The sequence below is a fragment of the Periplaneta americana genome, chromosome 13, assembly GCF_040183065.1.
Source record: "Periplaneta americana isolate PAMFEO1 chromosome 13, P.americana_PAMFEO1_priV1, whole genome shotgun sequence".
Classification (NCBI taxonomy): Eukaryota; Metazoa; Arthropoda; class Insecta; order Blattodea; family Blattidae; genus Periplaneta; species Periplaneta americana.
In genome coordinates this window covers 115,985,616-116,129,794 of record NC_091129.1, presented here as the reverse complement: position 1 = coordinate 116,129,794, position 144,179 = coordinate 115,985,616, and the positions used below count along the sequence as shown (strand labels likewise).

Genomic DNA, 144,179 nt, shown 5'->3' with positions numbered 1-144,179 from the left:
CTATAGTATTTTCTAGAAAATATGTTGGAAAAACAAAATCATCATCATCATCATCATCATCACCATCATCTCATCGCGGGTGTATCCAATTTTTTCTCTTAACTTTTTACTTTTATAAGAATTTTCCTGTATGTGCTTTCATCCTGGTTGAGTGGAAGAAAAGGCCTGATGGTTTTAACTCTGCAAGGTAAATTAAAACTATTATTATTATTATTATTATTATTATTATTTACTTACTGGCTTTTAAGGAACCCAGAGGTTCATTGCCGTCCTCACATAAGCCCGCCAATGGTCCCTATCCTGAGCAAAATTAATCCATTCTCTATCATCATATCCCACCTCCCTCAAATCCATTTTAATATTACCTTCCCATTTACGTCTCGGCCTCCCTAAAGGTCTTTTTCCCTCCGGCCTCCCAACTAACACTCTATATGCATTTATGGATTCGCCCATACGTGCTACATGCCCTGCCCATCTCAAACGTCTGGATTTTATGTTCCTAATTATGTCAGGTGAATAATACAATGCGTGCAGTTCTGTGATGTGTAACTTTCTCCATTCTCCTGTAACTTCATCCCTCTTAACCTCAAATATTTCCTAAGAATCTTATTCTCAAACACCCGTAGTCTCTGTTCCTCTCTCAAAGTGAGAGTCCAAGTTTCACAACCATAAAGAACAACCGGTAATATAACTGTTTTATAAATTCTAACTTTCAGATTTTTCGACAGCAGATTGGATGATAAAAGTTTCTCAACCGAATAATAACAGGCATTTCCCATATTTATTGTGTTTAATTTCCTCCCGAGTATCATTTATATTTGTTACTGTTGCTCCCAGATATTTGAATTTCTCCACCTCTTCAAAAGATAAATTTTCAATTTTTATATTTCCATTTCATACAATATTCTGGTCACGAGACATAATCATATACTTTGTCTTTTCGGGATTTACTTCCAAACCTATCTCTTTACTTGTTTCCAGTAAAATTCCCGTGTTTTCCCTAATCGTTTGTAGATTATTATTATTATTATTATTATTATTATTATTATTATTATTATTATTGATAGCCTACAGTAAAAATTAAAATCATATGCTACAAAAGTTATATTTGAAGAGAGATCATACTAAAGGGACGAAAAGCAGTCTTTTTGACAATAGGTTTTGAAAGTAGTCGAAGATTGAAAGGCCCTTTTACATTATATTATACACCAGAATACCCTATTTTTATTATTTACAATATCATAAAGAATGTAAGCTTACATTGATACTACATTAGTTGCACTAATATACTATTTATTAGTGGCTTGTGGAGCAAATGCTACAAAAGTAGTTAATTAGAAGTTCAAATAAAAGTTTTTCTGATTTATTTTTCAGGAAGATTACCACACATTTTGAAAGTTATATGCATCCATAGTATTGAGATGCAACATTAAAGCAACATAATAACTGAATGAAGTGTAGCCCTGTCAAAAATATATCTTTCAAAAAGCTTCCCTCTTAATGTTTTGTTCTTGAACAGATCTTTCTTCAGTTCTTTGAGTTCTCCCTACATCAAAATGATATGATTGACAGCGATTACAGATATAATCGATTAATCCAAAGGAATAATGAAATTAATGTAGACTTAGTTTAAAGATGCAGCTCAAATAAGAAGCATGGCTCATTTTACTAATGCCTCTTTCACATTACTGCACTGCATCCTATAAAAATTAGAAAATAACACATATATTATAAGTATCTACACCGCCCCGCCATTAAATATATGAAAAGACCCAAACCACTTGATTAATAACTGTATATATAATTTATTTCATGAAATAGTCTGCCCAGGCATCCTGGGTTGCCAAAAACACAGAATAACACACATATAAGAATAGTAATGATTACAGTAAGATAGATGAGCCAAATTGAAATGTGAACTAGGAGCTTAAGTTTAAGAAATAATAAATTTGTACATATATTTGTAACAATCACACACTAACGAATAGAAAAGGGGGGGGTTATGATATTCCGTATAAATGATTTTTCAGAATTGCCACAGACCCTTTAATGGTTGAAGTAATTATTTTTGGAATGATGTCATGGATTCCAAATGTTTTGATAGTGTTTACAGTTGATCGTGGGATGGTGCCCCTCGCTCCGATCATTAAACCATGTACTTCCCAGGTGCCTTCCATCTGATATTTTTCTCGAAAATACGGAATAGTAGGCTCATAAATTTGTTGTTTTTCTTTCTTGACCTCGGATGGTTGGGTCTGGCTCATCTCAAATCTAACAATTGGGTCCAGTATAAAGCCTTTACTATTAGTCTTGTCTAGAGCCACGATGTCCGCTCTTCTAATTCCGCCGCCTTCAGACGCAACGCAGTGCACCTCTTCATGGACCCCGAAGGATTTGTTTCTAAGGGCTTTTGCTATTAGTTTTCGGATGTTATGATGGCGTGAATTTCTCAGGAGTTCTCCATGCTGACAGGATCCTAGGACGTGTGCTAAGGTTTCAATCTCGTTGCAGTATCTGCAACGGAAACCGTCCAAGGATCTCCCATGAAGACTTCTCACTGGTGCTACGTTAGCATTCATCTTAATTGCGTCCCGCCATTCAGAGGAAGACAGACCCTCCTTAGAAAAAATCCATTTATTTCCGGGAGTATATTCTTGAAATAAAATAACACCTTTCCTTTATGTGGAAGCGCACACCATTTGTCGTACTCTTGTTTTCTAAGGTTTTGTCGTAGTTTATGGACATTGATGTTACTTATATCCAGATCTTCAGGTGGAATTTTTAACTTCCTGGAACATACTTTCTTTTCTGCTGCTATGTTCCTTGTAGAAACGACAAGAGGATTCGAGGTTCTCAATAATGTGTTGCAAATATTGAGATGCTGTAAATATGCTTCCCATTGAGCTTTGAAAAGGCTGAGACCCTTATATTTACGCTCGGTGTACAACATCGCGTCGGGCGTGTCTCCTGGCAAACATAAAATTTCCTTCACCGAACTTTTAATTAACTTATACACATCTTCGAGAAACCGGTCAGAAAGCTGGTGAAGGGGAGCATTTTGAAGAGGATAAACAAGTATAGGCCAAATATACATATTTAAAACATTGAGTTTTTGTTCTGGTTTCAGAAGATAAGTAGATGTTAAAGCTTGGATCTTATTATTTAAATTATTGATTACTTTGGCAATGTCAAACTTAATTTCATCAGAAAAATTAATCCCAAGGTATTTGATTCGTTCATCTCCATCAATACTATTAACAATTGATCCTCCAAGATTCAATGTCGTACTACTTAATTTTCCTTTCTCGATAACGATGGTTTGAGTTTTAGATTCATTTAGACTTAATCCGATCTGCTGTAATGACCGTTTTGTCATGGTAAATATTTCAGATGCAGCAATTGTACTTTTAGCAACAAGTGCAATATCATCCGCAAATCCTAATGTTACTACATTATTTAGATCCGATACAAGGTCATATCCAAATTCTTCAGCCACACTAGGCTCAGATAATTCATCAAAAATGTGGTCTATGCTGAGATTAAAAAGCATTGGGGAAAGAGGAGCGCCTTGCATAACCCCTTGTTTAAACGGTATGGGTTTTGTTTTATGGATTCCAACCTCTATCCGGGTTTCATTTCCACAGTGTAAATTTATAATTAAACCCTGTAATTTTTGGAGAAGGGCAGAATTGTGAATGACAGATTCCAAATGCCGATGTCCAACAGTATCATAAGCTTTATGCACATCAAGAAACAAGATGGTGACATCTTCTTTTTCGATTTTGGCCTTACGAAGAACTGAATTTAATATAGAGGCATTAATCTGTGCACCAGCAGTAGATACAAATCCCCGTTGGTTTTCATTAAATTCTACGTATTGTTGCATTCTTGAACAAAGATACGTAAGCTTTGTAGTTTTCAGTAACATATATATACTGTAGCCGTTACCCTGTAAATTATAGATATGAAGATTCGTTAGTCTGTAAATTATAGACATAAATGTATAATTTAAGATATTCTGTGCGTTTACTTATACAATCCCAAAAGGTTTCAATTTCATATCATCAATATATCAATAGCATAAATGTGTATCATTAGTGACAAATATATCATGGCATAAACTGTAATAATATTTAATTTTTTATGGTAATAATATCATCAAACTTTAAGTTTTGTAGTTTTTAAAATCCAATATACAGCTGCACTAAGAAAATTACACATCAGAGAATCAGACCTGTAAATTATTTTTAGTAAGTCTTCAGATGTTCTAAAAAAATTACACATATGAAGATCGATATATTGAGATTATGGTGTCAGAATCTGAGCTCTAAATATGAGAAATCTTGCATATAATATTGTTTATTGTAGTGTATGTGTTTTGTTTTATTCTGAAAGGCATTAGTTCTCAAAAGTGACGACAGATGGATTTTAGAAAATAGGAAAATGATGTAGAAAAATTGGCATTTCACTGAAAACTATTATTTTTCTCAAAAACGAGGGGTTCCAAGTTTCAAAATGAGGGGTCATTTATTAAAATCCGTTCAGCCGTTTTCCCGTAATTTCCATTACCAGTTCAAATTATATACATAGATAATATAAGTATTTTGGAACAGAATACCTTGCATTAATATACACAACACTGTACATGGTAATGTAAATATTATTTAATCAATGTAGGCCTAAATTCTTTATCATAGTGTAAATATTAAAAATTGCATATTCTAGTGTACATAGTTTATATAATACAAATTGTAAATATTAGTGTAATAAGATTTTTAAAATGGTCAATGTTTCGTACAGCGTAATTTTACTAACAAGAGTCACGTGAGCAGTCAGAAGTAATTCGATTTCTAGATGCATGAGCGTCATCCGCTACAGTAAAAACTCCAGTAATACTGTACTAATCTTGTAGCCTTCTCGGACTAAGTAAGGTTTCTACACATTACACATTGCAAAGTTCGTAGAGGCAACAGAGTAGATATAGATTAGGATCATCCACAGACGAGTCATTTCCGTGTTGCCATCTGAAATGTTTCACTACATGCCGTCACGTGAGATCGTGATCCCCGTCTTTATTTTACTGGTTTTGACGTCATTTCATTATATGTAACAAAAGCTGATCGTGATCCCCGTCTTTTTTATTTTACTGTTTTTGACGTCATTTCATTATATGTATGTCACAAATGCTGCTCAAAAAAAAACCACCAACATTGTTGAAATGTTTGCAGCTCAGAGTATGTTATGGGACACACTAAAATTAATTATTATCTAATAGATCTCTTCTGATCTAGATCTTCTGATTAGATGTCACCATATCTATATTTTGCATGTTTCGATATCAGTATTGCAAACAATACTCTTCACATGATTCCATATATTAATAACATTTTCAGTCTGCAGGACAAATAAAGGCACGCCTCATAGTCAGACTTCCATTATCTTTAAGAAAGAGTTTGTAACGAATATTCAGATACACCCTGTACCCATAACAAGACCTCTAGAAATATTTTTCTTTTATTCGTCTAATTAAAATTTATAATTTGTCTTAGAAATCTGGACGCAAATTTTTTTAACAAAACGGTTCCTTGCAGATCATGATCACATTGGCAGTGGGCATGATATCCTTCAGCTGTGGGATCAGCATTGGGCATACCGCAGTGTTGATACCGAGACTACGACAGAACGACAGTTCTCTACAAACCGATGAAGATATAGGATCGTGGATAGGTAATATATTTTTCCTACATCCAATGCTAGCAATTTAGAGCATATTTCTGCAACAGCTAAACTAAAATCTAATACTGTAAAAATGATATATAGTTACTCCTTGTACGACTAATACACACCAATACAATTTAATAATGTTCTTATCGTTCACGAGACGGCATTGCATTCTGCAAACTAGACAGCGGAAAGAAGAGGAGGAATACAAGTAGTTTAGGGGGAATTCAAGAACAGGAGGAATACAAGTAGATTAGGAGGAGTTCAAGAAGAACAGGAGGAATACAAGGAGAACAGGAGAAATACAAGTAGTTTAGGGGGAATTCAAGAACAGGAGGAATACAAGTAGTTTAGGAGGAATTCACGAAGAACAGGAGGAATACAAGGAGAATAGGAGGAATACAAGTAGTTTAGTGGGAATTCAAGAAGAACAGGAGGAATACAGGGATAACAGGAGGAATAGAATTAGTTTAGGGGGAATTTAAGAACAGGATAAACACGAGGAGAACAGGAGAAATACAAGTACATTACGTGGAATTCAAGAAGAAGATGAGGAGTACAAGTGTTTAGAAGAAATTCAAAAAGAAGAGGAGGAATACAAGTAGTTTAGGGAGAATTTAAGAACAGGATGAATACGAGGAGAACAGGAGAAATACAAGTAGACTAGGTGGAATTCAAGAAGAAGGGGAGGAGTACAAGTGTTTAGGGGAAATTCAAAAAGAACAGGAGGAATACAAGTAGTTTAGAGGGAATTCAAGAAGAACAAGAGGAATGCAAGTAATGTTCTATGCCTCCAATTAAATTAAATATTTACCAAATGATTCTTATGTCTTCATTTCTAAGTCTGTCACTTCGTTTATATCCCAAAACTGCCCTCAGAAACCTCAGTTCTGCTGTCTCATCTGGTTTATTTTTACTTGTCACTGTCTATGTCTAACTACTATATTGAGCTACTGGAGTTGCCATGGTTTTATAAAAATGCATAATTGCACCTTTCCATACTTTATTTTTCTAGAGTCATCTTAATATTTCCACACGTTTTTTTAATGTTTCAACTTCATTTAAAATTTCTAGTCTTTGAGGCATGCAACTGAAGATTCTAAAAGACACGTTGATTCTTCGATGAAATTAATCGTGGGTGAGAAACTGCAGACTAACGCTGAGGTACGTTGTGAAATGGGTGTTAAGTCAGAAATTGGTGGTTTTCAGTTATGACCGCCTTGCGAATACAAAAATCTACTTCTTGAGTTAATATAAATTGCACATGTCTACCCTTTCCCATAAAAATGTAGGTCGTCAGATTTCCAGGCTATGATAATGCTCATGGTTCTCATTTCAAACTTTGCTTTTGCTTTACTGAATTCTTGAAATCTATTAATTATGTCCTTATTTACTCCGCACAATTAAATTATTCCTGACATCCGCTATCAGAGACAGAGTCTTTCAACGTGCTACAAATCTATGACATGGGACATACAGTTTAATTTCTCTCCATGGATTGTAATTTATTCAACTGTCCGAAGACAGGTTAGAACCTCATAAGTGACTTCAATAAGACATCACTCATGTGGTAAATAAGGCATCAGATAATGGGGTAGAGTGGTCAGTTCCTTTCCCCCTTCATTGCATACATCGCTGAATAGTAACATATTACACTAATCAGACTTCAGATGAGTACAAACCAATGTTATTCTTCTGACACTTATCGCCAAGTGAGATGTACTGCCTAATAGATACACATTTCAGGTAGAACCTCGATCATAGGTAAATATCTCAATCATTAAAAATCCATCTCCCTCAACTGGATTTGAACCGATTAACTTCGAATTTAACGACCTATAGTGCTACCACTAGACTACCACACACTCTATTATAGAATATATTATTAAAATGAAACTGTGATTTATGGACATATTATTCTCATACTCTTTTGTTTTCATCTACAGCCAGCGCGCAGACTCTGGGCATCGTAATAGGAAATATTGTCGGCGGAGCGTTGGTGGACAGACTGGGGCGCAGAATGGTTATAAGAGGCGCACAGGTGCCGTACATCATTGGCTGGGTTCTCACCGCCAGTGCTACCAGCCACGGGGTCATGATATTTGCAAGACTGGCTCTGGGTGTAGCTCGTGGAATGACCGTAGATGCCATGATGGTAATATATATTCTATACCAGGTAGAAAGCTGCAGAATAGGGAATTACAACCGGTTTGCATTCGACCGGTCAGAGACCATCCGATCGAATGTTCGACCTTCAATCGGTTGCATTTGATGTTTCGCTGACTAGAGAGAACACTTACATTTCAGAGTACGAAAACGGAGTAACGATTGAAGGAAATTTACTATGTGTAATTTAAAAAACTTATTTGCTTTATATAGGCATAGAATTGATTGGACACTTTCTTGGACTAATATATAGATGAACAAATGGATACCGGTAACAAAAAAGGAAACAAGTGTAATGTATAATATGAAATCTGGTGTCTAAAGAAATGCAATAATATCTAAAACAGCAGTTGTTAACGGCTTTTAATTACTATAAGCAGGTACATGATTGTTTCATTAATAAACTATTTTAGGAGATATTTAATATATGTACAGGGTGATTAACAAGGAAAGGTAAAATATTTAGGATACGATGTCTTAGGCCATTTTGAGTGAAAAAGTTCATATGAACATGGCGGAGTTAGATGCATTTATTTTTGGTAAAACCTCGCCCCAATGTGAATCAGACACGTTATCATATGCTGCTGACTTGAGACAAGGTCACCGATCGCAATGAATGACGTAACATTGGAATCTGCATTGTGAGCGATGTAGATAAGAGAAGAGAAACAAACCGGGTGGTGGGGCATTACAAATGTCACAACAAATGCGCTATCACTTATCGGTTCACAGCAGTTCAGTCAGCTACCTACAGTACAGTAGTTATACAGGTCAGGTGCAGTTATCGGAAGTGTTAAGTTGTGTTTTTCAAGATGCCTTATAAATTTTCGACTACATTATACGCCGATATTGTGTATGTTTATGGTTTGTGCGATGGAAGTACCTTGCGTGCCGTCGTTGAATATGAACGACGCTTTCCGAACAGAAGGGTACTATATCGAAGAATATTTACTGTCTATGGGGTTGGATGAAAGACTTGGCAATGCAAAGGAAGGGGGAAAACGAGAGAGGCGCTAATCGACCGTATTTTGGATTCGGCATAAAGACAGCCACGTGCAACTCTCCCGAGCGATGAGCGCGATTCACGTCCAAGTGGAACAGTGCAATGAAGCAGAAGGAGGTAGCTTTGAAAATGTGCGATAATATCGACCCCGACTTCTAGAATATTAGGTATATATGCATACGTGAATATAAACTTTAAATTTGTCCGTTATCTGTCTCTAAATGCGAGTTAGTACAATGGAATCTTATAATTTTTTGTGAAATCAAAGAGCCATATCTCCGTAACCGTTCGAAAACGGACTTATACTCATATGAACTTTTTGACTCAGAATGACTTCAGAATTCACATCCTAAATTTTTTACCTTTCCTCGTGAATTACCCTGTATATGGATCACATGAGGAGACTATGAGAAAAGCAGAAAATAGGAAAGACTGGAAATTGCTGGGTTTGCGGTGAAAGACATGCTCTTGGGCAGGACACTATGAATGAATGAATGAATGAATGAATGAATGAATGAATGAATGAATGAATGTAATCTCAAGTTCTAATGCTTGTACCTTCACGATGCATGTTTTGCTCTTGACGATACAAATGTAACACCTGAAATGAATCTATGATTGAATCCGTTAATGAATGAATAAACCAATCAATGAATGAATGAATTAGCCAATGAATCAATCAATGAATCCATGGATGGAAGAATTAATGAATTTATGAATGAATGAATCAATGAGTCGATGGATGGTTGGATAAATGGATGATTGATTGATTGATTGAAGTGAGAGGGGAAGGATTATTAATCAAATGGTAGGTCTACACGATGATAATCGAGTCTTTGCATAGGCTCTTGTAACTCCTGCAGGCTCAATGTGGCCTGCCTTTGCCGTCCATCCACAAAGAGTGAGGAACAACACGAAAATTTGTTAAACCGAACCTGAAACACTCCGCGAGACAGGCGGCCTTTGCATACTGACTACAGCACCAGGAGTACAATAGCAATCTACAATTTCTATTTTTCGTAACCGATCGTGCACGACTCTAATACCAGATACCGGTACCTTAACTCTTACGATGAAAGATGTGTTCTCATAGAAGTTTTTGTGGTGGGAGTGTGCTAGTTGTGTATCCGATGGTAATGATGGGAAGAACTGGTTATAAATGTTACTCATCTGACAATTTTTAACAGATATCATTAATATCCCTTATTTAAAGAATTTGTTAGTTTCGTATCAATCTTACATTTTCCGTTGTGAATCAGGTAAGTTTCTAAAACTCACATCATGAGACGTTCTAAATACATTATTTTTTTTAGGTATATTTTCCTCCTTCGTCTCATTTCACGAATTCGACGAAGAAAAGCCGCGTTATAAACTCCATAGCCAGCCACGTTGCAGAGTTAGGCCACCTTTTAAACTAGGTACCCTACTGGAGGAGGATAAAATTTAGCGCGCCAAACCCTGCTTAGCACGCGTACTATCGCTAACACTGGTTTATGAATACGAAAAACGTTAGTTCGCTTATCATCCACCGGAAGTAGCTATTTAGCCCGCTCTAAGAATGTCTATGAATACGTCCCTACACATTTTTAAGTGGCTTTAATCCGCCTTTCAAGTACGTAGCTCAGCCAACGATGGTTTTCTCACTGGTTTGGTTACAGGTTCTCTTGGATGAAAACACTGATGCTCGATTTCGCGGTACCGCAAACTCCTCCATCGGTGTTTTCTACATGGTGGGTATGTTGGCAGTGACGGGAGTGGCCTCTCTTCTTCAGTGGCGACTCGTGGCTTGGTTGGCTGTAATCGGCCCAATCGCAGCGTTCATCTTAACTCACTTCATTCCCGAAAGTGCGATGTGGCTTGTCAGACATGGACGACAGGAAGAGGCGACTCTTGTTTTGGAAAGACTTTGGGGTAGAATCCACAGAGACAAGGTAAGCAAAGACGTCGATAGACATTTTCTTGAATATACCGGGTGCCCCAGTTATCTCGCTCACTGGAATAAATTTTCCTTCGGCGTCAAACGAAAAATTATTTTAAAAAAAGTTGTTTTAGTGGAATATGTATTTATAATACTGGGGAAATATTTTTCTTATTGTTTGTTTCATTAAGGCTATGTGAGAAATGACTTTATTTCCTTAATTTCCATCATGCACATTGTTCACGCTATGTATTGGCTATTCTGCTATGCTATGTCACATTTACGTACCGCCAAATTCAAACGCTGCATTATTGTAGTTATCACCATGACGTTAATAAACTTATCACTAGGCTCCGTATTCCAGTTACCTATAAACTGGAGTGAGGTTGCCTGATTCGTAGTATATGTGAGGTCACAGTGCAGGTACATGTACGTTTGTATACAAAATAGTTACGAATCCCCTGCCCTCTTCCTCGAGAAAGTCGAAGCCTGGACGCAGTCATAGTGAGTAGTCTTATCGATCACTGCTCTTACTAGTCGCATTATTTAAAAAATTACATCTTTGTGACTGATTGAAGGTTCACTGCAAAGGTAAAATGCCTTAGGTAATACACTTAAACGTGTAATATTGCAAGACATAGTAGAGAATATTTGAACTAATATTTTCACTGTCAATATAGACAATATTACATGTAAATTGTGTAAAATGAACGTAAAAGGGACAAAAACAGTGCAGTGAAAGACACTGCAATAACAAAAGCACAGAAGTGTGTTGAACGTAATCCAAAAGTAAAAATCTGAAAATTATGAAGATATGAACTCTACGTTTAACATGGATTTGTGTAGCCTACCATGTTCAGCGTCAACATCTCAATTAAGAAATTAAATAATCTACATTTTATGGAATTTCTAGAAAAGTACATAAAAAATTAGTGGGTTTTCAGTGATGAGTTATAATATATACAATATCCTATGAAACACGAACAAAAATAGATAATACGAATATCTTGTATACTTCATGCACAAATAACGTCATGTGCTATTAAAAAAAATTCTTGCAATATAAAATCATTTCAAGTGACATCCGCATATGTTGAAGTTCCGTGATTTACGAATGCACGTTATTATTCACTGCAAAGATCACGACGAAAATGAACATCACGGCTCAAGCATGTGTTTACTAGTACAGCTTGAGAATGTCGGGAGTTGACTGTACTTCACGAACACGCAGCGACGACCTGTTTGTTTATATCCTTATCCGTTGCATTACTTGTGTTCGGCGTATTATATACCCAATGTGTCTTTAACTTCAGTCTTTAGGTAGCTGGAATACGAAGCCTACTTATCACACATTTTTACATTCATTTCGCCAACATTTTTGGTTCTCCATACGCCGGATTATTAATCAGCTGTCACAGTCTCACCACGCGTATAAAACGATAGGCCTAAATGAGAATTATTAACTGACGAAAGACATTCAAGAGTAATGTGTGATAATGTGCTTCAAAGGAACTTTCGATAATAAAAGTGAAAGTGTGTTTCACAAAAGTGATGATGGCGGCTGCATTCTGATTCGTTACAAGACTAACGATTGCATCTACATATCAGATGAAAACGAACTTGTAAGTAATGGTGAAAAACGACAAGTGTACATTTACGTTAAGAGTGAGTGAAATGTTTACCTAAAGACTTTCGTATTTAACGTCCGATGCAACTTAAGCTACGAACGTGTGATAACCGTAAGGGAAGCTACCAACGCTTATATGCATATGAATCAAGCAATCGCAATAAAAAATTAAAAATCAGCTAAATAACTGACTGTAAGAGGTGAAAACAAGTTAAATAAGTGTTCACGAACAGTGTACTACAGCAGAATTCTTTGCATCCGTGTGAAGCTACATCACGTGCCTACTGTACGTGACTTAGTCCATTCTCAAGATGGCGGCGACTCGGATCCAGAGCGACGCTGCATCAGAGACAGTCTTCGGTTCCAGACTTCGTGTTGATAAAGAAAAAGAAGATGGCAACCCAAACCAATCTACACAGCAATTCATCTCCTGAGGTATTTTGCATAGCAAACGATTTCCTATACAGATTCCTCTACTGATCCTGTCCTATCGTTAATAGATAACAATGGCAGAAGATAAAGTGAAGAAATTATTTTAAGCGCATGAGGCAGTAAAGTTTGCTTTCACACGATTAGAACGGTTCATGTATAATTATGATAATGACTCACAACATATTCAGCTAGAAGTGAGGTTACAATTTCTGGAATTGATCTGAATTAAATTTAACGAGGTACAACTTACCAGCCTTAGAAAAGTGAAGAAAGTTCAGTCACAGTCACAGAGGAAAGTCAAAGAGAACGGATTGAAGTAACTTATATCATGTTATCTACTTTTTTCTAATCCAAGTTAAAGTGTATACAAAAAAATCATGTTAACCAAGAGAAGCCATGTACTAAAGTTAAGCTTCCGCAACTATACATTCTATAGGTATCCTACTAGCAAAACTCAGCTCGGACTCCTCGCGACGCGCATGCTATACCCCTCTCACTCCCCAGTAGTAGGCCTGAGAGCATGCCGGAAACGTCATCTGCGCGAGAGTCTCGCCCGCTGATTTCTGCGCACCGAGTTTTCCTTGTTGGATGCCTACAGTTTTCACTTTTCACCTACAACAATGGGTTACATTTAAAGACAAGTTTTGTAACTTGTTGGTAACAATGTCAACATACCAAAAGTTCAGAAGTTACATTACCAACATCTGCGATTAAAGATAATTCGACACATTCCAGTTACTCAAGAAGGACTTGACATTTCATAGGAATTATAGCTGAAAAGATACGATGATGAGAGATTAAATTTAAATACATTTATAATGTAGTAAAGTTGTTACTAAAAGCAACGAGAATCCTCGTGACTCAAAGAAACCAATACAGAAAGTTAGGACGCAATAATTATTTGTCTAAGTACAGGAATTTGAAAACAAGACTAACATGGAATGGGAATTACACATGTTAGACAAACAATTAGCCACACTTTACAGCCTTTACTAATTTCAAGAAAACAAGTGTAATGCGTTAGATATAATTCAAGGAAAGGTTAAGACAACAGAACATAAACATGAAAGGAAGGCAACTACTAACAAAGAATCGCAAGCTTATGTTAGTTTCAACAATCAGTGTTCAATTTGTAATGATTCACATTATGTAGACAAGTGTCCAAAGTTCCAAGCATTAACAAATAACAAAACATTAGAAACTGTACAACGTCATAAACTATGTATAAATTTTAAATGCAGTAAAGTCACATGGTTATCAAATATTGTATTAAATGGCACCATAATTTACTACAGAGTGGCACCTCAGTCAGGTCAAGTAACAATATTTCCTGGTTGTTATCATACTTTTAAAGAATCAAGCACGTCAAATGTATGTTTAGGTACCGTTGTGGTTAAAGTTAAATACAATAAGGGTATTCGTCATATACGTCGTGTCTTACTTGACAGCGGGTCGCAGTCTAATTTTATGACTAAAAAAATGGCTAAGAAGTTAGACCTAAAAATAACTAAAACGAGACCCCAATCAGACATATAAATAATGCCACGTCAAATCTTACTCACAGTGTAATGTTACAAATCACTTCACTGCTCAGTGCATATCGAACTAAGTTAAGATGTTTTGTTTCACCACAAGTTACAAACAAAGTACCCTCAGCAAATATTAATATTTCAACTTGGAAGTTTCTAAAGCATGTATAGTAGAGTTGAACAACGGTCGAGAAATCAAAACTAATAGCGCCCGCAAATCCGAAAACCCGCACGACAATTCTGCATATGGCTTCATTGACTGCTTCTGAATAAATCAAGCGATCAAGATTTCGTGAGTGGTTAACTCATAATATAATAACCATTCATAATATAATAACCTCCGATTTTATATATACCATGGATATGAAAAAGTTAAAAGCTTAAAATAAATATACACAAATTGATATAAAATTACAAGTCTTCATTATTTAAAACAAAATTAAAACTTTTTTGGGAATAATATTATGTTAAGAAACTAAATATGAAGACTTGTTTACAATTCAGATTTAACTGTTGTGTCATACAAAATTTAATGTGAGTGTTTCGAAGTAGCCATGTGAGCCTAATATTATATTGATAAGTTTAAGTCGACTTATAGGCAATTAAATTTGTGTTAAAATTAAATTATAATTCAAGCGTTGATGCATTTGTTGAAGAAGACAAATAATGTTGACAGTAAAAATAACGCGTCAAATGTTTATTATTGACGTGTCTTTCTATGTTGGAATTAGTATAGTAGAACTGGATATTATCAACGTATTCGAGACTTATTCAACTTCACACTTCAATCTAGAAGGAGTGTTATATAACATTATGACGCCAGAAGATTTTCAAACTGAAAACAAAATATTTACGAATGTTTGTTTGAAATTATCAAAATGTAATTAATATTTTTGAAAAAAAAATATATAATACTATAATTACCTTGAAATTATAAAGAAAGAAAATAATACAAGTATAAATTTTGATACCAAAAATAGAAATTAAAATAATTATTTTACAAATTCAATGTAAAGAGGTTACATCTTGAAAACAAAACAAAAGCGCCAAGACCAGCAACAAACAGTTCTGAAGAAGGCCCATAACAGGCCGAAACATGTTAACCAGGTACGATAGAATATAACACAAGAAAGACAATAATACATCTTCCGAAGTGAAGACGATGTTAAATGTTCAGATGTTATATTATAAATGCAAAATATGGTATTTGATGATGTCGAAGTAGCGACCAAAACGTTAATACCAACAATTAAATATGTAATATAATGGTTTTACAACTTATGTGTAACATAAGTAATTGCCGGAACAACATTAAATTTACTTATTCTATTTGAAAGACATCTGAAAAACTTCTTCAAAATGAACTGCAAATTTACTCATGGACTTCAAACCTGTCTTCTGACAGTTGACTAAACAGCAACAAAGTGAATATATAAGACTTTTATGTCAAAACCAAAGATTTTATGATTAATTCTTGAATGTATTGTAGGCCTATGTAATTAATTAAACTAATTAGGTGGACGGTATGTTCAGGCTTGGTAACTTATGTTCACACTACGTATATATTGGCTACACTGCTATGCTATTACTGCAAAATTCAAATTGTGCATTATTGTAGTTATGACCATGGCGACATTAAACTTCTCAGACGTAAGTATATTCACTCATTCATTTCGCCAACACATGCTTTATTCAATGGATCATTTAACCTCTTCAAGGACTGTTCGAAATTGTTCGAAACGCATCATTCTAATAAAACATTTAGGAGCGCCAAAGAATATGGACCTCATAAAGCACCTACCGGTACTTACTGCAAGTCCGAAATAAAATGGCAATCACTGACTTCGACATTTCGAAATTCGTGTCTCTTGAGAAATAACTAAACATGTTTTACACATTCTGTTGAGATTATGTTCATTTAGGTCTACTTTTTATATCTCAAATTTGTAAAAACCGTTTTTTCCTTACACGACAACAATTTAACCCTCCAGTACTCGCACGGCGTACATTTGTAATCCACTGCTGCTTATCACGTCATCACATCGCCGCTTTCAAGGCTGATAGCGTAAAATTTTCGGTACCTTCCTGTTACAGTTTAGCTCTGATGTCGTAAGTATTTGAATGTAATTGCAACCCTTTTCTTTATAGTAGTATATACGTTTTTATAGTGGGCTACAATTTTGTAACTCGCGCGATCGCTGACGCCAGTGCTTTTAATGAGTATCGGGTAAAAAAGCGCTTGTTTTCGATTTTGCTATTTGTATTGTAATTTATATCCATAAGTCGATCAAAAGAAATTTTACGAGAATTTTCTGTTGTTTCAACGGTTATTTCATCCTGCATTTTAAATGATTACGTGGACATATGGATAATACAAATCAATGACTTCTTCTCGTATCAAACAAGCATGAACTTGAACCCAATAGTGACTTAAATCTTAGGTGTACCAAAATATAACTTTAAAGTGTAACTAAAATGAAGCCTATATAATAACAAAACAGATTTTAATTACATAATTTGCATCATATACGTCAATCATTTTATTTCATTGACATAATTGATTTAAATGTTACATTTCAAATAGAGTTACACGGTTATAACCAGGCTTCGGCGTAGGGACACCTGATTGAAGGTTACAACTCAGGTTAATACTTTAACGGTAGACATTTATTGTCTACACTAGGAATATACTGTATATACTGCATCTGTAGAGAGTGAAATATATTTTGTGCCTACTGTGACGGACTGTTTACATGTTATGACACAAAGTAACGGCGCGCTCCATCTCCCACTCCACTCGACCAACACAAGACCATCGACCATGCGTTCTGAACTTCATGTGTTTCTGTGCCCAGGACCGAAGCCTGGTTATAACACTAACAGTTTAGTAGAATTAGAAAGGAATGATATACAGTATTTGTTGTAAAACTGCATATTCATATGTGTAAACAAATTATTTATTCAAAATAAAAGAGATGGGTTACAGATGTCATCCGCCCGAATACAGGTGTCACAAATTATGGCGCGAGCATTGAAGGGTTGAACATTTCTTCTTTCGTCTACTAATATATCTCTTCTTTCTTTATATTTCGTCTTTTTAGGTAAGACAAATTGACGACTTCTTCAAAAATCTAAATCAGGATTTCTCATTGCATCTCCCGATGTGTGCAATTCAGTTCCTCGATGATGTGACGTCCGTACATATTTCATGTCAGTGAATAAAACATGAAATCTTCATTTCAGGCACAGCAGGAGCTCATCTACTTCAAGAAGCGAGTCCAGAAAGAGCAGCTCTTGTGGAAGAAAAGTTTTGCGGATTACTGCAGAGCACTGAGGAGTCGTCAAGTTTACAAACCCTTCACGTTTTCGCTAATATTCTTCATACTGAACGTTATTTGTGGCACCCAACTTTTCGTGTACTACACTGTTGATATCATAGCCACAGCTCTACGAGGAAGAAAGCATCAAATGGACGAGTTTTCTGCCGCCACTGTTGCAGGATTCATACGTCTGGTTATGATAATAGTAACATGTGCATTGCTGTACGTTGTTCGACGACGTATGCTCCTCTTCATATCCGGTATTGGCACGGCTTCATGTATGCTCATTCTGGGGATAATCCTTCAATTGAATTCATCTGGAAATCTCATGTCCGAACTAAGTGAAGAAAGACTGAGTCTGACACTCATTTTCCTGTATGTGTGTTTTAGTACCGTAGGATTACTTATAGTTCCATTCTTGATGATGGGAGAGATGCTTCCAAACAGGATCAGAGGGTTCGCATCTGGAATAATATGCTCATTCAATGATATTTTGATGATAGGTGTAGTTAAGGGTTATCCGTGGTATAGCCGCATTGTTGGAATTGAAGGAGTGTGCTGGCTCTTTGGAGGATTCAGTGTGTTGACCTCATTATTCGTGTATTTATTTATTCCCGAGACTCATGGAAAATCTCTGGCTCAGATTGAAGAATACTTCCAGCAATCCAATATGCTATGGGTTACAAGACCGAGAACTAGCCATACGGGTTTCGAGCTGTTGAGTCGTAGAAATACGGAGAAAATAAGTAATAAAGGTGAGGATGGTTTACCATTAGAAGTAATAAGTTAACACAATAGATTTACAATTAATTCGTATTGTTTGTATGGTTTAGTTGCAAGGCTGCAATCGAAGAAATGTGCTTTGATATTTCCAAGATTCGATGTACTGTGTTCAATTTATATTTAACATGTATCTCTTCATTTCGTAGACTGAAGGAATATCTCTGGCTGAAATTGAAGAAAATCCAGTAATCCAAAATCTTATGACTAGAAGTGGATGCGGGATGTCTTATCGTTGAATGTAGGTGCACATTTACTATATATTACAATTTTTTCATTCTGACCATTGGCTGAACAGGTTTTAAACGTAAACAGACGACGTCAACATGCTACTGTATCTCCGTACAGTCGGAATGAAAAGAAAAATTACGTACTGTAGCACATACCTCGTCATCACTGATGGAATTACTAGCGTTGCAGTAAACGACGATATAGTCTCGTAAGTTGTCGAAGCTGAATCGCCTTCGCCTATCCTGCAGGATAATACAACTGCATACATTGCGTTGCAATGTTACTATGAACGGACCGGGGTCCCTTCGTTCTGTACGCTGCTGTACTCTCCACGTACACAAAATGACAGACGACACGGCACGTGCAATATACTCTGATACGAAGCAACTTCACTTTTCCTTAAGCCATCCCGCATACACTGTCTACTTATGACTTACAAGTCTGAGAACCAGTTTTACGAGACTTGAGTTGTTGAATTGTACAGATACCGACAAGTCTTGTAAACGAGATGAGGATGGTTAACTATTAAGTGTGTCCAATCCAACAAGTGATTGTTAAGTAATTAAATATATTACGAATTCATTTTTATTGTGGTGATGGATAATTTGGACGCTAAATGGGAGAAGTGTGCTTGGCTATTTAATGGTTTCATTACAATGTGTAAAATTTTTTGTACAAAGTTCTTTTTTTAATCTCCGAGTCTGAAGGAATATCTCTGGCCGAAATTAAATACTACGGCTAGCAGTAGACTGTCTTACAGCTTACAAGTCCGACAACCGGCCACAGAGTTTTGGAGCAGTTGAATTGTTCAGTTGCAGACTAGTTGTGTCAAGAAATTGAGTATAGTTCGCCAACAGAAAAGTGCTGTCCAATATGTAAATATAAAAAAAAACAGATTTTCAATTTATGCAACCCTGATGATCAAATTTTAGAAATGAGGTGAACCGTGTTATATCCAAATAATGTTATAGTTTATATCATCATCATCATCATCATCCTTCACGAATTAGGCCTCTGTAGACCTGTTTCGGCCCCATCTAGCAGTCTTCTTAAAGGTCTTCCTGGTCTACGATGTCCTCTAGGTTTATACTGCATCATAATTTTTGGGATTCTTGAATTTTCCATTCTTCTTACATGATCTAGCCAATTGAATTTGTATCTGCTGATCTTTTCTTCTACTGACTCTACTTCTAATTGTTCTAAAATTTCTTCATTCCTTTTTCGATCTAAAAGAGTATATCCTGCTGTCCTCCTCAAAAATTTCATTTCCGTTGATTTGATTCTGTTCACGTCTTTTTTCTTTAATGACCAAATCTCGCTTCCGTATAAAAGGGTGGGTAATGCTAGTGTATTATATATTTTTATTCTTGTAGATTTTTGTACTAATTTAGCTTTTAATGCATTGTTTATTATTCCTAGAATTTGTGTAAATTTGGTAATTTTCTTGTTCACATTTTTTCATTTTGATAAGATATTTCACAACCCAGATAATTGAAATTTTGCTCTTGTTCGAGGCATTGGTTATTGTGTATTATCTTACTTCTGACTGGGTCTTGTCCTAAAAATGCCATTACTTTTGATTTTTGTGCTGAAATTTCCATCCCAAAATCTTTTAATATTTTATTTAATGTATACAATCCTCTTTGTAAATTATCCTCTGAATTGGAAATTATGACTTGATCATCGGCATAGAGTAAGGTATTTAATGTTAGAGCACTGGTTATTTTGATTCCTGATGTGTAGATTTGGTTCCATTTTAAAATAATTTCATTTATATAATTATTAAATAAAGTTGGTGATAGTGGACAACCTTGTCGAACTCATTATTAACTAATTTTCTTTCGGATATACAGTTATATATTTTGACACTTATTTTGCTGTGTGTGTAGATTTCTATTATATTTTGCAATAGCAAATTTGGAATATTTTTTTCTTGTAATATGTCGAATAAAATGTCTCTTCGGACTTTATCAAAAGCTTTCACAAAATCAATAAAAGCTATATGAGTTTCTAAATTAAATTCTCTTCTTCTTTCTAACAATAGATTCATACTAAATAATGGATCTACACATGATCTTCCTTTTCTAAAGCCATTTTGACACTCCAGAAGGAAAGTTTCAGCATGTTTTTTTAATTTTTCATTTAAAATCCTACTAAATATCTTATAACATGTGTTGAGGATACTAATCCCTCTATAGTTTTATATAGTATAGTGTTTATCTCCCGTTTTATATATGGGAATAATTACACTATTTTTCCATTCTTCCGGTAAAGTGGCAGTCAGATATATTCTGTTTAGAAATCTTAGTAATCTTTCTTGAAATAGATCTCCTGCATATTTATACAATTCTGAATTTAGGTTATCTTCTCCAGGTGATTTACAATTTTTCGTCTTCTTTAATGCTTCTTGTAGTTCTTCTTTGGTAATGCATTGTTCATCTGGGTTTTTTGTGTCCCAGAATTTTGAATCAAAAGTAGGATTGTTCCACAAGTTTTTGTAAAAGTCTAGTTTATATTCATTTAATAAGTCCATCTGTTATACTTGATCTAATTTATTGATAAACAGTTTTAAATCTTGAGTGCTATTTTCCCAATAAACTTATGTTTAAAGCTTCGGAATCTTTCACTCACATTGATATCTCTAGCAAGCATACTCATGAGGGCAGATAAAAAATGTTACTTTTACTTCCACTATGTTAATAATGTCAAAGCAAGTGCTTGTACAAATTTTGGCCAATCGAATGCAATTACGAGGGCCCCCCAGAAAGTAAGTTTCTCTGCGGCCGTTTACAAAGCTATTTTTCAACATATTACGCACCCCAAAAGCAACATTACTCACACCGTGGGATTAACAGAGAGGTGCAGACGGCTGTCACGCACTGGTTCCGAGTCCAGGCGGCAAACTTTTACGACACAGAGATACAGAAATTTATCCCATGGTATGATAAATGTCTCGTTTTCGGTGAAGAATATGTTTAGAAATACTTCAACAATATCTGTATCAGTTCCAATAAATAGTTCCATGAAATTGTGTTTTCTTTCTGTAAACGGCTCCAGGGAAACCTACTTTCTGATATATCAAATCCTCAGTACCTGAGGCAGAATCGACTGACTTGTCTTCCTCATGCAGCTATAACCTTATGCTATCCATTGATCGTTGCCTACCACCGAAGGCTGAAAATTGGTTTTGAATAACTGCGGAAGAAAATTGGTACTGGTTGACAAGCTACACCAACCGGGATCGAGCCGGGTCTTACTTGATGGGTAACGGCGATGGCATCACCGTGAAATAGAGAGAGTAAATAAATTATCCAAGTTATATGTAAAAAGAATATGAAAAGTACCCGTAAAAACTAACATTGAAGCACACAGCTGACTGGACGTAACTGGTAGCGTGGGGTTTGAAATACTGGAAGCCCTTTTGAACTTGTCACAACACTGAAAGAAAACTTAAATGTCTTAAACGTGCTCAAGGCATCTGTTAGGGGACACCCGCAGCTAAACCAATAGCCCAATTGCTTACACAGTTTTCTACGAATTGGTTAAAATATTTCATAGGTGGTTATGTCATATCTCACAATACCACTGACGGGTTAACGATGACAATAGCAACAATATTATAAATAGCGATAACAATAATATTAACAACGATAATATGATTAATAACGATAATAACGATAATATTAATAATAACGGTAATTTTATTTATTTATTTATTTATTTATTTATTTACTTATTTATTTATTTATTTATTTATTTATTTATTTATTTATTTATTTATTTATTTATGAAACTAAGAAAAAGAAACCGTGGTTTGATGAAGATTGTTGCATGGTAGTAGAAAGAAGGAAACAGGCAAAATTGAAATTCTTACAGGATCCAGTTGAGGAGAAGAGAGATAATTATTTCAATGAAAGACGGGAAGCAAGTCGTACACTTAGGAATAAAAAGAGAGGTTACTTGAAGGAAAAACTGAATGAGGTAGAAACAAATAGTAAGAATAAAAACATTCGAGATTTATATAAGGGTATAAAGGAATTTAAGAACGGATATCAGCCAAGGGTAAACGTGATCAAGGATGAGAATGGTGACTTGCTTGCAGACTCTCCATCAATCCTAAACAGATGGAAAAACTATTTTGCGCAACTACTAAATGTACATAGGCCAAATAGAAATGATCGGGACGAAATTGAAATACAAACTGCTGAGCCATTTATACCCGAACCCACGCCTTCAGAAGTCGAAATTGCGATAGAAAATCTGAAAAAGTACAAGTCTCCAGGTATCGATCAAATTCCAGCAGAATTAATACAAGAGGGTGGGAGTGCATTATATAGCGAAATTTATAAACTTGTACTTGCTATATGGGAAAAGGAAATTGTACCAGAACAATGGAAGGAGTCCATAATTGTACCTATTTTTAAAAAGGGGGACAAAACCAACTGTGGTAACTTTCGAGGAATATCACTTTTGTTGACGTCGTACAAAATTTTGTCCAATATTCTTTTGAGAAGATTAACTCCGTACGTAGATGAAATTATTGGGGATCATCAGTGCGGTTTTCGGCGTAATAGATCAACTATTGATCAGATTTTTTGTATTCGACAGATAATGGAGAAAAAATGGGAGTATAAGGGTACAGTACATCAGTTATTCATAGATTTCAAAAAGGCTTATGACTCGGTTAAGAGGGAAGTATTATATGATATTCTTATTGAATTTGGTATTCCCAAGAAACTAGTTCGATTAATTAAAATGTGTCTCAGTGAAACATACAGCAGAGTCCGTATAGGTCAGTTTCTATCTGATGCTTTTCCAATTCACTGCGGGCTAAAGCAGGGAGATGCACTATCACCTTTACTTTTTAACTTCGCTCTAGAATATGCCATTAGGAAAGTTCAGGATAACAGTCAGGGTTTGGAATTGAACGGGTTACATCAGCTTCTTGTCTATGCGGATGACGTGAATATGTTAGGAGAAAATCCACAAACGATTAGGGAAAACACGGAAATTTTACTTGAAGCAAGTAGAGCGATCGGTTTGGAAGTAAATCCCGAAAAGACAAAGTATATGATTATGTCTCGTGACCAGAATATTGTACGAAATGGAAATATAAAAATTGGAGATTTATCCTTCGAAGAGGTGGAAAAATTCAAATATCTTGGAGCAACAGTAACAAATATAAATGATACTCGGGAGGAAATTAAACGCAGAATAAATATGGGAAATGCGTGTTATTATTCGGTTGAGAAGCTCTTATCATCCAGTCTGCTGTCGAAAAATCTGAAAGTTAGAATTTATAAAACAGTTATATTACTGGTTGTTCTGTATGGTTGTGAAACTTGGACTCTCACTCTGAGAGAGGAACATAGGTTAAGGGTGTTTGAGAATAAGGTGCTTAGGAAAATATTTGGGGCTAAGCGGGATGAAGTTACAGGAGAATGGAGGAAGTTACACAACACAGAACTGCACGCATTGTATTCTTCACCTGACATAATTAGGAACTTGAAATCCAGACGTTTGAGATGGGCAGGGCATGTAGCACGTATGGGCGAATCCAGAAATGCATATAGAGTGTTAGTTGGGAGACCGGAGGGAAAAAGACCTTTAGGGAGGCCGAGACGTAGATGGGAGGATAATATTAAAATGGATTTGAGGGAGGTGGGGTATGATGATAGAGACTGGCTTAATCTTGCACAGGATAGGGACCGATGGCGGGCTTATGTGAGGGCGGCAATGAACCTTCGGGTTCCTTAAAAGCCATTTGTTGTTGTTGTTGTTGATTTATTTATTTGTTTATTTATTTATTTATTTATTTATTTATTTATTTATTTATTTATTTATTTATTTATTCATTTAATCTGACAGGATTATGCCCATAAGGTCTTCTCTTCCATCCTAGCAGATAGCACATATAAATACAAAAAAGAAATACAAACACTGATGAAACTAATAAAATAAAATTAAAGCCCTATAGAGGGTCAACAGGGTCAAAAGAACACTATAGAGCTCTCATCGAGCTAATACAAGAAAAAAAAGGAAGAAAAAGAGAGATAGCAATGATGATAGTGATAACTAATGAAAATAATAATAATAATAATAATAATAATAATAATAATAATAATAATAATAATAATAATAATAATAATAAATACATTACATATTAATTGTCAATTTAAAAACAACATAGCTAAAATATTTATTATATGTCATGGGTTAATCCGAAATTCCACAACATGACAGGTGTTCAACAAGGAATTCCATGAACTTGTACAGTGTCCGTAAGAGAACCGAATAGATGCTTATTGGCTGAAGAATTAATTTTTTCAAAATTACATGTAAACCATACAGTTATTGGCTACTTGGATTTTGTTGTGTTATTATAAGATCGGATTTTGAAAATCACATTGACCACATATTCTGATGTTGAAGACCAAATACTCATAATTCGGACAATTGGGACAATTGAGGCGGGTTCCGGAATAAGGGTACATAGGCTTATGTGCCCTTTTTTCCAGAGATTGCATTTATTGACCGCTCGAGTTCATAGGAATATACCTACCACTATAATTCGGAAGATATTTCAGAACACATATTTATTACATTTTTTTTCCTTGATAACTAATAACACCTCCCAAAATAACGAAAGCTTTTAACACCCTGTAGATTGCAGGAATTTTCTTAAAGTACCTAATATACAGATACACACACACACACACACACACACACACACACACACACACACACACATATATATATATATATATATATATATATATATACTTATATAATTTAATAGAAAAATATTTATTTCAAACGATAAGATTGCTTTAATTTCGGTCTTATCAGATTCTAATAATGTCTGAGATTACAATGGACATGAGGAAGAATCAAAGAAACCGCCCTTTTAAATAGACAACATAGGAAAAATGATTCCATATTTAAATGGCTCTAATGAAAGTTTAAAGTTTTGTTGATACCCCTTACTGGTATGATGTCCTCGATATCTTCTATTACGAGGCGCATCCAGAAAGTAAGTTTCCCTATTGTTTTTAAAAAGAACACACACTTTCAGGAAAACATTTATTGGCAACAGGTACAGCAATGTTTCAGCTATTTTTCAACATAGCCACCATCAGAACTAAGACACTTGTCGTATGGTGGGATCAACTATTGTATCCCTCTGTCCTAGAACTCTGCCGCCTGTGAATGGAACCAGCGTGTGACAGACGTCTTCAGCTCTTCGTCGTTGCCAAAACAGGAATTTCTTGAGGTGCAAGAAAACGTGAAAATCGCTGGGAGCAAGATCAGGACGGTAGGGTGGATGATCAAACAACTCCCAGCCAAATTCCGTCAAAACAGCTGCTGTGCGCCGAGCCGTATGTGGACGAGCATTGTCATGGAGGAGCACAACACCTCCAGTAAGTATTCCACGCCTATTGTTTTGAATGGCACGTCGCAATTTTCGCAGTGTTTCACAGTAACGGTCAGCGTTCACTGTTTCACCTCTTGGAAGGAAGTCAATGAGCAGAATGCCCTTCCTGTCCCACAACACCGTGCACATCACTTTCCGTACCGACAGCGTCTGTTTGAATTTCGTCCTGACCGGAGATCCACTATGCCGCCAATGCATTGACTGCTGCTTGGTTTCCGGGGTGAAGTGCGAAATCCAAGTTTCATCGCCCGTGACGATCCTGTCGAGCAACTCGTCGCCGCCATCGTGATACCGTTGCAGAAATGTCAGTGCTGCTCCTAAACGTTGCATTTTGTGTTCGGGTGTCAGGTTTTTCGGCACCCACCCGGCACACGCTTTTTTGAACAGTAGGTGCATAGTGATAATCTCATGCAACAAAGATCGCGATATCTGCGGAAAATGGCTGCTCAGCTCCGCAATCGTGAAGCGACGGTTCTCCATGATACACTGCCGCACCAGCTCGACACGATCATCATTGATGAGATCACAGTCGAAATGCACAATGACTTTGCAAACATTCTCTACATCCGCAGAAAAGAAAATAAAAATTGTTCGTTTGAGGCAAAGTAAACTGTCGCTCTTGCGATATAGCAAAACTTGCATTTTAAACTAAACTACTGTTTGTTCACTGGTGTTTTAGCCAGGAAAACGAGCAGTATCTCTTGAGACTGGATGAAGTAAAGTGTATCGTCACACGACAGTAACTTTTACAAGAACACTACCACCGTCGCAAAACTTCGTTAGAAAAGAGGTAGTTATACTCAGAGAAATTCGAACAGTTGGATCAAGGTCAAGCAATGGACTGCATTTTCCTTGCTAGCTAACACGAGTATTTATCATGTAGCTGCTTTGGTGGCCTCGAACCATTGGCAGTAATAATGGATGTGTATTTTTTATGGATATGTTTGTGTATAAGTTAGTTATGTCGAAAGTTGCTAATGTTGTACTGTGTGGGATATGATACATTACAGATACTAGAACAAATGTTAAAAAACAACCAACACACCACAAGAACACATTAAAGAAATCATCCACATCACAGACATCATCACAAAACAAAATTACTTCACATACAATAACAAATATTAAACGCAAACCGAAGGCCTAACCATGGGATCACCCATTTCCAGCGTATTAGCAGAAATATTCATACATCACTTACAACAGACATACATACTAAACAAAGGCAACAGTAAACATGCAGACAACATCATATATTGGCACAGATACGTAGATGGTATACAAATACTATCCAAAGGAAACAGAAGACAGATCCAAAACCTACATCAACACATAAACAAAATACACCCAAAGCTACACTACACATTAGAAATGCAAAGCAACAAATCCATAAATATCCTAGACATCACAATAATAGAAGTCGACAACACACACACATTCAAAATCTACAGAAAACTCACAAGAACAACAACAACAACACACATATACAACACATCCAATCACCCAACACAACACAAACAAGCTGCATTCCGAACAATGGTACACAGACTATGCAACGTATCAAAGAAACAACATGATTACAAAGAAGAATTAAACCCAATCAAATACATAGCACAAGAAAACGGATACAATCCCAACATAATAGACAACATAATACGAAAGACAAAACATAATCACAAAAAACATAAGAATACAACACAAACACAAGAACACAAAATACATCACACTAACATACGAAAACAAAAACACACACAAGATTGCAACCTCATTAAAGAAATTAAATTACAATATCGCATACAGAAGATATAATACTCTACAAAAACATCTGAACACACAAACAACACAAACAAAGAAATACAACCACACAAGCGTTTACAAACTCATATGTAACAACTGCAACAACTTCTACATAGGATAGACAGGCAGATCATTTCAAACACGTTACTAAGAACACATCACAGCCATAACAAAATTACAAAACACTTCCACATATGCAGATCACATCACAAATGCTAACCACACTTACGGAGACATCAGCACAGACATGGAAATTCTACAAATCCAAGCAAAAGCAGAAACCAAACACACCAGAACAATACGAAATATACGGACACACAAAAACACATCCAAATTAAATCCTCAATACACAACTCAATTTCAGAACACACACTCTTTGACTCAACATTACACTACACAAACATACCCCCACAGGAAACAAAACAAAAGGCCCCAAGACCAGCAACAACCAGCCAATAGCAGGCCGAAACATGTTTAGAAGGTAATATAAAATTTAACATGTGAAAGACACATAATACGTTTTCCAAAGTCATATACTGTTAAACGTTGTGTAATCAAGGTGTATTATATATATTTTGTTACTATATACATTTATGGATTCGCTCATACATACTACATGCCCTGCCCATCTGAGACGTCTGGATTTAATGTTCCTAATTATGTCAGGTGAAGAATACAATGCGTACAAATCTGCGTTGTGTAACTTCCTCCATTCGCCTATAACTGAATCCCTCTTAGCCCAAAATATTTTTCTAAGCACCTCATTCTCAAACAACCTTAACCTCTGTTACTCTCTCAAAGAGAGGATCCAAATTTCACAACCATACAGAATAAGCGGCACACATTGGGTTTATAAAATAAAACAATCTGCCCTTCAATAAGGGTGACCACAAGGATGTAGAAAACATATATATATATATAATGTTTACAATGAAACAATGAAAATACATGCAATACATTTGAAAAGAAAATTAAAGTGAATATCAAATTACTCGAAATAGAGATGAATTTGCAAAATTTGAATTGAGTCCCTTAGAATCTCTCTAAGGATTTTCTCAAAGTTGTAAAATGTGAATCCCTTTGATTTTAAACGATTACAGATGTATTATAAATTATTATTATTATTATTATTATTATTATTATTATTATTATTATTATTATTATTATTATTATTTATCTTTCGAAGAGGTGGAAAAATTCAAATATCTTGGAGCAACAGTAACAAATATAAATGACACTCGGGAGGAAATTAAACGCAGAATAAATATGGGAAATGCGTGTTGTTATTCGGTTGAGAAGCTTTTGCTTTTGTAATCTAGTCTTCTGTCAAAAAATCTGAAAGTTAGAATTTATAAAACAGTGACATTACCGGTTGTTCTGTATGGTTGTGAAACTTGGACTCTCACTTTGAGAGAGGGACAGAGATTAACGGTGTTTGAGAATAAGGTTCTTGGGAAAATATTTGGGGCTAAGAGGGATGAAGTTACAGGAGAATGGAGAAAGTTACACAACGCAGAGGTGCACGCATTGTATTCTTCATCTGACATAATTAGGAACATAAAATCCAGACGTTTGAGATGGGCAGGGCATGTAGCACGTATGGGCGAATCCAGAAATGCATATAGAGTGTTAGTTGGGAGGCCGGAGGGAAAAAGACTTTTGGGGAGGCCGAGACGTAGGTGGGAAGATAATATTAAAATGGATTTAAGGGAGGTTGGATATGATGGTAGAGACTGGATTAATCTTGCTCAGGATAGGAGCGGCAATGAACCTCCGGGTTCCTTAAAAGCCAGTAAGTAAGTAAGTAAGTATGTAAATAAGTATTATTATTATTATTATTATTATTATTATTATTATTATTATTATTATTATTATTACAAATTGTGTGACTTTCAACTTTTTTGATAGCAAACTGAATGACAAAAGCTTCTGAACCGAATAATAACAGGCATTTCCCATATATACTCTGCGTTTAATTTCCTTCCGAGTGCCATTCATATTTGTTACTGTTGCTGCAAGATATTTGAATTTTTCCACTTCTTCAAAGGATGAATTTCCAATTTTTATATTTCCATTTCGTATAATATTCTGGTCACGAGACATAATCATACACTTTGTCTTTTGGAGATTTACTTCCAAACCTATCTCTTTACTTGCTTCAACTAAAATGCTCAGTTTATCAGGCAGTATCTATGAAAATACATGCCGCTCAATCTTCTCTTTGTCTTCTACTTGTTATCCATTTGTTTCCTCTCATTTCCCTGTATTTCTTTGTTCTCTTTTGTAATCTTCTTCCTTCTTTCTCTCTCTTTTGTTCTCCTTGTCTTCCCCTCTGATCTTCTTGTCTTCCACTTGTTCTATTTTTTTTTTATATTTCACTAATGTCCGTAAAGGAAGAAGCACACATGTCTGTAATTTCTTTTAAAATGGAATTTACAGCAAGCGATAATGTTGGTTATACAATCGATCTTGTCTAGTAATAACTCTAAGGTTATATACGTAAAAACGTTACTTTAATATTCACTGTCTAATTTAGGATCGAGGTAAATACTGTCCGTAATATTCCGACAGCATTACTTAACCTACTTCAAGTCCAGACGTATCGCACTATACTAATACAGTACAATGTGAACTGTACTTGTCTATTTCGCTAAGCGTCGTGAGGGACTAAACAGGTTCTAAGAATGAAGAACAGGTAAGCGACATTCAACTGTTATAAACAGAGCGTTAGGAAAATCAGTGTGCACTTGCGCAACCCAGTTAAATAAACTTTTCTTGCAGTTGCTAAAATTGTAACTTTACAGCTGCATTGATTCCTGAATACAATTATATCTGTTATGTTTAGTGTTTTATATTGTCAAAATTATGTTTGAGCAATAATTTTCGCAGTTGAATTTTGAGTTCTATGAGACGCCATGAAACTTTCTCGAGAAGAACTTCTTTTATTTTTTTGTCGAATACATGTTCCGGGAAGATAATAAGTGCAAAAGAACTGGTGTAAAATAAATCTTCTGACAGATTACTAGAAACACCAGTTCCACATCGCAATGCATTTAAGGTTATGAATCTGTGAAATATCTAATATCTATATTTTCACATCAATTAATCTGAAACTTTTACCACTATGTGCAGATGCAATAAACAAATTTTCACTTTAATATTAAAACTAGTTTACTTATAATCAATTTTTGTCCATTTTTATACTGAGGCCGGTTCTTCAAGAACGGCACATACCCATAAAGTGAATTTTGAGATAAGGAGCTGCAAAGATGTTGTGTTGGCAGTACGCATTTCAAACACAATTTAGATTCAATTCCTTATATGTTATAAATACATGGTTTTTTAATAAGCTAATATGTAGCCTATATATTACATTTGTAAACCTACACATATTTTGTTACAATAGTAACTACAGTGCCCTTTTTCCGGACCTCGCCTCAATTGTCCTAATTTTCAAAGTTTACATAATTTTTCTTTAAACTTGTGTTTAATTTATTCATGACAGATGTATGTAAAATATGGCATATGCTTTTTTTTTTACATTTTTCCAATTAAATTTGAGAGAAAAATATTTACCTTTAAGTTGTTAATTTTTCAATTTTTTAAGACTTATCACGTCCTTAAGACATGGTGATTTCAATGAACTACTTCCAATAGCAGAAAAAAACATGTGTCAGTTTACTTCATGTATTGTTTTAGATTATTTTACGACGCTTTATCAACATTTTAGGTTATTTAGCGTCTGAATGAGATGAAGGTGATAATGTCAGTGAAATGAGTCCTGAGTCCAGGTCCGAAAGTTACCCAGCATTTGCTCATATTGGGTTGAAGGAAAACCTCGGGAAAAACCTCAACCTCTCCGATCGGGAATCGAACCCGTGCCACCTGGTTTCGCGGCCAGACGCGCTAGCCGTTACTCCATAGGTGTGGATACGTACTTTTGTGTACTTATGTGCAAAAAGTTCACTGACAATGGAGAAAAACTGCAGTCATTAGAGCGTTTTGAATGTTACAAAATGTTGAAAATTGGAAATTTGAGAAAACGAGTATGAAAAAACATCATGTCGATGATATTATTTATTATCGATACCCTTTCTTCCTATACACGTCTATCACACACAATGACGCAGAACATATCAAAATTATTACATAAGTTAATACGCCAGACTAATAAGCTTATCAGTCTTGCAAAAGCAGATAAACCAGTTAGAATACAATAAAAACTGTTTCCATATGAAGAAATGCAGCTGACAAGGAAAGGAGATTACAGTACCATTCTCAACCTTTTCCCCCCATTAATATCCATACTTGTGAAGTGTAGTACTTTCTAGTTGTCAGGTAGAAAATTCTTTCGCCAACGCTTTCAAATTTCGGTACTGGTAAGACTACAACTGCCAGTTACCTTCTTAGTGTTATGTTTTCAGCATTGTTTGCCTTTGAAGACGCTGTCAACGTTCACGAAACTAGCGAGTGTAGACTACTTTCAAGTTTGAACGTAATTAATAAAGGTAAAGGTATCCCCATAACATGCCATGAAGGCATTTGGGGGAGCATGGAGGTAGAGCCCCATGCTTTCCATGACCTCGGCACTAGTTTGAGGTGGTGTGGTCGGCACCACGCTCTGGCCGCCTTTTACCCCCGGGAAAGACCCGGTTCTCAATTTTATAGGAGGCTGAGTGAACCTCGGGGCCGTTCTGAAAATTTGGCAACGAGAAAAAATCCTGTCACCACCTGGGATCGAACCCCGGACCTTCCAGTCCGTAGCCAGCTGCTCTACCAACTGAGCTACCCGGCCGCCGAACGTAATTAATATTAATAATAATAATAATAATAATAATAATAATAATAATAATAATAATTATTATTATTATTATTATTATTATTTTATTATTAATAATAATTATTATTATTATTTTATTATTATTATTATTATTATTATTATTATTATTATTATTATTATTATTAAATACTAAAGTAATACACTAATGTAGGAACATTGTATTTTTAAAGTGGTATTCGATTTTCGGACTTCATATACTAATCATTTCATGTGATGAAAGAAAATTAGTTTTAGATTAGGTCTCATGAATCATAAAGTGATTAGTAAAATCAATGAATATTTCACGTTGCCAGGCAAAAATATATTTTAATATTAGGTCAATTACTACTAAGATTTATTGAAAATCATCCGTCCTCAAGTGAGTTGACCACTGGGATCCGGAACTCTCAAACATAAAAAGATAAAGGGAAATGAAACGAGTAAATTAATTATTCGATTTGTACAATTAAAACAAAAAAATATGTATTAAGATATGGTGTGGAATTTAACTGAGGGGGGTACGGATGGCCCAGCACTGCGAACTATGGATATCTATTGCACTAAACCTCGATATGGAATGAGTTGCATGCCACAGATCCCCTACGCGCACCGCTCTAACTACATGACTCCCTTAACGACCGGTCCCTACAACCGATAGAATCCATATACCGTTCCTGCTTCGGCAAATTCTCCCAAGGCCCTCCTGTCGATCCGAGGCGAAACTCCTCCCCAGAGTAGGTCCGCCACGGTTGCCATTGCAGAAGCCATTCAACGTTGTTTAACTACAATCCACGGTGGCCGGTCGAGAGACTCAGCAGCTTCTACTATCTTCAATATTTTAATAAGGAAAATTATTTATTTTTATATTAACAAGAAAAGATGAAATTTAGATTCCTTATTTTACATAAATGATAATTGAACATAAACACACGTGTACTGCATTATTAACAGTGGTGAATTTTATGTGATGAAGTGTTTCATTTTTTGTAGTGTAATAATTGGCGATTTCTTAAATTTGATAATCGGGGGTTAAGCTAGATTTGTGACAATATTTCGCTATTATCTAGTAGAGCATTGAAAATATTATGGGTTAAAAGTTGCTCAGCAAGTAATCTGCGACTGGCAAGTTACATTAAATTAAATTCAATAAGTAAACTGTTGTAAAATTTGTTTATGGAAAGCCGAATAATGATATTTATATATTTTTAATTAATGTATCTTGAAAATTGTTTTCGAAATTTTTAAATTTGATTACTATGTAATTTACAAGTGGGTGACCAAATTACTGAGATGTATTCCAATTTAGTGCACATATGCCACATATGTCGAATTCGAAATGTAAATGTAAATTTTTTGAATTCCTAATAATAAATCACGGATTTTTTAAAATTATTTGTTATATGTGATTACGAAAAATCAAATTACGATTAGTAGTTGTACCTACATCTTTTATATAATATATTCTAATGGTTCAATTTACACGTTTTAATCGTCATAAGAAAGACTGCCCTTAAATCGCCTTATAATCAGGCCCCGAAAAGAGAAACCTAACCGAAGGTAATTGTATTGACATCTGTGTCTAAGTTTAGCTCTCCCCGATTAGCATTTTTGATTGAGAATAATAATCCGTACATCAATCACATCACAAAATTTGTCGGTTGTATTTTTATACACTATTTAGGCCTAGATATAATTTAAATTAACAGGTAGCATGTGGTAGCTCAAAACCTCCGCTGCCACCGATACACAATATAAAGCGTTCAATACGACAAGCACGGAATAGTTTTTACTGTGTTTCCTACACTTTTTACAGAGATGTGGATGATATCCTGGTTGAAGATACGGGCATTGTCAGCAACCAAAACTGTACCCCGGTATTACGCCCTCTACTTCCACAGGTAATACAGTAGAGTAAAATACGTATATTGAATAATTTTTCTTCCCCTCAGGAAATCACCATCTAAGCTATACGAGAAAGAGAAAAATATTATACAGCGTGTTCAAAAAGTGGCTGTACAGTGAACACTTAACTTAATATGTCGAACTATAGTATTTTCTACAAAATATGTTGGAAAAGCAAATAATAATAATAATAATAATAATAATAATAATAATAATAATAATAATAATAATAATAATAATAATCATCGTCATCTCATCCCATCGTGGGTGTATTCAATTTTTTCTTTTAACTTTATATTTGTATATGAATTTTTCTGTTTGTGCTTTCATCCTGGTTGAGTGGAAGAGAAGACCTGATGGCCTTAACTCTGCAAGGGAAAATGAAACTATTATTATTATTATTATTATTATTATTATTATTATTATTATTATTATTATTTATTTTATTATTATAATTATCGATAGCCTACATTAAAACTTAAAATCATATGCTACAAAAGTTACATTTGAAGAGAGATCATATTAAAGGGATGAAAAGCAGACTTTCTGACAATCGGCTTTGAAAGTAGTCAAAGTTTGACAGGCCAGTTACATTATGTAGGCCCACACCAGCATATCCTATTTTTACTATTTGCACTATCATAAAGATTGTAAGCTTACACTGATACAACACTATTTACACCAGTCTTGCGATGGAGACTAATAATTGCGAGCGAGAGATATTTTATGCCCGCTGCGCGCGCGCGGAGCTCTTTTACCTGTAAACATTGCTAAAGGATGTAGGTACAGATCTTAGGAGACAGCGCATCATGACGGAACGGAAGCGCTTAAAGCTTTCAAGGATGGGTGGAAGATACAAGATTTATGCTTCGAACATGGTGATGAAGTCCAGTGTTTGTTGTGTAAAAAAAAAATATCATTTGCAAAAAAAGCAACGTAAAACGGCATTATGAGACGCAACATGAAAAAAATATAGGCATTATTCAGGAGAAAAGAGAAATAAATTCATTTCGGAATTGAAATCGAAGGTAAATTAATTTACAATTGGGTCAGTAGATAGTATCTAGATTACTTTTATTTCTTTATTTTAAATGTATTGTTGATGTTTTATTTGTTGCTTGTTTGTGGATATTTACTTTTATTAGACTACGTGTTTCCTTAATTTAGGAATAGTATTTTATCTTTGATTGCACTTTAACTTATACTATTACTAAACTCAAAATGCTAATTCATTCTTATTCCAATAATTATTTTCAGGATTTGTAGCAAATATGAACTAAACATTTTGAAAACTTTGATGCAAGGAGCTATTTTAGTAACGTCAATATAAAATATACTTAAAAATATAATTTCAAAACTATTAGACCTAATTGCACCAAATTTTATGCAGATCATATTATTACAGATTTGTTTATGTAGTTTAAATTTCACCAATTATGGCCGAAATTGTGGAAGTTTTAAAAGTCGTACTTATCCCCTTAAATGATTTACTCAAAAAATTACGATGGCTCTCAATATCTTAATTTAATCAATTTGCTTTTTTTCTTGTTACGTGCATCTCACAAATCACTCTAAGAAAACTCATTACATAATCACGACTGGCGAGTAAGGACTACATTTTTACAATCACGCAATCAATATACTCTATTTCAATCAATATTGCCATTATTATTTTTTCAACAAATACTCGAAAGTACTTAGAGATCACACACGTCGAGCAGGTAGTTTCTCCTTACCAATGAAGTGAAGTATTTATATAATTATTGCTTTTAACAATAAAATGGTTTACATACAATTAACTTTTCGTATTTCTCTTTTTGTTCCTAAAAAACCCTTCCCTTTGCGATTTGTTTATGTATGTACGTGTATATTAAATAACTGAGTAATTAGCCGTATTACATAGCCAGAAATTTAGTAACGCAAGTTATTGTAATAATTGCTGCCTTTATTGGCTGCATGTGCATGTACATCCCTATTGTCTACGTTACAGTGGATGCGCTATGCGCTCGCGATCAAGGTCGAGCTCTGCTACCATGATTGGGAGCTAATATCGTCTCATCCCTGATTTACACTAATACACTATTTATAATATATGTATTACGGAATAAAATACCTTGCATTAACTTACACAATACTGTATATGGTAATGTAAATATTATTTAATTAATGTAGGCCTACATTCTTTATCATGGAGTAAATATTAAAAATAGCGTATTCTAGTGTACATAGTGCATATAATACAAATTGTAAATATTACTTACATACAAATGGCTTTTAAGGAACCCGCAGGTTTATTGCCGCTCTCATGTAAGTCCACCATCGGTCCCTATCCTGTGCAAGATTAATCCACTCTTTCATTCTATGGATTCGTAACAAGCTGTTTTTTACGGTGATGGGTTGTTAGCCCTTCGCCCAATCCCAAGCTGGAGGAACTACCCCTTACCAGCTGTCCACGACTACTTATTCAATATATTTGCAGCTATTCTCCATATCTGGAAGCCGTCTCCTCTATCCGCAACCTGAGGACGCGCCATGCCGTGGTGATAGGGACCCAAAATACATGGAATTGTAAAATATATTAGTGTAAAAAAATTTTTTAAATGATCCATGATTCGTACCGCTTAATTTTACTAACAAGAGTCGCTTGAGCATTCAGAAGTACTTTGATTTCTAGATGCATGAGCGTCATCCGCTACAGTAAAAACTATTCCGCTACAGTAAAATCTATAGTAATGCTTAATCTCTTGGCCTCCTGGGACAAAGTATGGTCTCTATTCATTACATATTCAAAGTTCGTATAGGGAACAGAGTAGATATAGATTGTGATTATCCACAGACAAATCATTTCCGTATTGCCATCTGAAAATGTTTCACTACATGCCGTCATGTGAAATCATCTGATCCCCGTCTTTTTTATCTTACATTTTTTGACGTAATTACAATATGTGCTACAAAAGCTGCTCAAAAAGGAAACCACCGACATTGCTGAATCTTTGCAGCTCGGAGTATGTTATGGGACACTCTAAAAATAATTGTTATCTAATAGGACTCTTCTGATCTAGATCTTCTAATTAGATGTCACCATATCTACAAGTTATCTTGCATGTTTCGATATCAGTATTGCAAACAATACTCTTCACATGATTCCATATATTATTAATATTTTTAATCTGCAGAACAAAAAAGGCGCTCTGATAGTCACATTCCAAATATCTTTAAGAAAGACTTTGTAACGAATATTCAGATAAACCCAGTATAACAACACCTTTAGAAGTATTTTTGTTTTATTTGTCTTATTCGAATTTATAATTTGTCTTAGAAATCTGGACGCAATTTTTAAACAAAATGGCGCTTTGCAGATCTTGATCGCATTGGCTGTGGGCATGATATCCTTCAGCTGTGGGATCAGCATTGGGCATACCGCAGTGCTGATACCGAGACTACGACAGAACGACAGTTCTCTACCAACCGATGAGGATATGGGATCGTGGATAGGTAAGATATTTTGCCTGCATCCAATGCTAGCAATTTAGAGGATATTTCTGCAACAGCTAAACTAAAATCTAATACTGTAAAACTAATATACAGTTACACCTTGTACGACTAATACACACCAATACAATTTAATAATTTTCTTATCGTTCATGAGACGGCATTGCATTCTGCAAAATTTTTCTTAAGCTTATCAATAGACAGCGGAAAGAAGAGGAGGAACACAAGAAGTTTAGGAGGAATACAAGGAGAACAAGAGGAATACAAGTAGACTAGGGGGAATTCAAGAAGAACAAGAGGAATACAAGTAGTTTATGGGAAAGTCAAGAAGAGCAGGAGGAATACAAGTAGTTTAGGGGGAATTCAAGAAGAACAGGAGGAATACAAGTAGTTTAGGAGGAATTCAAGAAGAACAGGAGGAATACAAGTGGTTTAGGAGGAATTCAAGAATACCAGGAGGAATACAAGCGGTTTAGGGGGAATTCAAGAAGAACAGGAGGAATACAAGTGGTTTAGGAGGAATTAAAAAAGAACAGGAGGTATACAAGCAGTTTAGGGGAAATTCAAGAAGAACAGGAGGAATACAAGGAGAACAAGAGGAATACAAGTAGACTATGGGGAGTTCAAGAAGAACAGGAGGTATACAAGTAGTTTAGGAGGAATTCAAAAAGAACAGGAGGTATAACAAGCATTTTATGGGAAATTCAATAAGAACAGGAGGAATACAAGGAGAACAAGAGGAATACAAGTAGACTACGGGGAATTCAAGAAGAACAGGAGGTATAAAAGTAGTTTAGGTGAAATTAAAAAAGAACAGGAGGTATGCAAGCAGTTTAGGGGAAATTCAAGAAGAACAGGAGGAATACAAGGAGAACAAGAGGAATACAATTAGACTAGGGGGAATTCAAGAAGAACAGGAGGTATACAAGTAGTTTAGGGGAAAGTTAAGAAGAGCAGGAGGAATACAAGGAGTTTAGGAGGAATTCAGGAAGAAGAGGAGGAATAGAAGTAGTTTAGGGGGAATTCAAGAAGAACAGGATATATACAAGGAGAACGGGAGGAATACTAGTAAGCTTGAGGGAATTCAAGAAGAACAGGAGGAATACAAGTAGACTAGGGGGAATTGAAAAAGAACAAGAGGAATACAAGTAGTTTAGAGAGAATTCAAGAAGAACAGGGGGAATACAAGGAGAACAGGAGGAATACAAGTAGACTAGAGGGAATTCAAGAAGAACAGGAGGAATACAAGTAGACTAGGGGGAATTGAAAAAGAACAGGAGGAATACAAGTAGTTTAGACGGAATTCAAGAAGAACAGGGGAATATAAGTAGTTTAGAGGGAATTCAAGAAGAACAGGGGGAATAAAGAAGAACAGGAGGAATACAAGTAGTTTAGAGGGAATTCAAGAAGAACAGGAGGAATGCAAGTAGACTATGGGGAATTCAAGAAGAACAGGAGGAATAGAGGTAGCTTAGAGGGAATTCAAGAAGAACAGGAGGAATACAAGGAGAACAGGAGGAATACAAGTAGATTAGGGGAATTCAAGAAGAACAGGAGAAAACAAATAGTTTAGGGGGACTTCAAGAAGAACAGGAGTAATACAAGTTGTTTAGGGGGAATTGAAGAAAGTAGGAGGAATACAAGGAGAACAGGAGGAATACAAGTAGACTGGGGGGAATTCAAGAATAAGGGGAGGAATACAAGTAGTTTAGGGGAAATTCAAGAAGAACAGAAGGAATACAAGTAGTTTAGGGGGACTTCAAGAAGAACAGGAGTAATAGAAGTTGTTTAGGGGGAATTCAAGAAGAAGAGAGAAATACAAATAGTCTAGGAGAAATACAAAAAGGACAAGAGGAATGCAATTAATGTTCTATGCCTCCAATTAAATAAAATATTAACCAAATAATTCTTACGTCTTCATTTATAAGTCTGTCACTTAGTTTATTTCCCAAAACCGCCCTCAGAGACCTCATTTCTGCTTCTCATCAGGTTTATTTTTACTTGTCACTGTCTATGTCTAACTACTACATTGGAGTTGCTATGGTTTTATAAAAATGCATAATTGCATCTTTCCATACTTTATTTTTCTGGAGTCATCTTAATATTTCCACACTTTTTTTTAATGTTTCAACTTCATTTCAAATTTCTAGTCTTTGATGCATGCAACTGAAGATTCTAAAACACACGTTTATTCTTCGATGGAATTAATCTTGGGTGAGAAACTGCAGACAAAGGCTGAGGTGCGTTGTGAAATGGGTGTTAAGTCAGAAATTTGTGGTTTTCAGTTATGGGCGCCTTGCGAATACAAAAATCTACTTCTTCTGATGGTATAAAGTGCATAAGTCTACCCTTTCCTATAAACAGTCACAGTAGCGTAAGTCGCTACGGCATTGGTCTATTGAACAAGTTGGTAGTAGTAACTCAATGTTCGAATCTCCCCCAATCTTCTTTTTACCTATAATTTGCCTATTTTATTTGCGAGGTCACTCATTTAGTCACAATGCGAAAGGACAGGGAACCTTTGAATTTGCATATTCAGAATTCACGAAGTCTCTTCTGACGGTCTTCACCTGCCTTGTCATCGAAAAACAGACGACAGAGTCTTCTCGACTCCTGCTGCACTGCGAAATGACACAGTTCATTTCAATGTGCAGATTTACATCAGCCATTTCTTCCTCATCCCGTCCCGTGAACAATTTGATCACATTTCAGTCCCCTCGCATATTTGGTACCTAAGAGGTTACGTCCATTTTCGATTTTTTCCACTTCAAAATTTTCTAGAACTCCATCAGTGGAGCAGCGTAACCCGGAGTGAGATTAGTGGCCAACAGGCTTGGAGCTCACATATTTAGTTTCTTACAGCCCCGAACCCCTTGCAAGGACGCGTTTTGCGTACCTTTTAAATTTGTCCTCCAAATTCTCTTTCAATTCAATTCAAAAACTTTCCCATAAAAATGTAGGTCGTCAGATTTCCAGGCTATGATAATGCTCATGGTTCTCATTTCAAACTTTGCTTTTGCTCTACTGAAATCTTGAAATGTATGACTTATGTCCTTTTTACCCCGCACAATTAAATTATTCCTCACATTCGCTCTTAGAGACAGATCTTTCAACGTACTACAAATCTATGACATGGGACATACAGTTTAATTTCTCTCCATGGATTGTAATTTATTCAACTGTCCGAAGACAGGTTAGAACCTCATAAGTGACATCAATAAGACATCACTCATGTGACAACTAAGCCTTGAGATAATGAAGTAGAGTGGCCAGTTCCTTTCCCCTCCATTGCATACATCGCTGAATAGTAACATATTACACTAATCGGATGTCAGATGCATACAAACCATTATTCTTCCTCTGACACATATCGTGAAGTGAGATGAACTGCCTGATAGATACACATTTCAGGTAGAACCTCTATCATTAGTAAGAACCTCAAGTCTTCAAAATCCATGTCCCTCAGCTGGATTTGAACCGATTAACCTCGAATTTAACGACCAATACTGTTACCACTAGACCACCACACACACTCCATTATAAAATATATTATTTAAGTGAAACTGTGATTTATAGACATATTATTCTCATACTCTTTTGTTTTCATCTACAGCTAGCGCGCAGACTCTGGGCATCGTAATAGGAAATATTGTCGGCGGAGCGTTGGTGGACCGACTGGGGCGCAGAATGGTTATAAGAGGTGCACAGGTGATATACATCATTGGCTGGGTCCTCACCGCCAGTGCTGCCAACCACGGGGTCATGATATTTGCAAGACTGGCTCTGGGAGTGGCTCGTGGAATGACCGTAGATGCCATGATGGTAATATAGAATCTATACTAGGTAGAAAGCTGCAGAATAGGGAATTATAACCATCTGATCTAATGTTTGACCTTCAACCAGTTACACTTGATGTTTCGCAGGCTAGACAGAACACTGACATTTCTGAGTACGCAAATTCAGTAACAATTGAAGGAAATTTACTATGTGTAACTTAATAAATGAATTTGCTTTATATAGGCATAGAATTGATTGGACACTTTATTGCACTAATATACAGATGAACAAATGGATGCAGTTAACAACAAAGGAAACAAGTATTGTGTATAATATGAAATCTGGTGTCTAAAGAAATGCAAGAATAGAATATAATATTAAAATTACTTACTAAATAGAAGAGCAAATAAGTACACATATTCTATTGTAACGTTTACACTTTAATTTCATAGTGCATATCTCTAAACCAGTAGTTGTTAACGCCTTTTAATTACTAGGGTATAAGGAGGTGCATTATTATTTTATTAATAAATCCTTTTAAGAGATATTTAATATAGGCCTAAATGGATCACATACGGAGACTATAAGAAAAGCAGAAAATAGCAAAGACTGGAAAATGCTGGGTTTGCAATGAAAGACCTGTTCTTAGGTAGGACACTATGAATGAATGAATGAATGAATGAATGAATGAATGTACTCTCAAGCTCTAATGCTTGTACCTTCACGATGCATGTTTTGCTCTTGATGATACAAAATGTAATACCTGAAATTAATCTATGATTGAATCCGTTAATGAATGAATCAATTAATGAATGAATAAACCAAACAGTGAATCAATGAATCAGTTAATGAATCAATCAATGAATCCATGGATGAAAGAATTAGTGAATTTATGGATGAATGAATCAATGAGTCGATGGATGGGTGGATAAACGGATGATTGATTGATTGAAGTGAGAGAGGAAGGATTATCAACTAAATGGTAGGTCTACACGAAGATAATCGAGGCCTTGCAAAGGCTCTTGTAACTCCTGCAGGCTCAATGTGGCCTGCCTTTGCAGTCCACCCACAAAGAGTGAGGAACAACACGAAAATTTGTTAAACCGAACCTGAAACACTCCGCGAGACAGGTGGGCTTTGCATACTGACTACAGCGCCAGCCATGGATGAATATATAATAGAATGCGAAACTTACCGAGTTTCCCGTAACACATACTAGAGGCGCTGTTGTAGAATATGATCTTGCTGCCACCTGTTAGCGGGAGGGCGTTATTACATCTAGCAGCGCACCAAGTAGTGAAAAGAGTAATTACTCCATGCATTTAGCAGCGCACCTGGTGACGAAAATGTTAAAATGTACAGAAAGTATTCCCTCCCACCCTCATCGATATACAAGACTAACCCAATTTAAAATAAAACATTTACATTTTTATTCCTCACAGCAGCTTCTACTGAAAATTCTTACCGGAGCCAACAGGAATATAAAAGATACGATCTATTTTACACTACCCAATTAAAATATAACCAGACACAGACAAAAAAATAAAGCAAAAGTTTAGATAATTGGGATGGTATTCATTGTACAGCGCAATTGAAAAGTCTGCAAGAACTACTTCGGCAGTTCAATTTATTATATTACTATTACTTTACAATACATTCAACAACACTATTTTTACAACGTCCATAAACATCAGTGTTTAACATACACTGCTTATACACACACGTAATATCACTTTATGTTCACTTATTAGTAAGTTTCTTTCTGCCATCTTGGGTCCTCGTCGAGTCCTCGAGCAATGTCTCGAACGGATAAATAGAGAACTCTGGGTAACGTACCCAACACGTAGTTCTAATGTTCACAACATACGACGTTGGACGCTGATCATCTTATTTCAGCCCCCCAGTGCCAGTTGGTGCTGACCGCAGTTTCGCATCCTATTATATATTTATCCATGACCAGGCGTTCAATAGCAATATACAATTTCTATTTTTCATAACCGGTTGTGCACAACTCTAATACCAGGTACCTTAACTTTTACGATGCAAGGTGTGTCCTCATAAAAGTTTTTGTGGTGGGAGTGTGATAGTCCTGTATCCGATGGTAATGATGGGATGAATTGGTTGTAAGTGTTACTCATTTGACAATTTTAAAGAGATATCATTAATATCCCTTATTTAAAGAATTTGTCAGTTTAGTAGTGTAGATATTAATGAATAAACCGCGGGAGTGCGGGCCCTTTACCGTCAAGTTAAGTATGACTGGAGCGTTCCGTGGCGAGTGTAATGAACTCTCAGGTAAGCAAATCACTGTGCGTGCTTCTGAAGCACGCACAGTGATATATGAATTGCATACATACAATAATCATACATTTCGTACTTATCTAATTGATGCGATGTCGAAGGAATTTTGCAGTCCGTGCGCCAGACAAGTTAAATGCACCATGTTGGAATACCGCTCTTTAAGTTGTTTTGCTGCCTTAATCATATATGGAGCTGCATCAGTGACAAAAAGAAGTACATTATTAAATTTAATCCTTTCCGGCCATAAAAGGCGCACAGCCTTATAAAAAAAAATTGGACAATAGTTGCATAGTTTACCTTTTCCAGTTTCTCTGAAGTTAGCACAATTTTTTCCCTACACAGTTCTCGGAAAGTATACCGACCACCACATTTGCCACATATCTACCACTGGCGTCTGTAGACTCATCACCAGAAAACCCATATGTTATCTGATCGTTCACGCTTTCTCGAATTTTGGCAATCGTATTCTGGTACGAAATTTGTAAATATTCTTTAAGTATTGTTGCTTCTCCTGGAATATTTTGATTTGTATATTTTTCCAGAAATGATCTAAAGTGGGGATTGTCTAAAGTTCTGAATGGATTGTTTGTGTGTAGCAACATGTCACATAAGTCTATACTGTATATTGAATTGTGACCGACTACTGGGTGGTAAGTTCAAAGTGTGTCAAGGTTCGCTGTATGCCGTCATATGGCTAGTCGATGAGCCTAGAGAATTCAATCTTCCTACACTTCCGCAGAGGTGTATTATCTATGAGTCAGAGAAGTTGCATAGCGAGTACGGCGTTCATTCTGAAGAGTACTTACTGATATGTACGGCAACGCCGGTAGTGGCAGGAATGTGAACTGTTTGAAAACATGTACTGAGGTGTTTTTTTTTCTTACTGTCAGGATATGGGGAGAGGGTTAAGACGATTTCTTACATATTTGTTGACATTAACATGGACGATCCACATGGACACGGAGCATTTGATTTGTGTTGTGGAATGTTGCCGTACGCAACCGATAACAAGTACCCTGCGTACGACTTGGCCGCGCAAAACACAGTTCGAAAGAGGTTATGGTAGCACACAGACCGTACAGACCGCCATCTGTTGCTACGACGTTCAAGTTATACCGTACACATTCTCAAGTTCAGATTGAACGCCTTGATTAATAGGCAACTTCTCTGACATAAAAGCTGAAACTCTCTTCAAATCGCTGACTCACAACAGTGACGTCATGACACACTTTGAAATGAACACCCAGTATTTGAACTCGATTGGTTCTTGTTTGAATTGCGTTCAACATTTTCCTTATGTGTTTTACTATTACAGTGTATTTCAAAATAGTACTTCTTAGTTCGAAATAATCTGAAATTACACACAATACATACAGCACTTTCTCCTTCTATAATAGCCTAAATATATCGTGTCCGAATTATTGTTCGACTAAATTATGTAGAAGATGTATAAATTATTTAGTATTGCACTTCGTGAATGAGTTGTTTAGGCATTGTAATGTGTGTCATTTCACACACGCAACTCTTCAGCATGACAGCTAAACACACTCTGAATGTTTCGGGTTCGATGCACGGAACAGTACGGCGAAAGGCGAGAGAGACTTACGTCATACTCTATACCCGTCTGCATAGTTAACTGCAATCGCAGTGATAGGGCCCGCACTCCCGCAGTCTATTAATGAAGTATAAAATCGTTTTTTTTTTTTTGTATAGCCGATTTACAATTTCATTCGGAGACAAAGTAGTCATACTAAGTACATTTGTTCAATTGGTCGGTAATTAGACATTGGTAACCATCTTGCGTTTGAATCTAATAAACACAGACCAGCGTTGATGTCAACACATCGGGTAGCAGAGAGGTGATTGCGATGGTGGCACCAGTACGTTTTCTCTTTGCAGTAGTGTTGTCAAGGTCACTGACCACGATGAGAGGGTTTTCGCTCGCCTAGCAATCGTAGTAGCTGGTTTCTTTGAAAAATGATCTACTACGAAATATAACCTTGGTATAATTATACAGGGACATCATTTTATTTTTACTAACATTTTTAATATTAACCTGTCTATACCTTTAGAGAACCGGGAACACCGCTTGCTCCCCCCTCCAAGACTGGAGTTCGATGATACTGGCGTAAAACACAAATCACTCTACTAGGTATAGGAAGGAAGAAAAGTAGTTCATCCATTTATGTAAACTAGGAAATATCGCGATTTTGAGTTTGATAATTTTCATTAGGTTTTTCTTTAATCAAAGTACAGTACTGTATTAGGAATAAGTGTTTTTACTCACGAAGTGAGTTATCCATGCGAACGTATTCATTATGCAGTGTATATTATACTGTCTACAGCACATTAGCGTACAATATAGAGAAAGAAGTTAAATTGAAAAATAATCATAATATGAATATTTAAACAAAATTTTTAAAATGGTGGCCGTTCATTTCGATACAGGCTTCAGTTCTTTTGTGCATATTATCCCACTATTGACTATTGCATCTAATTCCAATTGCCAGTTTCGTCCTTCGTACTAGTAACTCACGTTGAAACAATTCTGTACCTACTCTACGTACTGTGAATTCAATCTTCACTTCTGCCCGACCCGAAAATATAAAATTACTCAGACATGCTATCTACTGTCCGTCCAAGTGGTTATGCCGCAGGATTGTAGAAAGGGAGGAAATCACGTGACAGTTAATTACTTAACGAGGCCCTTTTATTTAAGTTAAATTAAACAGTTGTATAATATTACGTAAACTTCCAATTCCTAAGAGAAATTAATCTTTCCAGAACAGAGCTAAGACAGCCCAGCTATTACAGAGGGGCGAGCAGAAGCAGGTGGGGGAAATCGGGATGCGACGTAGGCAAACGGACAGTACCTGTGCGAAAATATGATGCGATATTGAAAGCTCTTTCTTCACTGGAAAACGCGAACATATTTCTGGAACGTACTATACTCAGTAACTCAGTACTGCTTACTATCTGCGGTCTTGGTTCTGTGTGGAGTTGGAACTTCCTTAGTAGAAGGGGTGGGAGTGAAGTACATTCAAAAACTCAGGTACAATAAAAATTGAAGTAAAAATAAAATGATGTCCCTGTATATGTTACATAGAGCTTACTTTAAAATGTTAAATTTATGATTTAACACTTCAGTCACTTTTGCTCTGGAAATAAGTTATGTACAAACACGAAAATTATGAAATAGAAACTGTAATCTTATCTTTACAAAATTGCATAATGAAAATGGATATATTGTATACCGAACAAGAATTAGAACTCAAATAGGAAAACTTTGTAAACTGGCGTTATTAGAAACAGGTTGTCCAATTAAAGCTACCTATTTTTTACTAGCCTACACACTTATAATTAGTAATAAATTATTTTTCCTAAGCAACACAAATTGAACTAAGTAATTAAATTTGAGTGTCTGTTAATAAAAGATACAAAATCGCTAATGAAAGATTCTTGATCTGAAACTGAAACACGAGATGGATTAGGAAAATATGTTTTCCAGTGACTCCGTACTTAAAAAAAAAATGAGACAATGTGACACAGTAGAAAGTTATTAAACACAATAGTAATATACGTTACAAGAGCGGTATGTTGACGTTTTCATGGTCGAGGAAAAGATTGAAGAAGCGAAACGTAGTTGAGCTTTTTTAATTTCCGAGAACATGAAAACAAACATACCGCTCGTGTACCGTACATTATTTTGTGCGAAGATCGTTTATTACATACCTGAAAGACGAATTTCTAATTAGTTGCAATGAAATCTCCATGTTGGTTTCTGTTCAATGACGGCAATTTCGGAAAACCAAAATATCTTTCTTCAACATTGTTGCTATATAATGTTTTCTGTGTTTACTATACTCCAGCAGGCCGTTATATACGTCTGTCTTTTTTTCCCACAGTCTATAAATGCGAACAAAACAAACGGTAAGGTTATGTAATGATTTATTTTTCATTTTAATATTTTAACAATATCATTTATATAACATATTTCAGTAATAACATCCGCATCTGGAATCTTGTTGATTTTTTCACGGCTTCCTTAATGTTACTTGTATCAGGAATGCAATAAGTTTCGTGGAGTAGTAGACTTTACTTAATTTTTGCAAATATTTGAAAACAATAATTAACATTGTAATTTAGGTGAAATTGCAGTCGTAAGTTTCCAATTTATAATTATTACTATGTTAAACGTCTCTAAAACTAATATGTTAAAAGCCAGAAGCAGTAAAATGAATGTCGCGCTTAAGCGGTAAGAAGAGGGAAATTGTTATGTGTGTTACGTTGGGAATACTGAATGTGGTATTTCACACTTACCGCGTATTGGTTCTGTGCGGAAAATAAGCAAATACGCACGATCTCGCACAAAAGCATTTACCTTAGTTTCATATGAATATTTACCAATAACTAAAACAAAAAAATTAAGTTGTGTAAAAAAAAAAATTAAGAGTTCGATAAGCAATTGAACAAATATCATCACTGCACATTCTGAACATTTGTAAGTTGAAAGCTTAGTGATATTCCTGATGTTTTCACACTTTTCATGTAAATACCTCGCACAATATGAACATAATGACATGTTTCAACGCGATCTTCTTCACATATAAAACACATCCAACTAGTGCTTGCACTTTATCCATGGGTTGCAGCTCATGCGTTGTATTACTGGAAAGGCAATACAGTGTGATTCCATAATTATCAGTGGCACTTGTAATGTTTGCTTCAAGATGAGATGATGCTCCTTCATATATCAACACCACCTCTCCTGCCCCTTATATCGAGAGAATTGATCAAGCCAATGGACGAATACAGCAGTTGTCATAGAGTCCTTGGCACTCATGACAGTTTCTGTTCCAAGAGGCATATCTGTCTCCCACTCCGGCTATACACGCTGGCTTTTGAAGATAACCATACGTGTACAAAGAGCATTAGCGCATGTAACAATAAATTTATTGTGACATTTTCTGCGTGCTTAGATGCAACCAGATGCTCTTTCTTGCACCTCTCCTAGACAGAACAGTCTGTTGATGCTGTACTGTCACCCTTAGTACTAACATAACCTAAAATTTTGTCTGTAGACCTTTAACGCTACATGGCATTAAAGCGCTACTGAGCACTTGATAACATGACATGCCTGTTTCTCTAACATTTTCAAATTTTATAGATAGCAAACACTTTCTATACATTCTTTCTGGACCTCACATTGACCTGAAATTTACCTGACCTTGACGTGACATTCACCTGATATTGACCTTGCCCTAACCATGACCTGTCCTTCACCTCACCTGGACCTGAACTTCACATGACATTGTCCTGACATTCACCTGACCTAGACCTGACCTTTACATGAAATCGTCCTGACTTTCAACTGACTTGACCTTGACCTGACATTGCCTTGACCTGACATCGACTTTACCTTGACCTAACCTTGTCCTAACGTTGACCTGACAATGACCCCATTTCACCTGACCATCACCTGACCTTGACGTTGACCAGATTATGGCCTGACCTTCACCTGACTTTCACACGACATTACCCTGAGCTTGACCTGACCTCGACCTGAAGTTCACCTGATCTTGACCTTGATATGACCTCAACCTATCCTCGACCTGACATTGACCAGAATTTCAACTGACCTCGACCTGACATTGACCTGACTTTCACCTGACCTCGACCTGACCTTGACATGAAGTAGACCTGACCTTGTCCTGACGTTACTTCACTTTGGCCTGACATTCACATGACCTTGACTTTGACCTGACCTTGATCTGACTTTGACTTGACCTTGACCTGACCTTGACCTGACCTTCACCAGGCATTGACCTGACCTTCACCTGAATTTGACCTTGGCTTGATTTTGACCTTAGCTTGACCTGACCTACACCTGACCTTAACATGACATTGACTTGACATTCAACTGACTTGACTTGACATTGACATGAACGTGAAATGAATTTGACCTCACATCCCCCTGAAATAGACCTGACTTTATCCTGATGTTGACAAGACTTTGAGATCTCCTTCACCTGAAATTGACCTAACCTTCAAATAACCTTCACCTGACCTTGACTTGAACTTTACCTGACATTAATCTGACATTCACCTGACTCTGACCTTGACCTAATCTCGACCTGACCTTGTCCTTACGTTGATCTGACCTTCACCTAACATTGACCAGATATTCACATGACCTTGACCTCACCTTGGCCTGACCTTCACCTCACCTTGGCCTGATCTTCAACTGACCTTAACTTGTCCTTGACCTGATCTACACCTGACCTTCACATCACATTGTCGTGACTTTCACCTTGACCAGACCTTCACATGACCTGGACCTGAATTTGACCTGAACTCGAACTCACCTCCACCTGACCTTGTCCTGACGTTGAACTGACCTTACAATAGCCTTCCCCTCATATTGACCTGACCTTGACATGACCTTGACCATTTCTTCACATGACCTTCACCTGAAATTCACCTTACCTTGACTTTGACATGACATTCACCTGACCTTGACCTGACCGTCATCTGACATTCACCTGACCTTGACCCGACCTTCACATGACCATGACATGACCGCCTCAATTTCACCTGACCTTGACTATGACCTGACCTTAACGTTACCTTCATTTGACAGTGACGTTTCCCTGACCATGACCTGACCACCTGACCTAGACCTGACCTTCACATGATATTGTCCTCACTTTCACCTGACATTGACCTGACTTTGACGAAGACGAGACGACGAGACGAAATGACGAGACGTCGAAAAAACGAGACGAGACGACGAGAAGACGAAATGACGACAAGACGACGATACGACGAGACGGTGACGACGGTGGAACGATGAGACGACGAGATGAAGACGAGGCGACGACTATAACACGAGACGACTAGATGACGAGGCGATGAGACGACGACGAGGCGACGACGAAACGACGAGACTACGAGACGGAGACAACGACGAGACGAGACGACGAGACGACGAGACAGCACGACGACGAGAAGACGAGACGACGGGACGAATGCTACGACGCGAAGAGACGACGAATTTGAAACAACGACATATCGACATGAGAAGACGACGAGACGACACCGAGTCGACGACTGCGGCAACGAAACGACGATGACGAGACGACTTGATGACGACACGATGACGACGTCGAAACGACGACTCTACGGCGACGAGACAACGAAACGACGAGACGACGAGTCGACGAGATGAGTCGATGACGAGACAAGTCGACGACGAGACCTTGTTCTGACGTTAACCTTCACCTGACACTGACTTGACCTTAAACTGACCTTGACCTCACCTTGCCCTGACCTACACCTTACCTTGACATGACATTGACCAGAGCTTGACCTTGACCTGACCTTGACTTGAATTTGACCAAACCTCAACCTCACCTGGACCTGACCTGACGTTGACATGACCTTGGCATAACTTTCACCTGGACTTTACCTGACCTTGACATAACCTTAGCCATTCCTTCACCTGACTTTGTCCTTGAATTTACCTTCACCTGACATTAACCTGACCATCTGATTTTGACCTGACCTTCAAATGACATTGACCTGACATTTACCTGACTTTCACCTGACGTTCACCTGACCATGAAGTGACCTTCACCTGACAGAAATTGCCCTGACCAATACTTGGCCCTCACTTGTCCTTGATCTGACTTCCACATGACTTTGTCCTAACTTTCACCTTACATTGATCTTGACCTGAGCTTTGACCTGACCTCGAGCATACCTTGAAGTGACCTTGACCTGACCATCACCTGACCTTAACCTTGACATAGTCTTGGCCTTACATTCACCTGACTCACGTGACATTGTCCTGAACTTGACCTGAGCTTGACATTGACCTGAACTAGACATTACATTTACCCGACATTCACCTATCATCTGACCTCGACCTTGACATGGCCGTGACCTGACGTTCACTTGATTCACATGACATTGTCCTTATCTTGACCTGGCTTTGGCCTGACATTCACCTGACTCACATGATATTGTCCTGAACTTTACATGACCTTGACCTGACATTGAACTGACCTTTACCTGACCGCGACGTAACTTCAAACTGACATTGACCTTAATTTCACTTGACCACCACGTGACCTTGACCTGATGTTGACCTGACCTTGTCCTGACGATACCTGACCTTGTCCTGACGTTATCTGACCTTGTCCTGACTTTCACCTGACCTTGAACTTGACCTGACATTGACCTGCGCTTGACTTGATTTTGACCATACCTTGACCTGACCTTCACATGACATTGACCTGACATTCGCCTGACCTTGAACTTGACTTGACATTGACCGGAACTTGTCCTGACTGACCTCACCTCGAACTGACCTTCTCCTGTCGTTGACCTAACCTTGACATGACCACATTTCATTCACCTGACCTTGTCCTGGCTTTGACCTGATGTTGACCTGACATTCACCTGACATTGAATTGACCTTCAAATGACATACCTTACATTGCCCTGACCTTCACCTGACCATGACCTGATCTTCAGCTGACCTTGAACTTGACCTGATCTTGACCTAGACCTGACCTTGAACTCGCCTCGACGTGACTCTCCTGACGTTCACCTGACCTTCACCTGAATTTGACCTGACCTTGACTTCGTCTCGACCTGACCTTGTCCTAACGTTGACCTGAATTTGACATAACCTTCATCTGAAATTGACCTGACCTTCACCTGACCTTGACATTACCTTCACCTGTCCTTGACATTACCTTCACTTTACCTTGACCTGACCTTGACCTTGACAATATCTTCATCTGACATTGAACTGATCATATGACCTCCACCTAACCTTGACCTGACTTTGACCTGACCTTCACGTGACCTTAACCTGGCGTTGATCTGACCTTGTCCTGACGTTACCTGCACTAATACTGACGTTACCTGACTTTGGCCTGACATTCACCTGACGTTGACTTTGACCTCATCTTAACCTGACTTTGACTTGACATTCACCTGACCTTTACCTCACCTTCACCTGACCTTCACCTGACTTGCACCTGAATTTGACATTGACTTGACCTAACCTTGACCTGACCTACATCTATCGTTCACATGAATTGACTTGACATTCACCTGAACTTGACCTTGACTTGACCTTGACCTGAATTTGACCTCACCTCGACCTATGTCCTGACTTTCACCTGACCATGAGATCACCTTCGCCTGACATTGACGTGACCTTCTATGACCTTCATCTGACCTTGAACTTCACATGACATTGACTTGACATTAACCTGACTTTGACCTTGACCCCATTTCGACCTGATCTTGTTCTTACGTTGACCTGACCTTCACCTGACATTGTCCTGATCTTCACCTTACCTTGACCTCACCTTGGCTTGACATTCAACTGACCTTAACTTTATCTGGACTTGACCTGACCTTCACCTGACCTGTACTCGATCTCACCTCGACCTGACCTTGTCCTGAAGTTGACATTGACATGACTTTCACCTGACCTTGACGTGACCTTGGCCATACATTCACATGACCTTGGTCTGACCTGACCTTCGCATTACATTGACTTGACATTCACCTTGACCTGACCTTCACCTTGACTTGTACTCGATCTCACCTCGACCTGACCTTGTCCTGAAGTTGACATTGACATGACTTTCACCTGACCTTGACATGACCTTGGCCATACATTCACATGACCTTGGTCTGACCTTTACCTGACCTTGGCATGACCTTCATCTGTCATTGACCTGACCTTTACCTGACCTGGACTTTCACCTGACCTTGACATGAACTTCATCTGACATTGACCATGGCCTGACCTTCACCTGAATTAGACCTGACCTTCACATGACATTGTCCTGACCTTGACGAAGACGAGACGACGACGATGACGAGACGACGAGTTGAAACGACGACGAGACGACGAGAAGACGAGACGAAGAGACGACGACGAGAAGACGAGACGACGACGAGAAGACGAGGCGACGACGAGAAGACGAGACGACGACGAGACGATGACGACGACGAAACGACGAGACGACGAGACGACGAGAAGACGACGAAGAGGAGACGATACGACGAAGAGGCGACGAGACGACTACGATATCGAAACGACGACATGACGACGAAAAGACGAGGCGACGACGAAACGACGAGACGATGAGACGACGACGAGAAGACGAGACGACGAGACGACAAGACGACGTGACATAGACCTGACCTTCACATGACATTGTCCTGATTTTCACCTGACCTTGACGAAGGCAAGACGACGACGAACACACTCCTTGCCCATGGCAGACCAGAACAGTGTATTCAATCACACATTTTTTATGTGATTATTAGGTCTACCGCACATCTTATATGCTGAGTATATTAATTTTGCACATCACTACAACATGGTTTACCGTAATAGACTGCCAGTACACAGTCTGCATTTAATAAGTGGGACGAAAGTACAGAAACTACTTGCGTCAGGAGGCAAAAGGAAGTAAGCGCCAAAACCTGGTTTTTCATGTTAGAGTTGATTCAACTAGTCTATAGCATTATTTTATCCTTGTTTTGATCATGGTACTTCCGAAAAGTTGAGAATATATTCATATATTCAAAGGAAGTAATCATAAAAATGTGTGCAAGATGGAACATTCGTTTCAATATATCTCAAAATGAAGATTTTGGACATACTTCCTTCTGGCTTCTGACTTGAGAGTAGTGTTATCTAGCTTTACTGCCAACGTATGAAAATAAAACATTTCTATGTCTATTTTCTACATGTTTTAATGTGGCTTAAATCCGGAACAAAATTGGGGTGATACCAGTAGCGGCTCGTAGTTAAAGGCTCTTAGGCGGAGCCGCCCCTATAAAAATCTCCTTAAAAAATCTTGACATTTGTTTGTGTTTAATAGTAGAATAAAGATGATCAATAGAGGAGAAACATCGAAATTTTACTCGGCTCATTCGTTAATAACGGCCAATATATTTGGGACTGTTGGTACTGACAGATGTTTTTGAGATAGGTTATAAGTAGACTTCGTGGAATTGCCATGAGAATCGCAAGATTTACTGCGCACGCGGTATAGACTGTATGAGAAGGGGGCGTGCAACGGATGCCTCTAATGTAAACACTGAGCAGTATACTGCGGTTACAATAAAACATGTATCCTGCATTCAAGAAATATAATGAATGATCGTTGAAGTGGGAAATGTCTAAACATGTGAATACACAATTATTTTGTAGTGAGATATATTATCTCTTAAAATTTAATGTAAGATACTCACATCATCCTTGAATATGGGCATTGCAGTGAAGAGTTACGTACATTTTGAGCGACTGCAAAGTAATCTCCTCCGATGGTCACTTAAACTGTTCTTATTTTGGGAAAATGTACGTTCAACATCACACGATGTAATACATACATATTTGAAGAAGGAAAAGTCACTACTTTTTAGTACACCAACTTCAGATGTCTTGTCGTGACCTGATGGTACATTATTTATAATACGAAGTTGTGAATAGGCAGAATTTTTAGCAATAATGTTTCTCAACTTATATTTCAATTTTTCTGAAATTAGTGAATTGTTATTCTGGATAACTGTTTGTGATACTTTATCCACTATATTAAGGGCTTCTGAGAGTTGTAGTTTAGACGATTCTAACAGGATAATGCTTTTGGACACGATTTTAAAATTAGAATCAATGAACAGAATATCTTCCAATAGCTGTTCAGAAGGCAATGATTTTACAGCTGCAACAGCGCAACTGTCTGTGCTATCCAATGCATTAATTACCTCCATTATTTTGCCGTAATATTCTGGATAATAATTAACAGCATCCTACCACGTTCCCCAACGGGTCAAGACTGGCTGCGGGGGTAAGGGTATTCCAGGGGCAATTATTTGGAACAGCAACACTCTCATTGTAGTATGTTTGATTGAATTCTTGTCTGCACTGAACAAATGTTAAGCTTTGACTATTCCAACCACAGTAATGCAATAACAAGTGCTTACATAGGTATACATTAGCTGTAGCTGATTATCTATTTGGACCCGTCACAACTCTTAAATTGAACTGCTTATACTACGAGACCGGGCGGCCGCTCACCTCTTCTATATTACCGTACATCGGCAACCTGATTGCATGCTGCGTGTGGCAATTCAACGAAATCTAGTTATAAGTAATAAAGGCTCAACCTTTCACGGTCCCTTCAGCATAATAGAAACAGGACGGGGTGATTTCCTATTGGAGTCTGGCTAATAAGAGTACAGCTAAGGCGAAGTGATGTTACGCCTTGCCAATATTTTCTAGCTCTGATTTTTAAAAATCTCTCCTCGAGAAGAGAAAAGAAACAATGTCTGACACTCCATTCTTGAGGTCACGTGTCTGCTCTCTTATTCATTTTACCGTAGGTCATAGGCCTAATTGGCACTTTAGGATAGCATTGCGATGATATGATGAAGGAGCCGTTTAGTTATAGGTTGACACGATTGGTATCCCATAAAGTGAAAGTTTTTCAAACCTCCATCAGGGGAGGGAAAACAACACAACGGAGTTTCTAACGTGCGAATTAGATTTGGCTTGCGTATCAGTATTTTATGTGGTTGCGTACTTGTGATTTCGAGAACCTTTTGCGAGTGTTTATTTGAGAACAATGAATATCGAAGGTGAGAAGGGCCGATTTCGTCTACAAGCAAATGAATGAAGGTAAGTCAGGTGTCCGTTATATATATATATATATATATATATATATATATATATATATATATATATATATAAAATAATGATAATAATGTATTGTTAAAAATTCCCAGTTACGGAAATACAGGAATAAACAAGATGTATAATCAAGAAATAAATAAACATATACTCATGCTCGAGACCTTGAAAATTTGCCATTTCAGCCTAGAGTCTTCCTCAATTTTAAAATCACGAGCCGCGACTGGGTGATACTAAAGCACTCTGTCTTTCAAGTATGCAGCTCAGCAAACGATAGCTTTCTCACTGGTTTGGTTCGCAGGTCCTCTTGGATGAAAACACTGACGCCCGTTTTCGCGGTACCGCAAACTCCTCCATCGGTGTTTTCTACATGGTGGGTATATTGGCAGTGACGGGAGTGGCCTCTATTCTTCAGTGGCGACTCGTGGCTTGGTTGGCTGTAATCGGTCCAATCGTAGCGTTCATTTTAACTCACCTCATTCCCGAAAGTGCGATGTGGCTTGTCAGACATGGACGACAGGAAGAAGCGTCTCTTGTTTTAGAAAGGCTTTGGGGTAGAAGCCACAGAGACAAGGTAAGCAAATACATAGATAGACATTTTCTCGAATATACCGGGTGTCCCATTATCTCGCTCATTGGAATATATTTTTCCTTCGGCGTCAAACGAAAAATTATTTTAAAAAAGTTTTTTTAGTGCAATATGTATTTATAATACTGGGGAAATATTTTTCTTATTGTTTCTTTCATTAAGGATATAAGAGTACCAAATTTATTTCCTTAATTTCCATCATGCACATTGTTCACGCTATGTATTGGCTATTCTGCTATGCTATGTAACATTCACGTACCGCCAAACTCAACATTGCGTTATTGTAGTTCTGACCATCGCGTCAATTAACTTATCACATGACATTCAATTTCGCCAACATTTTTGGTTCTTCATACGCCGGATTATTAATCAGTTGTCACAGTCTCACCACGCGTATAAAACGATAGGCCTAAATGAAAATTATTAACTGTCGAAAGACATTCAAGAGTAATGTGTGATAATGTGCTTCAAAGGAACTTTCGACAATAAAAGTGAAAGTGGGTTTCACAAAGGTGATGATGGCGGCTACATTCTGATTCGTTACAAGACTAACGATTGCATCTACATGTCAGATCGAACGAACATGTAATTTATGGTGAAAAACGACAAGTGTACATTTATGTTAAGAGTGAGTGAAACATTTATCTAAAGACTTTCGTATTTAACGTTCGATGCAACTTAAACTACGAACGTGTGATAACCGCAAGGGAAGCTACCAACGCTTATATGCATATGGATCAAATAATCGCAGTGATAAATTAAGAATCGGCTAAATAAACTGACTGTAAGACGTGAGAACAAGTTAAATAAGTGTTCACAAACAGTAAAATTACTACAAAAGACTTCTATGCATCCGTTCGAAGCTACCTCATGTGTCCATATGACTTAGTCCATTCTCAAGATGGCTACTCGGATCCAGAGCGACGCTACAATTCGATGCATCAGCGATAGTCTTCGGTTCCAGACATCGTCCTGGTGAAAACGACGTAGCCCAACTGCAGTCCTACTCCACAATTCAAGGCATCAGCGAGTATTCGGTTCGAGACTTCGTGTTGATAAAGAAGAGGAAGATGGCAACCCAAACCAATCTACACAGCAATTCATCTCCTGAGGTATTCTGCATAGCAGACGATTTCCTATCCACATTCCTCTAGTGATCCTGTGCTGTTGTTAATAGATAACAACGGCACAAGATAAAGTGAAGAAATTATTTAAAGCACATGAGGTAGTTAAGTCTGCTTTCACACAATTAGAACGGTTCATGTATAATTATGATAATGACTCACAACATACTCAGCTAGAAGTGAGGTTACAAATTCTGGAATTGATCTGGATTAGATTTAACGAGGTCCATTTAGTCCTACTAGCCTTAGAAAAGAGAAGAAAGTTCAGGCACAGTCACAGAGGAAGGTTAAAGAAAACAGATTGAAGTAACGTATATCAGGTTAGCTACTTTTTTCCAATCCAAGTTAAAGTGTATACAAAAAATCATGTTAACTAAGAGAAGCCATGTAATGAAGTTAAGTTTCCGCAACTATCCATTCTATAGGTATCCTACTAGCAAAACTCAGCTCGGACTCCTCGCGGCGCGCATGCTATACCCCTCTTGCTACCCTGCAGTAGGCCTGAGAGCAGAGTTTTCCTCGTTGGATGCCTGCAGATTTCACTTCTCACCTACAACAATGGGTTACTTGTAAAGACAAGTTTTGTCACTTGTTGGTAACAATGTCAACATGCCAACAGTTCAGAAGTTACATTACCAACAATCTGCTATTAAAGACGAAGTTAATAAAATAATTCAACACATTCCAGTTACTGAAGAAGGATTTGATATTTCATGGGAATTATAACTCGAAAAATCCGATAATGAGAGACTAAATTTAAATACTCACATTGATAATATAATAAATGTTGTTACTAAAAGCAATCAGAATTCTCTTGAATCAGAGAAACCAATACAGAGAGTTACTTACACACTTACTTACTTACTTACTTACTTACTGGCCTTTTAAGGAACCCGAAGGTTCATTGCCGCTCTCACATAAGCCCGCCATTGGTCCCTATCCTGAGCAAGATTAATCCATTCTCTATCATCATATCCCACCTCCCTCAAATCCATTTTAATATTATCTTCTCATCTACGTCTCGGCCTCCCTACAGGTCTTTTTCCCTCCTGCCTCCCAACTAACACTCTATATGCATTTCTGGATTCGCCCATACTTGCTACATGCCCTGTCCATCTCAAACATGCAATAATTATTTATGTATTAGTACAGGAATTTGAAAACAAGACTAAAATGGAATGGGAATTACACATGTTAGACAAAGAATTACCCACACTTTACAGCCTTTACTCATTTCTAGAATACAAGTGTAATGCATTAGATGTAATTCAAGGAAAGGTTCAAACAACAGAACATAAACATGAAAGAAAGGCATCTAGTAACAAAGAATCGCAAGCTTATGTTAGTTTCAACAATCAGTGTTCAATTTGTAATGATTCACATTATGTAGACAAGTGCCAGAAGTTCCAAGCATTAACAAATAACAAAACACTAGAAACTGTACAACGTCGTAAACTATGTATAAATTTTAAATGTAGTAAAGTCAGATGGTTAGCAAATATTGTATTAAATGGCACCATACTTTACTACAGAGTGGCATTTCGGTCAAGTCAAGTAAAATATTTCCTGGTAGTTATCATACTTTAAAAGAATCAAGCACGTCAAAAGTATGTTTAGGTGCTGCTGTGGTTAATGTTAAAGACAATAAGGGTATTCGTCATACATGTCGTGTCTTACTTGACAGCGGGTCGTAATCTGATTTTATAACTAAATAAATGGCTAAGAAGTTATGCCTAAAAATAACTAAAACGAGACCCCAATCAGAGGTAGAAATAATGCTACGTCAAATGTTACAGTGCAATTTTACAAATCACTTCACTGCTTAGTGCATATCGAACTAAGTTAAGATGTTTTGTTTCACCACAAGTTACAAACAAAGTACCCTCAGCAAATATTAATATTTCAACTTGGAAGTTACTTAAGCATGTACAGTAGAATTGAAGAACGATCGAGAAATCAAAACTAATAGCGCCCGCAAAGCAGAAAACCCGCACGACAATTCTGCATATGACGTCGTTGACTGCTTGTGAATAAATCAAGCGATCAAGACTTCGTGAGTGGTCAACTCTCGAACGTCAAGCAGCCTTGAATCGTCACAGTTGTTTATACCAGACAGAACTTTTAGCTGTTTTGGCAACTGTTATAATATGTATAAACAATCAAGTAGCCTATTTGAAATATCATCTCTACCTTTCAGTGTATAATAATCCGTTCCCCAATCTTTATTTAATTACTAGTCCCTTATTAAAACGCTAGGACAGAGGTTAGTATATTATGAATGCAAAATATGGTATCTGATGATGTCGAAGTAGCGACGAAAACGTTAATACCAACAATGAAATCTATACTAATAATAAATCAGTAGCCGAAATTTTTCTGATAATTTTCGATTTTCCAAAAATAGTTGGTCTTAACATATATAATTAACCACCCTGAAACCGAAAATCGTTTTTTTTTTTAATTTTTGTTTGTATGTCTGTCTGTCTCTCTGTCTGTCTGGATATTTGTTAACTTTTCACGCGATAATCCGATTTATATGTAAATTGGAATATAAATTAAGTTCGTTGTAGCTTAGATTTTAGGCTATATGGTATTCAAAATACTTTATTTGAAAGGGGGGTTATAAGGGAGCCTGAATTAAATAAATCGAAATATCTCGCTTAATATTGGTTTTTGTAAAAAATGTTACATAACACGAGTTTCTTTAAAAATGATTTCCGATAAGTTTTACTCTTTGCAAAATTTTGATAGGACTGACATTTAATGAGATAAATGAGTTTTAAAATTAAAATAACGCCATCTAAGGCGGTGCAATGAAATAAGAAAAAATGACTTCGTCTATAAGGGGCCTTGGACAACAACAATCGAAAGATATTAAACACAGCCTATACAGAATGTTTCTGTGTTTGTATGAAGTAATATCGGATTCTAAATTAATCGATTTGTATAATTAATTATTATTTCACCATTGGAACTTGTAGTTCTCTAGATGGACATAATGCTATAATGTTATTATAGTAACTTCTGAGTGAATCTAGGACTGGTTAGATTAAAATAGCTTCTTATGCACAGAAACCTTAATAGGCTATTTTGTACATTCATTAAACTATGGTTGCATGTAATAAAAATTAAGAAACATGTTAAAGGAATTGTCATTGCACCAAATGAGCGCTCTCTGGACCAAAATGATCGCATTTTTATTATTTAAATACAATTTAAATTAGGTAACATATTAAACGAGTTATCCTATCAAACACGAATGTTCCCTTGATCAAATGTCCTATTTTAATTATGTAATTACTTTATTTTTATTTCTAACAGGTGCAGCGGAGCGCACGGGTACGGCTAGTATGTAATATAAATGTTTTACACCTTATGTATAACATGTTAAGTAATTGACGGAGTAGCATTAACTTTATTTATTGTATTTCAAAGACTTATCTGAAAAACTTCTTCAAAATGAACTGCAAAGTTAATCATGAAGTTCAAACCTGTCTTCGAATAGATGACTAAACAACAACAAATTGAATATTTAAGACTTTTATGTCAAATCCAAAGATTTTATGCTTAATTGTTGAATGTACTGTATATAATTAATTAAACTAATTAGGTGGGCGGTATGTTCACGCGTGGTAACTTACGTTCACACTACGTGTGTACTGTTCTCCAACCAGGAGATAAACAGTGAAAGGAATGTGCTACTATTGCGTCATCTATTGGAGCGAAGTAGATAGATAATATTAGAATTATAACGTAGTTTAAAAATCATGCGCTCTCCTGCATATGTTATTTCCTGTATGGAGAGATTAATCTTGTAACTAGGGTAGTATAAAAATGTGTATATCAGTGTTATTGTTTGTGCTGTGAGAGCTAGCCAATAGAGATACGAGTACCCACGTGTGTGACCTTATGACATCAACATTCATTCACAGCATCACCCCGCTCCCTCTCATTCCCTGGAGACTTTCTCGTGGTCGGACTACAATATTGGCTACACTGCTATGCTGTGTCACATTCATGTACTGCAAAATTCAAATTATCCATTATTGTAGTTATGACCATGGTGACAATAAACTTATCACACGTATGTACATTCACTCATTCATTTCGCCAACACATGCTTTATTCAATGGATCATTTAACCTCTTCAAGGACTGTTCAAAATTGTATCGAAACGCATCATTCTAATAAAACATTTAGGAGCGCCAAAGAATATGGACCACATAAAGCACCTACCGGTACTTACTACATGTCCGAAATAAAATGGCAATCACTGACTTCGACATTTAGAAATTCGTATCTCTTGAGAAATAACTGAACATTATTTACATTCTGATGAGAACGTGTTCATTTAGGTCTACTTTTCATATCCCAAATTTATAAAAACCGTTTTTTCCTTACATGACAACAATTTAACCCTCCAGTACTCGCACGGCGTACATTTGTAATCCACTGCTGTTTATCATGTCATCACATCGCCGCTTTCAATTCCCATAGCGTAAAATTTTCAATACCTTCCTGTTACAGTTTAGCTCAGATGTCATGAGAATTTGGATGTAATTTAAACCATTTTCTTTATAGTAGTATACTTATATGTTTTTATAGTTGGCTACAATTTGTAACCCGCGCGACTGCTGACGCCAGTGCTTTTAACGAGTACCGAGTAAACAAGCGCTTGTTTTCAATTTCCTTATTTGTATTGTAATTTATTTCCATAAGCCGATCATAAGAAAATTTTACCCGAATTTTATGTTGTTTCAACTGTTATTTCATCCAGCATTTTAAATGATTACGTGGACATATTGATAATACAGATCAATGACCTCTTCTCCTACGAAACAAGCATGAACTTGAATCCAATAGTGAATTAAATCTTAGGTGTACAAAATATAACTCTTGAGTGTAACTAAAAATGAGACCTATATAATAACAAAACAATTCTTAATTACATAATTTGCATCATGAACATCAATCATTACATTTTATTGACATCACTGATTTAAATGTTACATTTCAAATACAGTTACATTGTTATAACACAAACAGTTTAGTAGAATTAGTAAAGCGATGTTATACAGAATTTGATATTTGGTGTCGTCATCCACAGAAAGGGAAAGGCGTAGTTTTATTTAAACAATATCCTGGTGCCAACAAATGGATTTGTAAACACGAAGTACTCTCCAACAGCGAATGGAGCGATGGCATTAAAATTGGAAATGTTGTTGCAGTACGTGCTGTGCCGGGAAGATCTCATGACAACCGTTGTAGGCATTGCCACAACAAGGTTGAAACTCTTGCACACGTCCTGGGATCCTGTCCGCACGGCGAAGCTCTGCGAAACACTAGACACCACCAAGTACGATCAATTATAGCCACTGCCCTTAAAGATGCCGATTACAACACCTTTGAAGAAGTACATGATCTCTCCGTCACTAGCAGTACACGGCGCATAGATATAATAACTTTCAAGGAATCTACAAATTCTGGATACATAATTGATTCCACTGTGCATTTCGAAACTGATGAGGAACAGTCAGCAGAAGTGGATAATGAAAAAAAAAATAATATCTACAATCCTACCATTCCATATTACCTCCAAAAATACCAGTTAAAAGAGCTTGAAATAATCGGACTTCTGGTTGGAGTAAGAGGTACCGCTACACTCTTCATGAAAGATGTATTTAAGAGGCTTGGAATACCTGCAGCTATTATTTCGATTGTAACTTTAGCTGCATTGAAAGGATCAATTGCTCTCCCGAAGCATCACCTATATTCGAAATCAAACTAAGTTCAGTAGCATTCTTTACTTTTTTGTAACACTTACCTCTCTAAAAATAGGTATATTTCCACTAATCTAAAAAAAAATATTTACAGCTATATACTTGTAGGAGTTTCACTGTTAAAACAAAATCATTGGTTCAATGAACTTGTAAAAATTTCTATGGTTAAGTACTCTTTGTCCCTTGTGGCAGCTCACGAATGGTGAGAAGATAATATTTATAAATTTAAAAAAAAATTGTAAAACTGCATATTCATATATGTAAGTAAATTGGTTTATTAAAAATAAAAGAGATAGATTACAAATGTCATCCGCCCGAATACTGGTGTCAAATTATGGCGCGAGCACTGAAGGATTAAACATTTCTTCTTTCGTCTACTGATTTAGATTATATATATATATATATATATATATATATATATATATAATCTAAATCAGGATTTTTCATTGTGTCTCACAATGTGTGCAATTCAGTTCCTCGATGATGTGACGTCCGTACAAATTTCATGTCAGTGAATAAAACAAATGCATGTAATCTTCATTTCAGGCACAGCAGGAGCTCATCTACTTCATGAAGCGAGTCCAAAAAGAGCAGCTCTTGTGGAAGAAAAGTTTTGCGGATTACTGCAGAGCACTGAGGAGTCGTCATGTTTACAAACCCTTCGTGTTGTCACTGATATTCTTCACGCTGAACGTTCTCTGTGGAACCCAACTTTTCGTGTACTACACTGTTGATATCATAGCCACAGCTCTACGAGGAAGAAAAAATCAAATGGACGAGTTTTCTGCCGCCACTGTTGCAGGATTCATTCGCCTGATTATGATGATAGCATCATGTGCATTGCTGTACGTTGTTCGACGACGTATGCTCCTCTTCATATCCGGCATTGGCACGGCTTCGTGTATGCTCATTCTGGGGATAATCCTTCAATTGAATTCATCTGGAAATCTCATATCCGACCTAAGTGAAGAAAGACTGAGTCTAACACTCATTTTCCTGTATGTGTGTTTTAGTACCGTAGGATTACTTATAGTTCCATTCTTGATGATGGGAGAGATGCTTCCAAACAGGATCAGAGGGTTCGCATCTGGAATATTATGCTCATTAATTGATATTTTGATGATAGGTGTATTCAAGATTTATCCGTGGTATAGCCGCGTTGCTGGGATTGAAGGAGTGTGCTGGCTCTTTGGAGGATTCAGTGTGTTCACCTCAGTTTTCGTATATTTATTTATTCCCGAGACTCATGGAAAATCTCTGGCTCAGATTGAAGAATACTTCCAGCAATCCAATATATTATGGGTTACAAGACCGAGAAATAGCCATACGGGTTTCGAGCTGTTGAGTCCTACAAATACGGAGAAAAAATTAAGTAACGAAGGTGAGGATGATTTACCATTAGAAGTAATAAGTTAAAAAAAAGATTTACAATTAATTCGTATTGTTTGTATGGTTTAGATGCAAGGATGCACTGGAAGAAATGTGCTTTGATATTTCCAAGGTTCGATGTACTGTGTTCAATTTATATTTAACATGTACCTCTTCATTTCGTAGACTGAAGGAATATCTCTGGCTGAAATTGAAGAAAAATCCAGTAATCCAAAATATTATGACTAGACAGTGGATGCGGGATGACTTATCGTTGAATGTAGGTGCACATTTACTATATATTACAATTTTTTCATTCAGACCATTGGCTGTACATGTTTTAAACGTAAACAGACGACGTCCATATGCTACTGTATCTCCGTACAGTCAAAATGAATAGAAAAATGACGTACTGTAGCTCATAACTCGTCATCATTGATGGAATTACTAGCGTTGGAGTAAACGACGATATAGTCTCGTAAGTTGTCGAAGCTGAATCGTCTTCGCCTATCCTGCAGAATAACACAACTGCACACATTGCGTTGCAATGTTACTATGAACGGACCGGGGTCCCTTCGTTATATATGCTGCTGTACTCCCCACGTACACAAAAGACAGACGACACGGCACGTGCCATATACTCTGATACGAAACAACTTCACTTTTCGTTAAGCCATCCCGCATACACTGTCTACTTATGACTTACAAGTCTGAGAACCAGTCTTACGCGACTTGAGTTGTTGAATTGTACAGATACCGACAAGTCTTGTAAACGAGATGTGGATGGTTAACTATTAAGTGTGTGCAGTCCAAGTGATTGTTAAGTAATTAAATATATCACTAATTCATTTTCATTGTGGTGATGGATAATTTGGAGGCTAAATGGGAAAAGTGTGCTTGGCTATTTAGTGGATTCATTACACTGTGTAAAATTTTCTTCTACAAATTTTGTTTCATAATCTCCGAATCTGAAGGAATGTCTCTGGCTGAAATTAAATTCTACGACTAGCAGTACACTGTCTTACAGTTTACAAGTCCGACAACCGGCCACAGAGTTTTTGAGCAGTTGAATTGTTCAGTTGCAGACTAGTTGTGTCAAGAAATTGAGTATAGTTCGCCAATAGAAAAGTGCTGTCCAATATATAAATATTTAACAAACAGATTTTCAATTTATACATCCCTGATGATCAAATTTTAAAAAGGCGATAAACCGTGGTATATCCAAATAATGTTATAGGTTATATTCATTTAATAAGTCCATATGTTACATTTGATCTAATTTTCTGATAAACAGGTTTACATCTTGTGTCCTATTTTCCCAATAAACTTATGTTTAACGCTTCGGAATCTTTCATTCACATTGATATATCTAACAAGCAAACAAACTCATGGGGACAGATAAAGTTATTTTTACTTCCACTATGTTAATAATGTCAAAGCAAGTGCTTGTACAAATTTTGGCCAATCGAATGCAATTACGAGGGGTCCCCCCCAGAAAGTAAGTTTCCCTGTAGTCGTTTACAGAGGATCACTAGAAAGAGCATTATAGGATAGTAGTGTAACATTTGGGTTATATTAAAAAAGTTTTGATTATTCAATCTATCTTAAATAAGAAGCAAATAATTGCAATCAGTTTCGACGTGATATTTAGATATATACTTTATTTTTTAACTGAAACCAAAAAGAGATATATTACTGTTAATAATAAAATTGAATTATATATTCCAGTTAAGGAAATGTGTAGAACAAGTAAAAGCTGCTAACTTATTATTTTAGCGGTTAAACTCCGTTTACATTTCTAATTTATATAGTTTAAAAATTTCAAAACATTACATTTTCACTGTAGAGATAAAGAAAACTTTTATAAATAATACTTAAAACTTTATAAATCTCATTAATATCTTCAATGTTACCCTCTAATAACACAAGCTATTCAAGTTCAAATAATTAATATAAATATTATTACAACAATCCACATTACAAATAAATACAAGAAAGAATATTAAATTATTATATTCTCATCACTGATTAATTTTACCCATATTATATCATTTTATATATATACCTTGACCACCAAATTATTCTCTCCGGCCAGAATCAAATACCTTATATGACTTATAACCTAAAAATAAAGGAACATTAGCTATTCCATAAGTAGAAATATAAGGTATGAACAATATGGAACCTATAATTCTTGAAGATATATAAAATTTAATAGACATTAATTTCTTACAAATATTAACCCTAGCAATTTCATATCCAAATCAACCACCTTAAAATCTAACTAACAATACTAAAGACCTTAAATAATAAAATAAACACATTAATAAAGGAGTAGGAAAAATAATTCAACTAAGAAAACTACCACCTACAATAGCCATAACTAATAAATCTAATATAATTAAGGGGATATTTTTCAATATATTCCCCACCCCAAATGAGACATTACTCATACCGTGGGATTAACAGAAAAGTGCAAACGGCTGTCACACACTGGTTCCGATCCCAGTTCTACGACACAAGGATACAGAAGTTTATCCCATGGTATGACAAATGTCTCATTTCCGGTAGAGAATATGTTGAAAAATACTGCAACAATATCTGTATCAGTTCTAATAAATAGTTCATGAACTTGTCCTTCTTTCTGTAAACGGCCCCAGGGAAACTTACTTTCCGATATATCAAATCCTCAGTATCTGAGATAGAATCGATTGGCCTCTCTTCCTCATTCAGCTATAACCTTATACTATCCATTGATCGTTGCCGACCATCGAAGGCTGAAAAAAGGTTTTGAATAACTACGAAGTAAAACTGGTACTGGTTGACAAGCTACATCAACCGGGAATCGAACCGGGTCTTACTTGATGAGTAACGGCGACGGCATCACCGTGAAATACAGAGAGTAAATAAATTATCCATGTTATATGTAAAAAAAAATATGAACGGTACCTTTAAAAACTTACATTGAAGTACACAGCTGATTGGACGTAACTGGTAGCGTGGGGTTAGAGATACCCGAAGCACTTTTGAACTTGTCACAATTAATACTGAAAGAAAACTTAAATGTCTTAAACGTGCTCAAGGCATCTGTTAGGGGACACCCGCAGCTAAACCAATGGCTCAATTGCAAACAAGTTTTCTACGAATTGATTAAAATATTTCAAGGTGGGTATGTCATACCTCACAATACCACTGACGCGTTAACGATTACAATAGCCACAATATTATTAATAGCGATAACAATAATATTATCAACAACGATAATATAATTAATACCGATAATAACGATAATATTAATAATAACGATATTATTATTTATTTAATTATTTATTTATTCATATATTCAATCTGACATGATTAAGGCCATAAGGCCTTCTCTTCCATCCTAGCAGATAGCACATATAAATACAAAAAGTAAATACAAAATCTGATGAAAATAATGAAATAAAATTAAAGCCCTATAGAGGGTCAACAGGGTCAAAAGAACACTATAGAGCTCTCATCGAGCTAATACAAGAAAAAAAGGAAGAAAAACAGAGATAGCAATGATGATAGTGATAACTAATAATAACAATAATAATAATAATAATAATAATAATAATAATAATAATAATAAATACATTACATATTAATTGTCAATTTAAAAACCAACATAGCTACAATATTTATTATAATTATGTCATGGGTTAAACCGAAATTCCACAACATGCTATGTGTTCAACAAGGAATTCCATGAACTTATACAGTGTCCGAAAGAGAACCGAATAGATGCTTATTGGCTGAAGAATTTATTTTTTTTAAATTACATATAAACCACACAGTAATTGGCTACTTAGATTTTGATGTGTTATAAGATCGGATGTTGAAAATCACATTGAACATATATTATGATGCAGAAGACCAAGTACTCATAATTCGGACAATTGGGACAATTAAGGCGGGTTCCGGAATAAGGGTACATAGGCTTATGTGCCCTTTTTCCAGAGATTGCATTAATTGACCCCTCGAGTTCATAGGAATTTACCTACCACTATAATTCGGAAGATATTTTAGAACACATATTTATTACATTTTTTTTCTTTGATTAATAATACCACCTCCCAAAATAATGACAGCCTTTAACATCCTGTAGATTGCAGAAATTTTCTTAAAGTAGCTAATACACAGATACACACACACACACACACACACACAGATATATATATATATATATATATATATATATATATATATATATATAGACCTATATAATTTATTAGAAAAACATTTATTTCAAACGATAAGATTGCTTTAATTTCGGTCTTATCAGATTCTAATAATGCCTGAGATTACAATGGATATGAGGAAGAATCAAAGAAACAGCCCTTTAAAATAGACAACATAGGAAAAATGATTCCATATTTAAACGGCTCTAATCTAAGCTTAACGCTTTGTTGATACCCCTTACTGATATTATGTCCTCGATATCTTGTATGACGAGGTGCATCCAGAAAGTAAGTTTCCCTATTTTTTAAAATAAAAGAATACACACTTTCAGGAAAACATTTATTGGCAACAGGTACAGCAATGTTTCAGCTACTTATCAACATAGTCACCATCAGAATTGGGACACTTGTATCGTGGGATCAACTTTTGTATCCCTCTGTCGTAGAACTCTGCCACCTGTGAATGGAACCAACATATGACAGACGTTTTCAGCTCTTCGTCGTTGCCAAAACAGGAATTTCTTGAGGTGCCAGAAAACGTGAAAATCTCTGGGAGCAACATCAGGACGGTAGGGTGGATGATCACACAACTCCCAACCAAATTCTATCAAAACAGCTGCTGTGCGCCGAGCCGTATGTGGACGAGTATTGTCATGGAGGAGCACAACACCTGCAGTAAGCATTCCACGCCTCTTGTTTTGAATGGCACGTCGCAATTTTCGCAGTGTTTCACAGTAGCGGTCAGCGTTCACTGTTTCACCTCTTGGAAGGAAGTCAATGAGCAGAATGCCCTTCCTGTCCCAGAACACCGTGCACATCACTTTCCGTACCAACAGCGTCTGTTTCAATTTCGTTCTGACCGGAGATCCACTATGCCGCCAATGCATTGACTGCTGCTTGGTTTCCGGGATGAAGTGCGAAATCCAAGTCTCATCGCCCGTGACGATCCTGTCGAGGAACTCGTCGCCGCGCCGTCATCGTGATGCCGTTGCAGAAATGTCAGTGCTGCTCCTAAACGTTGCATTTTGTGTTCTGGTGTCAGGTTTTTCGGCACGCACTTTTTTGAACAGCAGGTGCTTAGTGATAATCTCATGCAACAAGGATCGCCATATCTGCGGAAAATGGCTGCTCAGCTCCGTAATCGTGAAGAGACGGTTCTCCATGATGCACTGCCGCACCAGCTCAACACGATCATCATTGATGAGGGACGGTCGCCCACTGCGCTCTTCATCATGGACACTTTGACGACCTTCGGAAAACTGCCTACACCAGCGACGCACCATCTGCTTACTCATGATGTTCGGCCCATAGACCTGACAGAGCTGCCGATGAATTTCAATTGGCGCAATGCTTTGTGCATTAAAGAACTTTATCATCGACCGAACCTCGCAGGCGGCGGGAGAAGGAATAAGAGCTTCTATTTCGGACCACTGCTGCCACGCTACTGGCACCAGGCGGGACCTGTCCGGCTCACTTATGATTGATACGTCATAGATGTGTTACGCATGCGCAATTGACACGGCTAATTACGTTTACTTTCAAGGGGAAAAAATCAGGAAACTTACTTTCTGAATGCGCCTCGTATGAGCTGACATTCGAAATGCACAATGACTTTGTAAACATCCTCAACAACCGCAGAAAAGAAAGGAAAAATTGCTCGTTGGAGGCACAGTGAACTGTCGCTCTTGCGATATAGCAAAACTTGCATTTTAAACTAAACTACTGTTTGTTCACTGGTGTTTTAGCCAGTGAAAACGAGCAGTATCTCTTGAGTCCGGATGAAGTAAAGTGTATCGTCACACGACAGTAACTTTTACAAGAACACTACCACCGTCGCAAAACTTCGTTAGAAGAAAAGAGGTAGTTATACTCAGCGCATTTCGAACAGTTGGATCAAGGTCAAGCAATGGACTGCATTTGCCTTGCGTGCTTACACGAGTATTTATCATGTAGCTGTCTTGGTGGCCTCGAAACATTGGCAGTAATAATGGATGTGTATTTTTTATGGACATGTTTGTGTATAAGTTAGTTATCTCGAAAGTTGCTAATGTTGTACTGTGTGGGATATGATATACTACAGATACTAGAACAAATGCTAAAAAACAACAACACACCACAAGAACACATTAAACAAATCATCCACATCACAGACATCATCACAAAAAAAAATTACTTCACATACAATAACAAATATTAAACTCAAACCGAAGGCCTAACCATGGGATCACCCATTTCCAGCGTATTAGCAGAAATATTCATACACCACATAGAACAGACATACATACTAAACAAAGACAACAATAAACACGCAGACAACATCATATATTGGCACAGATACGTAGATGACATACTAATACTAAACAAAGGAAACAAAAGACACATCCAAAACCTACATCAACACATAAACAAAATACACCCAAAGCTACACTACACATTAGAAATTCAAAGCTAAAAATCCATAAATTTTCTAGACATCACAATAATAAAAGTCGACAACAAATACACATTCAAAATCTACAGAAAACTCACAAGAACAACAACAACACACATATATACAACACATCCAATCACCAACACAAACAAGCTGCATTCCGAACAATGGTACACAGACTACGTAACGTACCAATGAACCAACATGATTACAAAGAAGAACTAAACCCAAGAAAACTGATACAATCCCAACTTAATAGACAACATAATACTAAAGACAAAACAATCACAAAAAACATAAGAATACAACACAAACACAAGAACACAAAATACATCACACTAGCATACGAAAACAAAAACACACAGAAGATTGCAACCTTATTCAAGAAATTAAATAACAATATCGCATATAGAACAAATAATACTCTACAAAAACGTCTCAACACACAAACAACACAAACAAAAAAATACAACAACACAAGCGTTTACAAACTCATATGTAACACCTGCAACAACTTCTGCATAGGACAGACAGGCAGATCATTTCAAACACGTTACTAAGAACACATTACAGCCATAACAAAATTTCAAAACACTTCCACATATACAGAACACATCACAAATGCTAACTACACTTACGGAGTCATCAACACAGACATGGAAATTCTACACATCCAACGAAAAAGTAGAAACCAAACATACTAGAACAATACGAAATATACAGACACATAAAGACACATCCAAATTAAATTTTCAATACACAACTCAATTTCAAAACACACACTCTTTGACTCCGCACTACACTACACAAACACACCCCCACAGGAAACAAAACAAAAGGCGCCAAGACCAGCAACAATCAACCAATAGCAGGCCGAAACATGTTAACAAGGTAGCATAAAATTTAACATGTGAAACACATATAATACGTTTTCCAAAGTGATATAGTTTTAAAAGTTGTGTAGTCAACATGATTATATATTTTGTTACTATATACATTTAAGGATTCGCTCATACATGCTACATGCCCTGCCCATCTCAGACGTCTGGATTTAATGTTCGTAATTATGTCAAGTGAAGAATACAATGCGTACATATCTACGTTGTGTAACTTTCTCCATTCTCCTGTAACTTAATCCCTCTTAGCCCAAAATATTTTCCTAAGCACTTCATTCTCAAACAGCCTTAACCTCTGTTACTCTCTCAAAGAGAGGATCCAAATTTCACAACCATACAGAATAACCGATACACATTGGATTTATAAAATAAAACAATCTGCCCTTCAATAAGGGTGGACACAAGGATGTAGAAAACATATATATATATATATATATATATATATATATATAAAGTTTACAATGAAACAATGAAAATACATGTAATAAATTTCAAAAGAAAATTAAAGTGAATATCAAATTACTCGAAATAGAGATGAAATTGCAAAATTTGAATTGAGTCCCTTAGAATCTCTCTAAGGATTTTCTCAAAGTTGTAAAATGTGAATCCCTTTGATTTTAAATGGTTATAGATGTATTATAAATTATTATTATTATTATTATTATTATTATTATTATTATTATTATTATTACAAATTCTGGCTTTCAAATTTTTTGAGAGCAAACTGGATGACGAAAGCTTCTCAACCGAATAATAACAAGCATTTCCCATATTTACTCTGCGTTTAATTTCCTTCCGAGTGTCATTTATACTGGGTGTTCATTTCAAATTGTGTCATGACGTCACTGTTGTGGGTCAGCGATTTGAAGCGAGTTTCAGCTTTTATGTCAGAGAAGTTGCCTATTAATCAAGGCGTTGAATCTGAACTTTAGAACGTGTACGGTATAACTTGAATGTCGTAGCAACAGATGGCGGTCTGTAAAGTATGTGTCCTACCATAACCTCTTTCGAACTGTGTTTTGCGCGGGCAAGTCGTACGCAGGGTATTTGTTATCATCGATTGAGTACGGCAACATTCCAAACCACAAATCAAAATACTCCGTGTCCATGTTGACTGTCCAAGTTAATGTCAACAAATACGTAAGTAATGGTCTTAACCCTCTCCCCATATCCCGACAGTAAGAAAAAAACTCACTTCAGTACGTGTTTCCAAAGAGTTCACATTCTTGCCAATACTGGCGTTACCGCACGTATCGGTAAGTAATCTTCAGAATGAACGCTGTACTTGCTAGGCAACTTCTATCGCATTTAGGTAATACTCCTCTGCGGAGGTGTAGGAAGATTGAATTCTCTAGGCTCATTTGCTAGCCACATGACGACATACAGCGAGCCATGACACATTTTGAACTGAACGCCCAGTATTTGTTACTGTTGTTGCAAGATATTTGAATTTTTCCACTTCTTCAAAGGATAAATTTTCAATTTTTATATTTCCATTTCGTACAATATTCTGGTCACGAGACATAATCATATACTTTGTCTTTTGGAGATTTACTTCCATATCTATCTCTTTACTAGCTTCGACTAAAATTCTCAACTTATCACGCATTATCTGTAAAAATACATGCCCCTCAATCTTCTCCTTGTCTTCTACTTATTCATTTGTTTCTCTTCATGTCCCTTTATTTCTTTGTTCTCTTTTGTAATATCCTTCCTGTCCTTCTCTTCCCCTTGTTCTCCTTGTCTTCCCTCCTGATCTTCTTGTCTTCCACTTGTTCTAATTATTTTTATAGATTTCACTAAAGGCACACACGTCTGTAATTGAGGAACGTTTTTGCAAAACTTACTAACTGCAAAATTTGCAAAATTGAGATTTTGGTGGATTCGTGAACATAAAGCAGGCCTCTACACGTTGTTAAAGTTATCTTAGTTATAGGTTGCACCTATAACCTACTTATCTCCATTCAGTTTTTTGTCTCTCCTGTAAAATTTAGTTTTTTCAGTTAGCAAGTATTGCAAAAACGGTCCTCAATTTCTTTTAAAATGAAATTTACTGCAAGCGATAATGTTGGTTAGACAATCTATCTTATCTAGTAATAGCTTTTAAGTTATATACTTAAAAACATGACTTTTTATTCACTATCTATTGTAGAAACGAGATAAGTATACTCCGTAATATTCCGACAGCATTATTTAACCTACTTCAAGTCCAGACGTATCGCACTCTATTAACACAGTACAATATGAACTGTACGTGTCTATTTCTCTAAACTTCGTGAGGGACTAAACAATTTCTAAGAATGAAGAACAGGTAAGCGGCATTCAACTGTTATAAACAGAGCGTTAGGAAAATCAGTGTGCACTTGCGCAACCCAGTTAAATAAACTTTTCTTGCAGTTGCTAAAATTATAACGTTACGGCTGCATTGATTCCTGAATATAATTGTACCTATTATTTTTAGTGTTTTATGTTGACAAAGCTATGTTTTGTCGAATAAATATTTCGGGAAGGTGATAAGTGTAAAAGAACTAGTGTAGAATAAATCTTGTGACAGATTACTAAAAACACCTGTTCTACATCGCAATGCAGTTAAGGGTATGTGTCTGTGAAATATCTAATATCTACATTTTTACATCAATTAATCTGGAACTTTTAGCACTATGTGCAGATGCAATAAATAAATTTTCACTTTAATATTAAAAATAGTTTACTTATAATCAATTTTTGTTCTTTTTTATACTGAATTATAATTGAAACCGGTTCCGGAACAACAGCACAATCCCATAAAGTGCATTTTGAGATAAGAAGCTGCGTAGGTGTTGTGTTGGCAGTACGCATTTCAAATACAATTTTGATTCACTTCCTTATATTTTATAAATTCATCGTTTGTTAAGGTATATGTACACCTTCACATACAAAAAAAAAAATTGTTTTGCATAATTTTGCTCTGTAAAATTTTTGTACAATTGAGAATGGTACCAGAAAGAGGATGAAGTGAACAGATCCCTTGAAATTATGTCTAAATTGTTTATAAAAATTATTTTGTTCAAAATTTTGACATACAACTTGAAACATGATAGCTCATGTAGTTTTTGAGATAGAGCCGCAGTTTCTTCACTGTTTTATAGCTAAAACTATTCTTTAATGCCTGACATATACCTATGTTTTATTTTCATTTACATTAATTAAATATTACTATATATGTAACTTATACTAATATTTTATGTTGCATAAATCATGTAAAAAATCCATAGATAATTATTAACAATATTAATGTTATTTTACTCATTGTCAGGCACTAGGGTACATTTCAAGCTTCAAAATGATACTAATATCTTCTTGGTATCACCATATTTGGCTGAGATATCATGTTTAAAAGAATTAAATATTCTAAAATTACTATTTGCAGGAAATGAGTCACAAACTTTCAGAACCTAGAAGACTCCATCATCATATGTCACCCCTTAAGCAGCTTCATGTCGGTCCAGTTTCAGCTTCTTTCTGCCACTCAAATACCTCCTCCTTGTTTTAACTTCAAGTGCTGAATTTTTTTTTGGCATTTTTGTCGCTATTTCCATTGATGCAACAAATCCTGCGATGGTGTTTGTCCCAGAGCTTATGCCCATCCTCCTCAGAATTTTAATTTATTCTTTTGGACTCTTATTAAAATGACGTACATCATCACTGACACACAAATTGACAGTTTTATGACTAACAGTAAAAGATTATAAATTACTTCATTATGTAAAAACGTGTTTTCAATCTAATGATCATGCCCTGATATCTATGCATCTATTTCGGGAATAGAAAGAAGTTTATTTTAAAACAATGCTGGACGAGGGGATCGACAGCTACGAGGATCACTCCAAAAGTAATCCACAATATTTATTTAAAAATTACATTTTTATCCTACAGCTTTGCTATTTTCATAGGATGTAGATACATCCTTCAGAAACAATACGTCACTTTTCCATATAATCCCCGCACCTTTCAAATGACCTCCATAAATTGTAAAGGTTTAGAATAAAAAATAAATTAAAAAAAATGCTGTGCATTGCTTTTGGAGTGATCTTCGTAGACGTGACCGTGCCTAATGACGCAGAATTTTGGAAAATGGGACTTATCTGGAAAACCATAAGGCATAAATCGAAAATTCTTATATCAAATTAAAGGAGAGAAAATTCTCTATTAAAATAGTTATATTTTGAAAATTGTAATTTTTCATCATTTTTTGCGTTTTGTGGGTGTACATATACAATCGTGTACATATACCTTAATATGCTAGTATGTATATATTACATTTGTAAACCTACCGGTATTTTGTCACAATAGTAAGTAGAGTAGGTACGACCTATGTGCCCTTTTTCCAAAGCCACATTTAATTGCTTTAAATAAACTTAAAGAGTGATGAAAACGAAAGAATAAACAAAGGTAAAACTATTTACAAAATAATTTCAAATAGGAAAAAATATTAGCATAAAAATATTCAAAATATCATTGTATTTCAATGAATAGTATAGCAATAATAATAGTAACTCATTAATAAACTTATTTTACAAAACCTTTATTGTCAATGCATAGACATAGTACTACAGTACTTTTTTTTCTATACGTTATGAGATTCTTCGAGGACAAATTCTAGTCATTTCACATAGTCCTCATTTAAGTAGCTACTTAAATAGAGATCTTATGTCGTCAAACTTGGCTTGGCTGATTGTTGGAAATGGAACAATCGTAGGTTTGATATCATTATAGCTATTTCTATTCAGTCTGATGAAATAATTCGGGGGAATCCATAACGGGTTGTCATTTTCGGAGCACAGAAAAATACCATCCACTTTGTATTTCACTACAAAATACTTTATAATCGTAATTTGCTTCTAGGAGATGGAGTCTTCATGAAATAGGGCGTTAAAGCTCTATCCCACTCTTTTATAATAGTACGATCCATTAAAACCTCAAAGTTACTAGGATGTTTTCTGCATGTTTCTATAGCCTTCAACCATAGTTTTGCAGTTCCAATGGTTTCTTTCCTTTCATAGCAGATCTCACGAGTCCAAAGTTTCTGTCACATTTTGTAAATGAATGATCACGAACAGGAAACCTGGATTATTTCAACCTGATATACCTTGGCAAACTAAGCAGAAAACTTGAGGAACGTCGAATTTCTATTTTGACCTCCTGCGGCATCAGACATCATTAGGACAGTTTCCACGTTAGGATATTTTTTAAAATTTATTTGAAGGCTGTCATACAAAAACGATGCCACTGAATTAGAATTAATTTTTGCTTGAGTTTCCATGAAGCAATAATAGAACAAAATTACTCCTAGTGTCTTCCATTACTTATATGGATAAAAGTTTAAATTGGAACATTCAAGTTGCAGAAACCTGCAAAAAAGTATTCTCATTAATCCACTCGTTTAGGCGAGTGAAGAATTTTCTACCCTTTTCCATGAAAAAAATGTTAGTGCAAACACTCGTGATACCCAACTTCGATTACTGTGATATTCTGCTTACTGACCTAAGCGTTACTTCGGCGCAAAGACTACAACGTGTTCATAATATGTGCGTCCCTTTAGTCTGCAATATTCGCCGGGCTGATCACGTAACACCATCCCTCGATATGTTGCCCTGGCTCCGTCTAGAAGATCGTAGGAAAATCCACTGTCTTTCCCTTCTCTTTCACATATTGCATTTCTCCACTCCTGTCTATCTTGCGTCTCATTTTCAAAATTTATCACCCATCATAACCTGGACACACGATCAAAACACTCCTCAATATTATCTATTCCCTCCCACCGCACATACTCATATTCATCTTCTTTCACTGTGGCTGTTCCTCGACTTTGGAATTCCCTACCGAGTAATGTCAGAGACTGTCAGACATCAAACCAATTTAAGAATAGGCTAACGAAATATTTTTATAATAATTCTTGTTAACAATAATAGCTGTTTCAGGTTTCTCAATGTTCAATGGTTATATATATCAGACAAATATCTAAATTATCTCATTATTATTATTATTATTATTATTATTATTATTATTATTATTATTATAACTATTTCTTACCAATGTTTATTATTGTCACACTAACATTACTTATCCAACTTTCATTATTTACTTCCATGTTATTTTATGGTCTAGATATTAATGTAATAACTATGTATGCAATTGTATTCAATTAGATTTAGAGTCTGGCTGGGCGGAAGAGAAGGCCTACTGGCCTTAGCTCTGCCAGATTAAATAAATAAATAAATAAATAAATAAATAAATAAATAAATAAATAAATAAATAAATAAATAATAATAATAATAATAATAATAATAATAATAATAATCATCATCATAATAATAATTAGACTTCGTGGAATTGCCACGAGAATCGTAAGGTTTACTGTGCACGCGGTATAGACTGTATGAGAACGGGACGTAAAACGGATGGAGTATGCCTCTGATGTAAACACTGAGCAGTATAGTGCGGTTACAATAAAACCTGTATCCTGCATTCAAGAAATATAATGAATGATCATTGAAGTAGGAAATGTCTATACATGTAAATACACAATTATTTTGTAGTGAGATATATTAACTCTTAAAATTTAATATAAGATACTCACATCATCCTTGAATATGTGCATTGCAGTGAAGAGTTACGTACATTTTGAGCGACTGTAAAGTGAACCTCCTCCGATGGTCACTCAAACAGTTTTTATATTGGGAAAATGTACGTTCAACATCACACGATGTAATAGGTGCATATTTGAAGGACGGAAAGTCACTACTTTCTAGTACACCAACTTCAGAAGTCTTGTCATGACCTGATAGTACATAATTTATTATACGAAGTTGTGAATAGGCAGAATTTTTAGCAATAATGTTTCTCAACTTACATTTCACTTTATCTGAAATTAGTGAATTGTTATTTTGGATAACGGTTTGTGATACTTTATCCACTATATTAAGGGCTTCTGAGAGTTGTAGTTTAGGCGATTCTAACAGGGTGATACTTTGGACACGATTTTAAAATTAGAATCAATGAACAGAATATATTCCAATAGCTGTTCAGAAGGCAATGATTTTACACCTGCAACAGCGGAACTCTTTGTGCTATCCAATGCATAAATTACCTCCATTATTTCGCCGTAATGGTCTGCATAATAATTAACAGCATCCAACCACGTTTTCCAACGGGTCAAGTCTGGCTGCGGGGGTAAGGGTATTCCAACAGCAACACTGTCATTGTAGTATGTTTGATTGAATTCTTGTCTGCACTGAAAAATGTTAAGCTTTGACTATTCCAACCACAGTAATGCAAAAACATGTGCTTACATAGGTATACATTAGCTGTAGCTGCTCCATCTATTTCGACTGGTCACAACTCTCAACAGGAACTGCTTATACTACGAGACCGGGACGTCGCTCGCCTCCTCTATACTACCGTACATCGGCAACCGGATTGCATGCTGCGTGTGGCAATTCAACGAAGTCTAATAATAATACTAATAATAATAATAATAATAATATTTATTATTATTATTATTTAATAGTAATTACAAGATAAGTTTTTAAATTGTTACACATAAAACACTATCATCAATACGAAGATACTCTATAGGCCTCAATCTCAAAACCGTCGAACCAATTGCACAACAGTGTACGGACAGAATGATGTATCTGTGGGCAGTGAACTGCCGATGCATATGAGATGATCGATCCTGAACTCTAGCGTCATTGCATAAACAGGTCTCCTGCCTCGTTAAAGCATAGTCAAAAAACTAGAAGTAGTAGGTATATTCCTATGAACACGAGAGGTCCTTTAATGCAATCTCCGGAAAAAGGGCACATAAGCCTATGTGCCCTTAATGCGGAACCCGCCTCAATTGTCCCGATTTTCAAAGTTTACATATTTTTTCTTTAAATTTGTATTTAATGCATTCATGACAGATGTAGTATGTTAAATTTTGGGCATATGCTTTTTACATTTTTCCATTTAAATTTGAGAATAGTATTAGTATTAGTATTTATTTATTTAACCTGGTAGAGATAAGGCCGTCAGGCCTTCTCTGCCCCTCTACCAGGAGATTCCAACTATAATATGAACAATAAAATTACAATTATTATTAAATTTACAATTACAATTACAAATACAAATAAAATTACAATTAGTATTAAATTTACAATTACAATTACAATAAAAATCAAAGTACGAAAAGATTACCTCACTAATTAGAGCTACAGCAGATAATTTATCATAGAAAAACAAAGAATATTTTATATTTACTGAATTACAAATTAAACCTAGGATAACAAAATTGTATAGTGATGAAGTTACTGGATATTGAAATATTTTGTGACAGATTAAGGAAACTATTTACAAGAAATCAATTAATGACCAAGTGCCTAGTAAGTTTGCGTTTGAATTTAATTTTATTTCGACAGTCCCCGATGCTAGCAGGTAGCGAATTCCAGAGTCTTGGCAGGGCTATTGTGAAAGAGGATGAGTATGAGGAGGTGCGATGGAATGGTATTGTTAGTATTGTTTCATGACGAGAGCGTGAGTTCAGATTATGGTGGGAAGAAAGGTAAGTGAAGCGAGACGACAGGTACGAAGGAATAGAAGAGTTCAAGATTTCGAAGAGAATAGTACATTATGCAACGAGCCTATAATGGTAGTAATTAACACGCGAGGATGTTTATGAAACTCGCTTGCGCTCGTTTCATAATTTTCATACGAGCGTCTTAATTACCATTATAGGCAAGTTTCATACGACTTTTTATGCTCGACCATATTTCTAACTTGAAATTATTCATAAGTATTCATATTATTCTTATCTGACTGGGGAGCGGAACTGACCTAGTACAATATCTCGTAAATTGTGAGATGTGCGCAGACGCGAAAGTATTGATTTTTTCCGAGAAACCAATGTCATGGACCTTGATATAATCTAGAAGGTAAAATAAACATTAATCTTGATATAACCTTGAAATTGATTTATACATTGAAAAACGAGATGACGAATTGACTTTATTTGAATATTATTTACAATTAACGCTAATTATTATAGTAACAGAACATAACCTTCTGCGACAGTATTGGATTTCCAGCCTCCGTGACGTTTCGCTTACATATTGATTGCATATCCGAGAATAATCGATATTTGCGCTTTCATATTGCTACAATGGTGTTTTCTGATTGGTGGAACACCTGAACTTTAATGAATAGGTGTACTTTAACAAGGTCCATTAAAGGGCTGCTACCAGGTGCATAATTGCTACATTTCGGCATGGTCGAGCATAAAAAATATTTACCTTTAAGTTATTAATTTTTCAGTTTTTTTTTTAACTTATGTTGTCCTTTAGACATTGTGATTTCAATAAAGCACTTCCAATAGCAGAAGAAAATATGTGTCAGTTTACTTCACGTACTATTATTTAGGTTATTTTGCGACGCTTTATCAACATCTCAGGTTATTTAGCGTTTGAATGAGATGAAGGTGATAATGCCTGTGAAATGAGTCCGGAGTCCTGCACCGAAAGTTACCCTGCATTTTCTCATGTTCGGTTGAGGGAAAACCTCAGAGATTTTTCATTTTAGTAGGTTATTTTACGACGCTTTATCAACAGCTCAGGTTATTTAGCGTCTGAATGAGATAGAGGTGATAATGTCGGTGAAATGAGTCCGGAGTCCTCACAGAAAGTTACCCTGCATTTTCTCATGTTCGGTTGAGGGAAAACCTCGGAGATTTTTTCATTTTAGTAGGTTATTTTACGACGCTTTATCAACATCTCAGGTTATTTAGTTTCTGAATGAGATGAAGGTGATAATGTCGGTGAAATGAGTCCGGTGTCCTGCACTGAAAGTTACTCTGCATTTTCTCATGTAGGGTTGAGGGAAAACTTCGGAGATTTTTTCATTTTAGTAGGTTATTTTACGACGCTTTATCAACATCTTTGGTTATCTAGCGTCTGAATGAGATGGTGATAATGCCGGTGAAATGAGTCCGGGATCCAGCACCGAAAGTTACCCAACATTTGCTCATATTGGGTTGAGGGAAAATCCCGGAAAAAAACCTCAACCAGGTAACTTGCCCCGACCGGGAATCGAACCCGGGCCAACTGGTTTCGCGGCCAGACGCGCTGACCGTTACTCCACAAAATCTCGGAGAAAACTTAAACCAGGTGACTTGCCCCGACCGGGAATCGAACCCGTGCTACGTGGTTTCGCGGCCAGATGCGCTAGCCGTTACTCCACATGTGTGGACACGTACTTTTGTGGATTTCTGTGCAAAAATTTCACAGAGGTTGGAGAAAAACTGGATTCATTGGAGCATTTTGAATGTTACTAAATGTTGAAAATTGGAAATTTGAGAATACGAGTATCAAAGTACTGCATGTAGTATGATATTATATATTATGTATAGCCTTCTACACGTCTACCACACACAATTTTATCCTACATAACAGCGCGAAATATGGATTGAATGAAAAGTAAAATAAGTTACAATGGAGAACAAAGTCTGTCAAAATGACAGCAGACTATCAGTTTAAAGGACTGCAGCTCCACACACGCACTGGTCCTTTTAAATTCGTCCAGAGGGGCTTTAAATTGTCATAGGGCACATAACTTATTTAGAAAACTGAAACATTATTATAATTTTTAGAGTAAAAATGCAATTTCCCCTTTTAATGATATTTCGTTATTTTCACCGATCCATAGCCTTAATGCACCTATCGATTAATTCCATAGAACAGGATCACTGGAGGACGCTGAAAGAAGTAGTAGCACAGTCTACTATATACAGTCAAGAAGCTCAATACTTAATAAATATGCAAACATAGACAATTCAAATAGGCATAGTTGCTAACCTCCAGGATCGCTACTATCGCCTCATCACAGACCCTTTCCCCAGCAGACGATAAAATGTATTGTACTTTCGATATCGTATTCTTTTGAAAAAATTAACACCTTCCTTCCACTATTGAAATATGAAATACTTAAAGTTTATATATTATTTTCATAAAGTATATATTATATTTTATAAACTCACCTTCCTGGATTTTTCGGAAGAAGGATAACTCTGACCTCTTTTTCTTGCAATATTTATAGAACCACAATCGTCTCCTTGTCCCATATTATTATTCAAAGTATTGTATTTTAGCCATTTACAGTTATTACAACCGATAAAGAATATTTCACAGTTTACACAACTTTTCAAACAAAGCGACAATGCCTTTTCGATCTAGACCAGGCCATAATGTATGTTCGGGTTTTCTATTTCAGTGCATGGAACTCAGTGAAATATTATATGATAACTTTATCATTGCTAAGCCTTATTTAGTGTAATGTGTCCATAAATTCCCTTTACTTCTTGTTGCATAATATGTTGCAGAAATAATTAGAAAACTGTGTTATTTTAATGTGAAGAGAATTTTACGTGTTAACATAATCTGTTCGGATCAACATTTTAAGTTTAGAGTGGAAGCTATTTTGAGGTTCAATAAAAACGAATTTATATTGTAATTTTAATTTAGCACATCTTTCTTCCTTAATTGTAGACAGAAAATTTACCATACCACTCCTATGAAATTAGTGTACATACGATTGTGTTATTTCGTCTCTTAGGTAGTAGATAAATACAATAATTCAGTACTCTATTGTAGTATTAAAATACAGAGAAATAGATTGTGACGAGTGTCATACATGACATTATGTTTAATTATAATGTAAGTCTGTAATTGCGAATATAGGAATATAAGTTAAACATAACCTCTAACTTCCATATGACATAACATACATATGTAGTGGCAGGGTATTGGAGACCACTGAAATTAGACAGAAAGGGGCAACTGGTACAGTAAACATAACCTATAATTTCAACATATCTAAATATTCGTGCGGTGCAACTGAAAATATTATTGTATCGTGCATAAATGAATATACAATAATTTCGCAATATTTAATCGAAATAAAGGCCGGTATTACACATATGAACAACGTAATTTTCACACAAAAAAATAGCATTAACTTACACATTAATTCGCAAGGAATTGTGTCTGAAGTGTTTCCTAATCACTGTTTTAAATTTTATTAATGCAATTGCACTACATTTTAGAGAAATATATGTTACTCTTTATGCATTCGAAATAATTTATATGGTTGAAACGCCGCCCTTCGTGATCGGGTTAAGCGAGTCACGACGGCAGTGACACAGTCTATTGTTCCTAGTACTCACAGCGCTTCCAGCGGCTGGCAACTATCGCGAGAAATGCAACTCGTTGGCAAAAAAAAAAAAAAAAAAAAAAAAATCCCAAGCTTCGTGACTGTATATAGTAGACTGTGGTAGTAGTCCCTCTGGGGCAGAGAAGGCCTGACGGCCTTACCTCTATAAGGTTAAATAAATAAATCCTATAAATAAATACTACTAAATCTGTCCGAGGCCAAGACTTGGCCTTTCGTGACTCAATGACGCCTAACAAAATTATTACACAGGTTAATACGTCAGGCTAATATCAGTCTTGCAAAAGCAGATAAACTAGTTAGAAAACAATGAAAACTGTTTCCATATGAAGAAATGCATCTGACAAGGAAAGGAGATTACAGCACTAGTCTCAACCAGCATTTTCTAGTTGTCAGGTTAAAAATTCTTTCTCTAACATTATTTCTAATTTCGTTAATGATAAGACTACAACTGCCAGTTACCTTCTTGGTATTATGCTTTCAGCATTGTTTGCCTTTGAAGAACCTGTCAACGTTCACGAAACTAAGTTATTAGCGAGTGTAGCCTACTTTCAAACTTGAACGTAATTAAAGTATTTTTAAAGCAGTATACGGTTTTTGGACTTCATATGTTAATCATTTCATGTGATGAAAGGAAATTAATTTTATATTAGGTCTCATGAATCATGAATTGATTAGTAAAACCAATGAATATTTCACGTTGCCAGGCAAAAATATATTTTCATATTAGGTCAATGACTATATAACCTGAATATAATAGCTAAAGAATTTAACTTAAATATTTCTTTAAAAAAGACAAAAGTTATGAGATTCACAGGGAAAACACCAATAAGATTAAAAATAATCCTCAATGATGAACCAGTAGAATAAGTGAACCATTTTGAATATTTAGGCTGCACATTATCATATGAAAATATAAATGATTTTGACAAAAAATATTAAAATTAAAAAAAAAACCATTAGGAACAGTTAAAAAAATCTTCATTAAGAAGGTAAGGACAGACACAGTTCTGAAGTTTTACACAAAAATGGTCATACCAACATTGGTGTATGGCTGAGAGATATGGAACCTGACTAAACAGCAAGAAAGAAGAATGGAGGCAGCAGAAATGAAATTGTTGAGACCGTTGGCAGGATATACACTGTTAGATTATAAACAAAACAGATATAACACACAGGAATTAGGCGTTTCAAATATAATAGATGTAACACATAACAACATAAATAGATGGCACGAACATGTAGAGAGAATGTCATCAGACAGAGTTCCAAGAAAACTGCACAACAACAGACCCATGGGACGACGGGATGTAGGAAAACCGAGGCGACGATGGAGTGACCAGTTTTAGACTTCAATTAACTATTGGGACGGAACAGGCCGGACAGCCTAACCCGTGATGTTTATGATGATGATGATGATGATGATGATGATGATGATGACTACTAAGATTTATTGAAAATCATCCGTCCTCAAATGACGTTGACCACTGGGATCCGAAATTAACAAACATAAATATATAGAGAAATGAAACAAGTAAAATAATTATTCCATTTGTAAATTAAAACAAAAATGTATGTATTAACATATGTAATGGAAAGAAATTTAACTCAGGAGGGCACGGATGGCCCAGCACTGCGACCTATGAGGATCTATTGGGCTAACCCTCGATATGGAATGAGCTGCACGCCACAGACGGCTTACACGCATCACCCTAACCACATGACTCCCTTAACGACCTGTCCCTACAGCGACAGAATCCATATACCATTCCTGCTTCGGCAAATTCCCCCAAGGCCCCCTGTCGGTCCGAGGCAAAACTCCTCCCCCGAGTAGGTCCGCCTCGGGTGCCATTGCAGAAGCCATCCAACGTCGCTTAACTACATTCCACGGAGGCCGGTAGAGAGAGCCAGCAGTTTCGGGAGGCCGCCGGTAGAGTGATCTGAAAAACCAGAAACGGGAGGATGAGGAATGGATGATGGGGGAGAAATGGAAGTGGCGAAGATGAGTGGGGTTCCAATTGCCTGATAAAGTTACCTGATATTCATCCATAGGAGTGAGGGAAAACGCCGAAAAAAACTCACCCAGACAACTCGTCCTGGCCGGGAATCGAACCCGGAACCGCTCTAGTTAGACTCGCTAACCCCTCAGCCACAACGGTGGACTGTTATAGACATCCAACAAACAAATCTCAGTGCGCAGAAACCAGCGGGCGTGACTGTCTTGCGCAGATGACGTATGCTCCCTTTCCGAGCATGCTCCCCGTCTCCAATCACACCACCGACACTATGCGCATGCGCACGTATTATCTTCTTATGCTGAACTGAGCACGTGTTATTGCTACAGGGAGTCAGGGAGTCATATAGTGTTTTATATTAAATATTAATTTAATTTAATTTAAATATTTAAAATTTGAATATATGACGACAATTCCAGTGAAGATAGATACCGATTGTGACTTAGAAAGAGACGATGTTGACATCCTGTAATGTTATATTCACTTAATTGGTTATTGTTACAGCTGCTCTTTGAGTGCACATGTCCGCAACCGTAGCCGTTATATCTGTACCAGTAGCTGCTTATTAAAGAACCCGCCTGCTGCAGGGGAGTAAGAGGGGTATAGCATGCGCGGCGCAAGGAGTCTGAGCTGAGTTTTGCTTGTATGGCAGTATTATAATGTGTCACTTTATTAAACGAAGGTATAAATTCGAATTGGAATATTACTGTAGAAATTCAAATTCAGGTTCAACTGTATTGCCTACATTGAATTCTTCTCATATTGCTTCATGAACTTGTTTATGTCAGTCTTTTCTTCCTGTGTTCGTAATTTAAATGTCATCTTGATCATCACTTTTATTTCATTAATCACTTTCTTTCTCTTTAACTCTTTCTAAGGCGTCTAGCAAATATGTTTAGACCCTCAAGATCAAAAGTAACTAAGTAACTTTAGAAGTGAGCAAAAATAACTAATCCAAATTATCTACGCCATTATGAACTGAATATATACAAAATCTATTATAAATAAATCTAAACTCAAGAATGTTTTGGAACTCACGATCCTCGAAGTGGATGCAATATTCACCTGTAATGAAGGAGACATCATATGTTAGTTACGAGGAATCATATATGATAATCAAAGATGTTCAGCAAGTAATATACGACTAGCAAGTTGCATTAAATTAAATTCAATAAGTGAACTGGTGTACAACTTTTCTATTGAAAGCAGAATAATGATATTTATATTATTTCAAATTAATGTATCTAAAAATTGATTTCGAAATTTATAAATTTGATTATTATATAACTTACAAGTGGATTTGCTTGCTTTTTCCACTCTGGAATTAATCCCATCCGAGCTTTGCCAGTCTTATTAGGTACACACAAGATGCCTTTTTGTAAATAACGAAACCACGTCTTTGCAGTCTCCTATGATTTTCACGTACCTGTACTTGGCATCGGAAAGGGTTGTTATGTACCCCTCCCGCAAAGGCTCGATTTTCTTGGGTACTGCTACTGTGATACACTGTAACATTTGTTTATATTACTTAGGTTATCTTATAGCTTCTGCTATATGATATTATGGATAGTCACGTATCAGAGATTGTTTAATACTAAGATTTATTGAAAATCATCTGTTAAGTGAGGTTGATTACTAGGATCCGGATAATTGAAGTGGAATGCCACTGTTTTAACAAAAATGAAACTGAATCAACAAAGCCTTCTTGACTAGTAACCGTCCACAGAGTTCAATAATGATTCCATAGTTGGCACAATTGATAACAAGAAAACAGTTAATCATAACACACTACTGCCATTTAGCGTAATATTTGTAATGTTGAAATGGTAGGCTACAATAATACATTTTAAGACAGTTGTATTTTCGTAAGTAAATTAATGTTTTCCTTTATTGGAGTACTTCGCTACTTCTAATCTTTATATACTTTCTTCTAATCGTGTAATAGTCGTGTAATTGATTTTCTCTAGATAAATCAAAACCTCTAGTGAGATCACTGCTGAAAATCATATTGACCATCTATTATGATGTTGATGACCAAGTACTCATAATTCGGAAGATATTAATTTCACAACACATATTTATTACATATTTTTTTTTCTTTGATTAATAATACCCTCTCAAAGTAATGAATGCTTTTAACAGCCTGTAGATTGATGGAATTTTCTTAAAGTAGCTAATAATTTATTACAAAAACATTTATTGCACACGATAAGATTGCTTTAAATTTCGGTCTTATGAGATTCTAGTAATATGTTTCAAGTGACATGTGTACAAACACGACTGTCATGTTGATTAATGGAGCAGTGAAGTATGAAATTATTTCTTAATATGTACACAGCATTATTTCACCTCAAGTCCACACTTCTCACAATTCAGCAATATATAAGCTGAAGTGTATGTACATAATATTCACAAAGGACGAATCAAATTCTAACAAAGAGACACAGGTAAGTGGCATTCAATTGTTACATGTTGAGCTTCCCAAAAATCACTGTGCACTTGTGTTACTCAGCCAAATTCACTTTTCTTTTTTTGCTTTAATTCGAAAATCACTGCTCAGTTGAATAAAATTATATTGATTATTTTAAACCTTATAAGTCGCGAATCCTACGTTTCAATAATATTCGAAGCAATTTATGCGTCTTATATTCTATTGAGTGGCCATGGTAACTTTCCAAGAAGAACGTGTTTTTTCTTTTGTCGAATATGTTTCGGAAAAGCGACAGGTGTAAAGGATTATGCAGCAGAAATTTTCTGGCACATTCATAGAAACAGCAGTTCACATCGCAATGCAATTAATTTAATTATCGATTAATGTGGAACATATTCATGGCCGAGTACACCATCTCGGTTAGGAACGTTTAAGTAATACATATTTGTTATTTTCTGTGGCACTACGCTCGGTTAGGAACATTTAAGTAATAGATATTAGTTAACCACGCATTAAAGTTGTTTTTCAGTGGTACCAATTTTCTTTTAGCAACGTTTAACTAATATATATTAGTTCACCACGTATTATGTTGATTTTCTGACGCACCAAGCTCGGTTATGAGTTAAACCACGCTAACAATGACAATTTACTAACCGATCGTGTGCGAGCGGTTAAGCAGCTAAGCGTGGCTGTGAATCCAATATGTATTTTATACGAGAGAGTTTTTGCCCAGTCGGTATGAGTGATTCGGAAAGGTAAACAAAAAAATAATGACAATAACTGTGTCAGATCATAGCATTTAGACGCATGAAATATGATTTATCAGAGGATGTGACATTTTAATAATGCTGATAGAAAAAGATTATTCAGGAACGAGGTTTGGCGATGCCTAGCTTTGATTTAAATCAATTAAGCGATGAAGAATGTGGACAAATATTATTAGAGGTTATGTTTACACAAACGCTAACTTATGACTATGCTTATAGTCATTGTTGTCAATTTAGCAACATGTAATTGAAGAGTCCACTGCAAGAATGATGGATGTCACTTTCTTGTCGAAAATGAACCAAGACTGTCCATGCATAGCTTAAGACATATAGAATGTGCATAGAGAGTTACATGGCATTAACACTGACAGTTATTGTCCAGTAATGATCGGAAAATCACAGTTAAGCTTTGAGCGCTAAGCATTTCAAACTTTCAATTGCTTCTCCTGCAAAATGTATTCCAAATGACATCCATCATTCTTGCAGTGGACTCTTCAATTGTTTTCGGAGACAATTTCCTTCAATGTATTTCTTCCGTCAATAGGTATCAGCAACAATAATAAATATTTATCCAATGGAAATAAGAAATGTAACGAACTTTTGAACCACGTACGGTTTGGCGACTTTCCCTACACTTTCTCTTTAAACATTAATAGCTTGTTTTCAAATTATTGTAGGTTTTTCTGTACTTAACACCTGATGAGTAAGCAGACACAAATAACAGGATAAACAAAATATTGCTACATCACGCATAATGGATAGAAGAAAATTGTACGTAGGCTATTTTAAATTAACATACCAGACACATCGAAAAATTCACGCGACGTTTTCTTCTAGCAATTTTCTTCTTGTTTCAGTGTCACGCTATCAGTTTGTTTATTTTCTATTATTCCTTTATAGAAACTCTTAACAAGATAGAGTAAGAATCGATTTCTGTATGTGCTGAAATGTAGTGTTGTCTCTCTTTCCTTTCCATTACTACTTATTAAGGAATTATAAATAGGGTATAGGCCTACGTTTATATATGCACGAAAAAAAAAAACTGCAACACTATTTACACAAGAATAATTTATAATATCGCTTCGAAAAATCAACTGGTCACTGCCTTCTGAATAATTCGATGAATTGCTAGGTGAGGAATAATAGTGAAATAAACACACGGCAACTAATCGCGGTTTCGTAACCAAGCGAAGTTGATGGTGCATCGGTTTATATTCTTAATAATTAATCACGAGTAACTAACCACGCATTCTAACCGATTGGTGTATTCGGCCATAAGTGGAGAACGACGAACGGAATAGGAGATCACCTTAATTGGCAGAGAAGTTACTGGGTATTCTGATTGATGGTGCGGAGCCCATCAATATCTTCTTACCTACATAATTTAGCATGTCGGTCAGAGCAAGTAGTGAGAGTATAAGAAGTGAAAACAGCTGACCACTAAAGACGACAAAGCTACTGTGAATTGTTTCACAATTTCTTTCGAGAGAAAAGTGTTAATACGCTTTGTTACTTTTACATGGATGAGACTTAGTTTCACCTTTCCGGCTACATCAAATCACATAACACGCGAATGCGATAGTCAGACAATCCTCACAATTAGCCTACACGCCACTCAACGACTTGAACAGGAACTTGGAGTCTGGATTCGAATTTCCAGACATCGCATTGCTCCTCATATTTCTGTAATGTGACAATAAATAGTGAACGCCGTTGCTGTGACACCCTGTACAATTTCATTGGCCACATTTGGGATGAAATCAAGTACTCATTATTCCAAAAAGGCAACGAAACTGCACATACGGCTGAGAGATCTGCACAAATTTTCACTGGCCTCCACGGTCTCCAGACATGATATCTCCAGAATTTAACCTATCTATGGGGAGAAGAAAACTGTGTAGTGTAATCGATATCATTCACGCAAACTTGATGAACTATACGCTCCAACAACAGCGTTTATAGGGAGCATTTCGCAAGAAATGTTGAAAGTGTTTGAAAAAAATGGATCTAGGTGTATATTGATGAGAGGGCCATCACTTTCAACATATCAAGGGCATCATACCAGAAGAGCATATCAGCAAATGAAGGGATATTTAAATATTTTAATGGAACCTATTTATGTTAGAAAACAATCTTTGAAATTTACAGTGGACATGAGGAAGGATCGAATAAACTACCCTGTTAAGTAGGCAAGGACAGGAAAAATAATTCTATATTCAAATGATTGTAATCTAAGTTACAGTTTTGTTGATACCCTCTACTGGCATGTTGGCCTCGATATATTATATTATAAGCTCACAGTCGAAACACACAGTGACTTTGCAAACATCCTCTACATCCGAAGAAAAGAAAAGATAAATTGCTCGTTTCAGGCAAAGTAAACTGTCGCTCTTGCGATTTAAACTAAACTAATGTTTGTTCACTGATGTTTCAGCCAGTGAAAAGGAGCAGTATTAATTAATCAATCAATCAATCAATCAATCAATCAATCAATCAATCAATCAATCAATCAATCCATCCATTAATTTATTCATTCATTGATTTATTTATTGATTTATTTATTTATCTTGAGACTGGATCAAGTAAAGTGTATCGGCACACGACAGTAATGGTTACAAAAAACGCTACTACTGTCGCAAAACTTCATTTGAAGAAAAGGGTAGTTATACTCAGAGCATTTCGAACTGTTTGATCAAGGTCAAGCAATGGACTGTATTTTCCATGCGTGCTTACCCCACTCCTGGATTATTTTCCTCAACTAAATTATATTGGGACATTCGGGATTACTGCACCTGTGCTTCAGTTCGCAGTTTTCAGTTCTGTGATTCGTGCGTGACCTTGATCTGTCAGTTTGAAATGCGCAGAGTATAGTATATTTTTGCTTCACGGTTGAAACTAAGTTTTTGTGTTGTTATTATTATGTACAGTATACAATAGTATTTATCACGTAGCTGTCTTGGTGGCCTCGAAACATTGGTAGTAATAATGGATGTGTATTTTTTATGGATATGTTTGTGCGCAGGTTACTTATGTCGAAAGTTGCTAATGTTGTACTGTGTGGGATATGATACATTACAGATAGTAGAACAAATGCTAAAAAACAACACACCACAAGAACACATTAAACAAATCATCTACATCACAGACATATTCACAAAACAAAATTACTTCACATACAATAATAAATGTTACACTCAAAACGAAGGCCTACGCATGGGATAACCCATTTCCAGCATAGTAGCAGAAATAAATATTCATACATCACACAGAACAGACATACATACTAAACAAAGACACAACAAATACGCAGACAACATCATATATTGGCACAGATACTTAGATGACATACTAATACTATACAAAGGAAACAAAAGACATATCAAAAACCAGCATCAACACATAAACAAAATACACCCAAAGCTACACAACACATTAGAAATGGAAAACAAAAAAATCCATAAATTTTCTAGACATCACAATAACAAAAATCGACAACAAACACACATTAGTAAAGCTAGATAACACTACTCTCAAGTCAGAAGCCAGAAGGAAGAATGTCCAAAATCTTCATTTTGAGACATGTTGAGACAAATGTTCCACTTTTCACACAGTTTTATGATTATTTCCTTTGAATATCTGAATATATTCTCAACTTTTCCGAAGTACCATGATCAAAACAAGGATAAAATGATGCTATAGATTAGCTGAATCAACTGTAACCTGAAAATCCGGTTTTGGCGCTTACTTCCTTTTGCCTTCTGACGCAAGTACTTTCTGCCCCACTTATTACATGCAGACTATGAACTGGCAGTCTATTAAGGTAAATCATGTTGCAATAGTATGCCAAATTAATATACTCAGCTTATAAGATATCCTGTATCTCCCTTCTCTTTGATGTAGGCGTAATCATCACATAATAAAAAAATAATAAACAATAACAAAAGTAGACAACAAACACACATTCGAAGTACATAGAAAACCCACAACAACAAAAACACACATACACAACACATCCAACCATCCAACACAACACAAACAAGCTGCATTCCGAACAATGGTACACAGACTACTCAACATACCAATGAACCAACATGATTACAAAAAAGAGCTATGCACAATAAAATACATAGCACAAAAAAACGGATGCAACCCCAACATAATAGACAACATAATACGAAAGACAAAAGATAGTCACAAAAAAAACATAAGAATACAACACAAGCACAAGAACACAAAAATACATTACACTAACACACGAAAACAAAAATACACACAAGATTGCAACCTCATTAAAGAATTAAATTACCACATCGCAAACAGAACAAATAATACTCTACAAAAACATCTCAACACACAAAGAAATACAACCACACAGACGTATACAAACTTGAATGTAACACCTGCAACAACTTCTACATAGGACAGACAAGCAGATCATTTCAAACACGTTACAAAGAACACATCACAGCCATAACAATATTATAAAACACTTCCACATATGCGGAACACATCTCAAATGCTAATCACACATACAGAGACATCAACAGAGACGTGGAAATTCTACACATCCAACCAAAAAGCCAGAAACTAAACACACTAGAACAATACGAAATATACAAACACATGAAAACACATCCAAATGAAATTCTCAACAAACAACTCAATTTCAGAACACACACATTCTTTGACTCCACATTACACTACACAAACACACCCCCACAGGAAACAAAACAAAAGGCGCCAAGACCAGCAACAACCAGTTCTGATGATGGCCAATAGCAGGCCGAAACATGTTAACAAGGTAACAAAATTTAACACGTGAAAGACGTATAATACGTTTTCCAAAGTGATATAGTGTTAAAAGTTGTGTAATCAAGATGTATTATATATTTTGTTACAAAAACTCTGACTGTAATTTGAATCATAAAATACCAGCTGCTCTATGTTGTCAAAACAATTTTATATTTGTATCCTCACGTCATTACCTGTTTGAAATATTATTTGCTGGGTTGCGTACAGATATTAATTATTTTCATTGGCGTGACGGGCTATACCTCGCCGGTAACTTTTTGTAGTTTGGTACCGGAGTAGTGCTGAATCACGAAATGACGAACTTTTAAATAATATTATAGCACAATTAGGACTAAAAATTATCCAAGGTGATAAAAATATAATTAAGATATAAATCGGAGACTTTTCGTCGAAAATCCTATCCGTCTGCTTAATGTGACATAGAAGTTAGAAAAGATTCTTAGAATATAATGTTGACAGCCTAATTGATTCCTACCATTTTCCGGAAGAAATAAGCAATTCCTTTGCTTCTGTGACTGTGGATACGATACCTCGGGAGAGTAGAAAAATGTTCAGTGAAGTCAGCAATAGGAGCAAACAAAAAAAAAGTTCAAAGTTCACTAGGAGACCTTAGTCCGGTGAATATTTACTCCGCTGAAGAATCAGCTTTACAAGAACCAACGGGATCATATTTTTCAGTGTAATGTCACTGTGCAGTGAGATGTTTTGAGCCAAGTTGTGGCAGAGCGTAATTTTGAATTGAAGAGGTCTCTAGAATAATGCTGTAAGCGCCACTTTTTCCGAAAGTGATGTTTTGATGGAATAATGTTGCACATCCATATGACTTTAAAGTACTGTAGTCTCGTGGCAATATCTGAACTGGAAGTCCATTTATTGTTCGTCAAAAATTTTGTATTAGTGGAATAATGTTGGCTGTGCTGGCCAGATGGCTGATGTCCCTGCTATATCATTGTCTCCAGGCATAATTCATAAGTTAAACAAAAGCAAAAGAAGACAGACAAATGTTAACGAATGTTGGGATGACAAAAGAAAGATACTGAAGGGTTGTGGAAACCATATACAAGCAGGAATAGAGTTGTTAGCAAGGGGAATAACATTGGTTATCCCTACTCCTTTTGTTTCAATATTAATTCACCTAGGCATATTATTTTAAAAAAATATATACTGTGTCACGCGATGCACGTTGGCAAATATGTGTAACATTAGTCCTGATAGCATTATTTATGCGTTATTCATGCTTCATTTTCGAAATACGTTTTACCAGTCGAAGCAATCCATGGTGTGCTACGTAACATAGGAACAGTTTAGAGACCTAAGTCCAGTAAAAAAAATTATTAAGCGCTATTTGGAGTTGAAAATCACAAAAGTAATTTGGCTCCAAATTTCTCATGTTGATCCTACTTCCGTACGCACACGGGTATCACAGTGTTCTGTAACTCTGGATGACTTACTCCATCAAGGAACCGAACAGAGGGAGACCCAGGAAACATTCAAGTAATATGGCATCTTGCCTTCCCACATCTGATCAATTAAATCCTCTACCAATCTCATTGGCAAAAAAAAAAAAAAAAATCATCTTGTCTCGATGGTGGATTATATTCAAAATGAAGGTGCTAAAACTTTGTTACTTTGGTGTAGGGACTGCAACGTGTTCATAATAAGTACTTCTTGTTGTTTTATGGCGGATAACAAAGTGGGATGATGTTTTCCTACCAGTAGCTGAAATCTCCTATGCCGATCTTCAATTAAATTATTTGTCCTAGGTTCATTATGTACTGCAGCAAGATGTTCGTTCCACAAATCCGGCGAATAGCGTGGAGGTATCGCTCGCCTTCTTCCATGAGCAAATCTTCCTCTGATGTATTATACAGTATGTGCTGTCAAAGTATTCCATTACTTCTACCAATTCCTCCGGAACTTAATTATATAACTCATCTTAAGCTTCTGAAACATACTCTATGGATATGAACGCTAAGCTCAACGTCTGATGAACATTAGTCCTGAATGTTGTATCATCATCATCATCATCATCATCATCATCATATATTTATTGAAGGCCTCTTCAATGAATGGTTCTATAAACGCTACTCAAGATGGAAGAAACAGAGTCGAATGTTTGCCATAGGAAATATAGCTGTGTGAGCATTAATTATTGCCATCACAAAATCATTTTTGATGGTATTAGTTTGAACAGAAAAGTTATTCTGTTGGCAAAAGTGCATAATTTCTATGAATAATTTTCTGCAAAGTACTTCTTCTTTAACAGTTAAAAGAGCATAAACTAACGGGGAAGCATTTCCCTGATAAAATTATGTATTGTGAATACTTGTGTCATAATTGGGGGACATACTTTAAAGGTTCCATTAATAAACCACACTTCTGACTGCCCTAGACGTCTTAGGTTCTCGTTACTGACGAAAATAATGCATTTTGTTGCATTTTATCTTGTAAATTATCGTATAAAAGAAACCTTTCATCCCTCGTGGTAGTTCTATAGACAAATGGAATTAAATATAATTCTTCAAGACTTCTTGGATTTCGGGGTAGTAAGTTCAAGACAATGATGATGAAATGAACCCAGGGTTCCACACCAAAAGTTACACAGCATTTGCTCTTAATGGGTTAGAGGAAATCCTAGGAAGAAAACCTCAACCAGAATCCGATCCAGAGCCCACTAATTTCGCAGTCAGACATGATGACCATTACTCCAAAGTGGTGGACGCAGTTTACACATGTGTTGTTTAGTTAACCGTCCGAAGACATGTTTGAACCTCACAAGCAATACAAGAAGGCACCACTTATGAGGCAACTAGGCCAGGAGATAAATGGGGTAGGGTGGCCAGTTATTTTTCCTCTAATATCACGTAATGTATCTTTAATTTAGGATATTCCCTATTATTATTATTATTATTGTTATTATTAATTATTGGTATTATTATTAACTGTATTTTTAATTAATAAGTTAATTATTGTCATTATTGAGTGTAATTAGTTACCACTACCACCGGGTATATACCCACTGCAGTGCGAATAAATACAGACATACATACTTGGCGATGGCGGTTCATTAACGTACTCAGCGTCTTTTTTCTAGTAGGTGTGGTAGAAATCTTTCGTTCACGTGCGCAAAATTCTTGCCGGAGGTTCTTCAGGATATTCAGTTGCTCTTCTTTTCATTGCCAAAACTAAACGTTTTGCTTCAATCAGTTCTACGTCGGACGCACGTGTATGCTGACTGTTTACCACCCTGGGTGGGTTTCCTTCTTTGACATCTCTACCGTACACTCAGTTCTATTTATGCATAACCATATCTTCCATTCATTTGATTTGTGCGTTGTTTATGGTAAAGGAAACCTGAATATGATAAATACACTTTATCTCTAGACGTTTGTATAAGTTCACCTGCCACGGTTTTCTATAAGTATTGCCATAAAATTTACTGGAATGTAGTAAGAGGCTATTAGTATCAATGGAAAATGCAACAATAGGCGTTCGTATGCAATGGTATTCCATTCTCAGTATTTATGCAGTAGAGAAAATAAAGGTACTCAATATTAGATACTGATCTATCTCAAGTAAATAGACAACATGTCAAAATGAATTATTATGGTTAATAGTAGCATGTCAACATGAAGTGTGTCAAATGGAATTAAGTTTAATAGTAGTATGTCAAAATGTAGTATGAAATTATGCCTTACGTCTTGCTATGGTGATATACGACCTGAGACTTGTTCTATTCTAGTGAAAGCCTTCCAAATTACTAAGTACTAATAAATTTTTCGCAGGAATGTGTTAGTTTGCAGTTAGAAGCTGAACTGGTGAAACGTTACCATTATTACGGTTTCGAGGAAAGTGAAAATTTTGGCGGTAAGTTCTGTTCCTTAATAAACATTGTTATTCCTCAATGTTAGAAATATTAATGATATACTGTAAATTGTTAAAAAGAGATAAAATCTATGTTTATAGCAATGTATGTTTAATTGATTTAGTTTTTAATTATGATTTATTTTGAGGTTATAACTTACATCAGTGTGTCACAAATATGAAATACTAGTATTATCAGTATTCCATCTTCATACCCTGGTTTTCTGTTTCGTTAATAGTGTTGGTACCTGTAGTAAGAGGGAAAAACATTCCAACAAACTTAAAAACAGTTGAATGAAAAGACAATGCAAGAAACCATAAAACAAGTTCGAGAAAATATGTGAGAGACGATTCATGTGGATTCAGTACTACGGTTTGCAAAAAAGCTTCTAATGAAGATACTGAATAGTTGTTCTATGCTTTTCTTAGTAGAAGCCGTTTTCACTTTGCAATTTTGTTAATCTTGTAACTTGTTAATAGTATTCCATATTTGTACCTGCATTTTTATGAAGAAAATATGTTAGATTTTGAGGAAATTATTATTTTCAAACATTTTATACAATCTAATGAAATTTTAACTCCGGTGTACCATTCACACGACTTTCAGCAATACGCAGGATGATACTTCACGTTCAGTATTTAAAAAATGTAGGTTACAGAACGAAAACACAAAATGGTATTCGATATTTGTAACATAACTTTCTTACTGTGTTAATATTACAAATGACATGGCTGACTAGTTTATAATATTAACACAATAACGAATTTATTATAAAGTTATCGGTGATTATACTAGTGTTAAAAGCGTGTACCAAACAATGAAGGCTTCCTCTATTGGACTATGTGATTATCAAACGTGAAATTTTAGTCGAAGTTATACCTAGATATTTTATACAATACATTTGTTCTATTGGTTTCGTTCCCACAATTTGTTCGTCATTAGATACATCTGCCTAAAAATCGTGATATACTGAGGCCCGATATACAGAATTATCTGAAGACAATTGAATTGACAACAACGAATATTTTGGCTCTTTCGGATATGAATTTATGGTTAAGAATTACTTTCCTGGGTACACTTAGCTCACGAAATTTATCGGCTCAATTTTTATGCACCCTGTACATATAATTTAAATTAACAACTATGTGAATTCAAGGGAAAGTAGTAGGTCTGCAACTCAGTATTTATTTCAAAGGCTACACTGCCGCCAATACAAGGCGTTGAATACGACAAATGCGAAATACTTCACGGTGTTTTATATTATATTTTTACAGGGATATGGATGACGGACTGGTTGAAAATATGGACATTGTAAGCAACCAAAACCACACCCCGGTATTACGCCCTCTACTTCCACAGGTAATAATGCATAATTAAAAGTAGATAGATAAATAAATTGATTTATTGAGTAATATTATACATACAGATTTTATATTATCATAATTTTCTCTAAAACCCAATGCACGGGTCTTCTGACTATACGTGCTTTGTAACTAAAACAAGTCCTACTTTGTAAGTTCCCTCCCCCCACCTATGATTATATCCAACTACTCTCTAAAAGAACACACATATTAAAATGAAAATGGCACAATAAAACACATTATATAATATATCCTAACCTAAAAGACTTAAAAGTTTACAGTTGGATAGATACTATTATCCCTTCCTCAGTTCGCGTCACAAACTTCAACAGCTGAAGTTCTAATCTTTCTCGTCTTCAAGAGAAACAATCCAGTGTTTCTTCCCATTCTCTATTACCCATGAGGTCAAGACATGCAAGCGAACTCCTATTTTGAGTTAGCATCGAGGGTGGTAGATATTTTCTCCGTACATGTTCCAATTCGAAACATTGTAATAAAATATGTTTATAGGAGTCCTTTTCTCTGCAAAGCGGACAAAGACGCTCCCCTTCTTCGTTGACGATTTTATTAACCTTCCATGCCCCCAATCTTAGCCACGCTAAACACCTGCTTTCCTGTGTTTGTTACAAGAATTTATGTAGTCACACCTCCCCCAGTTAAGCATGAGATCTGATTGTAAATGTAGTGAGGACGAGAGTTCGTCGCGAGAGGGAGTACCTTAAACACATATGTTTGAGGCAAGACGACAGGAATGTCATGCTGTTATTCAGTATGACAAATTAATTAAAAGTATTGTAACTGCAGTGAGACTGGTTAGTAAAATACGAATTGCATTATTATTCTTCATCCACTCTCCTCTCAGAAAATCAGTCCCTATGTTGTGCGAGAAAGAGAAAAATATTATACAGAGTATTAAAAATATTCACACTTACCATGTGCAACTACGAGGTCGGTCAAATATTAATGCCTCCTATTTTTTTTCCTTAAATAAGTTAGTAATGTGAAAAATTTACAGTCCACTGGAGTAACATCTTGTTGGATATGCAGACGACTTAAATATCATGGGACGAAGAGTTCAGGCAGTAGAAGAGGTTTTTAAGGACTTGGAGTCAGAAGCATCAAGAGTTGGATTGCATATAAACGAAGATAAAACAAAAGTGATGGTACAAACTAGACACCGAGATAGAATAGTCATACAGCCCAATAAAAATATTAGTAAATTTGCAGAAGTAAATGAATTTAAATACCTGGGAGTATTGATTACAAATAAACATGATGAGTTAATGGACATTAAAATTAGAATTACAGCCGCAAATAGAACATATTTCTCACTTTTGGGGATTTTAAAGTCCAATTACGTTCATAAGAAAAATAAACTAAGAATATACAGAACTATAATTAGGAGTATATTATGTTATGGCTGTGAGACATGGACATTAACAAAGAAAACAGAAGGTATGTTCGGGAGGTTCGAACGGAAGATACTCAGAACAATATTCGGTCCTACAAGAGAATCAACAATGGAGAATACGATACAACCAGGAACTGTATGAACTATATGAATCGATAAATACTAGTGGCTTGTGCAAATGCTGCAAACTAAGTTCATTAGACGTTCAAATAAAAATTTTCCGATTTTATTTTCAATGAAGAATACCAGACAGTTTGAAAGTTATTTGCTTCCATAATAATGAAACATATTCCCTCTGAATGTTTTTTTATGCCAAATACTTTTTCTTGAACTTGTCCACCATCAGTTTTTGAGTTTCAACGCGAAAACGCAAGTAACAATGTCAGGACGATCAGTGGGTTTTTCATGCGGGAGTAAAGCAATACTGGTAGCTATTTCAGGTCATTATGGATTGTAGGTGAAACTTTCGAGCCATTACTGAAGAGAATGACTCATATAAATATCTACACCACACCGCCATTAAGGATATGAAAAAGACCCAACCCCACTTGATTAATAACTAAAAAAAATATTTGATTTTTAATAACAATATTATCTTACGTAAGGTTTGTGGTTTATATAAAATAGCCGCCACTCAGTAAATTATAGAAATGAAGATCTAATTTAAGATATTCTCTACATCTACTTATATAACCCCAAAACTTTTCACTTTCATATCATTAATATAGCATTAAAATGTATAATTAATGGAAAATAGTCACATCATGGCATTAACTATAATAATATTTCATTTATAATGGTAATAATATCATCAAACCATCTCAAGTTTTGTAGATTTTAATATCCATTATACAGATGTACTCACAAAATAGTCACATCATGGCATTAACTATAATAATATTTCATTTATAATGGTAATAATATCATCAAACCATCTCAAGTTTTGTAGATTTTAATATCCATTATACAGATGTACTCAGAAAATTGCACACCTGTAAATTATTTTTAGTAAGTCTTGAAGTTTTTAATAACCAATTGAATTTGAACTGTCAATAATCCTGCAGGTCATGGCCTTCGTATAATAGCCTATTGTTTATTGTAGTATGTACTTTGTTTTATTCTGAAAAGCCATTATTTCTCAAAACTGACGACAGATGGGTTTTGGAAAATAGGAAAATGATGTAGGAAGATTAACATTTCACTGAAATCTACTATTTTTCTGAAAAACTTTGGGTTCCAAGCTTCAAAATGAGAGATCATTTATTAAAATCCGTTCAGCCGTTTTCCCATAATTTCCATTACCAGTTCAAATTATATATATATATATATATATATATATATATATATATATCTCAAGCTGAGGAGACTGGAATGGGTGGGGCATGTTTACAGAATGGAAGAGCGGAGAATACCAAAGAAAATTTTCAAGGAAATGTTTATGGGAGGAGACCTGTTAGAAGACCTAAAAATAGGTGGATTGATGCGGTTACAACTGACTCCAGACTCATCTTCGGAAGCGCGGAATGGAGAAGGATGGCGATGGATAGGGAAAAATGGAGGAAGAAGCTAGAGGAGGCTAGGGCCCAACATTGGGCTGTTAGGCCATAGTAGTAGTAGTAGTAGTAGTAGTAGTAGTAGTAGTAGCAGTAACATCTTCCTAAATCAACAGATGGCAACACTTCATCAGTTTAGAAAGTGGCTGATATCTACTTAAGTATAAGATCAAGGCCTTAGTATAAGACAATGTCATGTGATAGAATTCCTGAATGCAGAAGGTGAAACGCCCATTCGCATTCATGAATGGCTGAAGAAGGTTTATGGAGATGCAACAGTGGATGTCAGCACTGTTAGATGACGGGTTCGTCGCTGTAAAGGAGCTGAAGAGGACACACCTTTGGCTGATGGAAAGTGACTGCAGTGACTCCACGCAATATGCAGCGAATGGACATAATTCATGATGACCACCGGGCAACAACAGATGAATTGTGTCGCAGACTCTCCATCGTTAAGGCAGTGTGATGTCCATTATTGATAAAATGGTATATTCCAAATTTTGTGCACGCTGGGTACCAAAAGTATTGACCGACCACAATAAAGAGGCGAGAAAAACAATAGTCTTCGACCTGTTATAGCGCTCCGTGCTTTTGTATGGCTGTGAAACCAGGAAAATAACTAAAGATATCATCAATAAACTACAAGTTTTTATTAATAGATGTTTGAGAAACATAATAAAAATATTCTGGCCGGTCCAGATATCCAACGAAAACCTATGGTTAAAAACTAAATAAAAACCAGTTGCACTTGAAATTCGGCATAGGAAGTGGGGATGGCTGTGACATATACTTCGCCGACCTCCAAATGACCCCGCCAGAAAGGCATTGGATTGGGATCCGCAGGGCAGCAGAGGAAGTAGCAGACCCAAGATAACATGGAAACGAACTGTTCTCACAGAAGCAAAAACGATGGGGAAGACATGGAGTGAGATTAAGGCGTTGGCCAGGAATAGAGTCAGATGGAGAAGCTTTCTGAGAGCCCTGTGTTCCACCTAGGAATGATGGGAATATTGATTGATTGATTGTTATAGCTCTACAGTGTGGAGGGGAGGAGTTCTTGAAGAAAATTGTGACTGCAGATTAGACTTGGGTTCATGTTTTTTTAACCTGAGGCAGTCGATGGAATGACATCACACAACGTTGCAGAAGAAGAAAAAATTCAAAACTGTGTAATTTGCAGAGAAAGTTATGACGACAGCCTTTTGGAATGCGAAGAGTGTGATTCTGGTTGATTTTATGGAGCAGAGGTGCACAATAAATTCTGTCCAATATGTCGAAATCCTCAAGGAGCTTAAAGCACGTCTTCGGCGAGTTCACCCATCAAAAGTTACGGCGGATATTCTTCTTTTGCACGACAATGCAAGACCACACACCTGTCGCTACACCAGTGGCGAGATTGCGAAAATTTGTTGGAAAGTCTTGGTTCATCCACCATACAGTCCTAACCTACCACCATCATACTTCCAACTCTTCGGTCCAGTAAAGGAAGCTCATCGTGGACATCACTTTGAAAAAGAAGAAACACTGAAAATACCGTGCGTTAATGGCTGAGGAAGAGGAACTGTGATTTTTACCGCATTGAAATACATTTTCTTGTTTCAAGGTGGAAAAAACTGTGGAAAAAGATGGAGATTACATTCCAAAGTAATCGTGATTGTTGTGACTGTTACAATATTTAATAATATTCTTGTATATTAAAAGAGAAAAAAATAAGAGGCATTACATTCTCACTGCTCCTTGTAGTTTCTACAGATGTGTCAGAAATGACAGTCTAAGACGTCCAATTATCGCTGCACACATCTCTACACGTTAGCGAAGACAAAATACTGCCATATGACGTACAGTATAAACTCTATTTCATTCAAATTCAGTTCTTTATTACATTACTATAATTACTATATGAGTGCAAAGTAACGTTTCGGGCAGTGTGTACAAATTGTTTTATGTATCTCGTCATTCATAGTTTATAATATCCATTTTCTTCTACTGAGAGACATTACACAATGAAAATTGTTTAGATCGTAAGAATTATAAATGTCCACCACTGAAAGAAGTGACATAGGCTATATGTAATATTGTCATTATTATTGATCAGAATTTAATATTACATATTAAATAGCCCATAAGAATCAATTATATTTCGGGTGTCAGCAACATCCCGCATGACTTCTAATGTTACAAAGTTAGGCGCAATTATTTAAGGGTTAAATTAAATACGAATAAAAGAACTATAATCTTCTTTTAGGCTCAAAATTCATCATTCTGATTGTTCTTCTCAAAATTGTGAATGTCCCATATTAACCGAATCGTCAGAAGTTAAGAATTTAGGCATTCCAATAGACCAACACTTACGATGGAATAAACATATTACATATTTATGCAATAGATTACGTAAAAAAATTTATATCTTTTTTATACTTCGGTCATATTTACCAGTTAATATTTTAGGTCTCATTTATTTAGCTTTATATCAATCCATTCTCCAATATGGAATTTTGGGATGGGGAAATGCTTGTAATTCTAATCTCACTCCACTAATACTTATTCAGAAAAGAATAATTAAAATATGCCTTAATAAATCAATTGATACTCATCCGAGCTTCTCTTCACTGATTTCAATGTTTTGAAAATTAAACAGATTTACTATATTGCCTTATTAAACTTCATACATAAAAATCGTAATAATTTCAAATTGTATCATCATAAATATGGAACTAAAAGATCCGATTTTATACGACTAAAGGAACCAAAGTGTTTCACAAGCACAGCTCTTAGCCATGGTACCTACTTTGGTCCAAGGTTATATAATAAAATAATTGAAAAATACCCAAGTTTGGAAAATTTTAGTATCAGAAATTTCTAAAATGGCGTTAGGAATTTAATTGCTAAAGAATATATGTTGATTTAATATGTGTATGTATTTGTATGATTTAAAAGTGTTAAAATTGAAATTGTATTTTTAAAGTTAATTTATTCTTATATTTTTTTTTCTTTACCCACTTTGTGTCAAATAATTATTTTTGTTTGTGTTAAGTGTGTGTTTAGATAACTCCCTGACCACGAGTTTTTACTCCTTCAGGGAAGAATTAAGATTATATTTTCGTACATGTTATTTTACTAACACTAAATAATTTAAAACTCTATTAAACCCTAATAGTAATACAATATTAAATTGGTATTTCGACACTGGCATCCAAAATTCTGCAAAGCTCTTGGGTAGGACGTATTATTGTTGGAGTATTTTGACTGGAGGGACAAAAAACATAATTGAAGACCTCCCCGGAAAAAGGGTATAACATGAAATTTTTAAAATATGGTATGTGGGTAGAAAATGTAATTTTAAAACATTTATCTCTAACAAATTATTACGTTCTATTTCGGAATAAACTTGAATCCTTGTTTAACCAAATGGTTGTGATAGTAAATATAGCCCGAATGAAATATGCTTCTAAAATTACTTCCCTTTTTCCTGACACATGAAAAATAGTTTTGTTGATCACATCCATATTCCGTGGAGGTCATAAATTATGTCCTATTGCAAAAACAACGTCATGTGTCTTATTTTACTCAAGTTACAATATTAGAGATAACTATTCTTTAACGCATTTAGGCCAACTTGCATTCTATAATGTCTTTTACTTACTTACTTACTTACTTACTTACTTAGTTACTTACTTACTGGCTTTTAAGGAACCCGGAGGTTCACTGCCGCCCTCGCAGAAGCCCGCCATTGGTCCCTATCCTAAGCAAGATTAATCCAGTCTCTAACATCATATCCCACCTCCCTCAAATCCATTTTATTATTATCTTTCCATCTACGTCTCGGCCTCCCGAAAGGTCTTTTTCCCTCCGGCTTCCCAACTAACACACTATAAATATTTCTAGATTCGCCCATATGTGCCACATGCCCTGCCCATCTCAAACGTCTGGATTTAATGTTCCTAATTATGTCAGGTGAAGAATACAATGCGTGCAGTTCTGTGTTGTGTAACTTTCTCCATTCTCCTGCAACTTCATCCCTCTTAGCCCCAAATATTTTCCGAAGCAACTTATTTTCAAACACCCTTAACCTATGTTCCTCTCTCAAAGTGAGAGTCCAAGTTTTATAACCGGTAATATAACTGTTTTATAAATTCTAACTTTCAGATTTTTTGACAGGAGGTTGGATGATAAAAGCTTCTCAACCGAATAATAACAGGCATTTCCCATATTTATTCTGTGTTTAATTTCCTCCCGAGTTTCATTTATATTTGTTATTGTCGCTCCCAGTTATTTGACTTTTTCCACCTTTTCAAAGGAAAAATTTCCAATTTTTATATTTCCATTTCTTACAATATTCTGGTCAGGAGACATGATCATACACTTTGTCTTTTCGACATTTACTTTGAGACCTATCTCTTTACTATAATGTATTTTGGTATAATAAAAAGTTTTGCAACTTGTAGAGACTGGGAAACAACTAAAAAAAATATCCGAATTATATTCCTTCATTTTATAGGCCATGTTGCAGGTCGCACTTAAAAAAACTTCAGAATATTAACATTTTCTTCATTGTATTTGCTGGAATTTCGTCGCATGTACAAGATAATTTTACTAAGTTATTTAGATCATTCTTAAGCTTTCCTCCTAAAAAAATCTCAAGTGTTTTAAATTTAGCGTTAACCTTACAAAAAATCTCGTACAAAAAATTATGCATTTTAGATCAACTTTACTAGTACTTAAATCAAATTTTTTACACTTTACTTGAACTGATTTATGTAAGCGAAATGTTGTCAAACTGTTGGACTCGACCCTTACTTAACACCACACCCACTTTGTTTTGGGCGATTATCAAATGGCGGACGCACTTCAATTTGTTTCAGATATGGCGGTGCAACAGCCACTCTATAAACTGTTTCTAGCTCGTTGAATCTAGCTCGTCTTGTCTCAGTTAATATCCAGTGAGAGTGGGTGTTTGAGACTTCTGATCTTAAGTGATGCTTGTATTTCCATTCAACTTAGTGTATCGCAGTGCCGAGGTTTTCTAATGAGGAACGTCTGGACACGATTTTAATTTACGGGATATGAAATGCAACTCGCGTTTCGTTCAACGCTTTTATGCAGAAAGGTTTACGGTCGGATTATTATTCAGTACAGAGACAATCATCGCTGTCTGCTAGCTGGTCCGTGACACGGGCAGCGTAATTCCAACATTTCGCAATCAAGGTTGTGGAATTGACAGGAAAAATAGTTTAAATCTGGTCGCTTGATTTTGCAATACGTAACCTTTTGTTTACATCTCACATCGGATGAGTTCAATGCCTCCGCGTGTTATATTGGACATTGTAACGTTGCCAGAAATGCAACAATAACGTTGTCACGTATACTTCCTCGATAAGAATAAGTACTAGTTTGTTATATATTATTAAATGGCTATTATTATTATTATTATTATTATTATTATTATTATTATTATTATTATTATTATTATTTCATATACAAGTACGTTGACATTCTTAACTCTTAAAAATAACTCTTTAATAATAATTTTTAATCACATACCTTAATGTTCGGCCTCAGAATAAGGCATTGCAACCTCGGTTTTACTCCACGTAGATTAGACAAGTAGGTGTCATTTAATAATGCAAGCAGCTTATTGGTTGCAATAATGAAATTGAGGCGAGTGATTGGAGCGGCGACATAAGAAATTGAAAACAATAATGCAATTAAATTTCAAAGACCTGCCGAATGTTATGCACGAGGCCGCTCAAAGACCTGCCGAATGTTAACCATGAGAGCGCAGCGATAATAGAAAAACACGAAAAACAGCCAACTTTCGACGTTTCACTGTATTGCCGACAGAGGTGTCGACCAATAGCCTTGATTTTTTTCTATAGCACTGCAGAGGACATGCCTCCTATTGACAGCCTGTCAAAACTAACGTTCACGCTAAAGTCGCAGTAAAATCATATATGCACTACTGCGGAATTACCCGTACTGCGGAATTAGCCGAGTCTAATCTATCTCTCCTTTCAATGTACACGATAGGGTTATGATATTAGGTAGGGTGCCCATTTATCGTCCCCCATTTAGTTTTCTCACCATTCATATAAGTTACCATTAAAGTTGAAGACTTGAAACTAATCTAGTTAAGAACTTTCAACGTTTAACTACAAGACACATAATTCGAAATTCATAAATTTGGAATCAAATTGAATATAAAACATGAAGAATGAAATTATGCAATTTTTTACATTTCAATGAAGCGGTCTAAATTTCGTCCCCTATACTTTTTAACATATTGAATGACAATTATTTCAATAGTACAATGAAATAAAAACATAGAACACCAAGAATGTCTATTAATAACTAAGAAGTCAACGTTAAGATTTCTTCTCGTCTGCTGTAGCTTTTGGTTTTCAGACTCATTAACTTTTCTTTTCTGCTGCTGTGTGAACACTGTTCTTATGGGGTGTACTCGTTACCAGAAGTGCTGTACCACGCCTATTGGAAAACGATGGCTGTATCACTGGAACTTTCCGAATATCTTCTGGACTGATCACGGAATTTGAAGTTTCAGGTTCAGTTTCCTGACGTTCTGTCACTTGGGTAGGTTGATGTCGATTAGATACCAATTTGTTGCCCATCTTTTTCTCCCTAACAGGTTTTACAGCTTCTATTATGTCCTCCTTGCTCCATAGTTTCTGTTTTCCCATCTGAAGGCAACTAGAAATATAAATGACAACAGCCTTAATAAAATTACATGACATGGAAATAGCATTCCGAAATCCGTCCCGGGGACGAAATTTAGGCATGTGCACCACAGAAGTATGGCGGCATCTCGTTCTAAGCACGCTGCAATGTCCGGTTCATTTAATATATATTCTTAAACTAGACACTTTGATCTATATATAGGAGAAAAAAATGTTATGAAAATACGTACCTTAGGCTGTGAAATACTGCTGAGAATATATAAGAAGAATAGTTTTTCACCTTCCAGATATTTAAAACTTAATAACAACGAAACAGACAATAACACTCGCTCCAACTGAAAGCACGCTTGCTATTGCATAAAAAGCGATAGTCTCTACTGACCATCACCAGGGTGCGACACATTATGGGCGAAATACTGTGGGGGACGAATTTAGGCAAGGGGACGAATATTGGGCACTACACCTTACTGTATATTCTCAACATATTCGATCCTGCTAATCTTTACATTTCTGTATTCGAGCCATCAGTCCCTTACTCATACTATTTACAATTTTAAAAACAGACGTACTGTGACCCTTGAAGCCTGTTCTTACTATGTCTTTCATGTGTCTTCACTTTCATTTAACCATCCTTCTAATTTATCCACTTCTTTTCCTACTTCCCTTCTCTTATTCTCAATTACAGTTAAAAACTATTCCTACATTCAACTTCATTCCCCTTTTCTCATAACTAAATACATCCTTCTTCGTATAGGGTTATATCGCTTCCACTCTGTATAGTACAGTAGGTGCCTATAGCATTATTGAGACACTGGACGAAGATAAGGAAACGTAATTTGAGGATTAATAGGAATTCTCGACAAATAGTTTTTATCAGTACCAAGAACCCAGCCAATTTGTCTTTGTTAGATATATGGATATTGTAATACCTATAATTATCGACAGAAACTTGAATAGTAGGTCAGTAATAACAGCACTCGTGACAGACTGACATTGAACGTTAATATATAATTATTATGTTCGAGTAAGTATATTCTGTTTCGTATCTCATTTCTCATTTCTGCAAATTCGTAAAGAAATTATTTAAAACGTAAACAGTATGTGAAAACGACAGCGACTGACGTCTATGTATCAATACGCATTGTTTGGTCTTTAACGAGTTAAGGTATGCGTCGACTCTTAGCACAAAAATTCGCATTATTCCCTTAATGTCTTTCAAACTTTGGTGACATGTTTCTTGGGAGTAAACTAATCAATTTATAGAATTCAAACTTGAAAATCTAATTTATGGGCCCAAAGATATTTTTGAGAAAAAAAAATCAATAAAACTTTGAACCGACCTAAATTCATTATAAATTGACTTGGCATAAAACTTCTTTCGCCAAAATGATTCCTACATAAGGAGAATGTTACAAAATAAAATTATTTAATTATCCTGAACCATTCAACAGGTATGCCACATTATATAAGCAAATTAGAAATATATACTACATGTAGCTATATACTGCCTATATATGTATCAGAGTTCTGCATTGGAGTTAAATCGCTCGCTTGAACTCGGTCGAGAGTCGCACCCTCGAGTGAGATACGATCGGTCGTAATACGCTCGTAATAAATACAAGCACAGTACAAGGTCATCTCACCGACATGTCTTATCTTGTATGGAAGGCGACAGATAAGATACACATATGTTTTGCCCACACGGTAAAAATAAGGCTTTATTTTCTGCGTTTATGACAAACGTTTAATAGAACAGTCTAATGGAACGTACCAAAACAGGAACAAGAAGTTATAAATAAAATAGTATGAAAAACTTCGATATATATAGTTATTATTGCTAATTAATAATATTATTCAATATTTGATTTACCACATTTATAATATGATAGGTCCATACATAGTGCCCCGCCTATATACAGTACTGCGACAATGTAGAAACGTTTCACAAAATATTATTGATATAGCAGTAGATTAATAACAATATTAGAACAGAGATAACGCCACAGAAAATATAATAAAACGAATAATCATGCTGCACAACTGTTACAGACGCAAAGATTGATACACTAATAAAATTATTAGAGATTATTAGTATTAATATTATTATTATTATTATTATTATTATTATTATTATTATTATTATTACTAGAAAACTTGATACAGTTCTTGCATTATCGTGATTGTGTTCTCCGTTTACAATAATTACATTTACATCCAATAACATATCTCAGATGTGGCAAAAACAAAATCACTCCTTTGTGGGGGAAAAAAAAAATTACCTACAACATTTATATTACATTTTAAAGCAAGTTTTGTAGTTGTACTATGCAAAGTTTTGAAATGATAAACACCTATGATGTTACTACACAGTTCATCACTGTAACAAGAACGAATGTCTAACGCTCGGCTTATACCGTTCAACGATTTATCGCTCGTGACAATTTTACCCATCTTGCATGTGCGCTACCTATCGGATAATGCTATGAACTACTTTGCGCTCGAGCGAAAACGTCCGATGCAGACCTCTGATATGTATATTATTGGAATAAAATAATTATAATCGATTAAAAATAATAATTTAAGTTTACAACATAGCAACATGTTTCAGTTTGAATTTGGTACCTCAATGAAGTCTTTTGCACAGCTGGAAGTCTACTTTTTTCCCCCTCGGAATGATAATACATGTCGGAAAATGTGAAATAGGAGAAAACAGACACTGAAAATGGCGTAAGGTATAGGAAGTGCAATGTCTTTATTTTATAAATGCCCAAATAATTATAAAATTACTGAGATAATGGGTACAAGTTATATATTTCTTAAATTAGAGGAAATGAGCTTCCAGACGAAGGAAAAATGTTACTTACAAAATAAAATTTCAATTAATCTGACATTTCTAAAGTCGCTGTATACCTTAATATTCGGCGTTCTGCATCTCGACTCCAGTCCCTTCACAAAAAACCAGTATCGTCAACGTATGTGTCCACACACGTGGAGTAACGGTCAACGCGTCTAGCCTCGAAACCAAGTGGCTCGGGTTCGAATCCCGGTCGGGGCAAGTTACCTGGTTGAGGTTTTTTCCGGGGTTTTCCCTCAACCCAATACGAGCAAATGCTGGGTGACTTTCGGTGCTGGACCCCGGACTCATTTCACCGGCATTATTACCTTCATTTCATTCAGACGCTAAATAACCTGAGATGTTGATACAGCGTCGTAAAATAACCCAATAAAAATCAACGTATAAAGTTTGTTCCGATAAGCCAGGAAACCGTTCTCGTCACCGTTACGACGTTTGAGGATTTCCTGTATCTACTTGTTACGGGTGACAGAGGCGTAGTGGTTGTAGATTTTATTTATCGAAGGCTTACTGAGCAAAACTTCAAAATCTTGGTTTCTCAAACGACTATTAAGTCAGGAATGAAATTGAAAAATGGCGGAGGTGGTGTTTTGGCCTTCTATATTTGGATTAAACCTGAGATCGAAGGTTCTTTCATCTTTCATTTGCTTGCAATCGCACCGAATGAAGGAAGATTAATCAAATTTGAAAAATATTTAACGAGAAACTGTTTGTTCCCATTCTTTTCCTTCCCATTGATAATAGACTTATAGGCTGATTATTCTCTCGCACTGACAAAAACTACAAATGCTTATGAGTCTTTTTATTTCCACCTCGCCAATGCCTTTTACTTTCCAAATCCTTCCATAGCCACTTTGTAAAAAAATAGTTGATCTTCAAACTGAGACTTATGTCAAGTGCAACAGCATAAATGATTCTTTCAAATATCCCCGTCACGTATGTAAGAAGATGGAGCTTTTTAGAAAGATAACTGGAAAAATACAAACGTGGAAATTATTCAGGATTACAATTTGTGAAAAAATGTCACAATATTGCGGTTAAAATGTGACACTAGCTTAATTTTAATTATTTCATGCCATTACGTGGTAGCATTTTTAAAATGTGCTACATTTTACGTTACATTAATCATGGACTTATCAAAACAGAATTTTCAACTGGACCAAACCGCTAAATGGTTGCGCAGTTCCAAGTCTGCACAAAATGTTGGGGGGGGGGATATTTTGTCTTGAGGTAAAGTCATCTCGTAACACCTGTCATTAAAAACCCGGAACGAATTCAACTATCGATTACACCTGTCTTTGCATACAGGAACAAGCTGGACTATCGGTTACACTTGTCCTTACAAACCCGGAACGAGATGAACTATCTGTTACACCTGAGCGCACGTTTTGATACATTCTTTCAAAAACGATCCAACATGACATTAGTCCCCTAAAATTTTGCAGTCTGCACAACAGAAAAAAAAACACGTCTTCGGACATTGGTTACTATTCAGACTTTTACATACCTCTAAGAATTTATAAAGAGTATAGAGATACAAGCAGATCAGCAAGCCTCCTGATGAATATGACCAAGACACAAGTAATGTCAAACGGGCCGGAGTCACCCATAATAATTGATGGTGCAGAACTACAATACATGTCTGAATACGTATACCTAGGACAGCTAGTCTCCTTTCACCAGAAGACAGAGAAGGAAATAAAACGAAGGATTTCTCTCGCGTGGAAGACATTCTTAACTCTCAAGTTCATCGTACTGGAGAAAACACTCAGCAAGAAACTCAGAATAGAAATATTGGAGACCTGCGTAACTCCTGTACTGTTATATGGGTGTCAGACATGATCTCTCACTGCCAAACTTCGTAACAGCCTCCAAATATGCCAAAGAAAGATGCTGAGAAGGATACTAGGCTTATCACTGAGGGACAGAGTTCCAAACGAAGTACTACAAAAGATGTCAGCAATTAAAGATCCAGCACTGCAAGCCACCAACACCAAATGGAAGTGGGGAGGCCATGTTGCACGACTTAGAGACGGAAGATGGACACAGACAATCACACTATGGGATCCCCGCATTGGCAAGAGATCACGCGGAAGACCAAGAAGAAGATGTGCCGACCTCTTCAGTGAACGTGTAGGAAGCCGTCAAGCAGAGCAAGACATAGGGAAGACTGGAAAAACCTAAGAAGACAAGTGAACAGCGACTGAAACTAGTGCGACAGAAACAAGCGAACAATATCCAACAGTGCAAAATGTGAACCAAGTGAACAATTCCAAGATTGTAAACATCTCTTACGCGGAGTAGCTCACCGCGTGAGACAAACAGAGCTCTCCCTCTATAAGAGGAGGCCTTTGCCCTTAACTGGACACTTTTAGGCTAATCATTTCATTTCATTTCATACAGATACATTCGGTACGCAAGAACATATTAGGGTAATTTTTATTTGTTTTACTCTAAGTCATAATCTGCTTAACAATGCTGCACTCAATTTTTAACAAAACGGTTCCTTGCAGATCATGATCACATTGGCAGTGGGCATGATAGCCTTCAGCTGTGGGATCAGCGTTGGGCATACTGCCGTGCTGATACCGAGACTACGACAGAACGACAGTTCTCTACAAACCGATGAAGATATGGGATCGTGGATAGGTAAGATATTTTGCCTGCATCCAGTGCTTGCAGTTCAGAGGATATTATTCTGACAGTAAACTGAAACGTAATAATGTTAAATTCATATATCGTTGCGTCTTGTCCGAATAATACACTCGTACATACAACAACGATATTTGATAATTTCCTTATCATTCAAGGGATGGCATCTAAAGCAGCACATAATTTTATTAAGTTATCATGCTCATTCTTGATATACACTAGACTGGGCCTACAACGAAATGACAACAATATTAACAGAAAAATCATACGCATTTCAAAGTAGTGGACAGCATACAATACATTATAATATATATTTTTAGTTGTTTAATTTATGACGCTTTATCAGCTGTTATAATTATCTAGCGTCTGAGTGACATGAAGTTAATAAATGCTAGCGAGGTGAGTTCAGCGCCGAAAGTTACCCAACACTTCCTTCTAATGGGTTGAGGAAAAATACCAGAAAAAACTTCAAGCAATTAACTTGTACAAAATTGGATTTTAACCCTGGCCCGCTAGTCACGGTCAGTCATGCTAACCGTTACTCCATAGCGGTGAACTATAGCGGTGCCCATATATGAAAAAAGGGGAAGGTTAGATGAAAATATTAGGTGAGAACTTAATTTGACAATCCTTGTCTGACATTCAAGTGGAGTTACAATAATTTATTAAAAATAGAGAGTGCGGTATAATTTGCGTAGAAGAAGAATACAAGGAAAACAGAGGAAACAGAAAGTGAACAAGGAGAATAAAGGAGAAAGGTAGGAAGTCAACAGAAACAAGGAGAACATTGGGAATACAAGAAGGTTAATGGGAATAGAAGGAGAAGAGAAGTAAAAGGAGAACAAAGGAAATAAAGGATCATAAGGGGAATAAAAGGAGCAAAAGACGGATACAAAGAGTGCAAGAGGACGGTAAGGACAAGGCGAATACAAGAAAATCAAGAGGAACATGAGAACAACAAAATGAATACAAGGGCAAAAAGATAAATATAAGGAGAACAAGGGGAATATAAGGATTATAGGAAAAACCCGAGGAGAACAAAGAGAATACAAAAAGAACAAGAGGAATATAAGGAGAAGGAAGGGGATAAAAAGAGAAAATGGGACAGGGAGAAAAATGAGAATGCAAGGAGACCAAGGAAAAGACAAGGAGAACAAGATGACGGACGAGGAGAATAAGGGAAAGACTAGAAGTATAAGGGAAAGGCTAGGATAATAAGGGGAAAAGTAGGAGAACAAAGATAAGGCTAGAGGGACAAGGGTATTCAAGGAGAGGAAGTGGAATACAAGAAAAACAAAACGAATGACAAGGACAAAAAGCCGAAAAAAAGCACAAAAGGAAGAGAAGACGTGTAAGTGTAATTCTAATAGAACAAGAAGAATATGTGAAAAAGTAGAGGAGGTTACATTTTTGTGTGACCATTCCTGAGGAGGAAGAAATATTCATACGTCAAAATTAGAGCAACCATACCTATAGGTAGTAAAAAAAAAAACGTTTTTCATGCCCATCCCTTTATTACCAGTCACAATGGGAAGACAAGGCAGTACTAGAAAGTTCAGAAGAATCTTGTGTTCAATGACCATGATCAGTGTCCAGAGAGCCTTAAAAAATAAATGGTTTCACAAAGATGGTTTGGTAACTTTAAAATTTAGGATCTTTGCGGCACAGTCTTCTAAAGGTGAGCTGAACACCACCTGTTCAAGAATTTGTTTTCGTGTATTCGAAGAAAATCATTACGAGACCTGAAAGGAATACACTCCAAAGTAAATAAGTTAAATGCATGACGTCATCATTGAAAACACTTCCATTCTAAAGCAAGTACATTTTTCCCAGAAGTAGGCCTTCGAGAATGATTTATGAATAATAATAATAATAATAATAATAATAATAATAATAATAATAATAATAATAATAATAATACTTTATTGCCGGAACAAAGATACATATTGATTTTTATATAAAAGCACTCTACCACCCCCAGAAAGAGTAAGTTACATACTCGTGCTCAGGGGGCATTCCACATAATGTTAAGACATATGAATAACAATTATGTTTAAATCAGACTAGCCCAATTGTTTGTAACTTTTAGGATATTAATGTAACTGCAGTATAATTATAATATATTCAATTTTGCTGTTAATTATTTAAGAATTGACACAATGTGGTAGTCTTCTTCAATAGCCTACTAATAATATCCCCAACTTTTGGGAAAGCAAATATGTCCGTATTTTTTATCCATCCTATCTATGATGAACAGAGTTCTTCCACGTACCAGGATGGTAATCACTAGACCACCACAGGTTCTCTGATAGCTTATACAGAGTGAGTCATAAGTATGTTTGAAAAACGCGTGAGCGTGCTCCTGGACAAAAAATAAGAACAATTATTCTTTATATGAAAATATCACGGAAAATGCTTATTTATTGAAGAAATGGTCATATTCGTTTTTGTTCTTTTTTGTTTTGTCACAAGTACATGTTTGGAAACTTGTCATTTAACGTTTACAAAAGGTGCTCAATGTGTCCCCTCCATTGTTTATACATGCCTGAGCACGACGTACACACGACTGGCGAGTACGCTCAAATACTATGTTGTCATCACGAATCAATCGGCATGCATTTTTAACAGCTCCTCTACATCATTCATTGATGTTTCATAGACGATAGTCTTCAAGTGACGCCAAAGATAAAAATCTAATGGGGTGAGGTCGGGTGATCTGGGTGGCCAAGATACAGGACCACCTCGTCCAATCAAAACAAAAACAATGTATTACTGTCTTGTCACTGTGTTGTTTGTAAACAAACACTGGTACAAAATCAAAACAAAAACAACACAATAATATGATCAGATACTTATGAAAACAAAAATCACTATCACTCAAATAAATAAGCATTTTCCGTCAAATTTTCATATCAGCAATTGTTCTTATTTTTTATCCAGGAGCACGCTCACGCGTTTTACAAACATCTTATGACTCATCCTGTATAATTTTATATTAATTGAACCTCTGTGATTTATGAACAAATATTCTCATGCTGTTTTGTCTTCATCTACAGCTAGCATGCAGACCCTGGGCTTGGTAATGGGAAATATTGTCGGAGGAGGAATGGCGGATCGACTGGGGCGCAGAATGGTTATAAGAGGCGCACAAGTGCCATACGTCATTGGCTGGATCCTCACCGCCAGTGCTACCAACCACGCGGTCATGATATTTGCAAGACTGGTTGTAGGGATGGCACGAGGAATGACCGGGGATGCCATGCTGGTAATATAAATTCTGTAGATCTCACATCACTTCTGAAAATAGTTGAGAACAGGGCCTGCGATGGGGACCATGGGCTCAGGGGGCCAAGAACACGGTTCTATATTATACCTGAAGATATTATTTCGATTTTGAATGACATTCGTATTTCATTCATGTATTCCAAAGGTGTACTATTTACAGCATAATAGTTGTGTTACTTTCAATAATCTCTTCTCAAGTTGCAATATTTTTTTTTTCTTTCCGATGTCGCAACGTTAATCCCACCCCGTATCTCCATCACGTGTTCAACTCTTTCTGTCTTCGTCTCTCACGAACACCGCGCGGCTCATTATTTAAATTTAGTGACATTTCAGGAATCAAGTACTTTTACGCAATTGTACAGGAAGTTTATGTTTTTTAGTCAAAGTTTGCCGCGAAGGCAGAAAGCAGAAATTAAATATTGCCTTGGAAAAATAAATTATGGTTTATTTAACGATGCTCACAACTGCCAAGGTTATATCAGCGTCGCCGGTGTGCCGGAACTTTGTCCCGCAGGAGTTCTTGTGCAGTATTATTATTTAGTCCTGACAATTCGGCGATGCGAAACAGGAGAAATAATAGGAGTAGTGGAGAGCGCTACGGAGTAGAGATAAGGGCGAGCGATCAGTAAAGAAATGCAGTAAAGCTTAACTGTACTGGAAACACACCGCTCTACCGCACGCATGACATCCCATCGCTCTGAAAGCAAGCGACTGACTAACCCGAACCTCTTGGCGTAACTTAATGGACTCGTCTAACCCAGGCGCACATTGTCGGGGCGACTGTCAGGACTAAATAATCGTACTGTACATGCCAGTAAATCTACTGACATGAGCCTGACAAAAATCGGGCACAGAAAGCCAGTACTATACCGACTGTACCACCCAGGTCGACTGTTGCCTTCAATAATTGCACAACCAAGCGCACACTAAAATAAACCCTGTCCTACGGGATTGTCTTCGCGTTGAAAAGTTGGCTTTGCATGTGATGATATCCTTGAGAATGCTTGGGATCTACTATAAGCAGTAACATGTGTTGCTGCCAGGAAGGAGAATAGCAATAGCAAAGGAAGTTTTTAATATAAAATGGGGCATCTTCTGCGGGCCTCTGAAAAAAGAACTAAGGAAGAAACTAGTGAAATGCTTTGTATGGAGTGTGGCATTTTATGGGCAGAAAAATGGACATTACGACGAAGTGAACAAGAAAAGCAAATAGAAGCATTTGAAATGTGGATATGGAGAATAATGGAACGTGTGAAGTGTACAGACAGAATAAGAAATGAAGCTGTGTTGGAAAGAGTGGGTGAAGAAAGAATGATTCTGAAACTGAAAAGGGAATTGTTGGGTCACTGGCTGAGAAGAAACTGCCAACTGAAGGAAGCACTGGAAGGAATGGTGAACGGGAGAAGAGTTCGAGACAGAAGAATATATCAGATGAAAGATGACATTAAGATATATGGATCTTATGAGGACACAAAGAGGAAGGCAGAAAATGGGAAAGATTGGAAAAAGGTGGATTTGCAGTGAAAGACCTGCCCTTGGGCAGAATACTGGATGAACGAAAAATTATATTCTCTAACAAATCTTCTGGAAAAATACCACTCCTGCACTCACTTCTTTTGACTTCGTATTTACGCTCGTGTTCCAGTGTAAATTATTGCAAAGCATAAGTACTGTTTCAAAATATTTACAAGAAAAGTCCAATGATTTATTGACAGACAGATCACTGTTAAAACATGCCCGAAATTATATGATAGAGTTGAGAGAGTATTTTTTGGAGTATCGTTTCAAAAGAAGGAAAAAATAAATATTAAATTCTTGAAAAATAAACCCTGTTTTTAAAACAACACGGCAACGGCATTTTAAGAAGTTCTTTGATGAACTGGTAGTGACGAACGATTACAGAACGCAGAAGAAAGGTCCCGAGTATGCAGTGGCGTATACTGGTTAAAGGGTTTGGGCTACCGCTGACCCTATTATTACACAAAATATATCTAACAATTACTTTAATTTTAATTACTATGGTAAAACTAATAATACAAAATTATTACATTATGTTATATTATAAACTTTTTCTTTTGTAATTTCCTTGGGCTACCGCCGGTAGCCCCGGTAGCCCGCAAAATACGCCCCTGCTTGTATGTAGGCCTATTTGTTTTTAACGCTTGCTTGGGCATCATAATTCAGTAGCTTCAAGTACGCTTTGAAAGCATGATCGACATGTCGGATAAATTCTCGCTGCTTCTGCAATAAAAACTCAGCATCTTAACCCAGAGGTTTCCAACCGGTGTGTCGCGAAATTTTGGAATTGAAAAATAAATTTTATGCCATCCAAAAAGTCTTTTTACAACGCATTTTTTAATTTAAAATGAAGTCTTTGATATGGTAGGCTATATTTTATTTTGAGACAAGACTTTACCAATAAAACGTGAACATCTGCAACAGAGCTCAGCTTAATTTTTCTGTCTGGCGATAATTCGAATGAAAGTTAACACCTACAACAATGCGTAGTAATTCATTTACTCTTGCCACTATATTTTTAGGTTATTGACATTATAAACGAACATGCTGAGTATTTATTAATTATATAAAGTATGCTTATTTTAAAGCATACGTGAACATGTGTGTTTCACTAAACTATTATTGCTGACGTAACTTCTGGCATGAACGAAATTCCGCTACTGGAATACTGCATTCCCGCCAGCAGCCATGGATGCACTAACGTGTTAACTCTTACCCGCGGGTAAGATACCTTAGCCCGAGGATGCATTGTGCTGATGACCGTTGATTTGAGGATTGAGTGAAAAGAACACAAGATGAGTAGTTAATTACAACGCCTTACCTCTAGCTGCGCGCAGTATCGTTGCAGTTAAGGCATTGCGGCGGAAGTAGAAGAAGGAGAAAGAGAGATGGAGTATCAGCTCAACGGGCAACAACACTATCCGTCTTACTAATAAAACACTATACACAGACGTTTAACTGTCTTATACAGAGACATCATTTTGTTTTTACTAACATTTCCAATGTTAACCTGACTATACCTTTGGGTTAACGATTGAGAACCGGAAACACTATTTGCTACCCCCTTCCACGACCAAATTTGACGACACTAGTGTAAAATACAATTCAAATAACTTTACTAGGTAAGCTATAGGAGGGAAGAAAAGTAGTGCATCCATTTACGTAAACTAAGAAATGTTACGATTTTGAGTTTGATCATTTTCGTCGGGTTTTTATTTAATCAAAATACAGTACAGTATTAACAGTACTTAAGTGTTTTTACTCACTAATTGACCTATCCAATCGGATGCATTTATTGTGCAATGTATACTATACTGTCTACAGCACATTAGCATACAATATTTATAGTGCATTTAAAATTAAAAAATAATCGAAATATGGATATTTAAACAAATTATTGAAAATGGTGGTCATTCATTTCGATACAGGCTTCAGTTCTTTTGTGCGTATTATCCAAAGATTTTTCAAGGATATCTTCTCAAATTGAATGTATGGTTTCTGGAATGTAATTATTTAATTCTTCTATGTTTGTAGGATGTTTAGCAAATACAAATGTTTCACAGTAACCAAAGAATTAATGCAAAGCACTCAAGTAAGGCGACATGGGGGAGCCATAATCCTACGTCCGTTGAAATGATTCTGTACCTACTCTATAGCAGTTTACCTTACTTACTGTCAATCCAATCTTCACTTCTGCCTGATCCGCATTGATGAATTTACTCAGATATGCTATCTACTGTTCGTCCATGTGGTTATGTAGGAGGGTCTTACAAAGGAGGAGGGGAATCACGTGACAATTACTTAACGAGACCCTTTTATTTAAATTATTTGAAACAGTTGTATAATATTACGTAAAGTCCAATTCATAACAGCAAATGTTTTCAGAAAAGAGCTAAGACAGCTCAGCCACTAGCTTTTACAGAGGGGCCAGCAGAAACGAGTGGGGGAAACCGGGATGCGACGTAACTAAACGGACGCACAGCATCTGTGCGAAAATATGATTCGATAGTGAATGAATGCTCTTTCTTCACTGAAAAATGCGATCATATTTCTGGAACATACTATACTCACTCATTTTGTACTATGACCGTAAGACGCCTTTACGGTTTTGGTTGCGTGTGGAAGTTTGCTACTAGAAGGAGTGGGAGTGAACTACATTCAAAAACCCAGGTACAATAAAAATTCAAGTAAAAATAAAATGATGTCCCTGTACTTATACAATGAGTAGCTCTTTATAAGTCGTGTGTAGATTTCTTACTAATAATCACCATATACAGTACGTCGTGTATAACAGTATAACTATTACACAGCTACGTCATAGTTTCGTCATTACTTCATTACGAAAGATAATAGAATATGTGAGGTTCTCTACTGCATCCGGTAGAGCGCTCCAGTGCGCCGTGTTATGTATCGGTAGTTTTTTTTTTTTAAGTTGGTTATTTAACGACGCTGTATCAACTACTAGGTTATTTAGCGTCTAAGTATCGATAGTACAACTGGCTCTGATCGATTACCACACTACATTTTGGTCAAAGAGTACAAGGTACAGCATTATCACAGTCTACTATATACAGTCACGAAGCTTGAGTTTTGAAGGTGCTAGAAACAATAGACTGTGACGGTACTATTTTGCATTGCCTGTAGTGAAGCTATATTAGCGATCCTAGTGGTGAGCAACTACCTAATGTTTGGATATTTACTACGTATTGAGCTTCGCGACTGTATATACTTGACTGTGGCATTATTATTCTAATTATTCTGTGCTCTTTGGTTTGTTCATCTGTGGTTACAATCAACCATAACCATAAAATGACATCCATACGAACAGCTGTTAGAGGGGCGGCCATTTTTCTCTATATACAATTCTTAAACAAGGGGTTCCGTGTATATAACTACTGCAAAGCAATTCGCATGTACAGTTACAGATTGTTTATACATCAGTCGCTTATTCTTGGTTTATTAGTAACGTTTCTTGTCTCAACTCTGTCTCGTATAAAAACTATACAAGGTTTATTAGTAACGTTTCCTGTCTCAACTCTGCATAAGTCTCGTATAAAAACTATACAAGGTTTATTAGTAACGTGTCCTGTCTCAACTCTGCATAAGTCTCCTATAAAAACTATACAAGGTTTATTAGTAACGTGTCCTGTCTCAACTCTGCATAAGTCTCGTATAAAAACTATACAAGGTTTATTAGTAACGTGTCCTGTCTCAACTCTGCATAAGTCTCGTATAAAAACTATACAAGGTTTATTAGTAAGACCGTATGGCTATGCGCGATAAAATTAAATAACAAAGTTTCCATTTTACAGCGTTCTTATTTCATGTTTTTCCAAACGGATCACTCGGTACGTGTATCCATGAAAATGCCGTAAATAAATTTTTAGAAATAAATAATACTTTCCCTCTATAATACTCTTATTCAAAAGATATACTATAATTGTAGAATTCACACACAACGGTTGGTAATACCGTCAACAATTTTCTCATTTCTTTCCTTTGCAGGTTATCTTGGATGAAAACAGTGACGCCCGGTTTCGCGGTACCGCTAACTCCTGCATGATCGTCTTCTACGTGTTGGGTTTTCTGGCAGTGACGGGAGTAGCCTCTTTTCTTCAGTGGCGGCTTGTGGCCTGGTTAGCTGTAATAGGTCCAGTTACAGCGTTCATTCTTACTTACTTTATTCCAGAAAGTCCAATGTGGCTTGTTAGGCACGGGCGAAATGAAGAAGCGGCTATTGCATTGGAAAGGCTTTGGGGAAGAAACCACAGAGACAAGGTAAACGAACACCTAACTTACAGACATTTAATTGGATATGCAGGGTGTCCCATGTATATTACTCACCGAAAGTAATTTTTCTCTCACGCTCCTTGTGAAAAGTAGTTCCAAGCAAAGTTCTTTAAGTGCAACGGGGAGGGGGATTAATACTATGAATATAATATATATATATATATAGTTCTTGTGACATTGTTTATTAAGAAAATACGAGTAGTAATTTATGTAATGAGCTGTATAGGATACATTTTATTCAGTACTTAATTTAACCTCTTCAAGATTCATTCAAAAATGTATCATCATCATCATCTTCTTTTCCTTCTTCTTCTTCTTCTTCTTCTTCTTCTTCTTCTTCTTCTTCTTCTTCTTCTAGGTTTAGGCCTTTCGGCCTGTTCTGCCTCCATTAAAATTGATCTCGCCAACGTTTTGCTGGTCTTCCTAATGATCTCCTTCCTGATGGATTATAATTCATGGCTGCTCTCGTTATACTTGTTGTTGGCATTCTATTTACATGTTCTTTCCAATTATGTTGTTATTCTTTAATAAGTTGAATTATACTACCTATTTTTAATTCTTTTCTAATATCTTCATTTCTTTTTTTGTCCAATAGTTTATAATCCGCAACATATCTAAGAAATTTCATTTCACCTGCTTCAATTCTTCTTTCTTCGTTTTTCTTTAGAATACAAGACTCGCAGCAGAATAGAAGGGTCGGAATTGCTCTAAGATGACAGCCTCATCATTGATCTTACCCTGCGAGAGGTTGGCAGCTTCTCCAGGGGACATTTAAATTACACGAATCTTCCAAAAATGTATCAGAGGGATGCAAAAGAATATGGAACTCATAGCGTACATATTTATTGAAAATTCTAGTTACCGGTCCCTCATTTTTCGACACTCTTGTTCTGTCACTGAAGGGTCGTTCTACAATTAATGCCGAGTAGTAGACTTCCATTTTGTTCACCGCTATTTTGGGAGATAGATATAATTCTTCACTATGACAACTTACCTTCAACAAAACGAAACAGACAATGCAATTTTGGTTACTTCAGGTGTTAAATTAATCGTAAGATTGGAAACTTCTCTTCTGGTAGACTTTTATAAGTCTCAGGACCAGACATCCTGAACATCGGATAGCTGTATTATTAAGCAAGTCAGTTAATTCTAACTGCTGTTCAGGTGGAGCTTCAATGGAAGCAAATGTGAGAGGGCAGGTAAACAGTTGCACCTCTTTGTCAATAGACGTAACTTCTGCAAATTTCTTTTCAAATTCCGTGATAACAGTCTGAAGTACGATTTTATAATTTAGTAAGGAATGGGCATGTTTATTAACTACTTGGCCCAGACACGGAAAATGCGACACATAACTTTTCTCAAACTGGCTCTCCTATAGTTGAAATTTTGCCACGAATGCCTTTATGGAGTCTATCATTGACACGATTGTTTGATCTTTTCGCTGCAAACACTTATTTAAAATATCGAGTTGTGAAAAATGTGTCAAAAATGCAAGGTCGCAGATCTATTCAGATGACATCATTTCTTTTATCACCATCCTCTAAAACAGACATGCTCATTCTCTGACTCCCGATTACGTTCTGTAATCACAACCTTCCAATGTAGAGCGTGCTGTTCCTCGTTCGAAGCTCGACGGATGGCTGCAGAAGGCAATTCAAGTACTTAGTAAACGCACGATCAATGCGGGACAATAACACAGTTAAAACCTTCTGCAAACAAACGATCATTCCGTACAATGTGGGAGGAAGACTATTTTTGTTGTGCTTTCGGTGAAAATGTAAAGTGTTTACTATGTTGTAAGGTACTGTCAGGAATACTACTGAGCAACATAAAACGACATTACTATAGGCTCTGCGACCCAGAACATACCGAAGTGACAGGGAAGCTGTTTTCTGTAATATGTATTCTTATACCAACATTATTATTATTATTAGGCTATTATTATTATTATTATTATTATTATTATTATTATTATTATTATTATTATTATTATGCTGATTTTATTCCAGCAGAAATACTTGTTCTGATAAAATAATTTTTCAGGGGTGCAACGTGCACTACAGCATCAAGAATTGAAAGCACTTCATGAAAGGCCAAACAATGAAGAGAGTCGAACAATTCAGAGTCTATGCTTAGGAGCAAGTTATGTAGTATGTTGGGGAATTAGCTAAGGCACTAAAACCCTTCACGGATGGAGAACTTGTAAAGAGATGTACGGTGCCTGAACAAAATATAGTTAATTATATCTCTGTAGCCTACTGGAACAGTTCAAATGTGAATTCACTGAATATAGATTTAGGCCTAGTGATTTTGAACGTATGGAGAGTGATATTAATCTTTTTGTTAATCCTTTCATAGTAAATTTAGTACAGTCCGTGAGAGTGCAGTTCCAGGACGAGTTAACTGATCTACAAAGTAACGTAGAATTAAGAACTAAATGGAGAGACTATAACTTGACAAGCATTGAATTATTTAAAAAATGAACAAAACGAAATATCCCAAGATGAGCTTACTCGCTGCCACTATGTTAGCTACCTTCACATCGACGCATGTGTGAGAACAATTATTTTCGAGAATGAAGGTTGGTAAATCGAAACTTAGATCCTGATTAAAAGATGAACATCTTTCAAGCCAGCTACTCATTGCAGTAAATTCGTTGGAATAGATTTTCGATTACTTGCAGAAAATAATACACGTGTTGAATAGACCGCAATGTGTGGTCCAATATGAAAATAACATTATCTATGATATTATTATATAACTATATTAAATACTGTATAACAAATAATGTAATAACTGAATATTACAGTGTATACTCCTTCCTTTTTCAAATTCAGTTTATTATCCGTATTTTTAAGATAGTAAGAACTATACCACGGGCGGTGCTGCAATGTAGTTGCGGAGCCCAGTCCGTATACTGTGTGTGTTATGCAGTGCAGCATCATCCGTGTAATCGGCGCTTTTACAATTTTGAGCATACCTGCTCTAAAAAGATGCAAATAAATTAGGAAACACTGCACAGCAATAACAATTATCAATAACTCAAAGTACATGCTTCCTATAGTTTGTACGATGAGATTTGTTAAAATGTATTTTAATATTAAGGTGAGAAACATAATTCAATTGCGCCGAGAAGATCAAACATCTCATTTTATCGTTATCAACGACAAAATAATAGTCGTCCTCCTAATCACTATGAAACATGCGCCGTAGGATTGAAGAACTCATATTACTACCTTCGCCACTGACAGTGTATACCAGTCATGTCAACCGATGCCCATGGGCGCAAACGCACGCTTTAAAGCTCAGGGGAGCCTGAGCGCTTTACAGCTGAAAGGAAAAAGACAGACGAAAGAGGTAGTACAGAGCGTTCGCCTACGGGTGGGGCCAGGAAAGCGGCATGTACTGTACGCCGCTTTGTGCACGCAGTTGTTGAGACATGCTCGACAATCAAGGTCGACAAGTTATCAGTTGTGAGCCAGCTGTTACAGTGTTTTTTACGTACAGTGCAGTTTCTTGACACAGTTTCTTAAATATTCAGCGTGTGTGCAAAATTTGTTAATAATGCAAAACGCAAAATTCACGCTTCAACAGAGAGTTTTTGTGTATTATGCATAAGTGAAAACAAAGTCATGTAGAGAGGTACGTAGGCAATTTGAAGTGAAATATCCGGGTGCTCCAATTCCGGGTAGAGAAACTGTTAGACGTCTTGTCAACAAATTAAGGACAACAGGGTCGCTAAATGCTACAATTCCTAAGCGAAAACGAAGAGTATTGACGGAAGAAAAAATTGATGAAATCAGTGCATCATTTACAGTTTTACAAGCCCTCCTAATAAATCTCTAAGAAGTGCTTCACAGAAAGTTAGTATTCCGGAAACATCAGTCTTTACTGCTGCTAACTTTTAAAATTAAAACCCTACAGAGTGAGTATCGTGCATGAATTACGGCCTAGAGACGATGAAAAACGAATTATGGACGGTATTGTGTATTGTGGATCCTCATTTAATATTTTTTTCTTCTGATGAGGCGCGGTTTCATTTACGAGGTATGTTGCGTCACAGAACAATAAGTATTGGAGTACAGAGAATCCCCATTTAATTCATGAGGTTCCATCGCATGACGAAAAGATTGGCGTTTGGTGTGCTATTACAGGGAAGCGAATTATTGGGCCCATTTTCTTTCAGGATACAGTAAATACACAAAGATATCGCACTCTAATACTCGCGCCATTTTTCCAAATGCTATCAGATGATGAGAAACTTAATGGGTATTTCCAACAAGATTCAGCAACAGCCCACTCAGCCCATGAATCCATGAACGATATAAGTAACGTTTTTGAAGAAAGGATTATTTCTCAGGACTTATGGCCGCCACGTTCCTTCGATCTTACAGTGTGCCATTTTTATTCGTGGGAAACTCTAAAAAATAATGTATATAGAAATATTTCTCACAGCATAGAAGAATTGAAGGCGAATATAACAAGAGAGATTAGAAAAATTACCGAAGACTTATTTATTCGTGTGAATCTTAATTTTATTCAAAAATGCCAGAAATGTGTGGATTCAGATGGACATCACTTCCAACATCGCCTATAACAAGGTTAGTACTACTTACAAAAATCCTCGTGTGCATGCTATTAGCATAGAAAGCGGAAGCTTATGGATATACGATTCCAGCCAAGCGACACCGCAGGCAGGCCGCTTTCCTGGCCCCACCCGTAGGCGAACGCACTGTATATGCAGCTTGGTCGACCTATATACAGGGATGGCCAGCACTGATTCAATGGATAGAGAAGAGAACTTATTAAAACTGTATCCGTGTTAATTTGTAGATTTGTCTGAAAACTATAACTGCATTATAAGAATGTAAGTTTTAATTTTAATGCTCAGTTTCTCAAGCGTGGTTTTTTTATTCAAAAGGCATATTTTTTCACTTTTTTTACAGAAAAGTGTCGACCTGGTTGGCGAGTTGGTATAGCACTGGCCTTCTATGCCCAAGGTCGCGGGTTCGATCCCGGGCCAGGTCGATGGCATTTAAGTGTGCTTAAATGCGACAGGCTCATGTCAGTAGATTTACTGGCATGTAAAACAACTCCTGCGGGACAAAATTCCGGCACATCCGGCGACGCTGATATAACCTCTGCAGTTTCGAGCGTCGTTAAATAAAACATTACATTAACACATTACAGAAAAGTGAACATTTCAGGTCTGTTTATTTAGTAGCCTTACAGGTACTGAAACAGTGTTTTCGTAAATCTAATATGTCGTAAATACGTATTACTGAAGATAGTATATTAAATATTTTGAAAATATTCGCATGGAAAATGTTTCTAAGGAAATGAATTAACAAAACAAATACTGTTACATAATAAACAAAAGATATGTGCCCATGTGTTGGTAAAAACGTCAGCTCTATAGCTTCAGCAGGTTTCGAGAAAATAATTTAATATTCTGATGATAGGAAGTTGAGTACCAATATTATCAGTTTAAACATAAAGCGATAAGAGTTTTGATACGTAATATTAGTTACAGTTAAAATACATACCTAGGTAACTTTGCTTTGTTCTATAATTTTGTTTTATTTGCTTATTGATTACATTTATAAGGCTAAAGATACCGTCAATATCAATTCCAACTTATCATGTAATACTCAGTCTCTTTCTTTGGGATATCATTTTCTTTATTAATGTGTTGTTTCATTCACTCAGTACAGTATAGTTGTAGGTACTATGGAATTTATGTGAATATTCCTTTATTATTCTTTATTTTGTTATTAACGTTTAAAACACAACTGCAACGTTACGAAATTGATGTTAGTACTTTTGTTTTGCAGACAATGTAGAAAATATCAAACAGAAAGAAGCCATATTTATTTTATTTATTTATTTCATCAATCTTTGTTCACGTCATGGCGGATTAGTAAAGAAAGAAGCCATATAAAAATAACGACATAAAATTTCACGTTCCGTTTAAAGTTTGTACACCACTGTTTTCTTAATCGACAGGCTGCTTATTTATATACATAATACTTTCTCCTTCCATACCTAGCGCTTAATGCCCGCGGACGACATCAAGGTCAGAAATATGCGCTGTTTTGACATCACTGGTGTATACATACAGCGTATTCCGAATCTCACTGGACCGGTAGACAACAATGACGTCACGCTGCAGCGAAATAGGAACAAAACTGCTGGAAGGATCGTTGGCTGTCATGGCTACTGTACAAGTTGCTGTCTGTGCTACGCTAGCAATATTTTGCGAAATTTCCGTACTGTCATCTCGTTCAAAGAAAAGAGAGCATAAACAATTTATTTCTTGAACCGGTAGTAATAACTGGTCCGTTGACATGTTCGCTCATAAGCCATTAACATATTGTCTTTACGTTGTGCTCATTACAAATAATACAGCAGAACACACCGCCATGACACAACAGTGTACGATGTCATTCGTCTCTAATTCCCGCCCTATACAAGAAACAATCAGATTCTCTGATGGCGGCTGATGGAGACTGCCACCACCTCTGCAAGCTGATGGCATCGGTGCGACACCGGTGGAGCATCAGTGACGCCATAGGTGAAATTCGGAATACCGTGATGCCATCAGATTGCTCAGCGCTGAGATTCGGAATACGCTCATACGTATTGCGATGTCTTGCATTGCAATGGGACGGGCGGGATTCGAGCGTTATGGAAAGGGGAACAAAGGGGAAAGTATGCGTGACTTTCTGGAGTCACAGTATCGCATCCCTGAGTCTACACGATTTCGTACCTGCTGAGCAAAATGAGGTGCTCCATCGCGAAGATACAGGGACATCATTTTATTTTTACTAACATTTTCAATATTAAACTGGCTATACCTTTGGATTAATGACTGAGACCCGGAAACGCCGTTTGCTATCCCCTTCCACGACTGGAGTTCGAAGATACTGGCGTAAAATACAAACAAATCACTTTACTAGGTACAGGGGGGAAGAAAAGTAGTTCATCCATTTACGTAAAGTAGGAAATATCGCGATTTTGAGTGTGATAATTGCCATTAAGTTTTGTTTAATCAAAATACAGTGCAGTATTAACAATAAGTGTTTTTACTCACGAACTGAGTTATCCATGCGAACGTATTCATTATGCAGTGTATATTATACTGTCTACAACACATTAGCGTACGATATAGAGAATGAAGTTAAAATGAAAAATAATCATAATATAGATATTTAAACACATTTTTGAAAATGGTGGCCGTTTATTTCGATACAAGCTTCAGTTATTTTGTGCCTATTATGGCACTATAGACTATTGCAACTAATTCTAATTACTAGTTTCGTCCTTCATACTAGTAACTCATGTTGAAATAATTCTGTACCTACTCTATAAAAGAGTACCCTACGTACTGCAAATTTATTCTTTACTTCTGCCCGACCCGCACAGATAAAATTACTAGACATGCTATCTACTGTCCGTCCAAGTGGTTATGTCGCAGGGTCGTAGAAAGGAGGGGAATCACGTGACACTTAATTACTTAGCGACGCCCTTTTATTTAAGTTATTTTAAACAGTTGCATAATATTACGTAGATGTCCAATTAATTCCTAACAGAAATTAATGTTTTCAGAAAAGACCTAAGAAACCCCAGCCACTAGTCTTTACAATGGAGCGAGCAGAAGCAGGTGGAGGAAATCGGGGTGCGACGTAGACAAACGGACGACAGTACCTGTGCGAAAATATGATTCAATATTGGAAGTTTTCGTCACTAGAAAACGCGAACATATTTCTGAAACGTACTATAATCACTAAGTCAGTACTGCGGCGTTCGTTCTGTGTGGAGGACAGATGGAACTTCGTTAGTAGAAGGGGTGGGAGTAAAGTACATTCAAGAACTCAGGTACAATAAAAGTTGAAGTAAAAATAAAATGATGTCCCTGTACAACATATCGTTTCTGAATTCAAGGGATGCATCTTCCATCAACACGTTCATTAAAAATGGATAATAATTTTGTGAACTGAGTCATGTTTCATGATCTGGACAGGCATGCTCAGGATGAAGTTCAAAGTACATAATTAATCCTTCCAGTAGCTCTGTACGCGAAGTGAATGTCCATGTCTGAGGTGTATTCCTCCATTCTACCGTACGAAGATAAATGACTTGCAAAGCTTGGTATGCTATTGTAAACATTATGACATTGACATAGCAATTCGCAACGACCGTTAACTGGTACCTTAATGTAATACAAGAAAACACACAACAGTACTTCTTTAGTTTCAAATGCTCTAGAACCATATAAAGTTCTGGAGGTAGAACTAGCTTTATTTATTTTGCCTGGCACAGTTAAGGCTATAAGGCCTTCTCTTCCACTCAAATAGGGGGTACCTCATATATATCCAAGTATTATCGTACTTACTGGCTTTTAAGGAACCCGGAGGTTCATTGCCGCCCTCACATAAGCCCGCCATCGGTCCCTATCCTGAACAGGATCAATCCAGTCTCTATCATCATATCCCACCTCCCTCATTCCATTTTAATATTATCTTCCCATCTACGTCTCAGTCTCCCCAAAAGTCTTTTTCCCTCCGGCCTCCCAACTAAAACTTTATATGCATTTATGGATTCGCCTATACGTGCTACATGCCCTGCCCAACTCAAACGTCTGGATTTAATGTTCCTAATTATGTTAGGTGAAGAATACAATGCATGCAGTTCCGTGTTGTATAACTTTCTCCATTCTCCTGTAACTTCATTCCTCTTAGCCCCAAATATTTTCCTAAGCACCTTATTCTCAAATACCCTTACCCTACGTTCCTCTCTCAAAGTGAGAGTCCAAGTTTCACAACCATAAAGAACAACCGGTAATATAACTTTTTTATAAATTCTAACTTTCAGATTTTTTGACAGCAGTACTACGTTTCTTATATTTTAGTAAATGAAGTTTAATGACTTAATTCTGGAATGAGATTTTGTGTGATCAATTTATCTCACGGTTTGTGAAATTCACATTATATTGATGGCATTATGACCAGGCTTCGAGACTTTGGACCCGATACAATAAGTTTACTGTGCATGCACTATAGGTTGTTGACTCGCTGCAGGTAGATAGAGAAGTGTTGAGGTAACAACGTTGCTATTTAGAGTAGAGTACGGTAGTATGGGGAACACACACATATCTACATTCTGGAAGTAAATATACATTACACAATGATAACGTCAAAAGGACATGAAAAGCATTTATTCTCCTGTCTTTTATAAGAATTTTTGTTTAATTACACACAGTGTTAATGGTGGAAATAAGCATGTAGCAATTTTAATTTTTTTTCATTTATCCTATTGGTCGTCTTTAGGAAGTGCAGTTACAGTACCGAATTGCAATGTACCTACTACAAGATACATTCTCAGTGTCTCAAACGTAAATCTTTTTCTGTTACCTGCCAAAGTTGGTACTGTAGAAAGCTGCGCTCTACGTCGCATAACATGATAGGAGCAAAACGAAAAAACTTAACATCATTGCAGTCTCTAAGAAACAGTTCTTTATTCTCGGGTGACTCTATGTCCACTAATTTGCTGTTTATGTTTCACAATGTTCCATATTCGTTATTTTTACATAAAATTGATTTCCACTTCTGTTTTACACGTTCAGTAACCGGTATACTTAATGTCTCATTAATTCTCTGCATCATTTTGTAAATTAATTTGAGGGCTTCCGGCATCTCTTGCTGTGACTTTTCTAACCGTGTAATAGTTTCATACACAGATTGAAAATAGGTTTATATGAGAACCAAATTATTCGTCAGAACCTTCAAATTCAGAGCGTTTTCCTTTGCGTATTTGTTGGCATTCCTTGTACAGTACCCCCACCCACTGTACGCTTTACCACTATACTCAGTACGCAGTTATGTGGATTTCCCACTGAACTGATCTATCGGGTCCGAAGTCTCGATTCCTGATTACGACGATCATAAATATTTCATGTCATTTTCATTTCAGGCACAGCAAGAGCTCATCTACTTCAAGATGCGAGTCCAAAAAGAGCAGCTCTTGTGGAAGAAAAGTTTTGCGGATTACTGCAGAGCACTGAGAAGTCGTTACGTTTACAAACCCTTCGTGTTGTCACTAATATTCTTCATATTAAACATTCTTTGCGGCACCGTTATTTTCGTGTACTACACTGTTGACATCATAGCCACAGCTCTACGAGGAAGAAACCATCAAATGGATGAGTTTTCAGCAGCCACTGTTGTAGGATTCCTTCGCCTGATCGTATTAATAATAGCATGTGTATTACTATACGTTGTTCGACGACGTACACTTCTCTTGATATCTTGCATTGGAAGTGCTTCTTTTATGCTCATTCTAGGGACAATGCTACAGCTGAATTCATCTGGAAATCTCATTTCCGAACTAAATGAAGAACTACTGAGTCTAATACTAATTTTCCTATATGTAAGTTTCAATACCGTAGGATTATATTTAGTTCCGTTAATGATGATTGGAGAGATGCTTCCAAACAGGATCAGAGGGTTCGCATCTGGAGTAATATGCTCATTCAATGATATTTTGATGATAGGTGTAGTTAAGATTTATCCGTGGTTTAGCCGTATGGTTGCAATTGAAGGAGTGTGCTTGCTCTTTGGAGGATTCAGTGTGTTGATCTCGCTATACGTGTATTTATTTATTCCCGAGACTCAAGGAAAATCTCTGGCTCAGATTGAAGAATACTTCCAGCAGTATAATATTTTATGGGTTACAAGACCGAAAACCAGCCATAAGGGTTTAGGGCTGTTGCATCGTACAGATAGGGACAAATTGTGTAAAGAAGTTGAGGAAGCTTTATCATTAGAAAAGTTACATCCAACAAGTAATAGTTAAACAAAATAGATATCCAATTAATTCGTATCCTTAGGACGGCTTAGTCGCAAAACTGTTATCGGCAAAATGTCCTTGTTTATTTCCAATATTCAGTGTGTTTTGTTCAATTTATATATAAGAAGTACACTATCCACCAAAAAGTAATTGGACACTGTTTTGCTCCTTTAGAACCTCGTGGTACGACCTCTCATTTCTATAACAGCAGTCCCCTGTCAGGCATGCTCTCCACTAGTTTGTGTAGGATATGCACTGGAATGCGTCGCTATTCCTCTTGCAACATGGCTCTCAGTTGGACAATGAAAGTTGGCCCCATGTTTCGGCGGTTACTATGCAGTGGTATGCAGACAATAATGTTCACCGGTTGGACTGGCCTGCACAGAGTCCTGATCTCAATCCCACTGAGCACCTTTTGGTCGAATTGGACTGTCGATTGAGGTCTCGAGAGATGCGGCCAACTTCCATTATCCAACTGAGTGCCATGTTGTAAGAGAAATGGCGACGAATTCTAGTGGATATCCCACACAAACTAGTGGAGAGCATGCCTGAGAGGGTGGCTGCTGTTGTAGTAACAATAGGTCGTACCACGAGGTTCTAAAGGGGCAAAAACAGTGCCCAATTACTTTTTGGTAGTTAGTGTATTTATTCACTTCCCAGACTCAAGGAAAGTTGAAATTGAAGAATACATCTAGCAATCCAATATCTTATAGCTTACAAAATTGAGAACCAGCCTTTGGGGACTTGCGTTGTTACGTAAAGTAGTTCAGAATGTTTAATCATTAGGAAAGTCCAGTCCACTAAGTGGTACAGGGCACAACAATTAAATTTTCCTTCAAATAAAAGTAAATGTCTGTATAGCATTTTTATGGGCTGATTTCAGATATGTTTTCCGTTTTGCTATATCACCAAAATATTCCGAGGAGCACACACAATTCAAAGTAGATATGGTACTTCTGTTTCAAGGAATCAGTCGGACGAACACAAACAAAACGACTCTTTTATCGATCCTGAGGGTTTATAGCATACAAGATTACTGTTCAGGAGTAAAGAACATCCTTCACTTATATGCACAGGTGCAAAAATTTTGTCAGTAATGCTTTTTTTTTTTAAGTTTTCTGTTCGTGGCAGTAACTACATCTGTTGGAATATTAATATATGTTTTCTATTGTGAAGTTGTGCGTCTAAGTGTACTAAATATGTATATTACTGTAACTGTATTAATGTGAAATTATAATGTATATTAAATCATTAAGAAATAGTTTTTTTTTTTTTTTTCCTTGTTGTCATGTCACAGAAATATATTAAAAGCCGGCTTTGTTTTGCCACGTCTGCAATGGATTTAACCCTAAGACGCACATTACCTGCATTATTTTTCTTGTTAGAATGACATACGAGTTTTGATTTGGGGGTAAAGTTGACGAAGGCAAGAGCTGGGCTCCGCGTATGAGTTGTTGCAAATGCTTGCGATGTTCAAGCAATCGGCTTGCTTTCAGCCATAAAGCAATGCCTTTCGGAAACCATATGATATGGGGAGCACACGAAGATAACTTTACCTACCGACTGTTACTTTTCTTAACAAAAATACATAGACACAATTTAAAATCAAAACATGCTATATTTCATACTAATCTTCCTTCAAGCAAATGACATGTGAAGCATGATAGTTCAACACCAGTTTGTAAGCCATCTGAAGAATGGACACTAGGCGAACATGTGCTAAACAGTGGCATTTCAGAAGACGAAACTGTATCATAATTTTCAAACAATTATCCAAATTTTCCAGGAAGAAATGCCTCTCATACACTATCGCAATCCGAACCGAATGATCTAACGATAGACATCAATCTTATGAAATCTCAAGTGAAATTTTTGGAATGCCGTTTGGTTATACGTCATTCTGCTGCTTCTTTTTGTGAATAGGATAAATATTATGCCATGACGGATTGGCCCATGGAAGAAAATTCAGTTCCAGCTGAAAAGAGTGTGGAGAAGCAAACTGTAGTTGCAAAGGATTCCACTACTACTTACGAATATGAAGTTAGGATTGATGGCAGATTTTATTAAAGCTTTGGAAAAACATGGTCAGGGATCTGTGTATTTCAGAAAAAATTCCTAGCTTTAGTTCAAGTTAAAGCAGTGTGCTTTATTCTATTGGGACCCAAATTCATAAGATTGTTCATAAATAACATTTTTGTATACCTGCTAACAGAAACTGACAAACTCGAATGGCTTGCTTTCCGAGAAGTCTGAACAAATTTCCTAGGGAATATGAAAGACAACTACAAGGAATTCATTAGAGACTAAATGAAGGCAAATCAGCGTGTGGAATATGATATATCACTGAAAATTTACTTATACATTGCCATTTGAACTTTTTGATGCCTAATCTCACGAGCAGTGAGTGACGAGGACGCAGAAAGATTCGACCAGGATGCTTCTGCCGGGGAGAGAAGATATTCGGGAAATTTACTTTAAAATATCTTAGAGACTATAATTTTATTTTAATTATCTTTGCTTTTATACGATATTGCAATAACTGCTTTTGTAGGGGATACATATAACTCTTTCTTTGAATGTCTCATAATAATGTTTAAAACCCCTTTCACAACAACAACAACAAAATTACAATTTAGCATTCCGATTTAATGTGACAAAATAAATCGAAAACAAGAAATCCACAAACATTCTAACAAAAACACACACAAGATCGCATCTTCATTCAAGAAATTAACCTACAACATCGCACACAGAATACTAAATACTTTACAAAAGCACCTCAACACACAAACAAACAAAGATAACCTCACAGGTGTTTACAAACTCACATGCAACAGCTGCAGTAACTTCTACATCGGACAGATAGCAGATCATTTCGAACACATTGCAAAGAACACATCACAGCCATAACCAACACACACAATACCTCCATATACGCATAACACATCACAAACACCAACCACACCAACTTGAATGAACCACTACTGAGATTGGTCAGTAATGATCGTATTAAGAAGCGAAAATAATATGGCATTAACCATTCAAATTAAGTCTATTTTTACCTAATATCAGTCAAAAAACACTAATAGGTATTCAACATTTTTCACAAGCTACTGGATATACCAACTACTGCGATTGATCAGTAATGATCGTATTAAGAAGCGAAAATAATTTGGTATTAACCATTCAAATCAACAGTCTATTTCTACCTGATATCGGCCAACAATCACTAGGTCTAATATTCAACATTTTTTCACAAACTACTAGATATACCAACTACTGAGACTGATCAGTAATGATCGTATTAAGAAGCGAAAATATTATGGAATTAACCATTCAAATTAATAGTCTATTTTTACCTAATATCAGTCAACAAATGCTAATATTCAACTTTTTCATAAACTACTAGATATACCAATTATTGAGAGTGATCAGTAATGATCATAAATATTAAGAAGCGAAAATAATATGGAATTAAACGTTCAAATTAAGTCTATTTTTACCTGATATCAGTCAATAAACACTAGGCTTAATATTCAACATTTTTCACAAACTACTAGATATACCAACTACTGAGACTGATCAGTAATGATCGTAAGTATTAAGATGCGAAAATAATATGGAATTAACCATTCAAACTAACAGTCTATTTTTACCTAATACCAGTCAAAAAAAACACTAATATTCAACATTTTACACAAACTACTAGATAGACTAACTACTGAGATGAATCAATAATGATTGGAAAATAATATGGAATTAACCGTTGAAATTAACAGTCTATTTTTACCTAATATCAGTCAACAAACACTAATATTCAACATTTTCCACAAACTACTAGATATAGCAACTACTGAGACTGATCAGTAATGTTCGTAAGTATTGAGATGTGAAAATAATATGGAATTAACCATTCAAATTAACGGTCTATTTTTACCTAATACCAGTCAACAAAAACTAATATTCAACTACTAGGTTTGTTACGAAACTTAAAAATAACCGTCATCCACATTCAGTTTTAGTGATCGTTTCTTGTGACGATCGTCGTCTCAGGTATGTGCCTGTTGAGTAATCAGTGATTGTGATATAAGTAGCTATTAATAATGGTTATCGTAATAGAAAACTGTCCAAAATAAAATTCAATGAACGGAAACAGACTGATAAATTGGGTTGAAGTAATGGCAGTGAAACTAACAGCTCATGTTTGTCATAGTTGCAAGGAGCAAACGAACGGTGAAAAAACCAGTGAAAGGAAGAAGGTGATTCATAAGGTTCGTAGTTTTCAACAACGTTGAGTTAAGCAGTTTTCATGGGTATTATATGAAAAAATCATACTACGTTATTTCCTGTGAAATATATAACAGAATTATATTTTTCTGGGACTTTTGTAGAGAGTCTTACCCCACAATAATTAAAAAATGCTGGCTCCTAGGTATGTAAGCAATATGTCGAGAGGAAAAAAAATTGTATCGCTTCAGTCTTTCTAAGGACTCCTAGCGGCTCGCGTACCACTTTTTGAGAAACAGTGGCCTAGAACTCACCACAACTGCCATCTATCTATCTTTGGAACAACCGCGAGGAACACTCACTATGGCAGACAATCGCACAAACCGAAGTTGTGTCACAGTCTAGTATATATAGTCACGAAGCTTGGGATGACTTTCTGCATTTCTCGCGATAGTTGCTAGCAGCTAGGATCGCTGGGAATACTAGGAACAATAGACTGTGCCACTGTCATCGTAATCTAATACAGGCCGTAAGGCAGATCATGTGACTCGCTTAACCCGTTCACGAAGGGCGGCGTTTCAACCGTATAAATTAGTTGGAATGCATAAGGAGTAACATATATTTCTCTAAAATATAATTTAATTGCATTAATAAAATTTAAAACAATGATTATGAGACACTTCGGATATAATTCACTTGCGACTTAAGGTGTAATATTATTTTTGGTGTGAAAATTACGTTGTTCGTATGTGTAATATCTGCCTTTATTTCGACTAAATATTGCGAAATTCTTGTACATTAATTTATGCACGATTCAATAATTTTCAGTTGCACCGCACGGATATTTAGATATGTTGAAATTATAGGTTATGTTTACTGTACCAGTTGCCCCTTTATAGAGGTCTCAAATGCCCTGCCATTACATATGTATGTTATGTCAAATGGAATTATAGAATATGTTTACTATATTTAACTTATATTCCTATATTTGCAATTAAACATTATAATTGAGCATAATGTCATGTATGATACTTCTCATATTCAATTTGTCTGTATTTTAATACTACAATTGAATACCGGTACTGAATTATTGTATTTTTCTACTACCTGAGAGACGAAGTAACACAACCATACGCACACTAATTTCATAGGAGTGGTATGGTAAAATTTCTGTCTACAATTAAGGAATTTGGATGTGCTAAATTAAAATCACAATATAAATTCTTTTTTACTAAACCTCAAAATAGCTTCCATTCTAAACTTAAAATGCTGGTGCGAACAGATTATGTTAACATGTAAAATTCTCTTCACATTAAAATAACACAGTTTTGTAATTATTTCTGCAACATATTATGCAACAAGAAGTAAACGGAACTTATGAACACATTACACTAAATAAAACTTAGCAAATGATACGCAATAAAGTTACAATATAATATTTCACTGAGCTCCCTCCATACACTGAAATAGAAAACCCGAACATACATTACGGCCTGGTCTAGATCGAAAAGGCATTGACTGTGCCGTATTTCGCACTGTTGTGAAAAGTTGTGTAAACTGTGAAATGTTCCATATCGGTTGTAATAACTGTAATTGACTAAAATGCAATAATTTGAATAATAATATGGGCCAAGGAGACGTTTTCTAGTGCTATAAATTGTAAGAAAAAGAAGTCAGAGTTATCCTTCTTCCGAAAGATCCAGAAAGGTGAGTTTATAAAATATAATATAGGCTATACTTTATGAAAATAATATATAAACCTTATGTATTTCACATTTCAATAGTGGGAGGAAGGTGTTAATTTTTTCAAAAGAATACGATATCGCAGCGATGCCCAACCCCTTCTCATAAGAGCTAATGACGTCACAGCGTGGCTTTACCCCACCTCCTTCGTTTGGAGGCATGACCGTGGATGAACCACTTCCCCTACTTTTATTCACTCAGGGGCGGCTACTGTAATGGCAGGTTCCAAGGCAACCAAACATACCATTTTCCAGAAAGAGTGGGAGGAAGAATATTTTTGTGTTGCAGAGGAAACGACTGTCAAGTGTCTTATTTGCAAAACTCATTTATAATATTAAACGGCACTTCGAAAAATACCATCATACTGATTATGGCAAACATATTCTATCTGGTAAGCAATCATTGACATCACTTGCTATTAGAGTTTGAATATATTTGCTGAGTTTTAAATTGACTATCTAATTAATAAATTTCACTTGCAGGTGAAGCAAGATTACAGAAACTAAACAATATGAAAGCACCAACTCCTGACGGCTTTAGTACTGGCAATGTTGTTAGAGTTTCTTATAGAATTGCTGAACACATTGCAAAGAATATGAAGTCTTTTAACGAAGGGGAGTTCATAAAAGACTGTTTAATTATAGCAGCCGAAGTTTGTCCTAATGTAATACCCGCTTTTCAGTTACTAAGTCTGTCTCGAAATACCGTGACAAGACGTGTGGAAGAATTGGGATGTGATATAGAGAGACAGTTACAGGACAAAATAAAATCATTAACATGTTTTTCTCTAGCGTTGGATGAAAGCACGGACAGAACTAATGAAGCTCAATTGGCTGTGTTTTTGAGGGGGGTTACTAGAGAATTTAGTATTATTGAAGAGCTTCTATACGTAGTTTCTCTTAAAACACACACGTGTGGTGAAGATATTTTCAATGCTGTGCGAGATGTTGGTTGCAGATTAGAACTTCCTTGGGCAAAACTAGTTAGTGTTGCGACCGATGGGGCCCCGTCGATGAAAGGGGATGAAAATGGTTTTATTGGCAGACTAAGGAAGTTTCTAAGGAATATGGATATGCCCTCTGATTTTTTGTCTATACACTGCATAATTCATAGGGAGGCTTTATGTGCAAAATCAGTTGCTTTAAATAATGTTATGTCCGTTGTTGTGAACTGCGTGAATTTTATTAAATCAAGCTCCCTTCGCAATAGACAATTTAAAGAGTTGCTAGAAGAGCTAGGATCTCATTATGAAAATGTGCCATATTATTGTCATGTCAGGTGGCTCAGTCGAGGTGCCCTGTTAAGACGTTTCTTCCAGCTACGATGTGAGATAAATAACTTCATGAAAAAACAAGTAAGCATAAAAATGTAAAATACTCATATTTAGTATCCATTATAACGTACCCCTAAATTATAATTGGTTTGTTATAATTTATAATATTTATTATTTGTAGGGCCATGAAGTTCCAGAACTAACTCAAGAAGAATGGCTGTGTGACCTGGCTTTTTCGACCGATCTATTTCATCACCTTGATATCCTAAATATGAGTTTGCAGGGAAAAGATAAAAACGTAATTAGTTTATCTGACGCAGTGAATACATTTATGACAAAATTAACACTATGGCAAAGTCAACTGGAAACTGGCGACTTATATCATTTTCATTCCTTGGAATCAATTTTTACAATAAATGTCACTCTGTTAGAAAAATATGTAACAATTATAAAGGAACTATATGACATTTTCGAGTCCAAATTTCGAGACTTGAAAACAATAGAGGCGAAAATTAGTCTTTTTAACAACCCGTTCAATTTTGCTTGCAAAGATGCTCCGCATGATCTGCAAATGGAACTAGTTGCTTTGCAGAATTCTACAGCCACGAAATGTTCTCAGAAAGAAGGTTGGGATTTGTTTAAATCTTTACCCAGGGAAACATTTCCCAGATTGCGAATGTTTGCTGCGAATTTAATGACAATCTTTGGTTCTACATATATCTGCGAGCAGATGTTCTCGAGAATGAATCAAATAAAAAGCCAATCTCGTAATAGAGTAGGGCACGAACATTTGGTCCACCTTTTAAGACTCTGTTGTTCATCCTTTCCGGCAAACATTGACGAACTGGTTGGAAGTAAACAGTGCCTACAAAGCCACTAACAGAAAAGGTGTTCAAGATGCTTATTTGATTTTCCTTCCATCACAAAATAATGACATTGAAATTAACTGAAGCCGCCACTGTAATAAGAGAA

At 36.1% G+C, this 144,179-nt stretch overlaps 1 protein-coding gene across 2 annotated transcripts; it reads left to right on the top strand.

Moving 5' to 3' along the window:
• The first annotated feature begins 75,582 nt into the window (after positions 1-75,582).
• On the top strand, positions 75,583-137,213 carry LOC138712304 (facilitated trehalose transporter Tret1-2 homolog). 2 transcript variants are annotated; one of them, XM_069843929.1, is made up of 7 exons: positions 75,583-75,681; positions 99,421-99,502; positions 100,775-100,859; positions 115,885-116,020; positions 119,080-119,288; positions 124,832-125,104; positions 135,089-137,213. In XM_069843929.1, exons 3-7 carry the CDS (start codon positions 100,779-100,781, stop codon positions 135,968-135,970), a joined length of 1,581 nt encoding a protein of 526 aa, XP_069700030.1. In that variant the 5' UTR covers positions 75,583-75,681; positions 99,421-99,502; positions 100,775-100,778; the 3' UTR covers positions 135,971-137,213. The 2 variants fall into 2 exon arrangements, with proteins under 2 accessions (XP_069700030.1, XP_069700031.1); XM_069843930.1 differs by lacking the exons at positions 75,583-75,681; positions 99,421-99,502; positions 115,885-116,020 and having other exon boundaries at positions 100,774-100,859.
• Positions 137,214-144,179: the final 6,966 nt, after the last annotated feature.

Bases quoted from the DNA above. Each gene is read 5' to 3' on its own strand.
- LOC138712304 (XM_069843929.1), top strand. From the start codon at position 100,779: ATGGATGACGGACTGGTTGAAAATATGGACATTGTAAGCAACCAAAAC. The intron at 100,860-115,884 runs GTAATAATGCAT...GGTTCCTTGCAG, and splicing joins TACGCCCTCTACTTCCACAG to ATCATGATCACATTGGCAGT. The intron at 116,021-119,079 runs GTAAGATATTTT...CTTCATCTACAG, and splicing joins AGATATGGGATCGTGGATAG to CTAGCATGCAGACCCTGGGC.